The sequence below is a fragment of the Chiloscyllium punctatum genome, chromosome 7 (genome assembly GCF_047496795.1).
Source record: "Chiloscyllium punctatum isolate Juve2018m chromosome 7, sChiPun1.3, whole genome shotgun sequence".
Taxonomy (NCBI): Eukaryota; Metazoa; Chordata; class Chondrichthyes; order Orectolobiformes; family Hemiscylliidae; genus Chiloscyllium; species Chiloscyllium punctatum.
In genome coordinates, this window is record NC_092745.1 from 133,736,497 (window position 1) to 133,878,793 (window position 142,297).

At 48.6% G+C, this 142,297-nt stretch overlaps 3 protein-coding genes across 8 annotated transcripts in view; 1 reads left to right on the top strand and 2 right to left on the bottom strand.

The window, feature by feature from the left end:
* Nucleotides 1-23,382, bottom strand: part of LOC140480163 (pancreatic alpha-amylase-like) — a 34,131-nt gene extending 10,749 nt beyond the window's left edge. The window contains exons 1-6 of the mRNA XM_072574901.1: nucleotides 23,212-23,382; nucleotides 19,287-19,433; nucleotides 15,645-15,842; nucleotides 10,255-10,485; nucleotides 10,002-10,135; nucleotides 2,879-3,001 (exon numbers count right to left, since the gene is read on the bottom strand). Of these exons, the coding sequence (XP_072431002.1) occupies nucleotides 2,879-3,001; nucleotides 10,002-10,135; nucleotides 10,255-10,485; nucleotides 15,645-15,842; nucleotides 19,287-19,433; nucleotides 23,212-23,379 (1,001 nt within the window). The 5' untranslated portion in view covers nucleotides 23,380-23,382. The remainder of the gene's footprint in view (nucleotides 1-2,878; nucleotides 3,002-10,001; nucleotides 10,136-10,254; nucleotides 10,486-15,644; nucleotides 15,843-19,286; nucleotides 19,434-23,211) is intronic.
* Nucleotides 23,383-29,922: 6,540 nt separating this feature from the next.
* Nucleotides 29,923-75,234, bottom strand: rnpc3 (RNA-binding region (RNP1, RRM) containing 3). 6 transcript variants are annotated; one of them, XR_011961199.1, is made up of 17 exons: nucleotides 75,104-75,234; nucleotides 73,546-73,714; nucleotides 69,290-69,337; nucleotides 66,046-66,164; nucleotides 62,737-62,832; nucleotides 60,965-61,076; nucleotides 58,378-58,446; nucleotides 53,520-53,656; nucleotides 52,255-52,380; nucleotides 45,680-45,807; nucleotides 43,744-43,902; nucleotides 43,328-43,422; nucleotides 43,165-43,223; nucleotides 39,986-40,118; nucleotides 35,426-35,509; nucleotides 35,250-35,319; nucleotides 29,923-31,441 (listed from the first exon to the last, which is right to left on the bottom strand). XR_011961199.1 is itself a non-coding variant. In XM_072574894.1 (16 exons), the coding sequence occupies exons 1-15, from the start codon at nucleotides 75,205-75,207 to the stop codon at nucleotides 35,444-35,446; spliced, it is 1,620 nt and encodes a 539-aa protein (XP_072430995.1). In that variant the 5' UTR covers nucleotides 75,208-75,234; the 3' UTR covers nucleotides 32,986-34,420; nucleotides 35,426-35,443. The 6 variants fall into 6 exon arrangements, 5 of the variants coding, with proteins under 5 accessions (XP_072430995.1, XP_072430996.1, XP_072430998.1 ...); XM_072574894.1 differs by lacking the exons at nucleotides 29,923-31,441; nucleotides 35,250-35,319 and adding an exon at nucleotides 32,986-34,420; XM_072574895.1 differs by lacking the exon at nucleotides 29,923-31,441 and having other exon boundaries at nucleotides 32,986-35,319.
* Nucleotides 75,211-113,609, top strand: LOC140480164 (uncharacterized). Its single transcript, XM_072574902.1, has 9 exons — nucleotides 75,211-75,267; nucleotides 82,105-82,383; nucleotides 86,452-86,772; nucleotides 92,179-92,312; nucleotides 95,991-96,093; nucleotides 97,635-97,724; nucleotides 101,525-101,672; nucleotides 108,671-109,436; nucleotides 113,145-113,609. Exons 1-9 carry the CDS (start codon nucleotides 75,247-75,249, stop codon nucleotides 113,389-113,391), a joined length of 2,109 nt encoding a protein of 702 aa, XP_072431003.1. The 5' UTR covers nucleotides 75,211-75,246; the 3' UTR covers nucleotides 113,392-113,609.
* Nucleotides 113,610-142,297: the final 28,688 nt, after the last annotated feature.

The window sequence follows — 142,297 nt, forward strand, 5'->3', positions numbered from 1 at the left end:
AGTGGGCTGTGTGTGAGGGACTGGGCTGTGTGTCAGGGACTGGGCTGTGTGTGAGGGACTGGGCTGTGTGTGAGGGAGTGGGGCTGTGTGTGAGGGACTGGGCTGTGTGTGAGGGAGTGGGCTGTGTGTCAGGGACTGGGCTGTGTGTGAGGGAGTGGGCTGTGTGTCAGGGACTGGGCTGTGTGTGAGGGACTGGGCTGTGTGTGAGGGAGTGGGCTGTGTGTCAGGGACTGGGCTGTGTGAGAGGGACTGGGCTGTGTGTGAGGGACTGGGCTGTGTGTGAGGGAGTGGGCTGTGTGTGAGGGAGTGGGCTGTGTGTCAGGGAGTGGGCTGTGTGTCAGGGACTGGGCTGTGTGTGAGGGAGTGGGCTGTGTGTGAGGGACTGGGCTGTGTGTCAGGGACTGGGCTGTGTGAGAGGGACTGGGCTGTGTGTGAGGGACTGGGCTGTGTGTGAGGGAGTGGGCTGTGTGTCAGGGACTGGGCTGTGTGTGAGGGACTGGGCTGTGTGTGAGGGACTGGGCTGTGTGTCAGGGACTGGGCTGTGTGTCAGGGACTGGGCTGTGTGTGAGGGAGTGGGCTGTGTGTCAGGGACTGGGCTGTGTGTCAGGGACTGGGCTGTGTGTGAGGGACTGGGCTGTGTGTGAGGGACTGGGCTGTGTGTGAGGGACTGGGCTGTGTGTGAGGGACTGGGCTGTGTGTGAGGGACTGGGCTGTGTGTCAGGGACTGGGCTGTGTGTGAGGGAGTGGGCTGTGTGTCAGGGACTGGGCTGTGTGTGACGGACTGGGCTGTGTGTGAGGGACTGGGCTGTGTGTCAGGGATTGGGCTGTGTTAACAACTCTCTGTAGTTTCTTACAGTCCTGGGCAGAGCAGTTACCATACCAAGCCGAGATGCACCCGGACAGAATGTTTTCTATGGGGCATATATATAAATTAGTCAGAGTCTTCATGGATATGTCAAATTTCCTTAAGTTTATAAGCACCGTCTGTTCATTCACCCAAGGCCTGCTCTATCTCATAGATGCTTCAGCTCCTATACTATTTGCTGTCATCTGTGGTCCCCATACACTTTTCCAATATGATTGAAAATTTAACCCTTGACTAACTGAAACTGATGCAACCCCTTCCTATATGAACCCCATATCCCTGGGCCCCCTTCATGTCCAAAATCCTATTGACCACTGTCTTGAATTTGAAAAAAATAAACTTCATTTTCTCCAGTAAGAGGCCAGGTTCACAGACTCTCACATTTTAAACAATATCCAGCTTTATGATGAAAAGGAAAAATTTGTAACCTCCACGTGATGTTGCAAGTGCCATGTTTCCACCTTGAGAGTATGGAAACTGCTTGGTTACTCCATGGACAATCCTGAACTCATTCAAACAAAATTCACCCAAACAACACGAGACCTGATCTTGAGAAATAACTTCATGCATGACGCCTTATCATATCCTTTTTGAAAATTCAAATACACTACATTTACTTGTTCCCTTGTATCTGCCCTGCTAGTTACAAACTTAGGAATCTCTCATTGATTTCTCAAATACAATTTCCCATTCATAAATCCATGTTGCTTCTACTTAATACTATGATGATGTTCCAACCATCTTTTTCACACATTCCAGAGAATAGATTACATTATTTTCTCTCTGACTGATGTTAGGCTAATGCAGTGGGTAACTTACTTCTTGACTCCCCAAATCCAGTGCCCCACTTACAAGGGACAAGTCAGGAGTGGGATGGAATACTCCCCACTTACCTGGATGGGGGCAGCTCCAACAACACTCAAGAAGTTTGACACTATTTTATCGGAAATGAAAGGTTTCAGAAAAGATTTATAAGGATGTTGCCAGGGTTGGAGGATTTGAGCTACAGGGAGAGGCTGAACAGGCTGGGGCTGTTTTCCCTGGAGCGTCGGAGGCTGAGGGGTGACCTTATAGAGGTTTACAAAATTATGAGGGGCATGGATAGAGTAAATAGACAAAATCTTTTCCCTGGGGTCGGGGAGTCCAGAACTAAAGGGCATAGGTTAAGGGTGAGAGGGGAAAGATATAAAAGAGACCTAAGGGGCAACGTTTTTCACACAGAGGATGGTACGTGTATGGAATGAGCTGCCAGAGGATGTGGTGGAGGCTGGTACAATTGCAACATTTAAGAGGCATTTGGATGGGTATATGAATAGGAAGGGTTTGGAGGGATATGGGCCGAGTGCTGGCAGATGGGACTAGGTTGGGTTGGGATATCTGGTCGGCATGGACGGGTTGGACCGAAGGGTCTGTTTCCGTGCTGTACATGGACTGCAGTGGTTCAAGAAGGCAGCTCACCCCCACCTTCTGGGTTAAAATCCTGGTGCTCACTCCGTAAGAGAACTGTTGGTGCAGCTGCACAATATAAACCATCAAGGACTCAGGAAGGTGGAGCAGCAGCAGCCCCTAGTCAGGACAGGTCGGGATGGGTCATAAATGCAACACCAACATCACTATGAACGAATGAATAACAATAAAGTGGCCCATTGTTCCACATTTTCACTCTTGCTCCTTTCTGAAACTGCAATGTCATTGTTAATTCCTGCTAATTCCTGGAAAATGCTCCAGACTCTAAAGAGTGAAAGGAATTAACAGGCTCGGACAGGGGTCACCAGGTTCAGTGGATTTGACAGCAGTGAGCTATTATTTTCTCCACTATGTTTAAATGAAGTTTATTTTTAAAGACAAGGCTGAGAGGAACTCAACGTGAAGTCTTTCGGAAGGGCTTGGTGAGACTGCATATTGTCAGACTGAATGGACTCTTGCTGCACAGCACCATGTGATGACATTTCGATGGTAAAGACAGTGAGTGGTGAGGTTTGCAGGAGCACAGCACAGTAACTGGGTGATTACCTGGAGTCCCAGAAGGTGAGAATGGACGCCCCACCAGCTCCTTGTCCTCGCTGGGTGTCATGGTTATCAACAAAGACCAAGGCCCGGTCATTGGGCATGAAGGCCCAGCCTTCACCCCAGTTCCTGCAAAGAATGTGTTCACCAGAGTTAGCCCCAAATACAACAACTGATGGGAAAGTGAGGTTCATACGTTTGAAGGTGTCCCTCACAGAATAGAAAGTGTTCACAGCCAATCACATACAGTTTCAAGTCCCACGTTCCCGTTGAAGGTTTAGGTCGTGCACTGATCAGGTGAAGGACAAGAAAGCAAAATTCAAGGAATAACAAAAACTTGTACCTCAGGAGGGAAGCTGTTCAGGAGATTGCAAGGCAACAATGACTTGCCGAGGGATTGCATTGGAGAAAGCAAAGGGGAGCGAAAGGATCCTGAACTCTCAGGGAATGAGAAAACCTCACCACGCTGAATCTGGTTTTGGTTGTGAGGAATGGGTCCCAGAATTCCAATAACTGTCATTAACGCCATGTACACAGGAACCACAGAAGGCCCCACCCCCCATCACCAAACCATCATCTCCCAGACCATACAGAACCTCATCACCTCAGGAGATCTCCCACCCACAGCTTCCAACCTCATAGTCCGGGAACCCTGCACTGCCCGGTTCTACCTCCTTCCCAAGATCCACAAGCCTGACCACCCTGGCCGACCCATTGTCTCAGCATGCTCCTGCCCCACTGAACTCATCTCTACCTACCTCGACACTGTCCTATCCCCCCAGTCCAGGAACTCCCCACATACGTTCGAGACACCACCCACGCCCTCCACCTCCTCCAAGACTTCCGTTTCCCCGGCCCCCAACGCCTCATCTTCACCATGGATATCCAATCCCTCTACACCTCCATCCGCCATGACCAGGGCCTCCAAGCCCTCCATTTTTTCCTCTCCAGACGTCCCCAACCGTACCCTTCCACTGACACTCTCATTCGTTTAGCCGAACTGGTCCTCACCCTTAGCAATTTCTCCTTTGAATCCTCCCACTTCCTCCAGACCAAAGGGGTAGCCATGGGCACACGTATGGGCCCCAGCTATGCCTGTCTCTTTGTTGGCTACGTAGAGCAGTCGATCTTCCGTAATTACACCGGCACCACTCCCCACCTCTTCCTCCGCTACATTGATGACTGCATTGGCGCCACCTCGTGCTCCCGCGAGGAGGTTGAGCAATTCATCAACTTCACCAACACATTCCACCCTGACCTTAAATTTACCTGGACCATCTCTGACACCTCCCTCCCCTTCCTGGACCTCTCCATCTCCATTAGTGACGACCGACTTGACACTGACATTTTTTACAAACCCACCAACTCCCACAGCTACCTGGATTACACCTCTTCCCACCCTACCTCTTGCAAAAATGCCATCCCGTATTCCCAATTTCTCCGCCTCCGCCGGATCTGCTCCCAGGAGGACCAGTTCCACCACAGAACACACCAGATGGCCTCCTTCTTTAGAGACCGCAATTTCCCTTCCCACGTGGTTAAAGATGCCCTCCAACGCATCTCATCCACATCCCGCACCTCCGCCCTCAGACCCCACCCCTCCAACCGTAACAAGGACAGAACGCCCCTGGTGCTCACCTTCCACCCTACAAACCTTCGCATAAACTAAATCATCCGCCGACATTTCCGCCACCTCCAAAAAGACCCCACCACCAGGGACATATTTCCCTCCCCACCCCTTTCTGCCTTCCGCAAAGACTGTTCCCTCCGTGACTACCTGGTCAGGTCCACGCCCCCCTACAACCCACCCTCCCATCCTGACACCTTCCCCTGCCACCGCAGGAACTGTAAAACCTGTGCCCACACCTCCTCCCTCACCTCTATCCAAGGCCCTAAAGGAGCCTTCCACATCCATCAAAGTTTTACTTGCACATCCACCAATATCATTTATTGAATCCGTTGCTCCCGATGTGGTCTCCTCTACATTGGGGAGACTGGGCGCCTCCTAGCAGAGCGCTTTAGGGAACATCTCCGAGACACCCGCACCAATCAACCAAACCGCCCTGTGGCCCAACATTTCAACTCCCCCTCCCACTCTGCCAAGGACCTGGAGGTCCTGGGCCTCCTTCACCGCCGCTCCCTCACCACCAGACGCCTGGAGGAAGAACGCCTCATCTTCCGCCTCGGAACACTTCAACCCCAGGGCATCAATGTGGACTTCAACAGTTTCCTCATTTCCCCTTTCCCCACCTCACCCTAGTTCTAAACTTCCAGCTCAGTAACTGTCCCCTTGACTTGTCCGGACTTGTCCTACCTGCCTATCTCCTTTTCCACCTATCCACTCCACCCTCTCCTCCTTGACCTATCACCTTCATCTCCTCCCCCACTCACCCATTGTACTCTATGCTACTCTCTCCCCACCCCCACCCTCCTCTAGTTTATCTCTCCACGCTTCAGGCTCACTGCCTTTATTCCTGATGAAGGGCTTTTGCCCGAAACGTCGATTTTCCTGCTCCTCAGATGCTGCCTGAACTGCTGTGCTCTTCCAGCACCACTAATCCACAATCTGGTTTCCAGCATCTGCAGTCATTGTTTTAACCGAATGATTATTTTAAGTTGGTTCCGAGGGTAGCTCCCAGCACAGACACAATTGTTCAGCAAGAACTGTCCAACACAGGATTACACTTAACAGACAGCAACAATTGAACAATAATGTGCATAAATTCCACGCTCATATGATTCCCAGAACATTTGCTGTAAGATCTGACGACTGCAGATCAAACAGAAAAAGATTTACTTCACAATAGGCAGAGGATGAAATGTTTACAAAAGCCGCACTGTCAGAGGGTCAGTGCTGAGGGAGTGCCGCACTGTCAGAGGGTCGGTGCTGAGGGAGTGCCGCACTGTGGGTGGGTCAGTGCTGAGGGAGTGCCGCACTGTCAGAGGGTCGGTGCTGAGGGAGTGCCGCACTGTCAGAGGGTCGGTGCTGAGGGAGTGCCGCACTGTAAGAGGGTCAGTGCTGAGGGAGTGCTTCACTGTAAGAGGGTCAGTGCTGAGGGAGTGCTTCACTGTCAGAGGGTCGGTGCTGAGGGAGTGCCGCATTGTGGGTGGGTCAGTGCTGAGGGAGTGCCGCACTGTCGGAGGGTTAATGCTGAGGGAGTGTTGCACTGTCGGAGGGTCAATACTGGAGGAGTGCCGCACTGTCAGAGGGTCAGTGCTGAGGGAGTGCCGCACTGTCGGAGCCTCACGCCTGAGGGAGTGCCGCACTGTCAGAGGGTCAGTGCTGAGGGAGTGCCGCACTTTCAGAGGGTCAGTGCTGAGGGAGTGCCGCACTTTCAGAGGGTCAGTGCTGAGGGAGTACTGCACTGTTGGAGGGTTAGTGCTGAGGAAGTGCTGCACTGTCGGAGGGTCAATACTGGAAAGTGCCGCAATGTCGGAGGGTCAATACAGAGGGAGTGCCGCACTGTCAGAGGGTCAGTGCTGACGGAGGGTCGCACTGTCAGAGGGTCAGTGCTGAGGGAGTGCCGCACTGTCAGAGGGTCAATACAGAGGGAGTGCCGCACTGTCAGAGGGTCAGTTCTTAGGGAGTGCCGCACTGTCGGAGGGTCAGTGCTGAGGGAGTGCCGCACTTTCGGAGGGTCAGTGCTAAGGGAGTGCTGCATTGTCGGAGGGTCAGTGCTGAGGGAGTGCCGCACTTTCGGAGGGTCAGTACTGAGGGAGTGCTGCACTGTCAGAGGATCGGTGCTGAGGGAGAGCCGCAATGTCAGAGGGTCAGTGCTGAGGGAGTGGGTACTGTTGGAGGGTCAGTGCTGAGGGAGTGCTGCACTGTCAGAGGGTCAGTGCTGAGGGAGTGCCGCAATGTCAGAGGATCGGTGCTGAGGGAGAGCCGCAATGTCAGAGGGTCAGTGCTGAGGGAGTGGGCACTGTCGGAGGGTCAGTGCTAAGGGAGTGCTGCATTGTCGGAGGGTCAGTGCTGAGGGAGTGCCGCACTGGCAGAGGGTCAGTACTGAGGGAGTGGTGCACTGACGGAGGGTCAGTACTGAGGGAGTGCTGCACTGTCGGAGGGTCAGTGCTGAGGGAGTGCCACACTGTCGGGGGGTCAGTGCTGAGGGAGTGCTGCACTGTTGGAGGGTCAGTGCTGAGGGAGTGCCGCACTGTCAGAGGGTCAGTGCTGAGGGAGTGCCGCAATGTCAGAGGATCGGTGCTGAGGGAGAGCCGCAATGTCAGAGGGTCAGTGCTGAGGGAGTGGGCACTGTCGGAGGGTCAGTGCTAAGGGAGTGCCACATTGTCAGAGGGTCAGTGCTGGGGGAGTGCTGCACTGTCGGAGGGTCAGTGCTGAGGGAGTGCCGCACTGTCAGAGGGTCAGTGCTGAGGGAGTGGGCACTGTGGGTGGGTCAGTGCTGAGGGAGTGCCGCACTGTCAGAGGGTCAGTGATGAGGGAGTGCCGCACTGTCAGAGGGTCAGTACTGAGGGAGTGCCGCACTGTTGGAGGGTCAGTGCTGATGGAGTGCCGCACTGTCGGAGGGTCAGTACTGAGGAAGTGCCACACTGTCGGAGGGTTAGTACTGATGGAGTGCCGCACTGTCAGAGGGTCAGTGCTGAGGGAGTGCCGCACTGTCGGAGCGTCACGCCTGAGGGAGTGCCGCACTGTCGGAGTGTCAGTACTGAGGGAGTGCCGCACTGTCCGAGGGTCAGTGCTGAGGGAGTGCTGCACTGTCAGAGGGTCAGTACTGAGGGAGTGCCGCACTGTTGGAGGGTCAGTGCTGATGGAGTGCCGCACTGTCGGAGGGTCAGTACTGAGGAAGTGCCACACTGTTGGAGGGTTAGTGCTGAGGGAGTGCTGCACTGTCGGAGGGTCAATACTGGAGGAGTGCCGCACTGTCAGAGGGTCAGTGCTGAGGGAGTGCCGCACTGTCAGAGGGTCAGTGCTGAGGGAGTGCTGCACTGTCGGAGGGTCAACACTGGAGGAGTGCCGCAATGTCGGAGGGTCAATACTGAGGGAGTGCCGCACTGTCAGAGGGTCAGTGCTGAGGGAGGGCCGCACTGTCAGAGGGTCAGTGCTGAGGGAGTGCCGCACTGTCAGAGGGTCAGTACTGAGGGAGTGCTGCACTGTTGGAGGGTTAGTGCTGAGGAAGTGCTGCACTGTCGGAGGGTCAATACTGGAGGAGTGCCGCAATGTCGGAGGGTCAATACAGAGGGAGTGCCGCACTGTCAGAGGGTCAGTGCTGAGGGAGTGGGCACTGTCGGAGGGTCAGTGCTAAGGGAGTGCTGCATTGTCGGAGGGTCAGTGCTGAGGGAGTGGGCACTGTGGGTGGGTCAGTGCTGAGGGAGTGCCGCACTGTCGGAGGGTCAGTGGTGAGGGAGTGCTGCACTGTCGGAGTGTCAGTACTGAGGGAGTGCCGCACTGTCAGAGGGTCAGTACTGAGGGAGGGCTGCACTGTCGGAGGGTTAGTGCTGAGGGAGTGCCACACTGTCGGAGGGTTAGTACTGATGGAGTGCCGCACTGTCAGAGGGTCAGTCCTGAGGGAGTGCCGCACTGTCAGAGGGTCAGTGCTGAGGGAGTGCCGCACTGTCGGAGCGTCACGCCTGAGGGAGTGCCGCACTGTCGGAGTGTCAGTACTGATGGAGTGCCGCACTGTCCGAGGGTCAGTGCTGAGGGAGTGCTGCACTGTCAGAGGGTCAGTACTGAGGGAGTGCCGCACTGTTGGAGGGTCAGTGCTGATGGAGTGCCGCACTGTCGGAGGGTCAGTCCTGAGGAAGTGCCACACTGTCGGAGGGTTAGTGCTGAGGGAGTGTTGCACTGTCGGAGGGTCAATACTGGAGGAGTGCCGCACTGTCAGAGGGTCAGTGCTGAGGGAGTGCCGCACTGTCAGAGGGTCAGTGCTGAGGGAGTGCGGCACTGTCGGAGGGTCAACACTGGAGGAGTGCCGCAATGTCGGAGGGTCAATACAGAGGGAGTGCCGCACTGTCAGAGGGTCAGTGCTGGGGGAGTGCTGCACTGTCGGAGGGTCAGTGCTGAGGGAGTGCCGCACTGTCCGAGGGTCAGTGCTGAGGGAGTGGGCACTGTGGGTGGGTCAGTGCTGAGGGAGTGCCGCACTGTCAGAGGGTCAGTACTGAGGGAGTGCCGCACGGTTGGAGGGTCAGTACTGAGGGAGTGCCGCACTGTCGGAGGGTTAGTGCTGAGGGAGTGCCACACTGTCGGAGGGTTAGTACTGATGGAGTGCCGCACTGTCAGAGGGTCAGTACTGAGGGAGGGCTGCACTGTCGGAGGGTTAGTGCTGAGGGAGTGCCACACTGTCGGAGGGTTAGTACTGATGGAGTGCCGCACTGTCAGAGGGTCAGTCCTGAGGGAGTGCCGCACTGTCAGAGGGTCAGTGCTGAGGGAGTGCCGCACTGTCGGAGCGTCACGCCTGAGGGAGTGCCGCACTGTCGGAGTGTCAGTACTGATGGAGTGCCGCACTGTCCGAGGGTCAGTGCTGAGGGAGTGCTGCACTGTCAGAGGGTCAGTACTGAGGGAGTGCCGCACTGTTGGAGGGTCAGTGCTGATGGAGTGCCGCACTGTCGGAGGGTCAGTCCTGAGGAAGTGCCACACTGTCGGAGGGTTAGTGCTGAGGGAGTGTTGCACTGTCGGAGGGTCAATACTGGAGGAGTGCCGCACTGTCAGAGGGTCAGTGCTGAGGGAGTGCCGCACTGTCAGAGGGTCAGTGCTGAGGGAGTGCGGCACTGTCGGAGGGTCAACACTGGAGGAGTGCCGCAATGTCGGAGGGTCAATACAGAGGGAGTGCCGCACTGTCAGAGGGTCAGTGCTGGGGGAGTGCTGCACTGTCGGAGGGTCAGTGCTGAGGGAGTGCCGCACTGTCCGAGGGTCAGTGCTGAGGGAGTGGGCACTGTGGGTGGGTCAGTGCTGAGGGAGTGCCGCACTGTCAGAGGGTCAGTACTGAGGGAGTGCCGCACGGTTGGAGGGTCAGTACTGAGGGAGTGCCGCACTGTCCGAGGGTCAGTGCTGAGGGAGTGGGCACTGTGGGTGGGTCAGTGCTGAGGGAGTGCCGCACTGTCAGAGGGTCAGTACTGAGGGAGTGCCGCACTGTTGGAGGGTCAGTGCTGAGGCAGTGTGAAAGTCTGCCCCTACCTTAAGTACGCCATCTTTTCCCCATTCCAACGGCGGACCACCGTGCCCAGTTTGGCTCCATACTTGAATTCCGTCACTCGGCCCAACCCGAAATACTGCGAGGATTTCACTGGCTCCCCTCCCAGATCGATCACCTGGGAAATGTAGGGGGAGATGGTGAGCGTGGATCTGGGGACTGGGGTAGCGGGGGTGGGTGGTGGGTGTCGGGGTGGGGGGGGGGCTGTTAGGGGCGGGAGCAGGCCGAGGGACCCACCTCCTGGTAGATGAATGGTTTGGAGCCGCTGCTGAACCAGCGAGTGTTGAGGGTGTTGAGCTTCTGGAAGATTGCCCCCATGTCTCCAGGCCACATGTGCTTCGCAGCGTCCACACGGAATCCGGCCACGCCCAGCTCAATCAGGTGGTTCAGGTACTCTGCAATCTTGCCTCTCACATAGTCCTTCTGCAAGGCCAGGTCCAGGAGACTCACCAGCCTGCAGTCCCGTACCTGGGGCAGAACATCCTCACTTCAATTCTCAACGTTATCCCAAAGAAAACAAGCTGCATTTCCCCAAAGGCCATGAGTTCCTTGCAAAGATTTCACAGAAACGTTACCAGACATGGACCTACCAATCAGGATGGGGGACAAAAATATTGAAGAACTGCTGATCCTGGACATCAGAAAAAAAAGCACCAGCAATTGCTGGAGAAACTCAGCAGGTCTGGCAGAGAGCAGAGTTAACATTTCGAGTTCAGGGACCTTCAGAACTGACTGTAGTTGGGAAATGATTGGAAAATATGCTGGATCTGGGGAGTGGGGGTGGGGATGGAGTCCCAAGAGACAGGACAACAGCTACACAGTCAAAGGAATGGGGAAGGGTGAGTGTGGGAGTAGGAGCAGAGGACACTGGGTTGTTTCTGATAATAGCACATGTGAGGACAAGCCTGGTGTGTGGGGATTAGGGTAAGGACATGGCTTTGGATAACAGGCTGGAGGGAGTTACAGAGATAGAGAGGGGGTGTAGGGGCTGGAGGGGATTACAGAGATAGGGAGGGGGTGTAGGGGCTGGAGGGGGTTACAGAGATAGGGAGGGGGTGTAGGGGCTGGAGGGAGTTACAGAGATAGGGAGGGGGTGTAGGGGCTGGAGGGAGTTACAGAGATAGGGAGGGGGTGTAGGGGCTGGAGGGGGTTACAGAGATAGGGAGGGGTGTAGGGGCTGGAGGGGGTTACAGAGATAGGGAGGAGTGTAGGGGCTGGAGGGGATTACAGAGATAGGGAGGGGGTGTAGGGGCTGGAGGGGGTTACAGAGATAGGGAGGGGGTGTAGGGGCTGGAGGGGGTTACAGAGATAGGGAGGGGGTGTAGGGGCTGGAGGGGGTTACAGAGATAGGGAGGAGTGTAGGGGCTGGAGGGGATTACAGAGATAGGGAGGGGGTGTAGGGGCTGGAGGGGGTTACAGAGATAGGGAGGGGGTGTAGGGGCTGGAGGGGGTTACAGAGATAGGGAGGAGTGTAGGGGCTGGAGGGGATTACAGAGATAGGGAGGGGTGTAGGGGTTGGAGGAAGTTATAGAGATAGGGAGGGGTATAGGGACTGGAGGGGGTTATAGAGATAGGGAGGGGGTGTAGGGGCTGGAGGGGATTACAGAGATAGGGAGGGGTGTAGGGGCTGGAGGGGATTACAGAGATAGGGAGGGCGGTAGGGGCTGGAGGGGGTTACAGAGATAGGGAGGGGTATAGGGGTTGGAGGGGGTTACAGAGATAGGGATGAGGTGTAGGGGCTGGAGGGGGTTACAGAGATAGGGAGGGGGAGTAGGGGCTGGAGGGGGTTACGGAGATAGGGAGGGGGTGTAGGGGCGGGAGGGCTTACAGAGATAAGGAGGGGGTGTAGGAGCTGGAGGGGGTTACAGAGATAGGGAGGGGGTGTAGGGGCTGGAGGGGGTTACAGAGATAGGGAGGGGGTGTAGGGGCTGGAGGGGGTTACAGAGATAGGGAGGGGGTGTAGGGGCTGGAGGGGGTTACAGAGATAGGGAGGGGTGTAGGGGCTGGAGGGGATTACAGAGATAGGGAGGGCGGTAGGGGCTGGAGGGGGTTACAGAGATAGGGAGGGATGTAGGGGTTGGAGTGAGTTATAGAGATAGGGAGGGGGTGTAGGGGTTGGAGGGGGTTACAGAGATAGGGAGGGGGTGTAGGGGCTGGAGGACGTTACAGAGATAGGGAGGGGGTGTAGGGGCTGGAGGGGGTTACAGAGATAGGGAGGGGGTGTAGGGGCTGGAGGGGGTTACAGAGATAGGGAGGGGGTGTGGGGGCTGGAGTGGGTTACAGAGATAGGGAGGGGGTGTAGGGGCTGGAGGGGGTTACAGAGATAGGGAGAGGGTGTAGGGGCTGGAGTGGGTTACAGAGATAGGGAGGGGGTGTAGGGGCTGGAGGAGGTGACAGAGAGAGGGAGGGGATATCGGGGCTGGAGGGGATTACAGAGATAGGGAGGGCGGTAGGGGCTGGAGGGGGTCACAGAGATAGGGAGAGGGTGTAGGGGCTGGAGTGGGTTACAGAGATAGGGAGGGGGTGTAGGGGCTGGAGGGAGTTACAGAGATAGGGAGGGGTGTAGGGACTGGAGGGGGTTACAGAGATAGGGAGGGGATATCGGGGCTTGAGGAGGTAACAGAGATATGGAGGGGTATAGGTGCTGGAGGGTGCTACAGAGATAGGGAAGGGGTGTAGGGGCTGGAGGGGGTTACAGAGATAGGGAGGGGGTGTAGGGGCTGGAGGGAGTTACAGAGATAGGGAGGGGTGTAGGGACTGGAGGGGGTTACAGAGATAGGGAGGGGATATCGGGGCTTGAGGAGGTAACAGAGATATGGAGGGGTATAGGTGCTGGAGGGTGCTACAGAGATAGGGAAGGGGTGTAGGGGCTGGAGGGGGTTACAGAGATAGGGAAGGGTATAGGGGATGGAGGGGGTCACAGAGATACGGAGGGGTGTAGGGGCTGGGGGGTGCTACAGAGATAGGGAGGAGTGTAGGGGCTGGAGGAGGTGACAGAGATAGGGAGGGGATGTAGGGACTGGAGGGGGTTACAGAGATAGGGAGGGTGTGTCGGGGTTTACAGAGATAGGGAGGGGTGTAGGGACTGGAGGGGGTTACAGAGATAGGGACGGGGTACAGAGGCTGGAGGAGGTAACAGAGATAGGGAAGGGGTGTAGTGGGTTACAGAGATAGGGAGGGGGTATGGGGGCTGGAGGAGGTAACAGAGGTAGGGAGGAGGTATAGGGGCTGGAGGAGGTAACAGAGATAGGGAGGGGGAGTAGGGGCTGGGGGAGGTTACAGAGATAGAGAGGGGTGTAGAGGCTGCAAGAGGTGACAGAGATAGGGAGGGGATGTAGGGACTGGAGGGGGGTACAGAGATAGGGACGGGGTACAGAGGCTGGAGGAGGTAACAGAGATAGGGAGGGGGTGTAGTGGGTTACAGAGATAGGGAGGGGGTATGGAGGCTGGAGGAGGTAACAGAGATAGGGAGGAGGTGTAGGGGCTGGGGGAGGTTACAGTGATAGAGAGGGGTGTAGAGTGCAAGAGGTGACAGAGATAGGGAGGGGATGTAGGGGCTGGAGGGGGTTACAGAGATAGGGAGGGGGTGTAGGGGCTGGGGGGGGTTACAGAGATAGGGAGGGGGTGTAGGGGCTGGAGGGGGTTACAGAGAGAGGGAGGGGATGTAGGGGCTGGAGGGGGTTACAGAGAGAGGGAGGGGCTGTAGGGACTGGAGGGGGTTACAGAGATAGGGAGGGTGTGTCGGGGTTTACAGAGATAGGGAGGGGTGTAGGGACTGGAGGGGGTTACAGAGATAGGGACGGGGTACAGAGGCTGGAGGAGGTAACAGAGATAGGGAAGGGGTGTAGTGGGTTACAGAGATAGGGAGGGGGTATGGGGGCTGGAGGAGGTAACAGAGGTAGGGAGGAGGTATAGGGGCTGGAGGAGGTAACAGAGATAGGGAGGGGGAGTAGGGGCTGGGGGAGGTTACAGAGATAGAGAGGGGTGTAGAGGCTGCAAGAGGTGACAGAGATAGGGAGGGGATGTAGGGACTGGAGGGGGGTACAGAGATAGGGACGGGGTACAGAGGCTGGAGGAGGTAACAGAGATAGGGAGGGGGTGTAGTGGGTTACAGAGATAGGGAGGGGGTATGGAGGCTGGAGGAGGTAACAGAGATAGGGAGGAGGTGTAGGGGCTGGGGGAGGTTACAGTGATAGAGAGGGGTGTAGAGTGCAAGAGGTGACAGAGATAGGGAGGGGATGTAGGGGCTGGAGGGGGTTACAGAGATAGGGAGGGGGTGTAGGGGCTGGGGGGGGTTACAGAGATAGGGAGGGGGTGTAGGGGCTGGAGGGGGTTACAGAGAGAGGGAGGGGATGTAGGGGCTGGAGGGGGTTACAGAGAGAGGGAGGGGCTGTAGGGGCTGGAGGGGGTTACAGAGATAGGGAGGGGATGTAGGGGCTGGAGGGGGTTACAGAGATAGGGAGGGGGTGTAGGGGCTGGAGGAGGTGACAGAGATAGGGAGGGGGTGTAGGGGCTGGAGGAGGGACAGAGATAGGGAGGGGTGTAGGGGCTGGAGGGGGTTACAGAGATAGGGAGGGGGTGTAGGGGCTGGAGGAGGGACAGAGATAGGGAGGGGGTGTAGGGGCTGGAGGGGGTTACAGAGATAGGGAGGGGTTTAATGCTGGTGGAAATTTCAAGTTCAGGTTGTGTCAGAGCCCGAATGTGACTGATGTTTTCCACTGAATGCCCAGTATTATTCTATCACCTGGTGGTGGGGTCCGTTTGGAGGTGGCGGAAATGGCGACGGATGATACGATGTACATGGAGGTTGGTGGGGTGGTAGGTGAGGACCAGTGGGGTTCTGTCCTGGTGGCGATTGGAGGCGATTGGGCTATCCTTCCATATCCGCCACAAATTCACCTGCACCTCCACACACATCATTTACTGCATCCTCTGCACCCGATGTGGCCTCCTCTATATTGGGGAGACAGGCCGCCTACTTGCGGAACGTTTCAGAGAACACCTTTGGGACACCCGGACCAACCAACCCAACCGCCCCGTGGCTCAACACCTCAACTCCCCCTCCCACTCCACCAAGGACATGCAGGTCCTTGGACTCCTCCATCGTCAGACCATAGCCACATGACAGTTGGAGGAAGAGCGCCTCATCTTCCGCCTGGGAACCCTCCAACCACAAGAGATGAACTCAGATTTCTCCAGTTTCCTCATTTCCCCTCCCCCCACCTTGTCTCAGTCAAATCCCTCGAACTCAGCACCACCTTCCTAACCTGTAATCTTCTTCCTGACCTCTCCGCCCCCACCCCCACTCCGGCCTATCACCCTCACCTTAACCTCCCTCCACCTATCGCATTTCCATCGCCCCTCCCCCAAGTCCCTCCTCCCTACCTTTTATCTTAGCCTGCTGGACACACTTTCCTCATTCCTGAAGAAGGGCTTATGCCCGAAACGTCGATTCTCCTGCTCCTTGGATGCTGCCTGACCTGCTGCGCTTTTCCAGCAACACATTTTCAGCTCTGATCTCCAGCATCTGCAGTCCTCACTTTCTCCCAGGGGAGTCTGCTGGCCTGGGCTGACATCTATTAGTGTATCATGGTGAGGGATGCAGTTATTGTGGAGTCGCCCCTTACCTGGTCAATGTCATTGTAGTTTTCAATGTTGCCACTTGCAGATTTACACTTGCCATCATTAAAATCCAAGGACGAGTAAGGAACTGCGGGAAAACTTTCTGCTCCTGCATCAAAGTATGACTTACAGGAAGAATGTGTGCCAGAGCCACCTCCTGCTCCACACATGTGGTTAATCACAGCATCTGCATAGATTCGAACCTAAAAGGATTTATTGAAGAGAAAGAGGTGATGGAATTCTGCAGGACCGATGGTCAGCTCAGTTTGTGGACACATCCCTCACAGTCAGCTCACTTCTCACTTTGACGTGTACTGAGTGTTGGAATGAAAGAAACGGAGTCAGTTTGTGCTCAGCCATCTCTCAGTGTCAACAGGAAGAGGGTGAGCCATGTCTCTGGATGGACCCCCGAATGGTTGGGAAGGCAACTGGTGAGTCTAGGTCAGAGTGGTGCTGGAAAAGCACAGCAGTTCAGGCAGCATCTGAGGAGCAGGAAAATCGACGTTTCAGGCAAAAGCCCTTCATCAGGAATTCTCAGGTTCCTGCCCGAAACGTCGATTTTCCTGCTCCTCGGATGCTGCCTGACCTGCTGTGCTTTTCCAGCATCACTCTGATCTAGACTCCGATCTCCAGCATCTGCAGTCCTCACTTTTGCCTCAGCAACTGGGTGAAGACTAACACAAGGAGTCTGCAGAGGGAGATAGAGAGAAGACCGAGTATAATGTGGGAAAATGTGGAGCTATTACCTTTGACAGGAAGAATAGAGAAGTTGAATATTATTTAAATGGAGAGAAACTGCAGAAAGCTGCGGAACAGCGGGATTTGGGAATCCTCATCTGTGAATCCAAGCTTCGCTGGTCATAGAGAACGCAAATGGAATATCAGCCTTTGTTTCCAAGGGAACGGAGTGGGCAGGTAGGAGCCCCTTCTCCAACTATCCAAGGCCAGGTGATAGCTCCTTCTCTTGAAGATGTGACCAGTTCCGGTCTCCTGATCTGAGGATCCATGTGCTGACATTGCAGGCTGTCCAGTCAGCTGACACTGAAGCTGGTCTGGGAGGGAGCTGTCTGATGGGGAGGGGTTGAGTCAGTTGGGCCTGCACTCATTGGAGTTCAGAAGAATGAGAGGCAAACTTATTGAAATGAAGACGATTCTTCAGGGGACTTGACAGGGTCAGTGTGGAGAGGGCGTTTCTCCTGTGGGAGACTCTAGGACAAGGGCATTTCACCTCACGATGAGGGGGTCACCCAATTAACACAGAAATGAGGAATAATGTCTTCCCTCAGAGAGGGCAGTGAATCCATGGAGTACTTTACAGCAGAGGGCTGTCAAGGCTGGGACATTAACCATATTCAAGGCAGAGAGAGAGAGAGAGATGTTTAATCAGGAAGAGAATCAGGGTTATGGGGAAAAGGCAGGAAAGTGGAGTTGAGGATTATCAGGTCAGCCATGATCTCACTGAATGGCAGAGCAGGCTCGATGGGCTGAGTGGCCTACTCTGCCCATAGACCTGATGGTCTGATGGTCTTTCTCCCTCTGGTCAGCTCTAGCTGACTCCAGGAGACTCCGTGTTGTTGTTACCCAGTTTCAGCTGGTTCACCCAGGCTCCTCATGGGGCAGCAACCTGATAAATACCCAACATGCACACAAGTCAGAACACACCCTTCCCACACCCTCAAAACCATAATCCCCTTAGTACCGACAGTGCGGCACTCCCTCAGCACTGACCCTCTGACAGTGTGGCACTCCCTCAGCACTGACCCTCTGACAGTGCGGCACTCCCTCAGCACTGACCCTCTGACAGTGTGGCACTCCCTCAGCACTGACCCTCTGACAGTGCAGTACTCCCTCAGCACTGACCCTCTGACAGTGCGGCACTCCCTCAGCACTGACCCTCTGACAGTGCGGCACTCCCTCAGTACTGACCCTCTGACAGTGCGGCACTCCCTCAGCACTGACCCTCTGACAGTGTGACACTCCCTCAGCACTGACCCTCTGACAGTGCGGCACTCCCTCAACACTGACCCTCTGACAATGTCCACTCCCTCAGCACTGACCCTCCGACAGTGTGGCACTCCCTCAGCACTTACCCTCTGACAGTGCGGCACTCCCTCAGCACTGACCCTCTGATAGTGTGGCACTCCCTCAGCACTGACCCTCTGACAGTGCCCACTCCCTCAGCACTGACCCTCCGACAGTGTGGCACTCCCTCAGCACTGACCCTCCGACAGTGTGGCACTCCCTCAGTATTGACTCCAGCTGAGGTGTAACAAATGTCTTTTGCAAATTCACTAGCGGCTCCTTGCACCTGTACCCTTCACCCCCTACCCAAGAAACCGAGAACACTGTGTGATTTGTTTACTGCTCCCCACTACCTTCAATGATCTGTGCACATAATAACCATAATTACTCCGAACATTAAAAATGGTTGGTTACATGTTCTCCAGGACATACAAACATCAACACACTGCAGGGGCGATGTGTCCTGGGAGGGACAGTCAGACTAACTGGAGAAACACCGGTCAATACAGGCCATGATGGAAATTAGACAATGGCCAGGGTTTGATTGCAGAGACATGAATGTGAAAAATGGTGAAATCCTGTTAACTCTAATGAGATCTTGGTTAGATCACACATGGGACACTGTGTACAGTGCATTCTCCATCCGTCACAGGAACACAGGGCCAGGTTGACAGAAACACTCAGCAGGGTGGCTCAACACGGGGGGGGCGGGGAGCTGACAGAAGCCACAAAGAACATGGAAGGATAGATTGGTGCAAATGTATGGGAGAGGTTTCACTTGTGAAGCAGGGGGTGTGGGGGGGGAATGGCAGGCTGTCCAGATCAGACACAGCCCTTCAGATAAAAATCCCTGCAGCAACTCAGGAGAAATGTCTTCACCCAGCGACTGGGGGGAACAGGGCACTCACTCCCACAGGGAGGGGGGGGACGTGGGACTCACTCCCACAGGGAGGGGGGGGGATCGTGGGACTCACTCCCACGGGGGGGGGGGGGGAAACGTGGGACTCACTCCCACAGGGAGGGGGGGGACGTGGGACTCACTCCCACAGGGAGGGGGGGGGGAACGTGGGACTCACTCCCACGGGGGGGGGGGGGGGAAACGTGGGACTCACTCCCACAGGGAGGGGGGGGGGGGGGCGTGGGACTCACTCCCACGGGGGCTGGGGGGCGGGGGGAGGGGAAAATGGGACTCACTGTCACAGGGAGGGGTGGGTAGGGGAATATTGTGGACACATTGAGGGGGAAGATGGACAAACACATGAGGGGGAAAGGAATCAAAGGGTCTGTTGACAGGGTGAGGTGATGAAGGGATAGAAAGAGGCTCATTTGGAGTAGAATCCCCAGGACAGAACAGATGGGCCAAATGGCCTGTTTCACAGCAGAGATTGGGTATAACGCTGGTTGTTGGCTGAGACCCAGGCAATAGGACCCTTCGGTGTGCAGTTGACTGTGTATTGGTTGTAAATAATCCAATACAGACACCAATCACATTGTGAGATTGCTGCTTGTTGCTGTTAAACTGAGACATGGGAAAACCCAATCAATGGCCTTCAGGAAAGGCTTGCATTGCTGGTGCAGGACGAGTTACACTGACTAGAGAAAGAAAGGTTCGTTGAACAACTTACACCGACGTTGTTGCACCTTGTCACCATGTCTATGAATTCCTTCTCGTTGCCTGATCTCGAGCAAATCTTGTAACTGATTGGCTGGTACCGCTCCCACCAAGGTCTCCAGGGATCATCAAGGACAATGTGCTCATTGGGAGGTGAAATCTGTCACAGCAACACAGCAGAGACCAGTCACTGTTGGGGTTTTAGGTATCATCAACTTCCCTCCTCAACCGATTAAACATTGACAAAATTCCACCACATTCATCCAGAAAACTTCCAAGTTCCTCCACGGCCTCAACTTCATCTCTGTCAACTCCATAAATCACAACCTGTCCCTATCCCTGTAACCTCCTACACCCCCTCCCTATCTCTGTAACCTCCTCCAGACCCTCCATCCCTCCCTATCTCTCTAACCTCCTCCAGACCCTCCATCCCTCCCTATCTCTCTAACACCCTCCAGCCCCTACAACCCCTCCCTATCTCTGTCACCTCCTCCAGACCCTCCATCCCTCCCTATCTCTCTAACCCCCTCCAGCCCCTCCATCCCTCCCTATCTCTGTCACCTCCTCCAGCCTCTACACCCCTCCCTATTTCTGTAAAATAGATTTCTATCAACACAGTGACACCCAATGCTCTCGAATCCTTGCTGAGCTTCCTACAGAACCGCTGTCATGCCTTTAGCTGTAGCTCAGTGAAAAGCACATTGCCTGACCATGGAGTGGGCTTGTTTCTCTCTTCCTAGACCAATAGCATGACCACCACAGCAGCAACTCCCCATTCTCACACGAATGGCTTTTCTAATGAGCTTCATTGCAATAAATGACTCAACTCCCATTGAATAACTTTTGTCACATATCCTTGTTTCACACTTTGAATATCTCCTTGAACACTCTCTAATGTTACAGACTGTCCCAGATCCAGGGGTAACCAGCACACCCACACCCCCTGTGACTACGTTGCTACTGACCCATCAGATAGCATCACCTTGAGGCAAAATATACATTATACTATGAAAGGTCTCAGCAATGTTAAGATACGTACCTTTGTAAATTGCATATTTAACTGTGGTGACATTGTAAGAGGAGCTCGTGATAATGTCACTGGGTTACCAATCCAGTCACCCGGTTTAATGCTCTGGGGATATGAATCTGAGTCCCACCAGGGCAGCCAGTGAAATGTTAATTCACTAAGAGCTGGAATTTAAAGGCAGCCTAACAATAACTGTATAATCACAGGCGATTATTGTAAAGCCTGTCTGGGTCACTAATGTCCTTACGGAAGGAAATCTGCCATCCTTACCTGGTCTGGCCTACATGTGACTCCCAGCCCTCAGCCACATGGCTGACTCTTAGGGATAAGCAATAAATAGCAGCAATAGCCATGTCCTGGGAATGATTTGTTTTGTATGAAAAGCTCCGTTCACCTTTAGTCTCTGTGCCAGCTGCTTTGTGAAAGGAACAGTTGGTGCTTTCACCATTAGCTCACCGTGTTCCTGAGACAGGAAGGTCGTCAGACATTGGAAAACTGTCCCTCACTGACTGAGTCAGGAGGAAAATTCCTGTCCCATTTACAAACATACAAATACGGGAATTCGGAGCATTCAGGCCCTCAAACCTGCTCCACCTTTCAAAACAATCCTGGCTGACTTGTTTCAATGTAAATACCACATTCTCATTGGCCTCCCAGGTTCGATCCCAGCCTCGGGCAGCTGTCTGTGTGGAGTTTGCACATTCTCCCTGTGTCTGTGTGGGTTTCCTCCCACAATTCAAAGATGTGTAGGTCAGGTGGATTGGTCAGGCTAAATTGTCTATGTTGTTAAGTGCATTAGTAAGAGGGTGTTAGATCTGGGTGGGCTGCTCTTCAGAGGGTCAGTGTGGACTTGATGGGCCAAAGGGCCTGTTTCCACACTGTAGGGAATCTAATCTAGTTACATGGATGTTGTAGCCCGTTACAGAAAAACACTCAAGAGAAGGGAAGGACTGGCAGCCCCATGTTCTAGGGTTTCGATGTTTCAAGTGAGACAGAGACGGATGGGGAAGGGGAGTGGCATTATTGATTAAAGAGAATATCTCAACTCCACAATGACAGAACATCTTGTAGGGCTCATCGAGTGAGGCCTTATGGGTAGAGCTCAGGAATAAGAAAGGTTCAATCACTACAATGGGGTTATACTATAGGCTCCCAATAGTCAGTGGGAGATGGAGAAATAGATATGTAGGTAGATCATGGAAACATGCAAAAATAATAGGTTGTTGTAGTGGGTGATTTTAACTTTCCCAATATTGACTGGGACTCACTTAATGCCAGGGGCTTTGATGGGCAGAATTTGTTAGGTGCATCCAGGATGGTTTATTGGCATGAAATGTCCTTGGCAAGTAGGATTAAGAAGAATGCCAAGGCATTTTATATATATACTAGGAGCAAGTGGGTAACCAGGCAAAGGGTATGTCCACTCAAAGACAATGCAGAGAATTTATGCGTGGAGCCAGAGGACGTGGGTGATGTCCTTAATGTGTACTTCACACTGTTAGTCACCAAGGAGAAGGATGTGGGTAATGGCAAGATTAGGGTGGGTACATTGAGTTAAAGGAGGGGTGTTGGGGATATTGAAAAACACTAAGGTAGGTAAGTGCCCAGGACCTGATGGGATCAATCCCACGTCCCTAAAAGAGGCAAGAGAGAACATTGCTGGGTCTTCACAAGAGAACCTTACATCCTCTTCAGAGCTGGTTAATTATTCATGTATAATTAATATAACCTGCACCTTCCATTTAGCTTCAGCACTGCTGGTAAACTTTATAATTCTGTTGAAACAATACAATATTCACAATACCATTAAAGCTTATAGTTTCTAATCATTTCAGCTCCTGATTTGCTGTGTAACATTGGAAACCAAATGCTGGAGGTTCTAAAAATATTAAAATAAAAAAGGCATCTCCTTCCTGCCTGTGACCAAACTACCCACTCGGCACACTTTACATGTTGCATAAACCTTATTTAAAACAACTCCTTTCCAGTGAATTCCCACTTTGGGAATTCCCAGTTCCTCAGTATAGTCACTCGAATTCTATCCCCATCAGGTCAAGACTCTCCCACACTGACCGTGTGCTTGAAATCCTTCCCTTCCCTAACACTGTGAGGAGTCACTCAGCAGCTTAGCTTCCTTTTACTGGAATCAACACTCACTGACTCAGGAGGTTTCACGTGAATGATAGATAACTGCCCCAATTTGTTTACCCAGTAAAATTGCTCTAAAGAAATGGGGTAATGTTTGATTTGCTAATGCTTTCTCTCCTTCCCTACCTGAGTTGCATTTCCATTCAACCTGCAATCTTAGCTGACTGACTCTCCTGTAAGTGAGGGCCAGTTCGTAGGACCATGGAATCCCTAGGGTGGAAGTGGGCCATTCAGCCCATCAAGTCCACACCGACCATTCCAGCTAGAGCATTCCAGCTAGACTCACTACATCCCTGTAACCCTGCATTTCCCATGGCTAACCCATATCCCTGGACACTATGGGCAATTTCCCATGACCAATTCACCCTGACCTGCAGGTCTTTGGACTGTGGTAGGAAACCGGAGCACCCGGAAAATATGCAAATTCCACTCACATTCTCCCAAGGGTGGAATTGAACCCAGGTCCCTGGTGCTGTGAGGCAGCAGTGCTAACCACTGAGCCACCGTGCCACCCCTTCAATCCCTGTCTACTCTGTAAAGATTACTTAGATTTCGCACAGCTTGATTAAATCTCCACTTGACCTTCTCTATTCAAAGGAGAACAATCCCAGTTTTTTAATCTCCCTGCATTACTCAAGTCCCTCATCTCTGGGATCACCCGGATAATCCCCAATTTGACCTGCTCTGTTTAAAGAAAAAAGGCCTCCATTTCTGTGGCCATTACAATTTACCCCGAGAAGGGCGAATGGATTCCTCTGGATACCTGAACACCCCCAAAGCCATTGGGGGCCAAGTAACGCTCACACTCATCTGCAATATCCGTCCAGCGCCACTCAAACAAATGGACAATGGACGTCCGCCCAGGCACCATGTGTGGGTCATATTGTGCCAAGCAGCCTCCGAGAAACACCAGCAGAACCAAAAACTCCATCTTCACCACAGAGTTGGCTGAGTGGCCTCAGCAGCTCATTATTTATACCCTTATTTGAACAAACTATTAATTATCAGAAACAGAATTTTCCAAATAACAGAGAAATCAATATTTGATAAAGACAGAGTGCAGCTGGACAGTAACAAAGACTATCCCACTGCAGTTTACATTGAATTGCAGCCCATTTGCTGAGCAGTAATGATTAATCAACAAAGTAGAATTTTAGCTTAATAACTGGCATTTACCTCAATCACACTTTTGTTCATAAAAACAAAAATGACATTGCAGTTCCAGCAGAAAAAAAAACCATTCAGCCCAACTGCTCTGTGCCAGTGTTTCTGTTCCTCAACCCTGCTCTTCATCTGACCCTGTCAGCCTCACCATCGATTTCCTTCTCGTAAGAACATCACAACTAGGAGCAGGAGTAGGTCGTCTGGTCCTTCAAGCCCACTCCAAGATCATGGCCTCAATTCCACATACCCACCCTCTCAGTATAACCCTCAACTCCTTCACTGTTCAAAAAAATGATCTATCTTAGCTTTAAAAATATTCAGTGAGGAAGCCTCAATATTTCACTGGGGAGGGAATTCCACAGATTCCCAACCCTCTGGGTGAAGAAGTTCCTTCTGAATTCAGTCCTAAATCTGCTCCCCCTAATCTTGAGGCTATACCCTCTTGTTCTAGTTTCACGGGACAGTGAAAACAACTTCTTTGCTTCTATCTTCTCAACTCCCTTCATAATGCTTTATCCTTTTGTAAGATCTGCCCTGATTCTTCTAAATTGCAATGAGTATAGTTTCAGTTTTTCAATCTCTCCTCATAAGCCAACCCCCTCACTCCGGAATCAACCTCGTGAACTCCCCTGCACCCCCTCAGTACATCCTTTCTCAAGTAAGGAGACCAAAACTGTACACAGTACTCCAGGTGTGGCCTCACCAGACCCTTTGTTAGATCAGAGTGGTGCTGGAAAAGCACAGCAGGTCACACAGCATCCAGGGAGCAGGACAATCGACGTTTCGGGCAAAAGCCCTTCATCAGGAATAGAGGCAGGAAGCCTCCAGGGTGGAAAGATAAATGGGGCAAGACTTGGATAAAAATGATCTGTGCTCCCTGCCTCTATACCTGATGAAGGGCTTTTGCCCGAAACGTTGATTTTCCTGCTCCTTGGATGCTGCCTGACCTGCTGTGCTTTTCCAGCACCACTCTGATCTAAACTCTGGTTTCCAGCATCTGCAGTCCTCACTTTTGCCTCACCAACACCCTGAACAGCTGTAACTTAACCTCCCTGCTTTTAAACTCAATCCCTTTAGCAATGAAAGGCAAAATTCCATTGGCCTTCCTAATGACCTGTTGTACCTGTAGACCAACCTTGTGTGATTCATGCACAAGGACACCCAGGTCCCTCTGTACAGCAGCATGCTGCAACTTTTTACCATTCAAATAATAATCCTGTTTACTGTTCTTCCAACCAAAATGGATGACTGCACATTTATTAACATTGCATTCCATCTGCCAGACCTTTGCCAACTCACTCAATGTATCTGTGTTCTTCTGCACAGTTTCACAGTCCTCTGCACACTTTGCTCTATCAGTCATCTTAGTGTTACCCACAGATGTTGATATAGTATACATGGTTCCCAACTTGCCCAACACTACCTCTTTCATGATATTGATTATTTCCAGATCCTCATCTACCTTTGTCTCCCTTGTCAATTATTGGCATGTTATTAGTGTCCTCCACTGTGAAGACTGACACAAAACACCTATTCAATGCTTGGGCCATTTCATCATATCCCATTACTAAATGCCCCTTCTCATTCCTCTAAAGGACCAATGTTTACCTTAGCCACTTTTTATTTTATATATTTATAGCAACGTTTGCTATCTGTCTCTATATTCTGAACTAGTTTACTCTCATAATCTATCTTAGTTTACAGTTTTTTTTTGTGGCTTTTGGTTGACCTTTAAAATTTTCTCAATCTTCTGGTTTCCCTCTAGTCTTTGCCACTTTGTATGCCTTCTCTTTTTGATTTCATACCCTCCCTTATTTCCCGAGACACCTATGGCAGATTACCCCTTTTCTTACAGTTCTTCTTTTTCACTGGTATATACTTTTGCTGAGCACTTTGAAAAATTGCTTTGGAAATCCTCCGCTATTCATTAACTGTCTGACCATAAAGTCTTTGCTTCCAGTCTACTTTAGCCAACTCCTTCCTCATTCTGTTGTAGTCTCCTTTGTTTAAGCACAGGACCCTGGTATTGGATTTTATCTTGGCACTTTCCATCTGTCAGCTACATTTTCCTATGTGTTTTTCTCACTTCTTTGTAAATACATCAATAATATTGCTTGACCACATGGGTGTAACAGCCAACTGTACTCAGGTTAGAGATTTCTTTGGAATTGCTGATTGGATTTATCAGTGTCTTGTAATTTCCTTGAGAGTCCAGTCTTACCCACAAGTGGAAAGATATTTTCTATGTCCAACCGATCAAATCCTTTCTTAAATTTAAGGCTCTCCATGAAACATCTTTTGCCTGAAAAAAAATTCATAAATCCTGTCCGTCCTTTCCTAATGGCTATAACTGCTCAGTGGTGTTACCAGCTTCACACATTGTATTGACAGCTTCTCCAGACTCCATCTGTGTGGTCTAACCAAAGTATGATGTAGGTTGAATATGGTTTCTCTATTATTTAATTCTATATTTCTCAAAATATTCAATTAAATAATTTCTTTTTAGAACTTTCTTTCTAAATTTGACAGAAATTAATTTACAGGACATGGGTGTCATTGGCTGAGCCCAGTATTCATTGCCCGTCCCTAACTGCCCCCTTGAGAAGGTGGGGGTGAGCTGCCTTCTTGAACCGCTACAGTCCATGTGCTGTGGGTTTATCCACAATGCCCTCAGGGAGGGAATTCCAGGATTCTGATCCAGTGACATGAAGGGGACGGTGACATGTTTCTAAGTCAGAATGGTCAATGGTTTGGAGGGGAATTTGCAGGGGGTGGTGTTCCCATGTATCTGCTGCCTTTGTTCTTCTAGATGGAAGTGGTTGTGGGTTTGGAAGGTGTTGTCTAAGGACCTTTGGTGAATTTCCACAGTGTATCTTGTAGATAGTACACACTGCTGCTACTGAGCGTTGTTGGTGGAGGGAGTGGATTCTTGTGGATGTGGTGCCAATTAAGTAGGGATTGCTTTGTCCTGGATGATGTCAAGCTTCTTGAGTGTTGTTGGAGCTGCCCCCATCCAGGCAAGTGGGGAGTATTCCATCCCACTCCTGACTTATCCCCTGATTCACACTGGATCTAGTATTGCCAGGGCGCCTTGATGCCACTCTCGGTGAAATGCAGCCTTGATGTTAAGACTGTCCCTCTCCCCTCCCCTCTCGGATTCAGCTCTTTTGTCCATGTTTGACCCAAGGCTGGAATGAGGTCAGGAGCTGAGTGACCCTGGGGGAACCCAAACTGGGTGTCACTGAGCAGGTTATTGCTGAGCAGGTGCTGCTTGATAGCTCTGTTACTGACACTGTCCATCACATTACTGAGGATCGAGGGGAGACTGATGAGGTGGTAATTGGAGGGTTGGATTAGTCCTGCTTTTTGTGTACCTGTATATCTGGGCAATTTTCCACATCGATGCAACTGTCCCAGAACACTGAGATGAGGGAAGCAGCAAGGTCTGGAGTGGCCTACTGCAGCACAGTTACTGGGATACTCTCAGGGTCCATAGTCAGTGTCTCCAACTGACTCTTGACATGATATGAAGTGAATTGAATTGGTGGGATTCTGCCACCTGTAATCCCGGGGACCTGATGACAGTGCAATATGTGGACTCCTCTGCCCAGGAGCCCAGAGCGGGACAACCCCATTCACTTATTTTCCTTTGCTCTTTTCTAATGTTCCTGTTTATTATGGTACCTCACCTTTTAACGATTTCAGCACCTTCACCAGGCCCAGGCCTAGTGTTGGAGATGCTTCCAAAGGCTCAGAATGGCAGGCTTGGATTGTCAGCTGGCAAGGTGGTCTCGGTATGGCTGGCTCTCGGTGTGGTGGTTTCTTGGTCTTTCGGTGTGGTGGTCTCTCAGTGTGGCTGTCTCTTGGTGTGGTGGTCTCCCGATGTGGTGGTCTCTTGGAGAGCAATTCCTGTCTAGAAGGGGCACTCTTGTCTTGTCATGGCGATCTTCTTCAGCAGGTAGTGAGTATTCCAGCAGCTTTGTGTGAAGGTCTAGTTCCGGCACAAAACTCTTGTCCTTGCTTCAGAGGCGACTTAGGGATATTCCAGTGGCCCAGCATGGTGGTCTCAGCCAGGCCCGGCCCAGCCAGGCCCAGCATGGTGGTCTCAGCTAGGGCCCAGGTCGCAGCCAGGCCCAGCCCAGCCCAGCATGGTGGTCTCAGCCAGGCCCAACCCTGCACAGCCCAGCATGGTGGTCTCAGCCAGGCCCAGCCCAGCACAGCCCAACATGGTGGTCTCAGCCAGGCCCAGCCCAGCCCAGCATGGTGGTCTCAGCCAGGCCCAGCCCTGCACAGCCCAGCATGGTGGTCTCAGCCAGGCCCAGCCCAGCCAGGCCCAGCATGGTGGTCTCAGCCAAGCCTGGCACAGCCCAGCATGGTGGTCTCAGCCAGGCCCAGCCCTGCACAGCCCAGCATGGTGGTCTCAGCCAGGCCTGGCACAGCCCAGCATGGTGGTCTCAGCCAGGCTTGGCCTAGCCCAGCATGGTGGTCGCAGCCAGGCCCAGCCCAGTATGATGGTCTCAGCCAGGCCCAGCACAGCATGGTGATTGCAGCCAGGCCCGGTCCCACACAGCCAGGCCCAGACCCAGCCCAGCCCAGCATGGTGGTCTCAGCCAGGCCCAGCCCAGCCCAGCATGGTGGTCTCAGCCAGGCCCAGCCCAGCCCAGCATGATGGTCTCAGCCAGGCCCAACCCTGCACAGCCCCCAGCATGGTGGTCTCAGCCAGGCCCAACCCTGCACAGCCCAGCATGGTGGTCTCAGCCAGGCCCAGCCCAGCCAGGCCCAGCATGGTGGTCTCAGCCAGGCCCAACCCTGCACAGCCCAGCATGGTGGTCTCAGCCAGGCCCAGCCCAGCACAGCCCAACATGGTGGTCTCAGCCAGGCCCAGCCCAGCCCAGCATGGTGGTCTCAGCCAGGCCCAGCCCTGCACAGCCCAGCATGGTGGTCTCAGCCAGGCCCAGCCCTGCACAGCCCAGCATGGTGGTCTCAGCCAGGCCTGGCACAGCCCAGCATGGTGGTCTCAGCCAGGCTTGGCCTAGCCCAGCATGGTGGTCGCAGCCAGGCCCAGCCCAGTATGATGGTCTCAGCCAGGCCCAGCACAGCATGGTGATTGCAGCCAGGCCCGGTCCCACACAGCCAGGCCCAGACCCAGCCCAGCCCAGCATGGTGGTCTCAGCCAGGCCCAGCCCAGCCCAGCATGGTGGTCTCAGCCAGGCCCAGCCCAGCCCAGCCCAGCATGGTGGTCTCAGCCAGGCCCAGCACAGCCCAGCCCAGCATGGTGGTCTCAGCCAGGCCCAGCACAGCCCAGCCCAGCATGGTGGTCTCAGCCAGGCCCAGCCCAGCACAGCCCAGCATGGTGGTCTCAGCCAGGCCTGGCCCAGCCCAGCATGGTGGTCTCAGCCAGGCCCAGCCCAGCCCAGCCCAGCATGGTGGTCTCAGCCAGGCCCAGCCCAGCACAGCCCAGTATGATGGTCTCAGCCCAGCCAGGCCCAACCCAGCATGGTGGTCTCAGCCTGGTTTCCAGTGTACCCCAAACCCAGGGGTCATTAATTAAACCATGATGAACTTTTACTTTTTCTTCTTATTTACGACCTCAGTTATTAATTTAGGGTCCATGGTCTGGTGGCTTATAAACCTTTTCACAGTATTTTTTTGTAAATTGCTATACTATTCTGGAGGAGGCCGAGATGGATCACCCACTGAGCACTGCTGGTTGAAGGTTGCTGTAGGTGCTCCAGCCTTATCGTTTGCCCTGATGATGCTGGGGTCTTCCATCACCGAGGATGAGGAGATTGTGGAGCCTCCTCCTCCCGTCAGTCGCTTGATTGATTATCCAGCACCATTCACTACTGAATGCTGTAGGATTGAAGATTTCAGATCTGATCCATTGATGAAATTGCTTAGCTCTATCCCTTTCTGGTTATGCTGTTTGGAAGTAATCCTGTTTGGTGGCTTCACCAGGTTGGTACCTCATCTTCAGGCCTGCCTGGTGCTGCTCCTGACATACTCTCCTGCACTCTCCATTGAACCAGGGTTGATCCCTTGGCTTGATGGTAATGGGTGAGTGGGGGATATGCCAGGCCATGAGGTTACAGATTGTTCTGGAGTACAGTTCTGCTGCTGTTGATGGTCCACAGTGCCTCATGGATTCCCAGCCCTGAGTTGCTCAATCTGTTTGAGGTCTGTCCCATTGAGCACAGGGATAGTGCCACACAACACGATGGAAGGGATTGTCAATGTGCAAAGTTAAAAATCACAACACCAGGTTATAGTCCAACAGGTTTAATTGGAAGCACACTAGCTTTCAGAGCGTCGCTCCTTTATCAGGTGATTGTGGAGGGCTCAATGCTAACACAGAATTTATAGCAAAACTTTACAGTGAGATGTAACTGAAATTATACATTGAAAAACACCTTGATTGTCTGTTAAGTCTTTCATCTGTTTGAATACCATAATAGCTTCACTTCTTTCACGTGTAAATCACAAAACTTTTTTTTTAAACGTTGCATTCTCGTGTTAGCTGTTAACAATGGGTGATAGCTAGACAATATGTTGAAGGTGCTGGCCCCCTGTGTTCTCTGTCTATGCCATGATGTTTAGATTGATTCTCATCTAAAAAGTGAGATTGCAGAGTTTTACATGAATTCGTGCAGTTTTTGAGCAAAGTACAATGTAACTCTGCAAGTACAAATTCACCCCACAAAATATATGTGTGCATGTGGGTCTTTGTCTGTGTGTGTGTCTGTCTGTCTGGGGTAGGGGTTGTGAGTGTGAGAGTGCGTGTGTAGTGAGCGTAGAGTGTAAGTCTGTGAGGGGATGCATGTGAGAGTGTGGGAGTGTGTGTGTCTGTATGAGTGTACGTGGGTGTCTGTGTGCACATCTGTGTGTGTGTGTGTGTGTGTGTGTGTGTATAGGAGTGCCTGTGTGTGTGCGCGCATGTGTATAGGAGTGTGTGCGTGTGTAGGAGTGTGTGTGTATGTATAGTGCAATGGCGGCCACCTGTAATGTGACATGAACCCAAGGTCCCGGTTGAGGCCCTCCCTATGGGTATGGAACTTAGCTGTCAGCCTCTGCTTGACCACTTTTCTCTGCTGCCTGTCCAGACGTCTGCCTTGGAGGATGGTCACCCGATGGTCCGAGGTTGAATGCCCTGGACCACTGAAGTGTTCCCCAACTGAGAGGGAACCCTCCTGTCTGTTGATTGTCTTTGTCAATGTGAACAGAGTTGTCAGGTATGTTTTTCCCTCCTACTGATTTCATCACCACCTGCCGCAGACCCAGTCTAGCAGTGATGTCCGTTAGGACCCGACTAGCTCGATCAGTAATGCTGCCGCTGAGCCACTCTTGGTGGTGGAACATTGCAATTCCCCCTTCCCCCTCCCCCACCAACCAGCGGACATTTTGCATCCTTGACACCCTCAGTGCTTCCTCTGAGTGTTGTTCAACATGGAGGAACTGAGTCATCAGGTGAATGAGGACAAGGTAATCCACCAGGAGGACAAGGTAATCCACCAGGAGGTTTCCTTGCCCATGTTTGACTTGAAGTTATGAGACCTCAAGGAGTCTGGAGTCAGTGTTGAGGACACCCAGGGCAACTTCCTGCTGACTGTATCCCTCTGTGCTGCTGTCACCTCTGCTGCGTCTGTCCTGCCGGTGGGTCAGGACATATCCAGGGTGGTCTAGGGTAATAGTAAAGACTGAAAGGTGACAAAATGAGGAAACACCAATCAGAGATGGGGAGAGACTTACCAGGTTTGAAGCTGGACGAGTTGTAAACTTGTTGTGAATTACTCCAGGTGTTGGCTGTAATTTGGCTTCAAACATTTTTATTTCTTATTTGAATGCATTATCAAGGAAAGCACACATCAGTGGTGTATGTATCAGTAAGGTGACATAACTCTCATTCCCACCAGCACACAAGGACATCAGAATTAGAACATTCCCTTTCAAACATTAACCAGGATGATTCCAGGGCTGAAAGGCTTAAATTAAAACTAACTTTGCTGATAGTTTTCTCATGTACCTGCTGGGATGTGCAATCACTCAAAGTAGGGACATTACCACCATACCAGAGAACACTCAGGCAAGGCTTGTATTCACTCCAATACAGATTTTTAGCTGTGAGGTTTGATAGCAATTCTTTCCTCAGATGATTGTGGGGGGGGCGGGGGGCACGAGATGCATGCAGGGGTCACAGTCAAGGTGCACCTTGGCCCCTCCCTAACTGCCATTAAACTGAATGACTTGCTCAGCCTTTTCAGGGGGCAGTTAAGAGCCAGCCAAGTTGCTGTGGGTCTGGAGTCACACGTAGGCCAGACCAGTTAAGTATAGAATATTTCCTTTCTTCAAGGACATTAGTGAATCAGATGGGTTTTTAACAACTGTCATCATTACAGAGACCAGCTTTAAGTTTGAACTTCAAGTAGCCACTGTGTGGGGTTTGTCCATGTGGGGGCAGCCTGGGGTTTTAGATTCCTCGCACAGCCCCATCACTATTTCACCACTGCCTTCCCAACTTTCAAAACCAGACAATCAGAGCAGGCTAGTCAAAGGTGACATGAGGAGACACATTTAGGGCAGGTGCAGATGGATTCTTCATAATCCGGAGGGTGGGGGAATGCTGGTGAAAGGTCATCAGGGGCAGATGGAAATGTGCATTAATTAGCTCATGACCTTTTTGAATGGAGGAGCAAGCTTGAGGGGCTGAATGGCCTTTTCCCATTTGTATGTTTCGGGGAATTAGCAAAGGTTGGTACAGTGGAATAGGAGACAGGTGGGAAAATGAGGATTGTGAGGTTAGTGATAAAAGCACCAGATCCTCATGTTATGCAAGGTTAGGAGATGAGCAGTTATGTATGGGCTGAGGTGGTGAAATCAGAGCCACAAGGGCAAATTAAATAGAATGTTGAAAGCTTCAAGGGCAGGCTGCTGGGCTCTGGGAATAAACAGAGAGAGTAGGACAGAAACCTTGCTAAAAGTATCACCCTTGAAATGAGGAAGAAAGTAGTAAGGGAGTGGAAGAGAGGTGAGTGGTGTCTGAATTAGAGTAAGAGAGCATGGGCTGAGGCTAGACAAGGAATCTGGAAGCAATGATCTGGGTGGGAAGTAAATTCTGGAATCCAATTCACTACCAAAAAGAAAAAAACATAAATTGCAGGAAAAACTCAACAGGTCTTTTTCAGTTTTGATGATGATCGCTGGAACCAAAACGTTAACTCAGCGTTCTCTCAACAGATGCTGCCAGACCTGCTGAGTCTCTCCAGTAATTTCTTTTTGTTTCAAATTTCCATCATCTGCAATTCTTTGTCCCCCCCCCACTATCAAAAAGATCGACAGCATGGACCTAAATCAAAAACACTGATTAACAAAAGCACAGTTTCGTTACACCAGCTTTTATTTTTGTTGAACACATTCATTCAAGCAGCAAGAATTCAACAACTGACTGCAGATATTGACACTTTCCCAGAGTACAGAGCATCCACAGCTTCCCAAATATGATGGCCTTTAAAAACAGAATGAGGACTTCCTTGTAGTGCTGGGGCTACCATCTCTCAGCTTCACAATGTGTCCCAGTGACCCACAAACACTTTTTCAGAGCTCAGACTGCGACACTCCACATCCAGAAACAATGCTGTTTACCCTCATCCTGGCTCTTCCTCAACTCATAGGCCTGGACATCTCTGAACCAGATGATTGCAGGATACCAGAAGTAGAGGTTAAATATTCAGAGAAATTCTCAGGATAAGACAGTTCTCCATTTCTCCCTGTACAAGTAGTAACAAGGACAGTGCCTGAACTATGAACAAAGGCTGAACATGCTGGAGGGCTGTTTCCAACATTGAGAAAAATGAGGGGAGATCTGACTGGTAACTTCAGGATTCTGCAAGAGTCCCAGTTGATGCAGAGTCAATAATTCTGTTAATGGGAGACACTAGAAGCCGGGGCCATTACACATTCTAATAAATCCAAGTCAGGAGAAACCTCTTTACTCAGCGGGGAGACAGGAAGTCACTGCCAGGGTAAGTGGGAGATGGAAACAACGTCAACACATTTAACAGAACACTGGACCAATGTGGAGAAACAGCAGAGAAGGATCTGCTGATGATCTGAATGAGATAAAGAGGACATGTCAGGAGTTGCTGTGGTGTGGAAACTTCCAATGAGGCTAGGCACAGTATGGCAGGTAGAGTTTACAGCCCACAGTTACAGCATGATGAGATTTCAATACTGCTATGGGGTGCTGGAGCACGGGGATGTCTATCCTTCACTCTGGATCAACAGGACAGAGGAAGGAGAAAGCCACTAATCGGTCGCTGGTTTTGCTTAAAATAAAGACTGTTAGAGGTTTTCTTCTTACACACATCAGGACAAATTGTAAGAAATAACAGGTGTGTCATACAATTGATCAGTATTTGCCAAATAATCCAAAGTATTCAGGATAGACTGATAACCAAGTCTGGATTGTTGGTTGGGCTCAGTGTGGTGTATTGTGGGCACTGGAAGCTCCATATATTGATACTCAAAGCCATTTGTAGACAGGAAGAACACACACTGCACCTGTTTCACCTCAACAGAATAGGTGACAGCCATTCACTGGCTCATTTCTCAGGGAGATGTTTTGACTAATCAGAGTCAACTTGTCTGGTTTAAAATTAAAAACAAAGCCTAGCAGTTAACTGTCAACCATTAATTGGTACATTCTCGAGGCAATGCCGCTACCATGTAGAGTTCATTTGCTGACCAATCAGCACTCTCCTTTCCCACAGAATAAATGCTGTTTTCCCTTTATGTTGGCATTCTTGTGAAGTGTCCTGATGAGTGAAAGACAAAAAAAAGCTTCAACAAAATATGTCTTTTTTCCAGCAACTTTCAAATCCTGTACAATCTAACAACTAATTCTATTAAATATTTTTCCACCTCAAGATGTGAGATCCCCTGACACAGCCTCCTTGGCTCAAGGATTGGAGAGAAAACACCCCTTACAGCCCCTGTCCCACACACTAATTAGCGGGGATTTAATCTAATTTCATAACCCCTCTGAGGTGGTGATACTATGTGTGTGTGTGTGTGTGTGTGTGTGTGGGGGGGGGGGGGGGGGGGGAGAGAAGGTGCCTGAAATATGAGGCACAGGTATCAGGATTGGAGAGCCCAGGCTCTATTGCTGCACATTCTGATTGGAGCAATGACAACTTCGCTCCCTTAACTGTGAAAGAAACTTCCATATGCAACTGGATTTGCCACTGGGTTACTGATCTGATAGCAACTGAAAACCGTTTCTCATTCCTGCTCACGTTACCACAGGGGAAACGGGTTGTGGTTCAGATCGGTTCAAACCTCAACATCACTGCAGCATTCGGGTTTTCTGACACACACCGTGCTCCAAAGCAGGAAGAATAAATGAGGGCTGAGTCCATGTGTGCTTGTGATATCTTGATGTCGTGGACTATTCACCGGGTATAGCAGAAGAGTTTCTAAAAAGTGATCATGACTGATCTGAAGATTAAAACCAAGTCACTGAACAAGAGAAATAAGAGGCCGAGTTACTGAGAGGCCTCAGTTCCCCATGAATTCTCAATAAGTGAATGACAGGAGCATCAATGCTGTCTTTTGAGTCATTGCGTTTTATATATAAAAGGATACATTATAAAGGATACACTGAATTATCACTGCCCCAAACTGATGACTGGGCTTTTACTGTGAACAGTGTCAACTGTAACCAAGAGAAAAACATAAACCATCAACGAGCATTAAACACTCGCTCCACGGGACACGCCAGCAACATTACTGAGCATTAATGAGCAGAGCCAAAGACTCACCATACAACCCTCTGATCTTCACTTCCCTTGGCCCCTCTTGCCGTCTGCTGGATCTTGTTTCGGCCGTGCAGAGCGGGCAAATTGCTGTGAAGGCATTAAGGTGCAACGTCTGGGAGAGTTGATGTAACATCAACGACAACCAGTTTACGAAACAGAAATCGGAGCAGACTCTCTGGCCTATCTAGCACTGCACCACTGAACATGATCCTGGCTGATGCTGGGCTTCAACTCCACTTTCCTGGCCACTCAAATCCCTGAATTCCCAGAGATCCAGGATCAGCCTATCCCAGCCTGAATGATCAAACAAGCCTCTGGAGGCAGACAATTCAAAAATTCCCACTTCCTACCCGAACAGGAGTATTCCTCATCTCAAAACTGAATGATCAACCCTTTATAACCAAGACTACAATCTCATGTTCCAAATTCCCCAGTGTTTACTTGTTAAACTCCTTCAGAGTCCTGTTTCAACTCACTTTTCTAAACTCCAGACAATAGGGATTCAATCCACTCAGTCTCTCACCACAGGATAACCTCCTCAATCCAGAAACGAATGCAGCAAACTTTTGGTTTATCAACTGTCCTTCTATAAATACGAAGACTAAAAACTGCAGACATTAAACAGGTTGCCTCGCTAAAGATCTGCACAACTGTAGCAAGATTTTATTTCTGTACTTCAATAGCCTGGTAATGTTTGTACAGGATGTTGGTGAGGCCATTTTTGGAATACTGGGTACAATTCTGGTCATCATGAGGGGCATAGATAAGGTGAATAGCAAAGGTCTGTTCTCCAGGGTACGGGAGTCTGAAACCAGAAGGCATAAATTTAAGATGAGAGGAAAAGATTTGAAAGAGACCTGAGAGGATAACTTTTTCACACAGAGAGTGATTCGCGTGTGAAATAAACTGTCAGGGGAAGTGGTAGATGCAGATACAGATATAACATTTAAAAGACATATGGACATGAATAGGTAAGAGTTTCAAGGGATACCGGCCAAATACAGGTTAGTGGGACTGGTTTCATTTGGGAAACTTGGCCGGCGTAGATAGGTTGGGCCGAAGGGTCTGTTTCTGTGCTGTATGACTCTATAATGAAGTCCAAAGTGCCATTTGCTGGTCTAATTGTCTGTTTGATCTGCAGGCCAACTTTATGTTCCTTATATGAGCACTATATGGCTCTCTGCACATTAACTCAATGAGTAGCACACGTTTAAAAGTATTCTGCTCTTCTGTCCTTACTACCTTTAAAGGGTCGGTATTATACAGAAGTCTAAGTCAGGCAGAACCTGACACAAATGTTAAAGCACTAAGATGCAGGAATGAAAAGAGCACAGAGGTCTCAGAGCAGATGGAAAATAGGAAGGCAAGAGGTTCTGAAGTGATCGGAAAACAGTGAGAAGTTTTTATGAAATATGTTGAAAAACTTCATAATAAGAAGCAAATTTAGACAATAAAGATATTTGCACTTCACACTGTCCTGCTCAAAGTTTAGACTGGACAGGAGTCAAGAACTAGTTATTCTTTAGAAAGATTATTTCTGACCACAAGCTAAGTATCCCGAAAGACTTTGTTCCCAGCCTGTCAGGTAGATATTGCAAAATATTAGAGCTGAAAAATGTGTTGCTGGAAAAGTGCAGCAGATCAGGCAGCATCCAAAGAGCAGGAGAATCGACGTTTGGGGAATAAGCCCTGCTCCTTGGATGCTGCCTGACCTGCTGCGCTTTTCCAGCAACACATTTTCAGCTCTGATCTCCAGCATCTGCAGTCCTCACTTTCTCCTAGTTGATTGCAAAATATTACCCAACAAATTAGCTATTAAACTTTCACTGACTGAACAAACCAAAGCTTGAAGGCAAAGATGCAATTCTGCAGATGAAATAGTCGAGTGTGGGGTGCTGGAAAAGCAAAGCAGGTTCAGGCAGCATCCGAGAAACAGGAGGAATGCCCTGATGAAGGGCTTTTGCCTGAAACGTCGATTCTCCTGCTCCTTGGATGTTGCCTGACCTGCTGTGCTTTTCCAGCAACACACTCTTGACTCTGATCTCCAGCATCTGCAGTCCTCACTTTCTCTAGTTATCATTTAACAGGGCTATAAAATTCTGCAGAAATAGGACTAACACTAACATAAGGTTAGTATTGGATCAAACATGGAATCCAAGTTAAACAGAACATGTGTAAAAAGAGACAGTGGATGCAGAACTGCAGAGCTACAGCCAGTCTGTAAACAGGATCCCCAAGGCTCCCGTCACTTGGGATTTTAATACCCTGACTCATTCCTACATTGTTCCAATAACGTTCAACACTAACAAGAGGAAAATGCACTTCACAGTCTTCTATAGCCAACAATTTCAGATCACAGTCTCTGTCCTCACTTCAAAGTTTGTGAGAAGATTTGTAGCTCGGGTGCTCGTTGTTGTGGTTCTGTTCGCCGAGCTGGGAATTTGTGTTGCAGACATTTCGTCCCCTGTCTAGGTGACATCCTCAGTGTTTGGGACCCTCCTGTGAAGCGCTTCTGTGATGTTCCCTCCGGCATTTATAGTGGTTTGAATCTGCTGCTTCTGGTTGTCAGTTCCAGCTGTCCGTTGCAGTGACTGGTATATTGGGTCCAGGTCGATGTGTTTGTTGATAGAATCTGTGGATCTGTCCTCACTTATTCAGCCAGCAGTTGCTGCCACTGACACCTCCTCTAGACCCAGCTTTTAATACCTTACTTCTTTCATTCATTCCCAACCCGTTGTGCCTTATGCCTTATAACATCCTTTGTATAAATTCATCTCTTTTGCCCTCTATCCCACCATTTCCTCTTCATACACACAACCTTTTTCCTGAGTTTGCTAAAACCTATTCTGTCTCTAACTTCTCTCTTTTTGATCAAATGTCCTTGACCTGACTCACTAACTGCTTTTCTCTCTACAATTGCTTCCAAGAACTGCCAGTGTTTGGGTTAATTTCTAACTTCCAGCACCCACAAAGCTCTGATTATGCAAAAGAAAAACACTTGCTCTGCTTGGTAGCATCATATTGAGAGGAGGAAAATATTAACTGGAAGGAATTAAAACTATCTGAGCGAATTAAACAGGCAGACTCCTGACAATGTGTTACCTGGCGAAGCTGGAGAGTTTATCCTGTTCTCGCCCAGGCAGAGAAGGTTATGATGAGTTTTAATAGATGTGTTCATCTTCTATGATATGGGTTGTCCCCAAGACACAACTACAAACTTCCCCAAGTTCCCAAGTCTCCATGTCTTTCTCCATGGTAAACACAGGGAGAAATATTCACTGAGGACCTCGCCCTAGCTCCACTTTGGTCCTTGAGGGGTTCTACTCTCTCTCTGGTTATTCTTTTTCCTTCAATATACTTAAAGAACCTCTTTGGATTCACCTTAATCTTCTCAGCCAAGACTATCTTGTGCCCCCTTAATCTTTCTTTGAGCTATAATGAAGGGTTAAGCAGTAATGTGACCCTAGACTATAGCCAAGCTGAAGCCAAAGGCTGTGTATGAATGGAGTTTATTTAGGAGCCAATACTCTGAAAGCTTGTGATTTTAGCTCAACCTGTTGGCCTATAACCTGGTGCTGTGAGACTTGACTTTCTCCAGTAACAACCACATGAAGCTTGAAGAAAGCTGTTTGGTTTTTCCTTCAGCTGTTACTGTATGCTCTGGCTCTTAACCAGTAAACTCGAGTCTTTACATATGTAAACCAATCCTGCAAACAAGTGAGTGTTGTTGGAAAAGGATCACAGAGCAGCAAGTCCTAACAACACAACAGGACCATTTCAGTAAAAGCTTCAGACTGACAGCATTGAATTGCCTTCCCAGTCTTACACCCTTCCCAAACACTCCCGACTTTTTCCAGGCAGTGTCAGACTGAAGGGGAGTGGGGTTAGAACTTTCACTAATTCCAGTCTATGGTTCATAATTGTAATTAGAATCTATTTATCTGTAATAAATGGTAATTCTGGTTAAATGCACACGCTGTTCATTGCTTTCTGTCAACCTGGATCAGAAAGGCAAGTCAACTTAGGATTTCTTCAATCTTATTAAAATCTTTAATTTTTGTAATGACTCCAAGAAAAGCAGAGCTTGAAATTCAGCACGATACCCTAGTGATTCCTGACAGTGCTGAATCAGAAGGGAATTAGATAACTGGTTGAATGACATTCAAGCCCATTGGGAGAGCGCTGGGGAGTCAGCGAGTTCTTTCAATGAGCCAAATGGCATGGTCCTGCAGAGTGTAATTCCAATACTTGCGATTCTTTCCCTCTCTAATCCCTTTTGAAAATTGTTATTGAATCTATTTCCACTGCTATATTAGGGCAGCATGTTCCAGATCCCAACAAGTCCCTGTGCTACGATAGTCCTCCTTCAGAAATCCCCCTTCTCCCAGCTCTCTTTAATCTGCATTCCACTGGTGACCAACCCCCCTGTTAAAGTTTCGTTCTAAACACTCTCCCCTCACTACGGATATCGATCTGGCCACTCTGTGGGCGGTGTGTTGTTATTTTTACTGTTGTTATTGAGAAGGAGTGCCTTGCAATTCCTGCTGTTCTATGAAAGGATACAACCACCATCGGTTTTTCTTTGAGCTCAAACCCATTGACTTCCTTGAGGGCCTTAGCTGCAGCCTTCTCATTGGGAAGCCCAATGAAGGCTTGGCCCTTCATCCTCCCTTCTTTCATCAGTCGGATGTCAAACCTGCAAAGGTACAACAACTTTGTTTTATTAAACGATAATGCATCTTTCAAAATCAAAACCACCGGAACAGATATCGGTTCATTCATCAGACAGCTAGCAGTCCACAACACCCTGTTCCACAGAGCTGGGCTACATGCTCACTGACCTACACTGGCAGTTGGTCCAGAGAGAGTTAGAATTTTCATTTCTGCATTCAAATCCGTCTGTGGATTTCAGTCCTCACCATTTCGGTAACCTCCACCAAGTTTAAAGTGTCCTGTAGGTTTACTTCTTCCTCCAGTCACAATGCCCTCCTTACCTCTGTAACGCTGTCCTGCTCCACATCTTTCAACGTGGAGACTTTTCCAATTCTGGCCACTGTCCACCCTGGTTTTAGTCACTATCACTGACCTTTCCTCCAGCTGACAGAGGACCAAACCTCTAGAATCCCCTCCCCACGTCTCCTCGTCTTTCCATCTCACTTCTCTCCCTCAAGACACTGTTTACAATCTACCTCTTTATCCAAGCTTTTTGGTCAGCGATCCTAACATTTTCTTACATGGCTCTCTTTGTTTGTGAAGCACATTTGGACGCTTCATTAAAAGGTGAAAATAAAGTTATAACCAGGAGAATAATTTAATTGTTGGATAGAATTTCTACAATATTTAAGTTTTAACAGTCATTTGGCAGGACAAAACTTGAGTATTGTGGAAAAAAAAATGAAGTGTGATGGAATCCTTGCCACTTGCCTGGATGGGGGCAGCCCCAACAACACTATAGACGCTTAACACCATCCAGGGACAAAGCAGCCTGTGGCTGACACCACCACCAACACTTAGGAGCAGTAGTGTCTATCTACAAGCTGCACTGCAGAAATTCACTAAATATCCTGAGACAGCATCTTCTAAACTGATAAGGCACTTCCATCTAGAAGATCAGGGGCAACACATACATGGGAACACCACGCCCTGCAAGTTCCCCTCCAAGCCACTCCCCATTCTGACTTAGAAATATATCACCTTTCCTTCAGTGTCACTGGGTCAAAATCCTGGAATTCCCTCCCTAAGGGCATTGTGGGTTTACCTACAGCACATGGACTGCTGCAGTTCAAGAAGGCAGCTCACCCCCACCTTCTCAAGGGCAGCTACGATTGGCAATAAATGCTGGGCCAGCCAGCAACACCTACATCCCAAAGATGAGTTTTATAAAATGCATTTTGCCTTGCACTCATCAGGACATTTTGCAAGAATTCAATCTCAAGGGGAAAACCGATTTATAGTGCATGAGGTGAGTGATAGTTGGTTGACAAATGGACTCTTAATTGGTGGAAGTGTTGCCATGGAGAACGTACCCATTAATTCTGATTGACAGTCAACAGCCAGGATATGTTTAATGTCAGGCTTACAGAGTGCTGTGCTCATGAGTCCTGGAAGTTACATATCCTCATACACAGGCCCCTGTGGCAGAGGGTTTGAGCAGCGTTGGAGCACACGCTCCTGAGCTGCTTGGGTGAGTTTAAAAAATAAGGAATGATATCACAGAAAAATGTGCAGTTAATGTTAGACATCGTATTTCAACCCCAGGAATTTTGAAAAATGTAAATTTATAACCTAGCAGAGGGATAGTAAGAATTTATAGACACAGGAAAGGGGAGCTGACTTGTCACTAAAGGCAAGGAATTTATTCTTTCAACAAATCTACGTTTAAAGTTAATAGCATAAAACAAATAATTTTCTACTTGGCCTAAAGTTTGGTTAAACGTAATTTAACTGAAGAGAGACCAAGGGGTTTAGGTATACAGCTCCCTGAAAGTGGACACGGTGGTAAAGAAGGCATTGAACACACTTGCCTTCATTATTCAGATCACTGAGTATAAGAATTGGGGCATCATGCTGGGGTAGTACGGGACATTGGTGAGGCCACTTTTGGAGTACTGTGTACAGTTCTGGTCACCCTGTAATAGGAAGGATATTATTAAATTGGAGAGGCTGCAGAAGTTATTTACCAGAATATTACTGGGACTGGAAGGTTTGAGTTAAAAGGAAAGGCTGGATAGACTGGGACTTTGTTCTCGGAAGCATAGGAGGTTGAGGAGTGACCTTTTAGATGTTTATAAAATCATGAGGAGCATAGATAAGGTGAAAAGCAAAGGTTTTCTCACTAGGTTGGAGAATTCAAAACGAGAGAGAGTAATTTCAAGATGAAAGGAGAAAGATTTAAAGGCACCTGAGAGACAATCTTTTCACACATAGGGTTATTCGTATGGGGGATGAACTGTCAGAGGACAGGTACAGTTACAACATTGAAAAGACATTTGGACAGGCATTTAATAGGAAAGATTTAGAGGGATATGGGCCAAATGCAGACAAATTTGGGAAATCACTAGTTTAATTTAGGAAAGCGGGTCGGTATGGAGAAGTTGGACTGATGCTGTGTGACTCTTTGAATAACAGGGTAAGAGTCCTTGGTGTTACATATCCCGCAGTACATGGTAAGTCTCCTTTCCTCTTGTATAAATGATAGTTTTGTTTTTACTTTGGTATTTCTTGCAAAATGTCCGGGTGAACGTATGACAAAAAGCTTCAACAAAATATATCTCTCTACAGGAAAACTCAAGCTTCAGTCCCATTACAAATACTAAAAGACAGATTTGCATTTTCACAGAACCCATTATCCTCACAGGATGTCCAAAGGTTAGTTCGTTAATGAGGATTTTCTCTGACGTGTAGGCAGTGTTTAAATGTAGCAAATGAGGCAGCTAACATGTGCACAGCAAGATCCCACAAACAGCTCTGTGAAAATGACCAGATCACCTATTTTCACATATACCGAAGTAGATCAGGGATGGAGATGTTGTCATATCTTTTGCGTTCCTTCAAGTAGCAAATGCACCTTTCTACTTAACACCCACTCCAAAGTCAATGCCTTCAACACTGCAGTCCCCCTTTAGTAATGTCCTGGATTCTCTAACCTGACCCAGGTTCTCACATCTACTCCGTGAAAATTGCACCCATATCTTCCTGCGGTCTTAACAATATAACAGAGAAACAGAAACCAGATCTCTTACATGTTCCTCTCAGTTTGCGATGAGAAATCAACGTATCTGCCAAAGATGAACTTCAAATCCTAGAATGAAAGGAGAGTGAGAAAACACTGCTTGCACAAACTTCCTCAGCCTGCAGTGAAAAAGAAAAGGAGCGAGCTGCATGGGGACCTGGGAAAGAGGTTACCTTCTCTTCAACTTGTTTGGAAAGGTTCTTTACGTACAGGCGACAGGTCGGTTCACCTGGATTGTAATTCTTAAACAACGAAATGCTCTCCATCTCTGCAAGAAGAAAATCACAAACTGTGTATACCAATGGCATTATAGGAACACGAAGAGGTCATTCATCCCCGAGACTGCACAGCCATTCAAATCGATCACACCAAGCCATTTCTCAACTCCAATAAAAAGCTACCAATCTCAGTTATACCTCCTCAATTGACTTCAACATCCCACTACCCCCAAACAGCCCTGATCTGACTCTGAAGTTACAGACTCTCCCATTGGAAGATGACCAAACTTTAAATTGTACTGGCTTCATTCTCACCAGTGATTGGTGCATTAAGGTTAGTAATTGGCACTGCCCCTGACCCCCACACTCACCATCTCTGGAGAGCCTTCCTTTGGCCAACTGTTTCTTGGGAATGAACTCAGAGGGAATTTCTTCCTCTTCCTCCTCCTCACTTTCATTTTTTGAACATACAGGTGTTGGTTGGATTTTCCCAAATCCTGAATTTTGAGGTTCGGAATTCTCTTGCGGCTCTGTAAAAGTATCATCAGGAAACCGGAGCTTAACAACCAATCACAGCTCAGTGCCAACAACTTCACATTGAATCCACTCATTTCTCACAATACCTTTCATCCAGAATGTCACTGGATTCAACATACTGACCTCAAAGGAATAGATCTCTCCAACACTTCACAGGATCATAATTCAGACACTGAACCCCATGAGATCGTTTCATCAGAGGTTTGGATAATGTGTTGCCTTTTAAGGATCATCTTAGAATCATACAGTATAGAAGAGGCCCTTCAGCCCATTGAGTCTGTACTGCTAAAACTACGTTAAATCTACCCTACTCCCACTTTTCAGCGCTAGTCCCATAGCCTTGAAGTTAATGACATTTCAAGTGCTTGCCCAAGTACTTTTAAAAAGTTGTGAGATTTATCAACTCCTCCCAGACAGTACACTCCAGACACCCACCACTCTTTGGGAGAAAAGGGCTTTCCTCAAATCTCCTCTAAACCACCTGCCTTCCACCTTAAAAGTCTTGTTACTTTTTTGAAACTGACCTTCAACTAAGGGAACAGCTGCTTTCTATCCACCGGGTCCATACCCCTCATAACCTCAGACACCTCCATCAGGATCCCCCCCACCCTGCTCCACAGAGAATGCCCCGAGCTTATCCAGCCTCTCCACATCGTTAAGCTGCACCACCCTAGGCAGCATCCTGGTGAATCCCCTCTGCATCCTGTGCTGTATAAGCCCATCCTTCCTATCGTGTGGGGACCAGAACTGCACACCGTACTCCACCAAACTCCAATGTAATCTCCCTGCTCTTATCATCTATACCTTGACTGAAAATGGCAAGTGCCCTGTGTCCCTTCTGAACCACTCTATTAACCTTTCCAGCCACCTTCTGGGATCTGTGGATAAGCTCCCCAAGATCTCTCTGAACTTCCTAGTGTCTCATCATTTAAAAACTCCCTTGGTTTGTCATTTCTTCCTGCTTCACCTCACATGTATCAGGGTTAAATTCCATCTGATTCTGATCAGCCATTCTAACCAATCCGTAAACTGATCTGTAATCTAACACCTTCCTCCTCACTGTCAAACACCGTGTCATCTACAAACTTGATCACCCCTCCCTTGCCCATTCCCCACATTTTCCTCTATACTTCCCAAACAATAAGGGACCCAGCAGTGATCTCTGCAGTACACCACTGCACACCAGGCTCCAATACACAAACAGCCTTCGACCACCACCCTCTGTCTCCAAGAGTATTTTGGATCCAACTTGTCACGTTACTTGAGACCGCCATGTGCCTTTCTATATTTTTTAATCAGTCTCCCTTGTGGAACCTTATCAAAGATTTGGTTGAAATCCATAGAAACTACATCAACTACATCCATAAAAACCAGCCTCATTCAAACACTCAGTCACCGCCTTAAAGAAACGCAAACAAATTTGTTTGGTATGGCCTCCCGCTACAAAGCCATGCTGACAATCCCTGTTCAAACCTAAATACAAAAGATTAATTCTCTCCTTCAGAATTTTCTTCAATAGTCCCCCAGGCACTGATGTGAGGCTCACTGCTCTATAAGTCGATGGATAATCCCTACCATCGAGGAGATGGGCTCATGTTCTGGAGTTAGGTGCTGGCCTTCGGTGATGGGACTGCTGCAGTTCTCACCTGACAGTAAATCAGTGAGACATCAGAAATCATTAACCTCCTGTGAAGGGCTTTCAGGAAAGGAGAATAAATGTCTTTGTTTTTTCACTGGGACAGAGTGCACACTGGTTTCATGACAGCCTACCTGGTCGATGATCACCTCCTCCCTCCAACAAGCTGCTAGCATCGACAGAGATGTGGAATTCAATTTTCTTTTGACTGTGAGGCTGCGGCTGGTCAAAGACTTCAGACGGTGGAACCACAGGATGTGAGCTGGGAAGGCACAGGAAGATATAAATCAACCTTCACTAGAAGGTGGGACAAAGCAGCAGGAAGAAGACACTTGACCTTTCGAGCCTGCTCCACCATTAATTAAACCATGGCTGAAACAAACAATGCTGGGGGAAACTCAACAGGTCGAGCAGCTACTGTGGAGAGAGAGAGAAACAGAATAAACAATGCGCCCCATATGACTCTTCAGAACCACTCTGATTAGTGGAGGTGAGGCTACTAAATATTTTTTAAGACAAACGTCAATTATAGTCACAGTGTCATAGAGATGTACAGCACGGAAACAGACCCTTCGGTCCAACCCGTCCATGCCGACCAGATATCCCAACCCAATCTAGTCCCACCTGCCAGCACCCAGCCCATATCCCTCCAAACCCTTCCTATTCATATACCCATCCAAATGCCTCTTAAATGTTGCAATTGTACCAGCCTCCACCACATCCTCTGACAGCTCATTCCATACACGTACCTCCCTCTGGGTGAAAAACGTTGCCCCTTAGGTCTCTTTTATATCTTTCCACTCTCACCCTAATCCTATGCCCTCTAGTTCTGGACTCCCCGACCCCAGGGAACAGATTTTGTCTATTTATCCTATCCATGCCCCTCATAATTTTGTAAACCTCTATAAGGTCACCCCTCAGCCTCCGACGCTCCAGGGAAAACAGCCCCAGACTGTTCAGCCTCTCCCTATAGCTCAAATCCTCCAACCCTGGCAACATCCTTGTAAATCTTTTCTGAACCCTTTCAAGTTTCACAACATCTTTCCGATAGGAAGGAAACCAGAACTGCACGCAATATTCCAACAGTGGCCTAACCAATGTCCTGTACAGCTGCAACATGACCTCCCAACTCCTGTACTCAATACTCTGACCAATAAAGGAAGGCATACCAAACGCCTTCTTCACTATCCTATCTACCTGCGACTCCACTTTCAAGGAGCTATGAACCTGCACTCCAAGGTCTCTTTGTTCAGCACACTCCCTAGGACCTTACCATTAAGTGTATAAATCCCATTCTGACTTGCTTTTCCAAAATACAGCACCTCACATTTATCTAAATCGAACTCTATCTGCCACTTCTCAGCCCAGTGGCCCATCTGATCAAGATCCCATTGTTCTCTGAAGTAACCTTCTTCGCTGTCCACCACACCTTCAATTTTGGTGTCATCTGCAAACTTACTAACTGTACCTCTTATGCTCACATCCAAATCATTTTATATAAATGACGAAAAGTAGAGGGCCCAGCACCGATCCTTGTGGCACTCCACTGGTCACAGCCCTCCAGTCTGAAAAGTAACCCTCCAATACCACCCTCTGTATTCTACCTTTGAGCCAGTTCTGTATCCAAATGGCTAGTTCTCCCTGTATTCCATGAGCTCTAACTTTGTTAACATGTCTCCCATGAGGAACCTTGTCGAATGCCTTACTGAAGTCCATATAGATCACATCTACCGCTCTCCCCTCATCAATCCTCTTTGTTTCAACAAAACTCAATCAAGTTCATGAGACATGAACACACAAAGCCATGTTGACTATCCCTAATCAGTCCTTGCCTTTCCAAATACTATTCATCCTGTCCCTCAGGATTCCCACCAACAACTTGCTCACCACCGAGGTCAGGCTCACCGGTCTATAGTTCCCTGGTTTGTCTTTACCGCCCTTCTTAAACAGTGGCACCACATTAGCCAACCTCCAATCTTCCGGCACCTCACCTGTGACTATCGATGATACAAATATCTCAGCAAGAGCCCCAGCAATCACTTCTCTAGCTTCCCACAGAGTTCTCGGGTACACCTGATCAGGTCCTGGGGATTTATCCACCTTTAACCATTTCAAGATATCCAGCACTTCCTCCTCTGTAATCTGGACATTTTTCAAGATGTCACCTATTTCCCCACATTCTATATCTCCCATATCCTTTTCCACAGTAAATACTGATGCAAAATACACGTCTAGTATCTCCCCCATTTCTTGCGGCTCCACACAAAGGCTGCCTTACTGATTTTTGAGGGGCCCTATTCTCTCCCTAGTTACCCTTTTGTCCTTAAATATATTTTTAAAAACACTTTGGATTCTCCTTAATTCTATTTGCCAAAGCTATCTCATGTCCCCTTTTTGCCGTCCTGATTTCCCTCTTAAGTATACTCCTATTGCCTTTATACTCTTCTAAGGATTCACTTGATCTCTCCTGTCTATACTTTACATATGCTTCCTTCTTTTTCTTAACCAAACCCTCAATTTCTTTAATCATCCAGCATTCCCTATACCTCCCAGCCTTCTCTTTCACCCTGACAGGAATGTACTGTCTCCAGACTCTTGTTATCTCATTTCTGAAGGCCTACCATTTTCCAGCTGTCCCTTTACCTGCGAACATCTGCCTCCAATCAGCTTTTGAAAGTTCTTGCCTAATACCGTCATAACTGACATTCCTCCAATTTAGAACTTTTAGATCTGGTCTACCCTGTTCCATCAGTATTTTAAAACAAATAGAATTATGGTCACTGGCCCCAAAGTGCTCCCCCACTGACACCTCAGTCACCTGCCCTGCCTTATTTCCCAAGAGTAGGTCGAGTTTTGCACCTTCTCTAGTAGGTACACCCACATACTGAATCAGAAAATTGTCTTGTACACACTTAACAAATTCCTCTCCATCTAAACCTTTAACACTATGGCAGTCCCAGTCTATGTTTGGAAAGTTAAAATCCCCGAACAGAGTGGGAAGGGTGTGGAATGCCCTGCCTGCCAATGTAGTCAACTCAGCCACATTAGAGAGATTTAAACAATCCTTAGATAAGCACATGGATGATGATGGTGAGATAGTGTAGGGGGAACGAGCTGAGAATAGTTCACAGGTCAGTGCAACATTGAGGGCCGAAGGGCCTATTCTGCGCTGTATAGTTCTAAGTTCTATAACCACCCTATTATTCTTACAGATAACTGAGATCTCCTTACAAATGTGTTTCTCAATTTCCCTCTGACTATTAGGGGGTCTATAATACAATCCTAATAAGGTGATCATCCCTTTCTTATTTCTCAGTTCCACCCAAATAACTTCCCTGAATGTATTACCGGGAATATCCTTCCTCAGCACAGCTGTAATGCTATCCCTTTTCAAAAATGCCACACTCCCTCCTCTCTCGCCTCCCTTTCTATCCTTCCTGTAGCATTTGTATCCTGGAACATTAAGCTGCCAGTCCTGCCCATCTCTTCGCCGTGTTTCCGTAATTGCTATGACATCCCAGTCCCATGTTCCTAACCATGCCCTGAGTTCATCTGCCTTGCAGTTTATCAGTCCTGCTTTGACCCTGCCTGCCCTGACCGTTTGACTCGCTCCTTTTCCCCCTGTACCAGTCTCAGATTGATCTCTTTTCTCACTATTTCCTTTATAAAACAGTAATTGCTGTTCCTGGAATTCGAGGCAATCACCTCCAACGCCTAAACTCACTCAAAAAAAGGAGCGGCTCTTACAGCCACAAGGTGTTCCTTTCCTCCATCTTGAATTCTTGACCAAAGGAGTTAAAGCATATTGGGGCAGGTGGGAAAATGGAGCTAAGACCACAACCAGATCAGTCACAACCATATGGAATGGCAAACTCACTGGACTAGACAATCTACTCCAATCCATATTTCTGTTCCCCCATCATCCCCAATGGTTACAGACATGGACACTGCAGTAAAGAAACTGAAGATTTCTGATTCGGCTGCACAATATTAGGATGCAGAAACTGGTTAACTAATCTTCTATTATGTATTGCCTTCTAACAACCTAATGATCCTAACAGAGTGTTCATCAAGAATGACTACTTCTGCCCAACCATCACAAACACAGAGATTGAGTACAAAAGTAGAGAAATGATATAGGTATTTATAAAACCCGCATTAGGCCCCAAATACAGTGTAGCATCTAGAACTGATCAGCACATTCGGAAGGACGCAAGGATGTCCAAGGGGGTTTTTAGTTCTAATATTTGTTCAGGGATGTACCAGTGATCAACATTCATTGTCTAACCCCAAGTATCCTGGTGGTGATGAGCTGCTGCAGTCCATTTGGTGTAGGTGCTCCCACAATACTGCTAGGGTTTGACAACCAGAACTTTGATGCAGCGACACTGAGGGAACAGTGATATATTTCCAATCAGGACACTGAGTGGCTTAGAGGGGAACTTGCAGGGGATGGTGTTCGCATGTATCTATTGCCCTTGTCCTTCTAGATGGAAGTGGCTGTGGGTTTGGATGGTGCAGTCTCAGGAGCCACGGTGAATTTCTGCAGTGCATCTTGTCGACTGCACACACTGCTGCTGCTAAGCGTCGGAGGTGGAAGAGGTGAATATTGAAGGTGGTAGCTTGGGTGCCAAACAGGCTGCTTTGACCTGCTTGGTGTTGATCTCCTTGTTGATGGATTTGCATCTATCCAGGCAAGTGGGGAATATTCCCTCACACTCCAGATTTGTGCTTTATGGACAGGGAACAGACTTTGAAGACTCAGATGATGGAGATTTTGACTACAGAATCCCAACCTCTGACCTGCTCTGGTAGCCACAATATTTATACAGTGAGTTCAGTTCAGTTTCTGGTCAATGGTAACCCCCACCAGGATGCGGATAGTGGGGGATTCATGCCACTGAAAGCTAACTGGTGATCGTTAGAGTCTTTCTTGCTGTGGATGATGATTGTCTGGGCACTTATGAAGCGTGAATGTTATTTGCATCTTCACAGCAGACACCTGGATGTTGTTCAGGTCTTGCAGCATTTGGACATGGATTGCAGGAGTAAAACATGATGCTGACCATTGATTGCTCATTTCGGAAGTTTTTGTAACATTTACAAGAATGATTTCTGAGATGAGGAACATCAGTTATGAAGATAGATTGGTTAAGTCAGGGCACTTTTCTTTGGAGAGAGAGATCTGATAACAAAATTCAAAACCTGGAGGAATGTGGACAGAGTAGATAGGGAGAAACATTTCCAACTCCTGAAAGGATTGTGATTGAGGTACAAGATTTAAAGCAATGGGCAAAAGTAGCAAAACTGATAGGAAGGAAATCTTTTTCATGCAGAGAGGGGCTAGGGTTTGGAACGCACTGCCAGAGTGTGTGGTAGCAAATCTAATCAAAGCACTCAAAACGGTTCGCTACCTGAAAAAGGAGAACGGACATGGTCACAGAAAGAAATTCGAAGAAGGCACCAAGCAAGTTGTTGAGAGTCAGTACTAATATGACAGGCAGAGTGGCATCCTACAGCATCCAAACAATTCTGTGAACTCCTGGGATCAAACAGCCAATGGCTGAGATGCTGAAGCTGGCTTTCAATGTGGAACAGGGCTGGAATGAGATTATACAGGCAGCCCTGATTACAATCAATAGGCTACTCCAGAATCAAGAGAAAGTGAGGATTGCAGATCAGAATCAAAAAAGGTGGCGCGCTGGAAAAGCACAGAAGGGCAGGCAGCATCCGAGGAGCAGGAGAATCGATGTTGCAGGTATAAGCCCTCTTATCCCCGAAATGTTGATTCTCCTGCTCCTTGGATGCTGTCTGACCTGCTCTGCCCCTTTTCCAGTGCCACACTTTTCGACTCTACTCCAGAATTAAACCTTCTTGTATAACCTCATCATTACAGTCTGCAGTTGAGAGTGGGGAGATCTAAGAGGACGTTCTGCAACCAAAGGAGTGTTAAACGTTAATGATGGCCAGACCAGATAAGAGGTGCCTTGGGAAGCACTGTCTGCACTGTGTGTGCATACTTGGAGATTACTGGGCTTTATTGGTGAATGTTGTTCCAATATGTGCAGTGAGCACTGTCAACAGACTGCCTGGTATAAGTCAGCAAGTGCAGAATGGAACCCAGTGACAAATTCTGCTGGAAATTGAAGCTCATTACAGGCATTCCTCAAGTTACAAATGGGTTCCGTTCTTGAATACTTTTATAAATCAATTTGTCTGCAAGTTGGAACGCAACACAATACAAAATAACCGTTCATTGCTCTGAGAAAATGTTCATGTCAGATCTTTAAAATTAATATTACTTGGGGATCTCTTTTGTAACTACAAGCACTTATAAATTGTACAATTGTAAATTGGGGACAGCAGCCTGTAGATAAAATATTCCTGAACCCATCATAGATATGATTTAGATCCACGTGTGCTAAAAACAGAGCGCGCAGGAGTTAAACATTTATTATGTGATAGAGGGGCAAGGGGAATTTCTCACTTTACTGTAAGTGGTTGCGATCTGGAAAGCACTGCCTGCAAGGTTGCTGGAAACAGATTTAATAATTTTGAGAAGGGAATTGGAGAAATTTAGAAAAGGAGAAAGATTGCAGGGCTCTGGAGAAAGAGCGGGGGAGTGGGACATAATGGAATACAATGGGCTGAATGGTCCCCTTTTGTGCTCCAAGTCCCACATCCCAGACTTATCTTCTTAGGTTCTTACCTCTGGGTAGGTGCTTTTGGCACGTTAATCAGGTCCTTCAGTCTAGGTCGTTTTCGGACTGAGACCCGCTTTCTCTTCTGTCTCTGTTTTGGTGGAAGTGAGGCCAATTCCATCAATCGCACCATCCTGGAAAGAAAAAGGAAATGTTTTAGCATTGAACAGATTTCCAGGGAAGGAGGATTATTTACTTGGCCAAACTGGAGAAGCTGAGATATACTTGCTCCTTTTTCAATAAAAATGTCAATATTGTTTAAAATCCAGGGCTTCCTTGGACTTGCTGCCCTTACCCTTCACTCAGAGAAACACGCTGGCCCTGAATTCTGAAGTAAACACCGTAACTATCCCATGGAAATAAAACACTGGAGATAATAATGGGGCAAAAGGCTGATAAGTCCTTTGGGTGTTGCCGGATGCATCCTAGGATTTCAAAAGAATTAGTCAAAGTTAAAAATCACACAACAATGAGTTATAGTCCAACAGGTTTAATTGGAGGTACTAGCTTTCAAAGTGCTGCTTCTTCATCAGGTGGTTGTGGAGCAGGATTTATAAATTCTGTGTCCTATGATCCTGCTCCACAGCCCCCTGATGAAGAAGCAGCGCTCTGAAAGCTAGTGCTTCCAAATCAACCTGTTGGATTATAACCTGGTGTTGTGTGATTTTTAACTTTGCACATCTCAGTCCAACACCGACATCTCTAAATCAAAAGAAGTAGTGACAGAGATTGTGCACGCACTGGTTGCCATTTTCCAAGAATTCTTAGAATCAGATAAAGTCCCAATGCCTTCAGCTGCTTAGCACCAAACTTCCTAAACCCCTCTGTCTTTCTCTCCTGCTTAAAAGTTCCCTCTTTAACCAAGTTTCTGTCCTAATATCTCCTTTAATGAACCCATGTCAAATTCTGTTCACGATTGTTCCTGTGAAACATCATGGGTTGGAGAGAAACCATTTCCCTGGTGAGAGAGTCTGGAACAAGGAGCATCACTTTAAAATCCAAGTCACGGTTCAAGCCAGGAGACATCTCTTCACACAACGGAGGGAAATCTGGACATCGATCCCCAAAACATTGTCTTTGTTAAGCAGGGGGGTGACATTTAATAAATTCAGTGCTGGACTTTTGCAGTAGTTTGCAAAGTTGGATACAATTGAGACAACAATCAACCACAATCTGACTGAAAGGTAGTACTCGAGTGGCTGAATCGCCTCCTTCCTGCTCTCAGACATAACTACATTAAAGATGCTGGAGTCAAAGTTATTGTTGTACTTGCCTTTCTTTATCCTCTTCACTTCCACTTTCATATTCGGATTCTTCCTCACTCGAAACATCCATCTCTTCCTCGGGCAGAGGGGGTTCCTCTGGGGGCAGTGGAGGCATTGGTGGGGGGGCAGGAGCATACTCCTCATACTAACAGAAACAGGAAAACAAATTCCTCAATTACCCAGGGAAACGGATCATCATTCAGCCCATCTAGCCTGCCCTGCCACTCGACAAGACGATGCCCAAGTCCATTTACTCAGCGTGGTTCATTCAGTAACAAAACCCACCCATTCAGATTGATCATGAATATCTGAGATGGAAACGACTGCATTTTGTGCAAGTATTTCAAGAGGCAAGAAATATTACATTTCTCTTGCACCTACCACTGCTACAGAAACAAACAAAACACATTAAACTCATGGCAAAGTGTACTTACTGTTGTAATATACAATACAGCAGCTAATTTACACACAACAAGCTCCCACTAACAGCATTGGGGCAGGGATCAGGTAATCTGGTTCAGTAACGATGAGTGAAGGACAAACATTGGCCAGGTCACTGAAGTCACTCAACTCCAGCATCTGCAATCCTCACTTTCTCCGAGATCACTGAAGTTAACCAACCTGTCCCATTCATCAAATTACTCATCCTTCCACTTCAGAGGGAAAAGGAGACCACGGTTTAATATCTCAGCTGAATACTGACTCATATAAGGGGCAGAGCCCTTGTGGCGCAACCCACCGACATTGCCCGCATGCTCGGCACCAACCCACCCGACAGTGCAGCATTCCCACAGTGCTTACCCACCCGACAGTGCAGCACTGCCTCAGTGCTGACCCTCCAATAGTGCCTTCTCCCTCAGTGCCACCTTGGTTCCTATCCCCTGACAGTGCGGCACTCTGTTGATAATTCGTCTGAACTTTGGCTGAGGACTCTAGAGTGGAATGGACACAGTGCACCTTCCGATTGGGATGTATGGGAGGTTACCCCCCCAAACATATCTGTTTAAAGTTAAAATCACACAACACCAGGTTATAGTCCAATAGGTTTAATTGGAAGCACTAGCTTTCGGAGTGTCGCTCCTTCAGATGGTAGTGGAGGGCTCAATCCTAAGACACAGAATTTATAGTAAAAGTTTACAGTGTGATGTAACTGAAATTATACATTGAAACACTGATTGTCTGTGGAGTCTTTCATCTGTTAGAATACAGTGATAGTTTCACATGTGATTTACACATGAAAGAAGTGAAACTATCACTGTATTCTAACAGATGAAAGGCTTAACAGACAATCAATTTTTCAATGTATAATTTCAGTTACATCACACTGTAAATTTTTACTATAAATTCTGTGTCTTAGGATTGAGCCCTCCATCACCACCTGAAGGAGCGACGCTCCGAAAGCTAGTGCTTCCAATTAAACCTATTGGACTATAACCTGGTGTTGTGAGATTTTTAACTTTGTACACACCAGTCCAACACCGGCATCTCCAAATCAAAACCGTATTGGAACAGCCTATGAAGCTGGTGTTTCGGCAAGGTAAGGGGCTAATCATATTTGTGGTCCCATAGCAGCTGTAGTAACTCACTGATGTAACTGGAGTCCCAGTGGCGTAAGGCTGGGATTAGAGTGAAGTGATTTCACCCAAATAACACACCACCCACTGATTGGGTTCGTGAAGCAAAATGTAAAACCTAACGATTATTCCATATCTTCTTGGTGTTATCCACGAAGCAGTTTGTCCCATTAGCCCCAGCAATTGACACAATCCGCAGACCAGTTCGAACCCCTGTAACCTTTTCATGAACGAGTTATCTAGCTGGAAGATTATCCTGTCCTCTGCCCCATAGGCATCTCTCCCTGCTGAACACCGCCCATCCTGGTTAACGTTTACAGCCATTTGTTTTCATTTCCAAAAGAAAATAAAAATTACCCTCACTGTAGAAATGGTGCTGAGCTCGATCAGGCTGCAGCGATATTACAGGAAGCAGCAGCTCAATGAGCCTCAGCTAACCCCATGCAAGTTCAAACCAATTAGTCCGACTCCCTGGTTGTTTCCCCTGAAGTCTTAGTTTTTCTTCCCTTTGAGTATTATGCTCATCTCCTTTGAGTCATATTACTAAATATATCCATCAGGCAGCACACAGATCCCAAAAACTGTATAAAACAAAATCCCCCTCTGGGGCTTTTCCCAATTCCCTTCAATCTGTCTCCCTCTGCTCCCTCACCCTCCTGCCCCTGGAAACACACTCTCCTGATTGACTCCATCAAACTCTCTCCATGATTTTGAACACCTCGGTTAAACCTCCCAGAACCTTCTCTACTCTAAGGAGAACAATCCCAGCTTCTCCAGTCTCTCCCCATTCACTGAAGTCCCTTATCGCTGGTCCACACAAATACAGGGACAGGAGCAGCAATAAGGGCACCCTTCTTCTTGAGTCTGCTCCGTGACTCAATGAGACCATGGCTGACATGATTGCTCCACATTCCCTCCAACCCTTGGTAACCTCACACCTTTTCGTTTATCAAGAATCTATCTCCCTTTGTCCAAACAATATCCAGATTTCGACTCCACCACTTTGACAGGAAGAGAATTCCAAAGACATGGGAGCCTGAGAAATAAATTCTCCTTCTCCATCGTAAATGAACGGCCCCTTTTTTAAAATACTGACCCCTAGCTCTCGGTTCTGCCACAAGGGGAAACATCCTGTCCACATCTACCCCGTCAAGACCCCTCCAGATCTTATGTTTCAATCAAGCCATCTCTCACACTTCTAACATCTAATGGAAGTGAGGCTTATTTGTCCAACCGTTATTTAGAAGGCAACCCACCCATTCCAGATATTAATCTGAGAAACCTTCTCGGACTTGCTTCCCACTCATTTACAGCTTTCCTGAAATAAGATGACCAGTACTGTACCCAGTCCTCCAGGTATGGTCTCACCAGTGCCCTGTCTGACTGAAGCATAATCCCCAGGACTTTTGTGTTCAGTTCTATTTGGAATAACATGGAACAATACAGCGCAGAACAGACCCTATGGCCCTCGGTATTGTGCTGACCTATGAACTCATCTAAGCCCATCCCCCTCCACTATCCCATCATCATCCATGTGTTTATCCAAGGATTGTTTAAATCTCCCTAATGTGGCTGAGTTAACTACATTCCACTCTCTGAGTAAAGAACCTGCCTCTGACATCTGTCTTATATCTATCATCCCTCAATTTGTAGTTATGCCCATCGTACAAGCTGACGTCATCATCCTAGGAAAAAGACTCTCACTGTCTACCCTATCTAATCCTCTGATCATCTTGCATGTCTCTATCAAATCCCCTCTTAGCCTTCTTCTTTCCACTGATTACAGAACCAAGTCTCTCAGCCTTTCCTCATAAGACCTTCCCTCCAGACCAGGCAACATCCTGGTAAATCTCCTCTGCACCTTTTCCAATGCTTCCACATCCTTCCCAAAATATGGGGACCAGAACTGTACACAATATTCCAAGTGTGGCCGCACCTGCGTTTTGTACAGTCGCAGCATGATATTGCGGCTCCGGAACTCAATCCCTCTACCAATGAAACCTAACACACTGTATGCCTTAACAGCACTATCCACCTGGGTGGCAACTTTCAGGGATCTATGTACATGGACTCCAAGATCCCTCTGCACATCCACACTACCAAGAATCTTTCCATTGATCCAGTACTCTGCCTTCCCATTATTCTTCCCAAAGTGCATCACCTCACATTTAGTTGCATTGAACTCCATTTGCCACCTCTCAGCCCAATTCTGCAGTTTATCCAAGTCCCCCCGCAACCTGTAACATTCTTCCACACTGTCCACTACTCCACTGACTTTAGTGTCGTCTGCAAACTTACTAATCCATCCTTTGCCTGTGTTTAAGTCATTTATAAAAATGACAAACAGGAGTGGTCCCAAAACAGACCCTTGAGGCACACCATTAGTAACCGGACTCCAGGCTGAATATTTTCCATCAACCACCACTCGCTGCTTTCTTACAGAAAGCCAGTTTCTAATCCAAACTGCTAAATCACCCTCAATCCCATGCCTCCACATTTTCTCCAGTAGCCTACCATGTGGAACCTTATCAAAGGCTTTACTGAAGTCCATATATACCACGTCAACTGCCCTACCCTCATCTACATGCTTGGTCACCTTCTCAAAAGAGTCAATAAGGTTTTTGAGACATGACCTGCCCTTGACGAAACCATGTTAACTATCTGCAATCAAATTGTTGCTTGCTAGATTACTATAAATCCTATCTCTTATTATCCTTTCCAAATCTTTTCCTACAACAGACATAAGGCTCACTGGTCTATAATTACCTGGGTCATCTCTGCTGCCCTTCTTGAACAAGTGCACAAAAAATTTGCAATCCTCCAGTCCTCTGGTACTAAACCTGTAGACAATGACGACTCAAATATCAAGGCCAAAGGCTCTGCTATCTCCTCCCTAGCTTCCCAGCAAATCCTCGGTTAAGAACATAAAAAAAACAGTAACATTCCAAGCTTTTCTGATTACTTGCTGTACCTGCACACTAACCTTTTGAAATTCCTGCATTCAGACACCCAGATTCCTTTACGTCTGAGTGCTGCAATCTCTCAACATTTAGATAATATGCTTCTTTTTATCCTTCTAGCCAATGGACAGTATCACATTTTTCAACATTATGGTCTATTTGCCACATTTAACCTGTCTACACCCCTTTGTAGATTCCTTATCACATCTTATTTCCCAACCTCTCTCTGCCCCATACTCTCCAAGGCCTTGACATTCTGCATCAATATCTCAGCTATTGGCTAACTGTGGGTGCTCCATGCACCACTGCTACAGCTTTCACACACAGATTACCATTGGAGGGCGGGTCGTGATGGGTCCGAAGGGAGCAGGCAGATTCATCTTGTTCATCAGGTGCAGAACCTGCAAGCAAGGTATTCAGTTATCAGCATGACATTCAAACTGTGAACAAAACACACTAACCCTACACTTTTTCATCTCAGATGTCCCAAAGTAGTTAAACTTAAGTGAGTCTTTCCGAAATGTGGTAACTCTTTTAATGTAAGAAATGCTGTACTCCACCAAGTACAGTAGGTTACCAGAAACAGGAATGTGATCAGCACCTGCGTTATCTGGCCATCTGTTCAAAGATGGAACAACGTGTTGGGATGTCATGTTACAACTGGACAAGACATTGGTAAGGCCACATTTGGAAAACTGTGTAGAATTCCGATCACTGCTATAGAAAGGACATTATTAACCTGAAAAAGGTATAAAAATTTACAAGGATATCACCAAAATGGGTTTGAGTTATAAGGAGAGGCTAGATAAGCTGGGACTTTTATTCCCAGGAACACAGGAGGCAGACGGGTGACTTTTTAGAGGTTTATAAAATCATGAGGGACGCAGATAAGGTGTACAGTCAAGGTCTTTTCCCCAGGATAGAGAAGTCCAAAACCAGAGGGCATAGCCTTAAAGTGAGAGGAGAAAGATTTAAAAAGGGACCGGAGGGTCAACTTTTCTATGTAGAGGGTGGTGCATTCTGGAAAACTCTGTCAGAGGAAGTGGTGGAGGCTGATACAATTACAACATTTAAAAGACATTTGGATAGGAATGCAGATAGGAAGGATTTAAAAGGAGATGGGTTTAGATCAGTGTGGTGCTGGAAAAGCACAGCAGGTCAGGCAGCATCTGAGGAGCAGGAAAATCAACGTTTCTGGCAAAAGCCGTTCATCAGGAATGCTGTTTCAGTACATGGTTGAAGAAGGATGGGCCAAATTAGACTAGCTCAGTTCAGGAAACCTAAGCATGAACTGGTTGGGCCAAAAAGTCTGGTTCTGTGTAACTCGGTCTTATATTTATACAGCACCACTTACAAAATGGAATGCCCCAAGACACTTTGCAGGAACGCTGTAAAATGCAGTTCGACATTGAGTCACATATGATATTAGAACACAAGAACACGAAACAATAGAAACAGGTTCAGGCCATTCGGCCCTGCTATTCATCATGGCTGATCTACATCAGGCCTCAACTCCGACTTCAAGCCACCTCAGCATGGCTGATGGTTCTTCAATATTTCAAACATATATTTAACTCCTCTTTAAATACTTTCAATGATCTAGCCTCCACAGTTCTCTATGGTAAAGACATTCAATGTCCTTGGGACATGCCAGTGTATCCTATCGTTAATATAAGGCAGAAAGATGTTCACAGCAGTCCGGGTGCAGCCTCACTCATTCATTTTACAGTTGGAACAAGATTTCCCTATTTTTAAACTCCAAACCCTTAGCTGCACAGGTCAGAATTCCATGTGCCACATTTTTGCACACTCACTTAACCTCTATCCTTTAATCACTTGCAAGACCTTGAAACCTTTTGTGTTTCATGTACAAGAACACCCAGATGCCTCCCTATCTTGTACACCAATTAAATGTGGCATCTTATCAAATACCTTCTGGAATCCAAATACACTAAGTAGTCTTTTTCCCAGGGTAAAGGAGTTCAAACTTAGAGGGCATAGGTTTAAGGTGAGGGGGGAAAAGATTTGTAAGGGATCCAAGGGGCAACTTTTTCACACAGAGGGTGGTGCGTGTATGGAATGAGCTGCCAGAGGAAGGGGTGGAGGCTGGTACAATTACAACATTTAAAAGGCATCTGGATTTGATTTATGAACAGGAAGGGTTTGGAGGGATACAGGCGAAGTGTTGGCAAATGGAACGATACCTGATTGAGATGCCTGGTCAGCATGGACAGGTTGGACATGATGTATAACTCTACGACTCTATGTACTGATTCCCCTTTCTCATGTCTGCTTGTCATAGCCTCAAAGAACTCCGTAACAAATCCTTCAAACATGATCTCCTTTCCACAAAAACCACGTCGACTCTGTTCAATTGCACTAAGCTTTTCTCAATGTCCTTCTACTGAACAGAATTTCTTCCATTGACTGGATGACCAATAACATTCGGCAAACTCCTCTGTTCTGCAAAATCATCTCAAGAAAAAGTAAGAGTGAAAGACTGTGTGATTGAAATCTTTAAAATTACGTAAGGGCTTGACACAGTGGGTGGAGGGAATATGTTTGCACTGAAGATCAGAACTTGGTGCGATGAAGACAAGACAGTCCCTAATAAATCCAATCAACAATCCAGGAGAAACATCCTCACCCAGAGAGCGGAGGGAACATGGGACCTGCACCCATGAGGGAATATTATTGCTACATTAAAGGGGAAGCTGAATGAACATCCTTTGATTCCTTTTTGCCTCACATATGTTGATAAAGTGAGATGAAATGAGGGTGGCATGAATAAATATTGCCGTTGCCAAATATGGGCCCAATGGCGTATAAATTTACATGATTCAACAAAAATTCAGTAAAAGCAAAGGCTGAGATTTTCTTGCAGCCAAAGGTTAAAAATATCTCAACGAATTATTTTACCTGCACGTAGAACTTGGGTACACTCGCCATGGCATTTGCAATGTTGGCCAGAGTGACGCTGGATGGCGGTGGGTACAGATACTTCAAACATGGGTTCATGGGATAGGTAAACCTGTAACACAAGGAGGACAAGGTCCACAGTCCAACACACAGCTTGAGGATCTCTCAGCCTGCTGACGAAAAACTTGCTGACACCTAAAATCCAACCTGACAATGTAACTGACTCAGCAGCGTTGTGGTGAAAACGCTGACAGGGAGAAAGTGAAGACTGCAGATGCTGGAGATCAGAGTCGAGAGGGTGGTGCTGGAAAAGCACAGCAGGTCAGGCAGCATCTGAGGAGCAGGAGAATCATGTTTCACGCAAAAGCCATTCATCTCATCTGCCACCATTTGTAACGATTCCCATAAAGCGTTTTCCACTGAGGTAGGTGGAGGGATAAATGTTCACCAGGCACCTGAAAGACTCCTCTGCTCTTCTTCAGAATAGTGTCAATGACAGGCACAGGGCCAGAAAATACTGGCAGATGTAAACCCGAGAAATGGGGCAGGACCAGACCCTCCGACAGTGCGGCATTCCCTCAGCACTGACCCTCCGACAGCGCGGCACTCCCCCAGCACTGACCCTCCGACAGCGCTGCACTCCCTCAGCACCGACCCTCCGACAGCGCTGCACTCCCTCAGCACCGACCCTCCGACAGCGCTGCACTCCCTCAGCACCGATCCTCCGACAGTGTGGCACTCCCTCAGCACTGACCCTCCGACAGTGTGGCACTCCCTCAGCACTGACCCTCCGACAGCGCTGCACTCCCTCAGCACTGACCCTCTGACAGCGCTGCACTCCCTCAGCACTGACCCTCTGACAGCACTGCACTCCCTCAGCACTGACCCTCCGACAGCACTGCACTCCCTCAGCACTGACCATCCGACAGCGCTGTACTCCCCCAGCACTGACCCTCCGACAGTGTGGCACTCCCTCAGCACCGACCCTCCGACAGCGCTGCACTCCCTCAGCACCGACCCTCCGACAGCGCTGCACTCCCTCAGCACCGACCCTCCGACAGCGCTGTACTCCCTCAGCACCGACCCTCCGACAGCGCTGTACTCCCTCAGCACTGACCCTCCGACAGCGCTGTACTCCCTCAGCACTGACCCTCCGACAGTGGGGCACTCCCTCAGCACTGACCCTCCGACAGTGGGGCACTCCCTCAGCACTGACCCTCCGACAGTGGGGCACTCCCTCAGCACCGACCCTCCGACAGCGCTGTACTCCCTCAGCACCGACCCTCCGACAGCGCTGTACTCCCTCAGCACTGACCCTCCGACAGCGCTGTACTCCCTCAGCACCGACCCTCCGACAGTGGGGCACTCCCTCAGCACTGACCCTCCGACAGTGGGGCACTCCCTCAGCACTGACCCTCCGACAGTGGGGCACTCCCTCAGCACTGACCCTCCGACAGTGGGGCACTCCCTCAGCACTGACCCTCCGACAGTGGGGCACTCCCTCAGCACTGACCCTCCGACAGTGGGGCACTCCCTCAGCACTGACCCTCCGACAGTGGGGCACTCCCTCAGCACTGACCCTCCGACAGTGGGGCACTCCCTCAGCACTGACCCTCCGACAGTGGGGCACTCCACCTTTGGATCTGGCAGTTTGTGTAGTCACTGGTTTGAAATCGTAGTGTGTGTTTAATGAATCGAGGTACCAGCTGCCCGGTGTGGTTGGTGTTAGAATCCTGATGAGCTGGTTCCACCGTTAAAGCCATGTTACTAACCCGAGGCTCTTGGCAATCGCATCCTCAATAGCGGGAACTCTTGGTTTCAGAGCCTGCTTCACAACCTCATCGTCTGAAGTTTTTTGTGTCACGTGACTAAAAAGCAGAAATAAAGAAAATGAAAAATCCATACATTCTATCAAGCATCATGCGAATTCTTTGTTTTATTACACTAGAAACTTCATGAATTTCCCAAACAACATCAGAGAATTTTCACACGAATATTTAACACTGAGGCAAATGAAAGGGATGACATTCCGAAAGGAGAGTCCGGCCAGGTGTGAACAAATGGCCAACAATATTGCAATAATGGAAACCAGGGTGGATGAGGGGCTCAATCTGAGGAGATCTCAGGAGGTTCACATGTTGGGAGAGAACACATACAAACAAACGGTGAAAGGAATTTGAACTGAAGAATGAGAACTTTGAAATCAAGGCTTTGCCAGACTTGAAACTAAGTGGCAAATATGAGACCTCCATTCAAGAAAGGAAGGAAGAGAAAACAAGAATAAAATAAAATGATCAGTACTGACAAAGATTTACAGGACTCGAAACTCTTTCTTCCCACAGACACTGCTGGAACTGTATTTCTCTCGGCACTCTGATTCTTAAACTGCAGACCAGTTAGCTTGATGTTGGCCAAGGGAGAGCTGTTCAAATCGATCATGTCTCAGACACTTGGGAAACTCAAAGTAATTGGGAAGATTCAACATAATTTTGCAAAAAGCAAATATATTTAAACAACAGATTATCTGAATGGGTACCATGTGATGTGGACAAGGGGGATCATATTGATGTGCTGTACTTGGTTTCCAAAAGGCATTTCACAATGTTCTGCACAAAAGGTTATTTCACCAAGTAGGGACTGTATTTGTCTGTGCGCGTGAATGTGTGCATGCTGTGGGATGGTGGTGAAAGAGAATTATTAGAATGGATAAAAGATTGGTTGGTTAGTCGGTAGAAAACAGAGCGTATACAAAAGTGTGTGTGTTCCAGATTTGCAGGACATGATGACATTAAAAATTATGACTTAGACAAGGGGACGGAAGGTACAGCAGCTGTGACCAGATTGGGTGCTCTGAAGATGACATAATGAGAATGCAGCCTGCTACAGACAGGTCGACGGAGTGGTCAGAAATCTGGTCGAGCGAAGTATAACGTGAAAAAACATGAAACGGTTAATTTTGGCAGGAAGAAGGAAAGTAGACTAGGCCAGAAACACTGAATGGCTGTGGAACGCTGAGATACAGAGGTATCAGGATGTTCTGGTACACAACTCATACAACATTATAGCAAGTGATTACAAAGGCTCACAAAATGCTTTTTTTTGTTATGAGAGGAATGGAACATAAAATGAAGACTAATAAATAAAAAACAGGTAGTAGAGAAATTCCGGAGGTCTGGTGACATCTGCAGACAGAGAAAAAGCATTAACCTTTCAGTTCAATTGGATACTCAAACTGCTAATGCCAGGAGCTGCTGAGTTTCTTCGGCACTTTGTTTTTATTTCGGATCTCCAGTATTCGCAGTGTTTGTTTTTATTGCTGAAATGAAGGAAGTTATGCTTTGGTTACACTTGGTACCGGTGAGAGCACATCTCAAATACTGCGTGCTGCTTTTGTCCCTTTATTTAAGGACGGTCATAAATGCATTGGGGGACAGCTCAGAGGAGGTTTACTGGTTTGACAGCTGTGATGGGCAGGGTGCCTTATCAGGAAAGGTGAGAGAAGCTGGACTTTGCTTCCACTCAGGTTTAGAATAGTGAGGGGTGACTCAGAATGAAATATACAAGATTGTGAATGGCCTTGGTATGGTGGACATACGATCAAGTCCAGAAATGGGGGCATTTTCAAATTAGGGCTCACCGTTTTAAAACAGAGATGAAGAGATTGAATAATTTTAAAAGTGGAGATGGACAGATCTCATCAGGCAAGGGAATGAAAGGCTTTTGAGTGTAGACGGAAATGTGCAATTTGCAACCTACTAAGATCATGGGTAATCTGTGCGTAGATCAGGTTTGAAAGGCCAAATAACCTGCCTTTGTTCTTACTTTGTATGTGATTCAATGTCAGTAAGTGGGATTTGCATTCCACAAAGACCCAGAAAGTTATCCACGTGTCCATGGTCAGCATGAAATCCCACAACAAAACAGACACAGAAACAGATCAAAGAAAAGATGAGGAGATTCCACAACAAGGCTCCAGCATTCCAGCTCCCCTCAGAGCAACACAAATCCCAACATCTGCTGCCCTCCTGTGGATATGAACTAATACGGCCACTTCACTTAACAACAGGCTTAATGTTAACTCCGATTTCTCTCCACGTGTTGCTTTTCCAGCAATTTCTCCTTCTGTTTCTGATTTACAGTGTCCACAGTTCTTTCGGTTTTTATTTCACACTGGAATCAATCCCATTATGAATGAGATTAAGGATCCAATATGGGAATGGGTGACTTAACCCAGCCAATATACTGTGTATCACTGCTCTCCTGCTGTCAGGAGGGAACAGAGAAATACAGGGAGTGGGTAGTTCAGACTTCTGTGCCTCTTCTGCTTTTCAATATGATCATGCCTCACCATCCAGCATTCTTCCCTTATCCTTTGATTCCTTTAGCCCCAAAAACTATATCTAACTCCTCCTTGAAAACATTCAAACAAATGACACTTAAGGGAGATCATAAAGTGGGTTTCTTGGTTGTTAAAGGTACTCGGGGCTTTCTGCAGTGGATTTTAAAATAGAAGGTATTCGCAAAAATACAATCTAGTCACTTTTATACAGCAAAAATCGCAAAGTGTAATACAGTACCTTGTGTAATCCTTTCAGCTTTGACCTGGAAACTTGAAGTTATCATTTTAAACTTATTGGTCTCTACAGAGATCAGAACATAATGCACTGGGACTGTCAAGTCGGAGCTCAATTCTCATGTTGAGACCTGACCCAAGGGATGCAACTGCTGCAGGGGGTTCACGGTATTTGTTGGAGCAAACTTTGTTGCTTTGCAGATTTTATAAGGGAACCATTTTTAATTCTTGATCAGCTGCTTTGTATTTAACATCATTAGTTCAGTCTGTTAACAAAAACTCATTCATTCATTCTTATGGGAACTAAATCCCTGTTTTTTGGTCTTTTCCAGGTGTTAGCAGATAAGATGCTGCCTCAGGGTCAGTTTGGAAGGGGGTCCTGCCAATCAGAGATACAAATTAATGTTAGATTCAAGCCAAGCTTTTAACAGCCCGGGTGTAACCTGCTCAGATTAGGCAAAGCCAACAGTTGGAGCTACAATAAAATGACGGAATGTGAAGTACGTACGGTTTGCTTTCATCGCAGACTGTCCCTGGTTTCAGTTGCTTGACGTGCTCCTGTTCCTTCGCATATTCCACCACCAAAGTATGGCCCAGGACTCTTAACTGATGCAGTCTGGTCAAAGCCTGAAAACAGCATATGGCAGACTGGCTTCATTGCTACATGTCAAATACCACAGGCAATGAACCTTTCTCAATGTACCACAATGATTGAGAGGACTGCAAGGTTTGAGTCAATGACTGAACCCTGTAACTGGCAGAGGTGGTCCACAGGACTAACTGTCAGACAAGTCAGATTCAAAGCCAAGTGGGGAGATATTAGAACCGATGATCAAAAATTCAATCCAAGACATTTCTTTTTAAATACGCTTTAAAAGCTGAGAGGGAGAGAGACAAAGATTCAGGGGGCTTTAGGCTGGGAGTTCCAGGCAACTGGAGTTCCAGTTAGAGCGACTGTCAGGGATACACAAAGTCAAATATCTATGGACACATCTCTCCAATATAGTGATTCATCGACTAAAAGGAATTAGCCTCAATATAAACTCCAACCCTGAATGACAGGGCAACCCAAATGGCACATACACCCAAGTGAGCAGCTCACTACCACCTTCTCCAGGGCAACTCGGGATGCACAATAAATACAGGCTCAGTCAGTGATGCCAGCTTCTTGACCATGAATTTTTAAAAATACCCAATTGTTAGCTTACAGCCTATTTAGCCTACTAGGTCAGATGCTGTTGCAATACCTTGAAGAGTCACTGAATTTAATTTCATTTTAATTTGCCACATTTTTATTGAATATCTGGAATCTCAGAGTTTCACACAACAGAGGGAGGTCATTCCACTCAATGCACTGTATTGGCTTTAGAAAATAAAAATCCAGCTCACTCTGCAAATAAAAGTTCCATGGCTGCTAGAGATCATAGAACAGAATCAGAAAATCCCTTCAGTATGGAAGCAGGCCATTCAGCCCATTGAGTCCACTCTGACCCTCTGAAGAGCATTCCACCCAGAACCAGCCCATGCCCATAACCCTGCAATTCCCACAGCTAATCCACCTGACCTGCACATCTTTGGACTGCGGGAGGAAACCCACACAGACACAGGGAGAATGTGCAGACTCCACACAGACAGTGGCCCGAGGGTGAAATCAAAGCCAGGTCCCTGGCTCTGTGAGGGAGCAGTGCTCACCACTGAGGCACGATACAAAATCAGAAAGTGCTGGAGAAACTCAAGAGGGTTTGGGAGGATCGCCAGAGAGAGAAACCAATTCTAGAGTTGTATTGGACTTGAAACATGAATGAGGTTTCGCTCTCCAAAGATGCTGTCAGAGCAGTTGAGTTTCTCCAGCATCTCTGTTTTCAATCCAGTGAGCCCCACTCCCCTGCAGTTTGATTCCATAGAACATTCCAGCGCAGTACAGGCCATTTGGCCCGCAATGTTGCACCGCCCTGTGAAACCAAACTGAAGCCGATCAAACCCACACTATCCCATTCCCGCCCATATACTTACAGCCCTGAAATTGATACCCAAACCCTTTCGAAAGTTATTATTGAACTTGTTTCCGCTGCCCTTTTGGGCAGGTGAACGTGACAGTGACAACGATGACAATTGCTGTGTTAAAAAGATAATCCATTCATTTCCCTTTCTGGGCCTTGTACTGATTCGCTTCACTCTGGGTCCCCATGGTCATAGACCACTCTGACACCGGAAATGGTTCCCTCTTGATTTACTCTATTCAATCTAGACACGATGATGAAACTGGTCACTAGACCGCTCCCTAAGCACCTCTGTCGGCTCTCTGGACAGCAATCACAGCCTCTCTGGACAGCAATCACAGCCTCTCTGGACAGCAATCACAGCCTCTCTGGACAGCAATCACAGCCTCTCTGATGTGGAGGTGCCGGTGTTGGACCGGGGTGGACAAGGTTAGAAGTCACATGACAGCAGATTACAGTCCAACAGGTTTATTTGGAATCACAAGCTTTTGGAGTGCCACCCTTTTGTCAAGTGAAGATCAACCATGACCTCATTTAATTGTGGAACAGGCTTAATGGGCGGACACCTGCTCCCACACCTTACGGTATTCAGGGTCCACTCACTGCCCACATTTGCAAGTTTACTTTTTGGTATTCTTCCAAGGGATATGTGCATCACTGGCAAAGCCAGTATATGTTGCACAGCCCAAATGGTCCTTGTAAGATGAAGGCAAGCTGACACAATTCACTGAAAGAGGAGACAGGACCACAGATTAGTGTTTCATCGAAAGGACAGTTTCCTCGGCATTAACCCATCATCAGTGCGGCACTCCCTGAGGGGTTGACCCGCCGACAGCGTGGCACTCCCTCAGCACTGACCTGCCGACACCGTGGCACTCCCTCAGCACTGACCCGCCGACAGGGCAGCACTCCCTCAGCACTGACCCGCCGACAGGGCGGCACTCCCTCAGCACTGACCCTCTGACAATGCGGCACTCCCTCAGCACTGACCCGCTGACAGGGCGGCACTCCCTCAGCACTGACCCGCTGACAGGGCGGCACTCCCTCAGCACTGACCCGCTGACAGGGCGGCACTCCCTCAGCACTGACCCGCTGACAGGGCGGCACTCCCTCAGCACTGACCCGCTGACAGGGCGGCACTCCCTCAGCACTGACCCTCCGACAGGGCGGCACTCCCTCAGCACTGACCCTCCGACAGGGCGGCACTCCCTCAGCACTGACCCTCCGACAGGGCGGCACTCCCTCAGCACTGACCCTCCGACAGGGCGGCACTCCCTCAGCACTGACCCTCCGACAGGGCGGCACTCCCTCAGTACTGATCCTCTGACAGTGCGGCACTCCCTCAGCACTGACCCACCGACAGCGCGGCACTCCCTCAGCACTGACCCACCGACAGCGCGGCACTCCCTCAGCACTGACCCGCCGACAAGGCGGCAATCACAGTGGTTAGCACTGCAGCCTCACAGCATCAGGGACCCAGGTTCGATCCCAGCCTCAGGAGACTGTGTGGGTTTCCTCCGGGTGCTCCAGTTTTTTCCCACAATCCAAAGATGTGTAGGTTAGGGTGGATTGGCCATGCTAAATTGCCCATAGTGTTAGGTGTATTAGTCAGGGGTAAATATAGGGTTTGGGTGGGTTATTCTTCAGAGGGTTGGTGTGGACTTGCTGGGCCGAAGGGCTTGTTTCCATACTGCAGAGAATCTAATCTAACCCAATCAGTTCAATCTTTGTTTTGCTTAATATATAACGTACCTTCGCTGCTGCATGAGTTGATGAGAAAGTAGCAAAAGCTGTATGTTTCTGCAAAAAACAAAGTAAATATAGAGTCTGAGAATGACAAACAATAAGTATAAAATTCAATAACTCATCCACACAGTTTGCTTCAACATCCTACCGCACGTAGGAAGCATCACTCCTGTATTCAGCACTGCTGGTACATCGGCTCATTCAGAATCCAACATAACACATGTGACTGTGCGAAAGTAGATGCAGCCACATTCTCCGATCACTGCTTACAGAGGGGCTTGCTGGACACAGTTACAGATCATGCTTATATGGGCTGCAACGCCGCACAATAAAGAGACAAAATATAGAATGATTGACAAGCTTCTCATTTGGCATAATGCAATAACTGAAATAACTTGAAAGGATTGTGAAGGTTTGTAGCTCAGGTTGAGCTTTAGGGTGTAGGTTTGCTCACTGAGCTATAGGTTTGATATCCAGACATTTCATTACCTGGCTAGGTAACATCATCAGTGGTGACCTCCAAGTGAAGCGAAGCTGTTGTCTCCTGCTTTCTATTTATAGGTTTCTCCTGGATGGGGTTCCTGGGGTTTGTGGTGATGTCATTTCCTGTTCGTTTTCTGAGGGGTTGATAGATGGTATCTAGATCCATGTGTTTGTTTATGGCGTTGTGGTGGAGTGCCAGGCCTCTAGGAATTCTCTGGCATGTCTTTGTAGGACACAACAGCTTCGCTTCACTTGGAGGTCACCACTGATGACGTTACCTAGCCAGGTAATGAAACGTCTGGATATCAAACCTACAGCTCAACGAGCAAACCTACATCCTATAACTTTAAAGTGTAGTCATAGAGACGTACAGCACGGAAACAGACCCTTCGGTCCATCCTGTCCACTCCGACCAGATATCCCAACCCAATCTAGTCCCACCTGCCAGCAGCCGGCCCATATCCCTCCAAACCCTTCCTATTCATATACCCATCCAAATGCCTCTTAAAATGTAGCAATTGTACCAACCTCCACCACACCCTCTGGCAGCTCATTCCATACACGCACCACCCTCTGTGTGAAAACGTTGCCCCTTAGGTCTCTTTTATATCTTTCCCCTCTCACCCTAAACATATGCCCTCTAGTTCTGGACTCCCCGACCCCAGGGAAAAGACTTTGTCTATTTATCCTATCCACGCCCCTCATAATTTTGTAAACCTCTATAAGGTCACCCCTCAGCCTCCGACGCTCCAGGGAAAACAGCCCCAGCCTGTTCAGCCTCTCCCTATAGCTCAAATCCTCCAACCTTGGCATCATCCTTGTAAATCTTTTCTGAACCCTTTCAAGTTTCACAACATCTTTCCGATAGGAAGGAGACCAGAACTGCACGCAATATTCCAACAGTGGCCTAACCAATGTCCTGTACAGCCGCAACATGACCTCCCAACTCCTGTATTCAATACTCTGACCAATAAAGGAAAGCATACCAAATGCTGCCTTCACTATCCTATCTACCTATGACTCCACTTTCAAGGAGATATGAGCCTGCACTCCAAGGTCTCTTTGTTCAGCAACACTCCCTAGGACCTTACCATTAAGTGTATAAGTCCTGCTAAGATTTGCTTTCCCAAAATGCAGCACCTCACATTTATCTGAATTAAACTCCATCTGCCACTTCTCAGACTATTGGCCCATCTGGTCCAGATCCTGTTGTAATCTAAGGTAACCCTCTTCGCTGTCCACTACACCTCCAATTTTGGTGTCATCTGCAAACTTACTGACTGTACCTCTTACGCTCGCATCCAAATAATTCATGTAAATGACAAAAAGTAGAGGGCCTTGTGGCACTCCACTGGTCGCAGGCCTCCAGTCTGAAAAACAACCCTCCACCACCACTCCCTGTCTTCCACCTTTGAGCCAGTTCTGTATCCAAATAGCTAGTTCTCCCTGTATTCCATGAGATCTAACCTTGCTAATCAGTCTCCCATGGGGAACCTTGTCGAACACCTTACTGAAGTCCATATAGATCACATCTACTGCTCTGCCCTCATCAATCCTCTTTGTTACTTCTTCAAAAAGCTCAATCAAGTTTGTGAGACATGATTTCCCACTCACAAAGCCATGTTGACTATCCCTAATCAATCCTTGCCTTTCCAAATACATGTACATCCTGTCCCTCAGGATTCCCTCCAACAACTTGCCCACCACTGAGGTCAGGCTCACTGGTCTATAGTTCCCTGGCTTGTCTTTACCGCCCTTCTTAAACAGTGGCACCACATTTGCCAACCTCCAGTCTTCCGGCACCTCACCTGTGACTATCGATGATACAAATATCTCAGCAAGAGCCCCAGCAATCACTTCTCTAGCTTCCCACAGAGTTCTCGGGTACACCTGATCCTGGGGATTTATCCACTTTAACCGTTTCAAGACATCTAGCACTTTCTCCTCTGTCATCTGGACATTTTGTAAGATGTCACCATCTATTTCCCTACAGTCTATATCTTCCATATCCTTTTCCACAGGAAATACTGATGCAAAATATTCATTTAGTATCTCCCCCACTTTCTGTGACTCCACACAAAGGCCGCCTTGCTGATCTTTGAGGGGTCCTATTCTCTCCCTAGTTACCCTTTTATCCTCAATATATTTGTAAAAACCCTTTGGATTCTCCTTAATTCTATTTTCCAACACCATCTCATGTCCCCTTTTTGCCCTCCTGCTTTCCCTCTTAAGTATACTCCTACTGCCTTTATACTCTTCTCAGGATTCACTCAATCCATTCTGTCTATACCTGACAAATGCTTCTTTCTTTTTCTTAACTAAACCCTCAATTTCTTTAGTCATCCCGCATTCCCTATACCTACCAGCCTTCCCTTTCACCCTGACAGGAATATACTGTCTCTGGATTCTTGTTATCTCATTTCTGAAGGCTTCCCATTTTCCAGCCGTCCCTTTACCTGCGAACATCTGCCTCCAATCAGCTTTTGAAAGCTCTTGCCTAATATCGTCAAAATTGGCCTTTCTCCAATTTAGAACTTCAACTTTTCGATCTGGTCTATCCTTTTCCAACACTACTTTAAAACGAATAGAATTATGGTCACTGGCCCCAAAGTGCTCCCCCACTGACACCTCAGTCACCTGCCCTGCCTTACTTCCCAAGAGTAGGTCAAGTTTTGCACCTTCTCTAATAGGTACATCCACATATTGAATCAGAAAATTGTCTTGTACACACTTAACAAATTCCTCTCCATCTAAGCCCTTAACATTATGGCAGTACCAGTCGATATTTGGAAAATTAAAATCCCCGACCATAACTACCCTATTATTCTTACAGATAGCTGAGATCTCCTGACAAGTTTGTTTCTCAATTTCCCTCTCACTATTAGGAGGTCTATAATACAGTCCCAATAAGGTGATCATCCTTTTCTTATTTCTCCGTTCCACCCAAATAACTTCCCTGGATGTATTTCCAGGAATATCCTCCCTTAGCACAGCTGTAATGCTATCTCTTATCAAAAATGCCACTCCCCCTCCTCTCTTGCCTCCCTTTCTATCCTTCCTGTAGCATTTGTATCCTGGAACATTAAGCTGCCAGTCCTGCCCATCCCTGAGCCATGTTTCTGTAATTGCTATGACATCCCAGTCCCATGTTCCTAACCATGCCCTGAGTTCATCTGCCTTCCCTGTTAGGCCCCTTGCATTGAAATAAATGCAGTTTAATTTATTTGTCCTACCTTGTCCCTGCCTACCGTGATTGTTTGATTCACTTCTGTTCTCAACTGTACCAGTCTCAGATTGATTTCTTTCCTCACTATTTCCCTGGGTCCCATCCCCCCCACCTTACTAGTTTAAATCCTCCCGAGCAGCTCTAGCAAATTTCCCTGCCAGTATATTAGTCCCTTTCCAATTTAGGTGCAATCCACTGTTTACTGTAAGAAATACCGTAGCTAATATGCATACAGCAAGCCTCAAAAGAAATGAGGAGCAGCGAATCCACTTGAGTGATATTGACCGAAGGGTTAATATCAGAGTAGATTTGAGGATTCTCTATCTTCACAATAGTTCCATAAGATCCTGTGTGTCTATTAAATACATCAAACAGCTTGGCGCTCCCTCAGCGCTGACCCTCCGATAGCATGTCACACCCTCAACACCAACCCTCTGACAGTGTGGCGTTCCCTCAGTACTATTTATATAACAACAGATCGAAAGTTAAACAATTGAAGGAAAGGAAAACAATGCCTGTTACAGAAGTATGGCTAATACTACTGTAGTCATACCAGTCTTCCTTTGTCTGATAAAACCCGCACAGACACTGCTCCGAAATACTTCAGCAGATCCACCTTCTCACTTTGTGTTAAATCTGATGGAAGATGGCGCACCAGAATGGTCTTGCTGCTATTGTTTGGAAGGGTGACATTTTCTGTGGCGACTGGAGAAGCCATCTCTCTGGAAAGACAAAGAAACACAGGACGTTAGTCAACAGGGCATTGTAACTGGAGAACTCCACAATCCAGGATATAACTGGGCACTGGGGTTAAACGAGGACTGAGTGCCGGGTGTGTGTGCAGGGCAGGGTGTGCGCGGGGAGGTGGAGTGTGGGGAGATGACGAAGGTGCATAGTGAGAGTATGGGTGGTATGTGAGAGGTATGGTTTCAGGACTGTGTGAATGTGTCATTCGGTTTGACAGCACAGAAAAAGGTCCTTTGGCCTATTATGAGCCTCTTAGTCATAAACAACCACCTAACTATTCTATTCCAGCACTGGGCCTGTAGTCTAATACCAAAAGAACTGCAGATGCTATAAATCAGAAACAAAAACAGAACTTGGAAAACCCTCCGAGGAAAGGTCACCAGACCCGAAACGTTAACTCTGATTCTTTCACAGATACTGCCAGACCTGCTGAGCTTTTCAAACAACTTTTGTTTTTGTTTCTGTAGTCTAATATACCTTAGCATTGTAAATGCACATTTAAAAACTTCTTAAATGTTGAAGATTTCTGCCTCCACCACCCTGACAGGCAGAAGCCCGAGTTCCAGATTCCCGAGTTCCAGATTCCCAACAGCCTCTAGTTGAAAATGCTTTTCTTCACATCTTTTAAACCTCCTGCCCCTTACCTTAAATCAATACCCTCGGGGCATTGATTCCTCCACCAAACAAATCTCAATTATATCCTGCTACAATCTCCTCTGCTCTTATAGAGCTTAAAAATGTGTTGCTGGCAAAGTGCAGCAGGCCAGGCAGCATCAAAGGAACAGGAGAATTGACATTTCGGGCATAAGCCCTTCTTCCTTTATGCCCGAAACGTCGATTCTCCTGCTCCTTGGATGCCGCCTGACCTGCTGCGCTTTTCCAGCAACACATTTTTAAGCTCTGATCATCAGCATCTGCAGTCCTCACTTTCTCCTCTGCTCCTATAGAGACAACCCCAGTCTGCATGATCTCTCTTTGTAACTAAACTCTCCAGCCCGGGCAACATCCTGGTGAATCTTCTCCGTCCCCTCTCCAATATTATCACATCCCTCCTGTATAGTATTCACCTGAACTGCACACAATACTTTAATTATGGCCGAGCCAACATGTTACACAGTTCCAACCTGAACTCCCCACCCTTAAGCTTTGCCTCAGCCAATAAGGGTAAGTATTCCATAGGCCTCCTTAACCATTTGTCCTGTAGATGAAGGTCCCTGGTGTGCCCCAGAATCCCACCATGTATAGTCCCTTTGCAGATACTGCCTGCCCAGGGACACTACCTCACAGTTACTGAGCTGTCCACATCTCTAACCTTTACTGACCAACCTCCTCCATTCCCCCCCCAGATGGTCCTTCACACTCACCGGAAGAGGATCCGCGAAGCGCTGCAGCCCCGCGCATGCGCACCGCCGTCACGGGCGGGGCCCGGTCCGCACATGCGCAGCGACCGCACCCCCGCGGTTTCCATAGCAACCTGAAACTCGGCCGCCCCGAGAGACGGAGAGAGATGGCGGCGACCTGCCGGAGGGTGAGTCAGAGACAGACAGGGACAGGGAGATCGGGGCTATGTCTGTATGAGGGAGTGAGGGAGGGTCAGTGCCATGGGAGGAGGGGCTCCCAGTGTGGGGGCGGGGCTCCCAGTGTGGGGGAGGGGCTCCCAGTGTGGGGGAGGGGCTCGGTGTGGAGGAGGGGCTCCCAGTGTGGGGGAGGGGCTCCCAGTGTGGGGGAGGGGCTCCCAGTGTGGGGGAGGGGCTCCCAGTGTGGGGGAGGGGCTCGGTGTGGAGGAGGGGATCTCAGTGTGGGGGAGGGGCTCGGTGTGGAGGAGGGGCTCCCAGTGTGGGGGAGGGGCTCGGTGTGGGGGGAGGGGCTCAGTGTGGGGGAGGGGCTCAGTGTGGGGGAGGGGCTCCCAGTGTGAGGGAGGGGCTCAGTGTGAGGGAGGGGCTCAGTGTAGGGGAGGGGCTCAGTGTGGAGGGAGGGGCTCAGTGTGGGGGAGGGGCTCCCAGTGTGGCGGAGGGGCTCAGTGTGGAGGAGGGGCTCAGTGTGGAGGAGGGGCTCAGTGTGGGGGAGGGGCTCCCAGTGTGGGGGAGGGGCTCAGTGTGAGGGAGGGGCTCAGTGTGAGGGAGGGGCTCAGTGTGAGGGAGGGGCTCAGTGTAGGGGAGGGGCTCAGTGTGGGGGGAGGGGCTCAGTGTGAGGGAGGGGCTCAGTGTGAGGGAGGTGCTCAGTGTGGGGGAGGGGCTCAGTGTGAGGGAGGTGCTCAGTGTGGGGGAGGTGCTCAGTGTGGGTGGAGGGGCTCAGTGTGAGGGAGGGGCTCAGTGTGAGGGAGGTGCTCAGTGTGGGGGAGGGGCTCAGTGTGAGGGAGGTGCTCAGTGTGGGGGAAGGGCTCGGTGTGGGGGGAGGGGCTCAGTTTTGTGGAGGGGCTCAGTGTGAGGGAGGGGCTCAGTGTGGAGGAGGGGCTCAGTGTGGAGGAGGGGCTCAGTGTGGGGGAGGGGCTCCCAGTGTGGGGGAGGGGCTCCCAGTGTGGGGGAGGGGCTCCCAGTGTGAGGGAGGGGCTCAGTGTGAGGGAGGGGCTCAGTGTGGGGGAGGGGCTCCCAGTGTGGGGGAGGGGCTCCCAGTGTGGGGGAGGGGCTCAGTGTGAGGGAGGGGCTCAGTGTGGAGGAGGGGCTCGGTGTGGGGGAGGGGCTCGGTGTGGAGGAGGGGCTCCCAGTGTGGGGGAGGGGCTCCCAGTGTGGGGGAGGGGCTCGGTGTGGGGGAGGGGCTCAGTGTTGGGGAGGGGCTCAGTGTGGGGGAGGCGCTCAGTGTAGAGGAGGGGCTCGGTGTGGGGGAGGGGCTCGGTGTGGGGGAGGGGCTCGGTGTGGGGGAGGGGCTCGGTGTGGGGGAGGGGCTCAGTGTGGAGGAGGGGCTCAGTGTGGGGGAGGGGCTCCCAGTGTGGGGGAGGGGCTCCCAGTGTGGGGGAGGAGCTCCCAGTGTGGGGGAGGGGCTCAGTGTGAGGGAGGGGCTCAGTGTGGAGGAGGGGCTCGGTGTGGGGGAGGGGCTCGGTGTGGAGGAGGGGCTCCCAGTGTGGGGGAGGGGCTCCCAGTGTGGGGGAGGGGCTCCCAGTGTGGGGGAGGGGCTCAGTGTGAGGGAGGGGCTCAGTGTGGAGGAGGGGCTCGGTGTGGGGGAGGGGCTCCCAGTGTGGGGGAGGGGCTCAGTGTGGGGGAGGGGCTCAGTGTGGGGGAGGGGCTCAGTGTGGAGGAGGGGCTCAGTGTGGAGGAGGGGCTCAGTGTGGGGGAGGGGCTCCCAGTGTGGGGGAGGGGCTCCCAGTGTGAGGGAGGGGCTCAGTGTGAGGGAGGGGCTCAGTGTGGGGGAGGGGCTCCCAGTGTGGGGGAGGGGCTCCCAGTGTGGGGGAGGGGCTGCCAGTGTGGGGGAGGGGCTCGGTGTGGAGGAGGGGCTCGGTGTGGGGGAGGGGCTCGGTGTGGAGGAGGGGCTCCCAGTGTGGGGGAGGGGCTCCCAGTGTGGGGGAGGGGCTCGGTGTGGGGGAGGGGCTCAGTGTGTGGGAGGGGCTCAGTGTGGGGGAGGCGCTCAGTGTAGAGGAGGGGCTCGGTGTGGGGGAGGGGCTCGGTGTGGGGGAGGGGCTCAGTGTGGTGTGAGGGGCTCAGTGTGGGGGAGGGGCTCGGTGTGGGGGGAGGGGCTCAGTGTGGGGGAGGGCTCAGTGTGGGGGAGGGGCTCAGTGTGGGGGTGCGGCTCAGTGTGAGGGTGGGGCTCAGTGTGTGGGAGGGGCTCAGTGTGGGGGTGGGGCTCAGTGTGAGGGAGGGGCTCAGTGTGGGGGTGGGGCTCAGTGTGAGGGAGGGGCTCAGTGTGGAGGGAGGAGCTCAGTGTGAGGGAGGGGCTCAGTGTGGGGGTGGGGCTCAGTGTGGAGGAGCGGCTCAGAGTGGGGGTGGGGCTCAGAGTGGAGGTGGGGCTCAGTGTGGAGGAGGTGCTCGGTGTGGGAAGGGGATCAGAGTGGGGAGGGGCTCAGTGTGGGGGCGGGGCTCAGTGTGGGGGAGGGGCTCAGTGTGGGGGGGGCTCAGTGTAAGGGAGGTGCTCAATGTGGAGGGGGGGCTCAGTGTGTGGGTGGGGCTCAGTGTGAGGGAGGCGTTCAGTGAGGGGGAGGGTCTCAGTGTGTGGGAGGGGTTCAGTGTGGGGGAGGGGCTTAGTGTGGGGGATGGGCACAGTTTGAGGGAGGGGCTCAGTGTGAGGGAGGTTTTCAGAGTGGGGGTGGGTCTCAGTGGGGGGGAGGGGCTCAGTGTGGGAAGGGGATCAGAGTGGAGGAAGGGCTCAGTGTGGAGGGAGGGGCTCATAGTGGGGGTGGGGCTCAGTGTGGGGGATGATCTCAATGTGTTTTGATATTGGTAAGTTGCTTTCATGTCCGTAGGAAGTCTCAAATTATTTTACAGCCAATATAATAGTCTTTGAACAATGGTCACTGTTATACAGTAGTTAGTTCAGTTGTCAATTTGTACACAGCAAGCACTGAGTGAGTGCTCAGGTACTTCAAAAATAACTCCTCTTTTCTCCAAAATAGTGTCATGGGCTCTTTCGTAGCCAACTGTCCTGGTTACCAGCTCGTCTGAGATTGAAAATCATGGAATAGAGTTATAGATTAGTTATAGCACAGAAAAAGGCCTTAACATCTCTCCCTATAGCTCAAATCCTCCAGTCCTGGCAACATCCTCATCGTTGTTGTGGTTCTGTTCGCCGAGCTGGGAATTTGTGTTGCAGACGTTTCGTCCCCTGTCTAGGTGACACCCTCAGTGCTTGGGAGCCTCCTGTGAAGCGCTTCTGTGCTGTTTCCTCCGGCATTTATAGTGGTTTGTATCTGCTGCTTCCGGTTGTCAGTTCCAGCTGTCCGTTGCAGTGGCCGGTATATTGGGTCCAGGTTGATGTGCTTGTTGATTGAATCTGTGGATGAGTGCCATGCCTCGAGGAATTCCCTGGCTGTTCTCTGTTTGGCTTGTCCTATAATAGTAGTGTTGTCCCAGTCGAACTCATGTTGCTTGTCATCTGCGTGTGTGGCTACTAAGGATAGCTGGTCATGTTGTTTCGTGACTAGTTGGTGTTCATGGATGCGGATCGTTAGCTGTCTTCCTGTTTGTCCTGTGTAGTGTTTTGTGCAGTCCTTGCATGGGATTTTGTACACTACATTGGTTTTGCTCATGCTGGGTATCGGGTCCTTCGTTCTGGTGAGTTGTTGTCTGAGAGTGGCTGTTGGTTTGTGTGCTGTTATGAGTCCGAGTGGTCGCAGTAGTCTGGCTGTCAGTTCGGAAATGCTCCTGATATATGGTAGTGTGGCTAGTCCTTTGGGTTGCGGCATGTCCTCGTTCCGCTGTCTTTCCCTTAGGCATCTGTTGATGAAATTGCGCGGGTATCCGTTTTTAGCGAATACATTGTATAGGTGTTCTTCCTGGTGTACTGTAGTTTGTTGTGGCTCTTTTGAACAGTGTCTTAATGCAACTTCTTTTGTGTGTGTTGGGGTGGTTGTTTTCGTAGTTCAGGACTTGGTCTGTGGTGTGGCTTTCCTGTATACCTTTGTGGTGAATTCTCCGTTCGGTGTTCTCTGTACCATCACATCTAGGAATGGGAGTTGGTTGTCCTTTTCTTCCTCTCTCGTGAATTGGATTCCTGTGAGTGTGGTGTTGATGATCTGGTGTGTGTTCTCTATTTCTGTGTTTTTAATTATTACAAAGGTGTCATCCACGTATCTGATCCAGAGTTTGGGTTGAATTTGCAGTAAGACTGTTTGTTCTAACCTTTGCATGACCGCTTCTGCTATGAGTCCAGAGGTGGATGAGCCCATGGGTGTTCCGTTGATTTGTTCATATATTTGGTTGTTGAATGTGAAGTGTGTCGTGAGGCACAGGTCCAGTAGTTTGAGTATGCCGTCTTTGTTGATATGTTCACCGTCTTGTTGTCTGTTCTGTACGTCCAGTAGGTTGGCTATTGTTTCTCTGGCTAGGGTTTTGTCGATAGAGGTGAACAGTGCCGTTACACCGAATGAGACCATAGTTTCTTCCTTGTCTATGTGCATATTTCTGATGATGTCCAAGAATTCCTGTGTCGATTGTATAGATTGTCTGGATCCGCTGATCAGATGTTTCAGTTTCTGCTGTAGTTCTTTAGCCAGTTTGTGTGATAGTGTCCCTGGTAGTGATACTATGGGTCTGAGTGGGATGTCTGGTTTGTGCACTTTAGGTAGTCCATAGAACCTGGGGGTGTTGTTGCTTTCAGGTTTCATTCTTTATAGGTCAAACCTGGTTATCTGTCTGTTTTTTTATAGGTTCCTCAGTGTGTTGTTTATCCTATTGGTGAGCTGTGGGGTGGGTCAAACTCCCTCTTTTGGTAGGTGTTGGTATCTGCAAGTGGTTGTTGCGCTTTTTGGATGTACTCTGTTTTGTCCTTATCAATCTTTTCTGAACCCATTCCAGTTTCACAACATCCTTCCTATAGGGGGGAGACCAGAATTGCCTAACCAATGTCCTGAACAGCACAACATGACCTCCCAATTCCTATACCCAATGCACTGACCAATTAAGGCAAGCGTACCAAACGCCTTCACTATCTTATATATCTGCAATTCAACTTTCAAGGAACTATGAACCTGCACTACGAGGTCTCTTTGTTCAGCAACACTCCCTAGGACCTTACCTTTAAATGTATAAGTCCTGCTCTGACTTGCTTTTCCAAAATGCAGCACCTTACATTTATCTAAATTAAACTCCATCTGTCAGTCCTCAGCCCATTGGCCCATCTGATCCAGATCCATTGTACTCTGAGGTAACCTTCTTCGCTGTCCACCACACCTCCAATTTTGGTGTCATCTGCAAATTTACTAACCATACCTTTTATGTTCACATCCAAATCATTTATGTAATTGACAAAAAGCAGTGGACCCAGCACCGATCCTTGTTGCACACTGCTAGTCACAGGCCACTAGCCTGAAAAGCAACTCTCCATCACCACCTCTATCTTCTACCTTCAAGCCAGTTCTGCATCAAATAGTTAGTTCTCCCTGTATTCTGTGTGAGCTAACCTTGCTAACCAGTTTACCATGAGAAACCTTGTTGAATGCCTTATCGAAGTCCAAACAGATCACATCCATTGCTCTGCCCTCATCAATCCTTTTTGTTTCTTCGTCAAAAAATTCAATTAAGTTGGTGAGACACGATTACCCACACATAAAGCCATGTTGATTATTCCTAATCAGTCCTTACCTTTCTAAATACATGTAAATCCTGTCCCTCAGGATTCCCTCCAACAACTTGCCCACCACAAATGTCAGGTTCACTTTTGTCTACGTGGACTTCAGCAAATCCTTTGACAAGGTCCCTCACAGCAGACTGGTACAAATGGTGAAGTCACATGGCATCAGGGTGAGCTGGCAAAATGGATACAGGACAGGCTTAGTCATAGGAGACACAGAACATAGAACGTTACAGCGCAGTCCAGGCCCTTCAGCCCTCTGTGTTGCTCTGACCTGTGAATCCAATCTGAAGCCCATCTATCCTGTCCTATTCCATTATCATCCATACGTCTATCCAATAACTATTTAAGTGCCTGTAACTTTGGTGAGTCTACTACTGTTGCAGGCAGGGGATTCCACGCCCCTATTACTCTCTGAGCAAGGAAACTATCTCTGACCACTATCCTGTATCTATCACTCCTCAATTTAAATTTATGTCCCCTTGTGCTAGCCATCACTATCTGAGGAAAAAGGCTCTCCCTGCCCACCCTATCTAACCCTCTGATCATCTTATATGTCTCAACTAAGTCACCTCTCAACCTTCTTTCTAACGAAAACAACAAGTCCCTCAGCCTTTCCTCATAAGACCTCCCCTCCAGACCAGGCAACATCCTGGTAAATCTCCTCTGCACCCTTTCCAATGCTTCCACATCCTTTCTATAATGCGGTGACCACAACTGTACACAATACTCCAAGTGCGGCTGCACCAGAGTTTTGTACAGCTGCAATATGATCTCATGGCTCTAAAACTCAATCCCTCTACCAATAAAAGCTAGCACATTTGTATACCTTCTTCACAACTCTATCAACCTGAGTGGCAATGAGAGAACAGACTAATGGGTCTGGTAAGATCATGGCAACTTTACCTGACTTTTACCTTTTACATCCAGTCTGAGAAGGTATACAAGGTTTTTGTTTAATTTCTCCCAGCAATGCAGTGTTCCTTCATTGCTGCACTAATGTCCACTCTGATTATGAGCTTTTTTGTACAATAGAAAAAGGAGGCATATTTGTAAATAAGATCCACATTATAGTCAATCTCTATGTCCTGGCCATAAAACATTTCTTCCACTTTCATTCTGCTTGTTTGATGATTTGCATACTCCACAGAGCCGTGCAGCTATGAAACATTCAATCAAAAGAAGTCACCTTGTGTCTCCTTCAAAATCACTGATCCTGTTGTGTGGAGAGATGGAAAATGTATACAAAGAGAAGAAACTGGATGAGATTGTGGTAGTAAACTTGTCTGGACGTTACCTGAAGAATCTGGGCAGCTTGCCTCAATCCTCTGCTTTGAAGGTTTGCAACCTGTCTAGGAATTACATCACTAAAATCGATGCTCTCGCAGGATGTCCCCATTTAATCAAGCTGGATCTCCATGGAAACCATGTAAGTAATAAAGAATGTGTGTGCTCAATAAAAACAATATCAGCCAATTTCCATTGCTATCACATTACCATCACTGAATGACATGCTGTCATCATTCTGGGATGATTTGGAGATGCCGGTGTTGGACTGGGGTGTACAAAGTTAAAAATCACACAACACCAGGTTATAGCCCAACAGGTTTAATTGGAAGCACTAGCTTTCGGAGCGACACTCCTTCATCAGATGGTAATGGAGGGCTCAATCCTAAGACACAGAATTTATAGCAAAACTTTACAGTATGATGTAACTGAAATTATACATTGAAAAATACCTTGATTGTCAGTTGAGTTTTTAATCTGTTTGAATACCATAGTTTCACTTCTTTCATGTGTAAATCACAAAACCTTTTTTAAAAGTTGCATTCTCGGGTTAGCTGTAACAATGGGTGATAGCTAGACAATATTTTGAACGTGTTAGCCCCCTGTGTTCTCTGTCTATGCCATGATGTTTAGATTGATTCTAATCTAAAAAGTGAGATTGCAGAGTTTTACATGAATGCATGCAGTTTTTGAGCAAAGTACAAGGTAACTCTGCAAGTACAAATTCACCCCACAAAATATATGTGTGCATGTGGGTCTTTGTGTGTGTGTGTGTGTGTGTGTTTGTCTGTCTGTCTGTCTGCGTTGGGGGTGTGAGTGTGAGAGAGTGTATGTGTGTGTGTGTAGTGAGTGTAGAGTGTTTTAGACTTGATTCCTCCGCTATCACCTGATGAAGGAGAGACGCTCTGAAAGCTAGTGTGCTTCCAATTAAACCTGTTGGACTATAACCTGGTGTTGTGTGATTTTTAACTATTCTGGGAGTTACTGTTCACCACAGACTGGACTCCGCCAGATAAATACTATGGTCACAAGAGCAGGTCATCAGAGTGACCACTGTATGGTCCATGTGGAGACAAAGTCCCGCCTTCACATTGAGAATACCCTCCACTCTCACTGTGCTAAATGGGACAGATTTTGAACTAGCAACTCAAGACTGGGCATCCATTGGCCATTGTAAGCCATTCCCATTCCTTCAGTGTCTTGGGTCAAAATCCTGGAATTCTCTCCCTTAGGGCATTGTGGATAAACCTACAGCACATGGACTGCAGCGGTTCAAGAAAACAACTCACCATCACCTTCTCAAGGAGCAACTAGGGCCGGGCAGTAAAAAGTGCTGACCAGCCAGCACACCCATGTCATACAAATGAATAAAAGAAAAGTCAGCGTCTTAGGAATTCTGTAGTGAGAAACTCACCTCCTATCGCCTCAAGGTTTGACAGCCCCCAACACGGCAGAGTGTTGGCAGTGTAATGAGTGGTCCCCCCCCGACCAGGATCCTGACCCAGTAACACTGAAGACAAGTCAGAATGGTGAGTGGTTTGGAGGGAAACTTGCAGGCCTTGTTCTTCTAGATGGTAATGGTCATGGGTTTGGAAAATGCTGTCGATGAAATGGTCTCTGAGACAGTACTTCAGTTGTTGGCATTAGCCCCAGGTTTTGGTAACGAGGAATTTGCAGGATGGCAGGGCTGACTTTGTTGTTGTCACTTAGGTAAATGCCAGGAAGTTCATCTGGTGAATTAACTGCAATGGCTTCTTTTCCCACTCCCTGGAATCTTTAAGGAGCTATCCATCTATTTATTATGTACATGCTAGACTCACAGTGGCATATTCCAAAAACACAGGTTTCACATGATTTCACCTTACCATTGTGTCTTAATTAGCCGGACTGTTTCTCCATTATTTAAAACGTGTTGGGCAGAAATTTCCTTGAGCTAATTGTTGGTAGGACCAAACCTACCGTGATAAATCTCCTCCACAAAGTCCTCTCTCTTACCTCACAATGGAAACTGTCTGAGGCTGAATCAGACAATTTGTAATCTTAGAGTCGTAGAGATGTACATCACGGAAACAGATCCTTCGGTTCACTCATCTGTGCTGACCAGATTTCCTAAATTAATCTAGTCCCATTTGCCAGCACTAGGCCCGTATCCCTCTAAACCCTTCCTATTCATATACCCTTTTAAATGTTGTAATTGTACCAGCCTGTACCACTTCCTCTGAGAGCTCATTCCAGACACTGTGTGAAAAAGTTCCCTCTTAAGTCCCCTTTAAACCTTTCCTCTCTTACCTTAAATTGGTAAATTAATTTTGAAAAGTAGTGTTGTTTTGCAAATAAATTACTTACGGATGTTGACCAGGAAACTGGGAGGGCTTTTTTCTCTTCCCTAAAATTCCTGCCTCAGGCAACTCTCTGTGTGGAGTTTGCACATTCTTCCGGTGTCTGCGTGGGTTTCCTCCAGGTGCTCCGGTTTCCTCCCACAGTCCAAAAGTGTGCAGGTTAGGTGAATTAGACATGCTAAATTGCCCGTAGTGTTAGGTGAAGGGGTAAATGTAGGGGAGTGGGTCTGGGTGGGTGCGCTTTGGCGGGTCGGTGTGGATTTGTTGGACCGAAGGGCCTGTTTCGACACTGTAAATCATCTAATCTAATCTAATCTAAACATTCACTTGAGCAGTTGACAAGTATTTCACTGTTGGGACCAGCTTGGACTTCACATTCATCCTCTCATGTGAGACCTGAACCCAGAACTTGACTCAGAGAGTTAGACATGTAGGGAATCTGACAAGTATGCCAGTTTTAAAAATGCATCTCTTTTTAAAATCTAGTGAAGTCTGCATTTGGCATTCAACATAACAATAAAAGTAACCAATAGTTTCTTTAAGTCTTAGTTAGCAAAGATAACGTTTTCCACTAAGAGGTAACTGCAGAGTTCATAGGACCACACAGTACAGAAGAGACTGTTTGTCCCATCAAGCCTGCTCTGATAAAAAATATTCTACTTCTAGACTCTCCAGCACCTGGCCTGTAGCCTTGAATGTTATGACATTTCAAATGCTCATCCAGATACTTTATAAAGATTGTCAGGTTTCCTGCCTCCCTAGGCAGTGCATTCCAGACCCCCACCACCATCTGGGTTTAAAAACATTTCCTCAAATCCCTCCTGAAACCACTGCTTTTCCCTTCAATCGATGCCCCTTTCTTGTTGTTGACCCTTCAACTAAAGGGAACAGCTGTTTTCTATCCACCTTATCCATGCCCCTCATAGTCTTATATACCTCTACCAGAACCCTCTCAGCTTTCTCTGCTTTAAAGAAAACAATCCAAACTTATCCAGCTTCTCTTTGAAGGTAAACTGCTGTATCCCAGGCAACATCTGTGAATCTTTGCTGCACCCCTTTCAATGTAATCACATCCTTCCTATATGCAGAGTTCACAACAGCACACAGAACTGCCGATTATGGCAAATTGTATTGGTTATACAATTTTGGCCAAACTAAAGTTACTATTATCTATGACACTACTGATGAAGGCAAGTATCCTGTGTTCCTTCTTAACTGTCCTATTAACCTGTCTTGCTGCCATCAGGGATCTGTGGAGAAGTTCCCCAAGATAACAGCAAAACTAACTTATAGTTTCTTTTGTCTTAGTCAGTGAAACCAAGCTGCCTATTGAGATGCAGCTGCAAAGTTACTGAACCTATCAAGTTAGTTTATAACTATTTAGAACTGGTTCCCTAGCGAGCTGTACCTGACTCAGATCACTGGAATCACAACTTGTGAACGTACAGGAAGGTTGCACATGAAGCACAAAGGTACAGTTTAGTCTGAATGCAGTGATGCTGAGAGCTGAACTCGGGGAATTGAAGAAAAGGGAATTTCTGTCTAATGAGGAAAGAGATGCTATCTCTTCTATTACTAAAAATTGAGCAGTCCTAGAGAGGATGTTGAGGACAATAAGTCCTGAGAGCTGAAACCTCGAATCAGGAATTAGTTGAGTGGATGAGAGTTGAGATATTTCTGTTTCGGAACTGGGACAATAGTTTAACCTGGCTCTGGGGAGGTGTAAATAATTTAATGCATTGACGTCAAGCTCCGTAATGTAACTACAGAATTGTTGAATAATATATCTGCTTCCCCTTTCTTCTTCACTGTTCTGTATTTGGTTATAATGTACTAACATAATTATTTTATTTATTTCCCCCCATTATCAGATCTCGGATCTCCCAGATGAAGACTTTTGGTCTGAAATGAAGTCTCTGCAGATCCTTTATCTTCATGGTAACATCATTGGGCCCCTGCGTAGTGTTGAGCCCCTGTTTTCTTGCCCAAACCTCATCGTTCTGACTCTGTTTGACACCCCAGTCAGTCTGGTTCCAAATTATCGGCATCACGTTGTCAACAGCATTCTGTCCCTCAAAGCCTTGGATCACTTTGTCATCTCAGATGAGGAGATCATTGAAGATTGGCCGAAATCTGAAGAATTCAAAGCCTTAAGTCCACATTTCTTTATTGACCTCCCATTGTGTTCACAGGTTGGTGTCTTTATCTGTTATTGAGGGACTGAAACATTTCATGCATCCACCAAGATCAGACTGAAAATCAGGAATAAGAAACACAGGATATGTGCAGCAAATTTGTCAAAGTTGAAAAAGAGGAAAGAAAGGTTAAGTATTCCAGGTTAGAATTTAAAAAAAAATCATTCATGGAATGGCTCGGACAGCACTATTGTCCATCCCTTGAGAAGATGGTGGTGAGCTGCTTTGTTGAACTGCTGCAGTCCATTGTGGTATGGAGACAGACACAATGCTGTTAGGGGGAGAACTTTAAAGCAAGGTTTAAGATGCAGAAGTGAGGGGCAGGTTCCAATGTGGGCACAGTGTGGAAAATAGATGTAGGTGCATAACATCCATCATCATCCACTTTAACTTGATTGGAGGTGTCCCAGTGCATTTGTTATATACATATGTTCAGAGAAAAGTATTTGTAAATTTAACCCAGCATTCTGCCTTCGACATTCTGCTCACTGCTTTCCCAAACTATGGGAAATTTTCAGGGATCCCTGTGGAGATTTGCTTTGCTACATTGACAGGCTGAAAAGGATTTAAAGACTGAAACAGTCTTGTGTGTCCAGGATTTGCTTTGATTGTGCTTTCACAGCCATAAACGCAATTTCCAAACATTCTGCAATTTTGGCCTTTACTCATCTTTATCTTCATTCCCAGCTGTCAGATTTTCTGACCTTATTATAAGGTTCTACATTGATGTCTGAAGAGAACCAGGAGGGACGGGCTCCGCCACACCAATGGCAGCGGTAGAGGAATGGCATTCTATTCAACCATGTGGATGTCCACAAAACTGAGGAGATGGACATCCAGCTGCAGCTCAAAGGAGGATCATATGAGCACGCTCACATATGAATTAGGAACTGAACTAGGCTAATTGCCCCTTCACGTCTGCACTACAATTCAATAACATAATAGCAGAACTGTGTTTCAATTTCCACATTTCCTTCTACCCCCCATAATCTTTGATCCTATTGCCCCACAAGAATTCATCTATCTCCATCTTAAACATATTCAATGACCCAGTGTCATACCTCACTGGAGTAACCCCATGCTGGAAATTAGGTTCCACTACTTCTGGGGACATTACAAAAGTTAATGCTTTTAACAAAGTATGCAAAACTCTCCACATTTCCTGACGTATTAGACCCAGGTTGACAGAAAACATGGGCCAGGTTTTTGTACTTTAGAAGGATAACCATTTATTATGAAGAAACAGACTCTAGTTAGAGATAAATGACTATAAACTGTTGACATATAACTTTCGTAATTAAAATTCTAACCCCCTTACAAAACTCCCCCTATACAAACATAGACAAGGAGGGGCAATATCTTCTATTTATTATTGCGAAACTATTAGTTCAGAAACTCAGCTAATGTTCTAGGGACCCAGGTTTGAATCCTATCAGGGCAGGCTGTGGCATTAGAATTCAATAAAAAAAAGCAGAATTAAGAATCTACTGATGATCATGAAACCATTATCGATTGTCGGAAAAACCCGTCTGGTTCATTAATTATCTTCAGGGAGGAAATCTGCTGTCCTCACTTGGTCTGACTGACATGTGATTCTAGACCCACAGCAATGTGGTTGATTCTTAACTGCCCTCTGAAATGGCCTAATAAGCCATTCAGTTCAAGGGCAGTTAAGGGCATGCAATAAATGCTGGCCAGCTAGTGATGCCTACTTCCCATGAGTGAATTTAAGAAATAATATTTCAGTGTGAAAATAGATAAATCCCCTGGGCCAGATGGGCTTTATCCTGGGATTCTTTGGGAAGCCAGAGTGGAGATTGCTGAGCCTTTGGCTTTGATCTTTATGTCATCATTGTCTACAGGAATAGTACCAGAAGACTGGACGATAGCAAATGTTGTCCCCTTGTTCAAGAAGGGGAGTAGGGACAACCCTGGTAATTACAGACCAGTGAGCCTTACTTCGGTTGTGGGTAAAGTGTTGGAAAGGGTTATAAGAGATAGGAATTATACTCATCTCAATAAGAATAAGTTAATTAGGGATAGTCAACACGGTTTTGTGAAGGGTAGGTTGTGCCTCACAAACCTTGTTGAGTTCTTTGAGAAGGTGACCAAACAGGTGGATGAGGGTAAAGCTGTTGTTATGGTGTATATGGATTTCAGTAAAACATTTGATAAGGTTCCCCACTATAGGCTACTGCACAAAATATGGAGACATGGGATTGAGGTTGATTTAGTAGTTTGGATCAGAAATTAGCTAGCTGAAAGAAGACAGAGGATAGTGGTTGATGGGAAATGTTCATCCTGGAGTTCAGTTACCAGTGGTGTTCTGCAAGGATTTGTTTTGGGTCCACTGTCGTTTGTCATTTTTTTATCAACGAGCTGGATGAGGGCAAAAAAAGGTTGAGTTAGTAAATTTGCAGACGACAGTACAGTTGTGGGTAGTGACGAAGGATGTTGTAAGTTTGTGGGGAGTGACAGATGGAGTTTAATTTGGATAAATGTGAGGTGCTGCATTTTGGAAAGGCAAATCAGAGCAGGATGTATAACTTCATGGTAAGTTCCTGAGGAGGGTTGCTGAACAGAGAGACCTTGGAGTGCAGGTTCATAGTTCCTTGAAAGTGGAGTTGCTGGTGGATGGGATAGTGAAGGTGTTTGGAATGCTTCCCTTTATTGGTCTGTGCATTGAGTATAGGAGTTGGAAAGTCATGTTGTGACTGTTCAGGACATTAATTAGCTCATTATTGGAATACTACATGCAGTTCTGGTCTCCCTGCTATAGGAAGGGATGTTGTGAAACTTGAAAGGGTTCATAACAGATTTACAAGAATGTTGCCAGGGCTGGAGGGTTTGAGCCACAGGGAGAAGCTGAATAGGGTCAAAATCCTGGAATTCCCTCTGTAATGGCATTGTGGGTCAACTCACAACAGGTAGGCAGCTCACCTTCACCTTCGCGAGTTGGAGGTCAAATTTGAATGTAGATTACAGGTTTAAAGGCAGGGTTCTTGGCAGTGTGGAGGAACAGCGGGATCTTGGGGTCCATATCCATAGATCCCTCAAATTTGCCAACCAAGTTGGTAGGGTTGTTAAGAAGGCATATAATATGGTTCCTTTCCTTAGCAGGGGGATAGTGTTTAAGAGCCACAAGGCTAAGCTGCAGTTCTATAAAACCATGGTTAGACCACACTTGGAATATTGTGTTCAGTTCTGATCATGTCATGATTGGATGGATGTGGAAGCTTTAGTGAGGGGCAATGGAGATTTCTAGGAGAAAGTGAGGACTGCAGATGCTGGAGATCAGAGCTGAAAATGTGTTGCTGGAAAAGTGCAGCAGGTCAGGCAGCATCCAAGGAGCAGGAGAATCGACGTTTCGGGCATGAGCCCTTCTTCAGGATTCCTGAAGAAGGGCTCATGCCTGAAACGTCGATTCTCCTGCTCCTTGGATGCTGCCTGACCTGCTGTGCTTTTCCAGCAATGAAGATTTCCCAGGATTCTGCCTGGACTGGAGGGCATGTCTTATGAAGAAAGGTTGAGGGAGCTAGGGCTTTTCAGATTGGAGCGAAGAAAGATGAGCGGTGACTTGATAGAGGTGTACAAGATGATGGGAGGCATCGACAGAGTTGAGAGCCAGAGCCTCTTTCCCAGGGTAGAAATGGTTTTCACAAGGGGGCATAATTTTAAAGTGATTGGATGAAGGTTGAGGTGTGATGTCAGAAGTAGGTTCTGTACACAGAGAGAGGTGAGTGTGTGGAATGCACTGTCAGTGGGGGTAATGGAGTCAGAGACATTAGGGACATTTAAACAATTGTTGGATAGACACATGGAAGATAGTAAATTGAAAGATGTGTAGGTTAGTTTGATCTTCGAGTCGGATAAAAGGTTAGCACAACATTAGGGCCAAAGGGCCTGTACTTTGCTGTACTGTTCTATGTTCTATGTTCTCAAGGGCAACTTGGGATGGGCAATAAATGCTGGCCATCCAGTGAAGCCCACGTCCCACAAATGCATTAAAAAAGTCTGTGACAATGTCCCCTGGAGAGTCGGAGGCTGAGAGATGGCCTTCTAGAGGTTTAAAAAATCATGCGAGGCATGGATAGGGTAAATAAGCAAGGTCTTTTTGCTGGGCTGAGGGACTCCAAAACTTGAGGGCATAGTTTTAAGGTGAGAGGGGAAAGATATAAAAGAGACCTAAGGGACAACTTTTTCACACAGAGGGAGGTGCGTGTATGGAATGAGTTGTCAGGGAAGTGGTGCAATTACAACATTTAAAAGGCTTGTGGATGGGTAAATGAATAGGAAGGGTTTAGAGGGATATGGGCCAAATGGGACTAGGTTTATTTAGGATATATGGTCGGCATGAACGAGTTTCTATGCTGTGCACCTCTATGGGCTATGGTATGTCACAATTTCAAGATAGTAGATTCTCTACATTTACCCCTGACTAATGCACCTAACACCATGGGCAATTTAGTGTGGCTAATTGACCTGACATGCACATCTTTGGTCTGTGGGAGGAAACCCACGCAGACACAGGGAGAATGTGCAAACTCCACACAGACAGTCACCCCAGGCAGGAATAGAGCCAGGATCCCTGGTGCTGTGAGGCAGCAATGCTAACCACTGAGCCACTGTGTCACCCTGAGTCGTAAGTCAGCAAGTGAGCTAGAAGTGAGATGAGTAGAAATATCTTTACTCAGAGAGTTGTTAGGATCTCTGCCTGGGAGAGTGGTGGAGGTGGATTCCAGAGGAGGTTTCAAAAGAGAGCTGGAGATGTTTGGAAGTGATGAAATTATAGGGTTGTGGAGATAGGGCTGGACAATGCGACTCACTGGGTAGTGTTTTGAGAGCCGTTGCAGACAGGAAGGGCTGAATGGCCTCTTGCTGTGCTGTAAAATTCTATGACTCTGTGTAGATATTGATCCCATGATGACAATGACATTAACCAGAGCCAGATGAGCACAAGAGTTATCACTGAGCCTATCGCTGTAAAATTGATGACAATGTCTTCAGCATTGACATATGAAATTCCCTCCCTGCACATCTCTATTTCCCTTATTCCTCCATAATGATGCTCTTTAATGTGACCTCTTAGACCAAGTTACCTGTCATTATATTGCCCTAAGTTGTTTTCTGTCAAATTTTGTTTGATAAATTGCTAATGTGAAGCACCTTGAGCTGCTTTACTGCTTTCATAGCACTGTACATTTTACAGGTGTGGTTTTAAATTCTACCAGATGAAGTTGATTTAATTAGCCATTTTGGAGATAACTAAATACTTCTTTCTCAAACTCCCATGGATCACTGATGGGAAATGGTGCTAACTGATCACTTCTTGCTGTTACTGCTTTATAAGAAGCACTTTGATTTCTTGTTGAACCAGTGTTGGTGCTCTCATCCCTCACACAGATCTCGACCTGGTGTACGGAGTTGAGACGTATCAGGAGTCTGCTCTCTACTATCAACAACATCCTTGCCCATCGCTCTCCAGTGCTGATCATTCAACGATGGTTTCGTGGGTTTTTGGTCCGAAAGAAGCTGGGGTATTGATTAATTTACATGATTTCTTATTTCCTAGCCCTTATTCTGTAAATTGACCTGATAAGATGTTCCCTTTCTGCTTTGCTGTCACTAATTTGTTAGAGTTCTTTGATGAAGTGACCAGGAAGGTTGATGAGGGCTGGGCAGTAGACATAGTTTAGATGGATTTCAGTAAGGCCTTTGATAAGGTTCCATGTGGTAGGCTGCTCTGGAAGGTTAGATCACATAGAATCCAGAGGGAGTTGGCAAATTGGATACACAATTGGCTTGATGGTAGGAAGCAAAAGGTAACAGTGGAAGGATGCTTGTTGGACTGGAGTCCGGTGACGAGTGGAATGTCTCAGGGATCGGTGCTGGGCCTATTGCTGTTTGTTATCTATATCAATGATTTGGATGAGAATGTACAAGGCATGATTAGTAAGTTTGCAGATGACACTAAAATAGGTGGTAACGAAGATGGCGAGGATGGTTATCAGAAATTGCAGCAGGACCTTGATCAGCTGGGGAAGTAGACTGAGAAATGGCAAATGGAGTTCAGTATAGATAGGTGTGAGGTGTTGCATTTTGGAAAGTCAAATCAAGGTAGGAGTTTCATGGTGAATGGTAGGGCCTTAAGGAGTGTAGTGGAACAGAGGGACCTTGGAGTTCAGGTTCACAGATCTCTGAAAGTAGAGTCCCAGGTAGACAGGGCAGTGAGGAAGGCTTTTGACACACTGACCTTCATCAGTCAGGGCACTGAGTATAGAAGTTGGGAAATTATGTTGCAGTTGTTCAGGACATTGGTGTGGCTGCACTTGGAGTATTGTGTTCAGTTTTGGTCACCTTGCTATAGGAAGGATGTTATTAAACAAGAAAGAGTGCAGAAGAAATTTACAAGGATGTTGCCCAGACTCAATGGTCTGAGTTATAGGGAGAGGTTGGACAAGAAAAGACCTTTTTCTTTAGAGTGTAAGAGACTGGGGAGGAATCTTATAGAGGTGTATAAGATCATAGGTTGGCATGGTGGCACAATGGTTAGCACTGCTGCCTCACAGCCTCAGGAACCAGGATTCAATACCCACCTCAGGTCTGTGTGGAGTTTGCACATTTTCCCCATGTCTGCGTGCGTTTCCTCCGGGTGCTCCAGTTTCCTCCCACAGTCCAAAAATGTGCAGGTTAGGTGAATTGGCCATGCTAAGTTGCCCATAGTGTTAGGTGAAGGGGTTAATGTAAGGCAATGGGTCTGGGTGGGTTGCTGTTAGGAGGGTCGGTGTGGATTCGTTGGGCCGAAGGGCCTGTTTCCACACTGTACGTAATGTAATGTAATCTAATCATGAGAGACATGGATAAGGTGAATTCACTCAGTCTTTTTCCCAGGGTTGGGAAATTGAGGACTAGAGGGCATCAGTTTAAGGTTAGAGGGGAAAGAATGAAAGGGAACCTGAGGGGCAACCTTTTTACACAGGGGGTGGTACACATATGGAATGAGCTGCTAGCGCAAGTGGTTGAGGCAGGTACATTAACAACACTTAAAAGCCATTTGGACAAATACATGGACAGGAAAGGATTAGAAGGATATGGGCCAAGTGTATATGGGCTTAGTATGGATGGACATTTTAGTCAGCATAGACCAGTTTGTACCAAAGGGCCTGTCTCCGTGCTGTAGGACTCTATGACTCTAATTGTCAAACTGGTTCACTTTTGTTAAATCCACTACTGCTGCACAAAAATATAAAAGCTAGTTATAACTTATTACTTTAAATGCACTTTCTATTTTGGTGCTACTTTTGTTGCTCACTTTGATTTTACATGTTGCAGTTTCCCTTTCCTCCTTTCACTCTTATTTTAGTATTGCTGATATTTTTATGTCTTTTTTCTAAAGTTTTGTTTGGGTTTTTATCTTCCTTCTCTCCTGAGACATTGACCCTGTACTGGGATGTGTAATCACAGGGACAATTCTCACCTCATATAGATGTTGACTCTGTGCTGGTGGTTTGTTGTATAGAAACATTGAAACATAGAAATTAAGAGCAGGAGGAGGCCATTCAGCACTTTGAGCCTGTTCCACCGTTTAATACGATCACAACTGGCCATCTGACTCAGTACTCTGTTCCCATTTTCTCCCCCGTACTGTTTGATCTCTGCAGCCCCAGTTGCTACAACTAACTCTTTCTTGAATTCGTGCAAAGTTTTGGCTTCAACTGTTTTCTGTGGTAATGAATAGTGAAGCAGGAGAAGTGATGGCCTTGTGGTATTATTGCAAAGAAAATCTTACCACAGTAGGTGGTGGAATTTGAATTCAATAAAATTCTGGAATTAAGAGTTTAATGATGACTATGAAATCCATTGTTGATTGTCAGAAAAATCCATTTGGTTCACTATTACTCTTTAGGGAAGGAAAAAAGCCATCCCTACCTGGTCTGGTCTATATGTGACTCCAGACCCAAAATCATCATGGTACTGTACATCTCTATCAAGTCTTCCAGTAGATGTTTATGTGCCTCTGAATCTTGGGGTCAGTGTTGCATTTCTGTATGTAGTAGAAAAACAAATAACCACAACTTAATTATGACTGACAATCAAGTGACAATGCTGCTAATGTGATTCCATCTTCATTGTCATCAGTAACATTCCCTCTGATTTCCTTTCTTTAGTGGTCCCATCACTCTCTTTAAAACCAAACGTTACGTTTGGGCCTAAGACCAGACTGAGAGTGTGGTGCTGGAAAAGTACAGCAGGTCAGGCAGCATCCAAGGTGAAAGAGAATCGACGTTCATCAGGAAGGGCTAATGAAGGGCTTGTACCTGAAACGTTGGTTGTTTTGTTTATGATATAGCTTCTGTTCTTCCCAAAACCCTGCTCCATCTCGGACTACCCAACCTGCTGCTCATCTCAGTTACTCAACCTTCCTCTGTGATTCTGTCACACTGGATTCCCAAGGCTACTCTTGAGCATCTAATCACTGGCACAATGCCAGCCCTGTAGTGCTCTGAGCAGAACACTGTAGCTCTTGAGCCTCCTTGAATTTGATGTGGTCCTCCATTGACATGAGCTCTACTCTGCCTGTGTTCCCTGGTTGTAATCCTCAATTAATAGGCACACTTCCATACTTCCCTCAAATCTGATCCAAAATTCAGTCTTTTTGGTCTTCTTTCCCACCTGAGCTGACCAACTACTGAACCTGTGCCCCTTTTGATGGCCAGTTATACTTCAATGTCGAAACACATGTTCTCAGCTTTTAGGCCATGCTACAGCTGACATCTGCATTCGGCCTTCCCTGAATTACAATCTCCCCGACAAAGCTTTTCACTGTGCCTCGGTACACATGACAATTAATAAACTAAATTCAGTACACTGAGCAAATACTGTTCTCGAGTATCCCTGAACCCCCACTCTAAACGCCATTTAGTCACCAATGATGCCCTGGGCTCTGCTCAGGTCCAGCTTGAACTGATCGCTGTGATCTATTATAATCTCCCAACAAGCCCTGTCCCTGTTCCCAGGCAGAATATTCTATAGCCAAGCTGGCCGGATGCATTCCAATCATTAAAGTTACTGTTTCCAGTCAACCAGAACTCACCCCAACAGGTTCTAACTTTCAAACACACACAGATAAACAAAAATCCAAGAATTATTCATTTCATTAGAATTGTCATAAGCTATTATTAAAATACTAATGTTATTTTGTTTTGCTAAACTAGAATTGTACCGATTCCATGTAAAGAACATGGTTTCCCATTTCTGGACCTCCATGGAGAGTTATGCAGTGAGGGTATTCATGTGCTGCAGGATGGCAGTTTATGTGTGAGTCTGAACCATGATGCGGGGTTTAGGGTTTGAAATTTACATGTTCATCCCAGACAAAATAACAGCAGGTTTCAGTATCAGCAGGGGAGATACAGCATCTCAGATCATTTGTACAGGTTGTGTATCTGAGCACTGGGTGGGAATGCATATCCAATAACTGGGTGGGAATGTGTATCTGAGCTCTGGGTGGGATTGTGTATCAGAACACTGGGTGGGAATGTGTATCTGAGCTCTGGGTGGGAATGTGTATCTGAGCTCTGAGTGGGATTGTGTATCAGAACACTGGGTGGGAATGTGTATCTGAGCTCTGGGTGGGATTGTGTATCTGAGCTCTGGGTGGGAATGTGTATCTGAGCTCTGGGTGGGAATGTGTATCTGAGCTCTGGGTGGGAATGTGTATCTGAGCTCTGGGTGGGATTGTGTATCAGAACACTGGGTGGGAATGTGTATCTGAGCTCTGGGTGGGAATGTGTATCTGAGCTCTGGGTGGGAATGTGTATCTGAGCTCTGGGTGGGAATGTGTATCTGAGCACAGGGTGGGAATGTGTATCTGAGCACAGGGTGGGATTGTGTATCTGAGCACAGGGTGGGATTGTGTATCTGAGCACAGGGTGGGATTGTGTATCTGAGCACAGGGTGGGATTGTGTATCTGAGCACAGGGTGGGATTGTGTATCTGAGCACAGGGTGGGATTGTGTATCTGAGCACAGGGTGGGATTGTGTATCTGAGCACAGGGTGGGATTGTGTATCTGAGCTCTGGGTGGGATTGTGTATCAGAACACTGGGTGGGAATGTGTATCTGAGCACAGGGTGGGATTGTGTATCAGAACACTGGGTGGGAATGTGTATCTGAGCACAGGGTGGGATTGTGTATCTGAGCTCTGGGTGGGATTGTGTATCAGAACACAGGGTGGGAATGTGTATCTGAGCTCTGGGTGGGATTGTGTATCAGAACACAGGGTGGGAATGTGTATCTGAGCTCTGGGTGGGAATGTGTATCAGAACACAGGGTGGGAATGTGTATCTGAGCTCTGGGTGGGAATGTGTATCTGAGCTCTGGGTGGGATTGTGTATCAGAACACAGGGTGGGAATGTGTATCTGAGCTCTGGGTGGGAATGTGTATCTGAGCTCTGGGTGGGATTGTGTATCAGAACACAGGGTGGGAATGTGTATCTGAGCACTGAGATGCATCTGTTTTAGTTCCAGATCCAATTCCATGGTTGTCTCAGTGGGATTGAATCAGTTTGTTCTCTCTGCCATTATATTTTCACCACGGTCAGCACAGCTGGTGAACAATTTAGGGAATTCAGCAGGTTTTACTCAGAGAACTGTTGGTGTTATAAAATTTGAATGATGTTTTTATTGATCTTGCTTAATTAACTGTAATTACAAAATGGATTGAAAAATTACAAAATTGTGTCCAGTTCTAATCTTCAGTGACATTTCAAACTGCCTGGGTTGATTTGTTATGTGGATTGATCTAATTATTGATGTGTTCAGTACATCAGGAATTAAACTGTCTTCTTGGTTATCTAGGTAGCAGGCAGCAGAGGTAAGGAAGATAGCCAACACAACATTGTCCAGTTACAGATAGATACAAACAAGCTGGATATTGCACTACTGGAGGTATGTCTGATAATATGAGCAATTTCTCTGTCTGTGCTGGTTAGTACAAGGGTCAGGATTTTGAGACTTGGTTCAGGACCTGACTGTCATGTCAAACAGTGGTCGCAACTCCAAAATGGGCCTTACTGATCCCCACTGAGTGTGTTTGAGACATTGTGAGGGGGCAGTCATGTATCATAGGAGCTAGTCCACTGGGCTCCTGCAATTCCCTCAGCTGAGCTCAAATTACGGTGAGTGAGCAAGGCATCCTCCACCCTGTCCTTTCTTAGGCTTATCAAGGCCTTTAGCTGGCTGATGGAGGGTTACAGGAGGAGCTTATTCTGCCTCCAGCATTGTACTGGGCTGGGCAGTGGCTATTGGATGCTTTTCCTGAACCCTGGGGAAAAGGTGTGCAGGAAAGGCTTTTTCTCCTTTGAAGATGCCCCTCAAAACATGACTTAATATCCGCCAATCTCCAAAAAACTCCACCCCTACACCCACCCGACAGGATCCTATTACTTTCCAGCCCAAAAAGATGCATACAGAATTGAATGAATTTATCAAAAATTCATTGGATGTGGATGTTGCAGACTAGGCCAACATGTATGCCTATCCCTAAGGGTAGTCACAATCCAGCCTCATTGCTGTGGGTCTGGAGTCACATATGTGGGCCAGACCAGGTAAAAATGGCAGTTTCATCCCCTAAAGGACATGAATGAACCAGATGGAGTTTTTCCCAAAATCAACAACAGTTTCATGGTCATTATAAGACAATTCATTCCAGATTTTTATTGAATTTTAATTTTCCCATCTGCCTGAGTGGGATTCGAACCAGATCCCTGTGACAGCGTGGGCCAGGGGGCTGCTGGGAAGGTACAATTCCCTCTTAAATACTTACCACGTGAATAAGCGGAGCAAAGCCTCAACAGGAGCAGATGTGGACATGGGGATTGCTGGGCAATTGAACTAATATATTCGGACAATGGCTAAACCCGAATCATTACACGTGTAATGTCTCGCACCCGTCCACCTCCTCTAACCAATAAAAAAGACTGTATGGGGAGGGATGATAAGATAAGGCTTTTCTTTTTCATTTATTCAATCTCTCTTTGGCAGTTTAGAGTGGAGGGGACGGAGGCTAGGGCAGTTGCATGCTCCTCTTGCAGGAGGTGCGAAGTCAGAGTCACCACTAGTGTCCCTGCTGACTTCCCCTGCGAGAAGTGTGCCCAACCCCAGCTCCTCACAGACCACGTGAGGGAACTGGAGATGGAGCTGGATGAACTTCGGATCATTCGGGAGGCTGAGGCAGTGATAGAGAGGAGTTATAGGGAGGTAGTCACACCTAAGTTACAGGATAAAGGTAACTGGGTGACCCTCAGGAGAGGGAAAGGGAACAGGCAGACAGTGCAGGGATCCCCTGTGGCTGTTCCCCTCAATAACAAGTACACCATTTTGGATACTGTTGGGGGGAGGACCTACCAGGGGAAAGCAACAGCAGCCAGGTCTTTCACACTGAGCCTGGCTCTGCGGCTCAGAAGGGAAGGGGGGAGAATAGGAAAGGGATAATGATAGGAGGGTCAATGGTGAGAGGAACGGACAGGAGATTCCTCAATGTCCCACCCACCCCTGCCAGTGATCCATCACTTGCCCCAAGTGTATCAGAGCCTGTGGGAGCTTCATTGGTCTGTGCTACTCACTCACTCTGAGAATGACAGAGAGTCATCCTCATCTGCGAGGGGCCGCCAAAAATGGTGACAAGTCAAAGACTCTTGTTTCATCATCTTTACAGAATGAGAGTTCCAAAGATGCTCAGAGAAAGTGTTTTGCCTCTCCTTAACTTTAAATGGGGAAGCCCTGATATTTGAGACAAAAAGCCTGCCGATGCTGGAAACTAAAGGAGACAGGCAGGAGGCTGGGGGAACACAGCAAGGCAGGCAGCATCAGGAGGGACAGGCAGGAGGCTGGGGGAACACAGCAAGGCAGGCAGCATCAGGAGGGACAGGCAGGAGGCTGGGGGAACACAGCAAGGCAGGCAGCATCAGGAGGGACAGGCAGGAGGCTGGGGGAACACAGCAAGGCAGGCAGCATCAGGAGGGACAGGCAGGAGACTGGGGGAACACAGCAAGGCAGGCAGCATCAGGAGGGACAGGCAGGAGGCTGGGAGAACACAGCAAGGCAGGCAGCATCAGGAGATGAAGTCCAACTTTTCGGTATAACCTTTCTTCAGGAAAGCCCTTATAGTTGAGCAGGAACTCCTCATTCTAGATTCTCCCACAAGAGGAAACATCTCTGCATCTACTCTGTCAAGACAATGCTGGATCTTATATTTTTCAAATCAAGTCATTTCTTATTCTTCTCAACTCCAGTGGATACAAAACTTTCTTCAGAAAACAACATATCCATTCTAGGTACAGGGTGACCACTGTATCCATGGTTTCAGTTACAAACAGTTTACCATGGCCCAAACATATTACTGGGAACATTCCAGAACCAGGGTCCAGGGGGCTGCTGGGAAGGTACATTCCCCATTTGAATGAATGGATTCACGGTTTCAGGCTTCCTCTATAGGTCTTGGAGTGTATCCCCCACGGATACAGGAGGACTACTGTATTCATATAAAACATAGAACTGCAGATGCAAAAGATCTGAAAGGGAAACAGAGTTTGCTGGAGAAACCCAGCAGGTCCCACCCTCTTCAGTGTACAGTATATACCTACCTTTTCAAAGCTACTGTCAGCTCTGAAGAATGGTCACTTGACTTGAAAATGAACTCTATTTCTCTCCTCACAGATGCAGCCAGATCTGCTGAGTTTCTCCAACAATTTCTATTTTTTTAACATCCTTTATGTTTTAAGGAGAAATTAAATGTGGGTCATGCAGTTAATTTCTCTGTGCAGAGAAGATTTGATATTTTCATTTTACTGAATTCAAACAATTAATTGAAGTGAGAATTTTCCTTAGGTCAAGCTTGCAGCACCATTGCATGTCCAGTCAGTGATAAAATCCATTGCAGAGGTACCTGGAAATGGTATTTGAGGTTGTTCCACTGGTCCAGCAGAGGAACACTGCTTGTAGTGTAATATTGACTGGTGTCTGCCGCGGAGAGCTGTTAGGGCAATGTCAGGGCTAGTCTGCTGGAAAGCTGGGCAAAATTCCTATCCCAGCAACTCAAGGGCTATAGTGTAATGGTAATATCACTGGATTAGTATTCCAAAGGCCAGGATAATATGCTGGGAATGTGGATTCAAATCCCATAATGGTTACTTGTAAAATTTAACTTCAATTAATTCATGAACATCTGGAGTTCAGAGCTAGTCTGAGTGGTGGTGATCATGAGAATGTCATTGCCTGGTGTAATAAAAACATCACTGGTGAAATTCAGCAGGTCTCGCAGCATCTGTGGAGAGAAAGCAAAGTTAATGTTTAGGGTCCAGTGACCCTTCCTCAGAACTGTACTTGGAATGTTAATTCTGCTTTCTGTCCACAGATGTTGCCTGCCTTGCTGAGTTTGCCCAGTGATTTCTGTTGAAAATACCCCCCTGGTTCACGGAGTTTCTTTAGGGAAGGAAGTCTGCTGGCCTGGCCTGGCCTGGCCTGTCCTTGCCTGGCCTGGCCTGGCCTGCCTGTCACTCCAGACCCACAGCAAAGAATTAACTCTGAGCTGCTATCCACAATGGCCCTGCAAGCTATTCAAGGGGGATGAGGGGTGAACAATAAATGTTGGCTTGCTCAGTGATACCCATATCCCATGGAAGAATAAGAAATAGCAGGCAATTTTATATTGAAGAACCTTTTATTCTGGTTGTGTTTTATCTATGTAGGATCGGTGTGAAGCCAAAGAAATAACCTCTGGCATTTACCCATGTATTGCACGGTGGAACAGATGGAATTCTCCAAACTTTCAGCCAAATAAAAGCAGCACTTTCAGACATCGAATCTTGAGAAAGCCAGATCATACCCCTCAACCAGGTAAGGTTGATCAATTTTGTGAATGCAAACTACCCAAAATATTTAAAGATCCAGTGGGCAATACGACTGTTCCCAGTGGGCTTTGTGTGAATGTCATGGACCTTGAGCTCAGGGTGGACATATACAACTTACCCTGTGCATTTAGCCAGGAAATGTCAGACAGTTTGCAGCTTGGTCGAACAGCTAGGTAACATCAGATCTGAAATACCTGGCCACATCTCCAACTGCCTCATGCCAATCATAGCAACCAATTACCCAGAAAACCATAAGATGTAGGAGTAGGCCATTCAGCCCATCGAGACTACTCCACTATTCAATGGGAACATGGCTGATCTGATAACCCTCACCTCCACTTTCTTGCCTTTTCCCCATAACCTTTGATTCCCTTTCTGATTAAAAATCGGTCTGCCTCAGCCTTGAGTGAACAGAATGATCCAGCCCTGACAGTTCCCTGTGGTGAAGAAGTCCACAGTTTCACTACTTCCCGAGAGAAGAAATTCCAAATTGTCTCTAATAAAAACCAGAAGAACTGTGGATGTGGACTTTTTGTCTTATCCTCCCCACTTGTCTTCCTGTGTATTTTTGTGTCATTTGCTAACTTGGCTATTGTATTGTCTTTCCCTGCATCCAAGTCATTACTAGGTACTGTAAATAATTGTGATCCCAGCACTGATTTGACCATTTATCCCAACTCTGTCTCCTAGTGGATAGCTAGTCTACACCAATATACGACCTCAACACCTTGGATTCTTTATTATGAGGTAGCTTTAGGTGCAGTGCCTTATTGGATGTCTTTTTGAAATCCAAATGTATCATAGCTTCTTGATCTCCTGTATCTATTCTCACAGAATTGTAATACATTTATCAGGCGTGATTTCCCCTTTATGAAGCATGTTGACTCTGCTTGATTGTATTATGTACATCTGAAGTGCACTGTTATTCCATCCTTTATCATGGATAGACGCTAACATTTCACCAAGAATAGAAGTAAAGCAAACTAGCCTGTCTTTACATCACTCGTGTTTTGAATAAAATGTTAAATGGCAGTTTTTCATCATCCAATTATTTTCCAGAATCTAAGAATTCTTGGAAGTTTGTTACCAATGCATCCACAATCTCTGTGGCTACGTCCTTTAATACCCTAGGATGCATCCCAGCAGATGCAGGAGACTTACCAGCCTTTAACCCCATTGATTGTTCAAGTAGCTTTCCTAGAGCATAGAACATTACAGCGCAGTACAGACCCTTCGGCTCTCGATGTTGCACCGACAGGTTATAACAATCTGAAGCCCATCTAACCTACACTATTTCATTCTCATCCATAGGCCTATCCAAGGACCATTTAATTACCCTTAAAGTTGGCGAGTCTACTACTGTTGCAGGCAGAGCATTCCACACCCCTACTGCTCTCTTGAGTAAAGAAACTACCTCTGACATCTGTCCTAAATCTATCACCCCTCAATTTAAATTAATGGCCCCTCGTGCGAGCCATCACCATCCAAGGAAATAGGCTCTCCCTGTCCACCCTATCTAACCCTCTGATTATCTTATATGTCTCAATTAATCACCTCTCAACCTTCTTCTCTCTAATGAAAACAGCCCCAAGTCCCTCAGCCTTTCCTCGTAAGACCTTCCCTCCATACCATTCCGTGACTATCTGGTCAGGTCCATGCCCCCCCTACAATCCACCCTCCCGTCCTGGCACCTTCCCCTGCCACTGCAGGAATTGCAAAACCTGCGCCCACACCTCCTCCCTCACCTCCATCAAAGGCCCTAAAGGAGCCTTCCACATCCATCAAAGTTTTACTTGCACATCCACTAATATCATTTATTGTATCCGTTGCTCCCGATGTGGTCTCCTCTACATTGGGGAGACTGGGTGCCTCCTAGCAGAGCACTTTAGGGAACATCTCCGGGACACCTGCACCAATCAACCACACCGCCCCGTGGCCCAACATTTCAACTCCCCCTCCCACTCTGCCGAGGATATGGAGATCCTGGGCCTCCTTCACCGCCGCTCCCTCACCACCAGACGCCTGGAGGAAGAACGCCTCATCTTCCGCCTCGGAACACATCAACCCCAGGGCATCAATGTGGACTTCAACAGTTTCCTCATTTCCCCTTCCCCCACCTCACCCTAGTTCCAAACTTCCAGCTCAGCACTGTCCCCATGACTTGACCTACCTGCCTATCTCCTTTTCCACCTATCCACTCCACCCTCCTCCCTGACCTACCACCTTCATCCCCTCCCCCACTCACCTATTGTACTCTATGCTACTTTCTCCCCACCCCCACCCTCCTCTCACTTATCTCTCCACCCTTCAGGCTCACTGCCTTTATTCCTGATGAAGGGCTTTTGCCCAAAACATCGATTTTCCTGCTCCTCGGATGCTGCCTGAACTGCTGGCTCTTCCAGCACCACTCTAATTCAGAATCTGGTTTCCAGCATCTGCAGTCATTGTTTTTACCTTCCCTCCATACCAGACTACATCCTAGTAAATGTCCTCTGAACCTTTCCAAAGCTTCCACATCTTTCCTATAATGCGGTGACCAGAACTGTACACAATATCCCAAGTGCGGCCGCACCAGAGTTTTGTACAGCTGCAGCATGACCTCATGGCTCCAAAACTCAATCCCTCTACCAATAAAAGCTAACACACTGTATACCTTCTTAACAACCCTATCAACCTGGGTGACAACTTTCAGGGATCTATGCTGCAACCATACAAAAAGCTAGTGCGGCCGCACTTGGAATATTGTGTACAGTTCTGGTCACCCCATTACAGGAAGGATGTGGAAGCTTTGGAAAGGGTGCAGAAGAGATTTACCCGGATGTTGCCTGGTCTGGAGGGAAGGTCTTTTGAGGAACTCTAAGGAGCTTGTGTTCCCTTTGGCCTCGGTTATGAAGAAGCTGTAATGTCCTGCTAGTTTACTATCAAATTAACCTTGCCCATTGTTTTGGTTATCTTTTGTTAGCTTTTAAACTTTTCCAATTCTCTAGTTTACTGATCTTGACCACACTGTACTTTTTTTTTCTTTCAATTTAATGCTATCATAAACTTCCTTAGATAACAAAGGGATTATACATAGGTTAAGTGTCTAGCAGATGGAGTACAATGTTGGTAAATGTCAGAGTTAAAAATCACACAACACCAGGTTATAGTCCAACAGGTTTAATTGGAAGCACTAGCTTTCGGAGCATCGCTCCTTCATCAGGTGGGTGTGGAGGACACAATTGCAAGACACAGAATTTATAGCAAAAGTTTACAGTGTGATGTAACTGAAATTATACATTGAAAAATACCTTGATTGATTGTTGAGTCTCTCATCTGTTTGAATACCATGATAGTTTCACTTCTTTCATGTGTAAATCATAAAGCTTTTTTAAAAAGTTACATTCTCAGGTTAACTGTAACAATTGGTGTCAGCCGGATAATATGTTGAAGGTGTTAGCGCCCTGTGTTCTCTGTCTGTGCCATAATGTTTAGATTGATTCTAATCTAAAAAGTGACATAACATTAGATTAGATTACTTACAGTGTGGAAACAGGCCCTTCGGCCCAACAAGTCCACACCGCCCCGCCGAAGCGCAACCCACCCATACCCCTACATCTACCCCTTACCTAACACTACGGGCAATTTAGCATGGCCAATTCACCTGATCTGCACATCTTTGGACTGTGGGAGGAAACCCACGCAGACATGGGGAGAATGTGCAAACTCCACACAGTCAGTCGCCTGAGGCAGGAATTGAACCCGGGTCTCAGGCGCTGTGAGGCAGCAGTGCTAACCACTGTGCCACCGTGCAATTCATGCAATTTTTGAACAAAGTACAATGTAACTCTGCAAGTACAAATTCACCCCACAAACGTATATGTAAATGTATGGTTGTGTGTGTGTGTGGTGTAGGGTTGTGAGAGAGTGTATATGTGAGTGTAAATTGTCTAAGTGAGAGGGTGCATGTGTGAGTGTGGTGGTGTGTGTGTATGTCTGGGGTGGAGGTTGTGAGAGAGTGTGTATGTGTTGTGTGTGTGTGTATAGTGACATGAACCCAAGGTCTCGGTTGAGGCCCTCCCTATGGGTACCGAACTTAGCTATCAGTCTCTGCTCGGCCACTTTTCTCTGCTGCCTGTCCCGAAGTCCACCTTGGAGGATGGTCACCCGAAGGTTCGAGGTCGAATGTCCTGGACCACTGAAGTGTTCCCCAACTGGGAGGGAACCCTCCTGTCTGTTGATTGTTGTGCGGTGCCCATTCATCCGTTGTCGTAGCCTTTGCTCGGTTTCCCCAATGTACCATGTCTCCGGGCATCCTTGGCTGCAACGTATAAGATAGACAACGTTGGCTGAGTCACATGAGTACCTGCCATGTACAAGGTGGGAGGTGTTCCCACGGGTAATGGTGGTATCTATGTCCACACTTTGACTTGTCTTGCAACACCTACCGTGACAGGGTTGTGTGGAGTTGTCCTGAGACCCGGGCAGCTTGCTACAAACAATGATCTGTTTGAGGTTTGGTGGTTGTTTAAAGGCAAGTAGTGAAGGTGTGGGGAAGGTCTGGGTGAGGTGCTCATCTTCATTGATAATGTGTTGCAGGTCACAAAGAACATGGCGTAGTTTTTCAGCTCCTGGGAAGTACTGAACAATGAAGGGTCCCCTGTCAGTTGCAGCATGTGTCTGTCTCCTGAGGGAGGTCATTACGGTTCCTTGCTGTGGCACGTCAGAACTGGCGGTCGATGAGTTGAGCATCATACCCCGTTCTTGTGAGGGCATCCCTGAGTACTTCCAGGTGTCCGTCACGTTCCTCCTCATCTGAGCAGATCCGGTGTATGTGTAGGGCTTGTCCATAGGGAATGGCTGTTTTAATATGTTTTGGGTGGAAGCTGGAGAAGTGTAGCATTGTGAGGTTGTCTGTGCACCTCCAAATCATGGTAAATGTCCAGTCATGCATTTTGGCAGGAATAACAAAATTATTTAAATGGTGAAAAATTGCAGCATGCTGCTATGCAGAGGATCATGGTTGTCCTTCGTTGCAAGGGGGGGCAGGGTGGGGGTGAAGTTTAAAAATAAGAAGGTTCTGCTGCAACTGTACAGGGTGCTGGTGAGGCCACCCCTGGAGTACTGTATACAGTTTTGGTCCTGTTACCTGAGAAACAATGTACCAGTACTGGAGGGGATGCAGAGGAGGTTCACTGGGTTGATTCCGGAGTTGAGCGGGTTGCCTTATGAGGGGAGCTGGGCAGCGTGGTGGATCAGTATTTAACACTGCTGCCTCACAGCACCAGGGACCCGGATTCGATCCAATCCTTGGGCAACTCTCTGTGTGAAATTTGCACATTTTCTCCATGTCTGTGTGGGTATCCTCTGGGTCCTTTGGATTCCCCCCACAGTCCAAAGATGCGCAGGCTAAATTGGATTGGCCAGGCTGAACTGCCTCATAGTTTCCAGGGATGTGCAGGCTGGGTGGGTTAGCCTTGGGAAATGCAGGGTTGGGTGGGTGGGAGGGTATGTGCCATAGCCTTTGCTCGGTGGAATGCTCTTCGGAGGGTCAGTGTGGACTCAATGGGTGGAATTGCCTGCTTCCACACTGTAGGGATTATATTCGATGAGATTGAGTAGATTGGGACAATAATCATTGGAAATTAGAAGAAAACAATGGGGAGGTCTTTTAGAAACAGATAAAATTATGAAGGGAATAGATAAGCTAGAAGTAGGGAAGTTGTCTCCACTGGGGGAGTGGGGTGGGGAGGGGGGGGGGCGGTGAAACTAGGACTAGGGGGCATAGTCTCAAAATAAGATTTCGGATTGAGTTAAGGTGGAACTTCTTCACCCAGAGGGTTGTGAATCTGTGGGATTCCCTGCCCAGGGAAGCACCCGAGGCTATCTCATTGAATGTTTTTAAGGCAAAGATACATACATTTTTGAACAGTAAAGGAATTAAGTGGTTATGGTGAGCAGGCGGGTGAGTGGAGCTGAAGCCATGATCTTATTGAATGGTGGAGCAGGCTGGACAGGACCAGATGACCTATTCCTGCTCCTAGTTCTTATGTTCTTAGAACAATGGCCCGTTTATCCTCTTCCGAGAATCCTTCTTTCTCGCTTGGATATATTTTGGCTGTGAGCCATGAGCTATTTTCTTAAACATCTGCCATTTGTTATCAGCTGCCTTTTCCATTAAACCCCTTCCCAGTCCACTCCAGTCAATACTGGTCACATTCCTTTGTAATTACCTTTATTTAGGTTCACACACGTGTTTCAGATCTCCCTTTCAAACTGAATGCCAAATCCTACCTTATTTTGAATCAGAGACCCCTAGTTTTAGATTTTGTGTGTGTGTGTGTGCGCGTTCATGATGTTTTAGTTATTTCCACTATTTTTATGATTTACCGACATCCATCAGTCTCCTGTTCCTAACTTTTGTTTTAATTATTCATTTATGTGGGTGTCCAGCAATAATTGCCCATCCCTAATTGCCTAGATGTGAGGTAAGATTCAGCCACATTGCAGAGAGTTAGGAGTCACGTGTAGGTCAGACCAGGTAAAGACTGCAGTTTCCTTCGCTAAAGGACATTAGTGACACTGATGGATTTTTCCCAACAATCAACAAACGCTTCAGGGTCATCATTCGACTTACTTCCAGATTTTTATTCAAATTCCACCATCTGACATGGCAGTGAAATAATTCCACAGAGGCTGGTATCCGTCGCCAAGTCACCTTTTATTTTCACATCAACAACTTTAGCACTGCTTCATTCAGAGTCAGGAACCAGACTGAGTATCTCTAACTCTCACCCATTTAATATGTTAGCCAGCACTCCCTGATTGGACCAGATTAACAGCCTCAATCAGGGAACTCATATTCTATGAGGTCTACCAGACTGACCTTATTATAATCACTGCTGTTAGGATTTAAACCCAAGCATTACCTATATCTCTGGATTAATGTCTAGCAATTATGTCACAAGATCATAACCTCCTATGTGCTCTCTCTTTTGCAAATAGGGCTATTTGGACTGGAATCTTTGACAAATAAGGAGAAAAAATGGGAGATTGGGAAAGATGGCAAAGAAAAGGCATATGCAGATGCCAGTGGGAGTGTGAAGCCTTTTCGAGTGATCCACCAGCCAGACGCTGTGCGTGAAATGCTGCTCTCTCGTTTGGCATCTGGTGCAGATGTCCGTCAGGGCATTCAGCAGATCCATGAGATGCTACGGAACAAACCACAGCGCAAATTTACCTACCGGCCACCCATAGGCCTGGACATGAGGCTATATGCCAAAACCCATGGCAGTATCTCACTGGCTCCATTTGTAGCCATTCAGAAAGCTTATAGCAAGAGAGAGAAAGAGGTGAAGCAGCAACTGCTCATCGATGAGATCCGCAAGCTGAAAGCAGCTGAAGACCAACCAAGGAGCAGCATTCTCCAGAAGACCCTTAAGGAAAGTTACAAGCCCCTCCAACAATCTGAGCAGGACCAGCTGCGAGGGGAACAGATCTTGCTGCGGCGTAAACTAGATGAAGCAGAGTGGCTGGCGTTCATTCACCACAACAACTACCTATTCCTCACAGAGAAGCACCGCCGAGAATCAGAGCACCAGTTAGTCACAGCATTTAACTGCAGCTACACCATGTTGTCAGAGGCTGCTCTGAAACGTCAGATCAAGGAGAAGAAAGACTATGCCCAACAACAGAAAGTTGACTTGACACAAGGCATCAAGAAGAAAGCAAATCAACTGAAGAAAGACATCAGAGACTTCATGATGTACCAGTGAGGTCACAGCGATCATCTCCTAATGCCCATGAATCTATCTCAAAGAGGTTGTTGAGACAAAGAACAAAGAACATTCCAGCACAGGAACAGGCCCTTCGGCCCTCCAAGCCTGCGCCGATCCAGATCCTCGATCTAAACCCGTCACCTATTTTCTAAGGATCTGTATCCTTCTGCTCCCTGCCCATTCATGGATCTGTCTAGATACATCTTAAATTATGTTATCATGCCCACCTCTAACACCTCTGCTAGCAATGTATTCCAGACACCCACCACCCTCTGTGTGAAGAACTTACCACGTATCTTTCTCTTAAACATTTCCCCTCTCACCCTTGAACTCATGACCCCTAGTAACTGAGTCCCCCACTCTGGGAAAAAGCTTCTTGCTATCCACCCTGTCTATACCTCTCATGATTTTGTAGGCCTCAATCAGGTCCCCCCTCAACCTCCGTCTTTCTAATGAAAATAATCCTAATCTACTCAACCTCTCCACATAGCAAGTGCCCTCCATACCAGGCAACATCCTGGTGGACCTCCTCTGCACCCTCTCCAAAGCATCCACATCCTTTTGGTAATGTGGCGACCAGAACTGTACGCAGTATTCCAAATGTAGCCGAACCAAAGTCCTATACAAATTGTTAAGTGCTTCCAGTTTACTTTGGAAGACAAAAACAACATGTGTGCTTCATATCCAAATAATCAAGTGGTTAGAAAACCACCAAAGGGACATAGTCTGTGTCTTAATCTACATTACAGAGACAGGTCCTGTCTCCATATAGATCATTTAGCACAAGTCCTGTCTCTGTGTATAGCACAGAGGATAGATCATTTCTTCGTGTAAATCAGTCAGTACAGGTTCTGCTCCCCCCCCATATATCATAGATCACAGATTCTGACAATAGAGTAACAACAACAGGGAATAATTCAGGAGACACGGCAGAAATTCATCCCAAGGAAGAAGAAACATTTTAAGGGGAGGACAAGGCAACCATGGCTGATAAGAAAAGTCATATAAGCAAAAGAAAAAGCATATGATGTGGCAAAGATCAGTAGGAAGCCTTTCAAAATCAGTTGAGGATAACTAAAAATGCATTAAGGGGGAGGAGATGAAATGTGAGAGGAAGCTAGCTAGTAATATAGAAGAAGTTCTTTTGATTTATAAATGGTAAGAGAGAGACAAGAGTGGACATTGGAAAATGAGGATCGGGAAGTAATATTGGGGAACAATGGCGGAGGAACTGAATTGTGCTTTGCATTGTCTTTATGCTGGAAGATACCAGCAGCATACCAGAACTTCAACAGAGTCAGGGGGCAGAGGTGAATGTAGTAGCCATCACCAAGAAGTAGGTGCTGGGGAAGCTGAAGGGTCTGAAGGTGGATACTTCCCCCAGATCAGATGGACTACACCCCAGGGCTCTGAAGGAGAGAGCTGAGGAGATTGGGTAGGCATTGGAGGTCATCTTTAGGATCACTGGAGTCAAGGAGGATCCCAGAGAACTGGAAAATGGCTAATGTAACACCCCATGCTTAAGAAAGGAGGGAGGCAGAGATGGGAAATCATAGGCCTGTTAGCCTCACTTCAGTTATTGGTAAGATTTTCGAGCCCATTAGTAAGGGTGAGATTGCGGAGTACTAGTAAGGGGAGGCCATGCCTGTCAAATCTGTTAGAATTCTTTAAGGATGTAGCTAGCAGGTTAGACAAAGGGGAGCCAGTGGATGTGATTCATTTGGACTTCAAGAAGGCCTTTGACAAGGTGCTGCACAGGAAGATGCTAAATAAGATAAGAGCCCATGGTGTTAGGGGCAAGGTACTGACATGGAGAGGGGATTGGCTGACTGGCAGAAGGCAGAGAGTGGGGATAAAGGGGACTTTTCAGGATGGCAACCAGTGACTGGTGGAGTTCTGCAGGGATCTTTTGGCACTATGACTATTCACATTATCCATTAATGACAAAGGAACTGAGGGCATTGTTGCTAAGTCTATAGATGACACAAAGATAGGTGGAGGGAGGGGTTTTGCTGAGGACGCAGGAAAGCTGCACAAGGACGTGGTCAGGCGAGTAGAGTGAGCAAAGATGTGGTAAAGTGGGAGGTGGAATAGAATCATAAAATCCGCACAGTATGGAAACAGGCCATTTGGCCCATCGAGTCCACACAGCCCACCCGAAGAGCATCGCACCCTGACTCACCAATACAATGGGAGAAAGTGTGAGTTTACATAGTTTGGTAATTGAAACATAGCCTATTTTCAAAATGGAGTAGGATGACAGAAATCTAAAGCACAAAGGTGCTTTGTAATCCTAGTTCAGAATTGTCTTTGGATTAATATGCAGGTTCAGTAGCAGGTGCTAAGGCAAGTAAGGAACAGAATGAGGCCATTCAGCCCATTGCATCTGCTCCACCATTCAATCATGGGCGTAATGTTCCTCAACTCCAATCTCTTGTCTTCTTCTCATAGCCCTCGATCCCCTTACTAATCAAGAACCTGTCTACCTCTGCCTTAAATACACTCAATGGCTTGGCCTCCATAGCCCTCTGTGGCAATGAGTCCCACACATCCCCACCCTCTGGCTGAAGAAATTCTGCCTCATCTCAGTTCTAAAAGGTTGTTCCTACACTCTGAGGCTGTGCCCACGGGTCCTCATCTCTCCTACTCGTGGAAACATCTTCTCCACATTCACTCTGTCCAGGTGTCTCAGTATTCTAGAAGCTTCAATTGGATTTCCCCACCATCCTCGTAAACTCCATCGATGCACAGTCTTCATCTGCTCCTCATATGACAAGGCTTTAATTCCCAGGATCATTCGTGTAAACCTCCTCCCCAACACCAGCACATCCTTCCTCAGATACAGGGCCCAAAACTGCTCACAATATTCCAAATGTGGTCTGACCAGAGCCTTATACAGCCTCAGCAGTATATCCCCTGCTCTTGTATTCTAGCCCTGTTGAAATGAATGCTAGTGTTACATTGGAGGAGGTTTACAAAAGTGATCCCTGGGATGAGGAGGAATTTCTTCAGCCAGAGGGTGGTGACTCTGTGGAACTCATTGCTGCAGAGGGCTGTGGAAGACAAGGCAGAGGGAGATAGGTTCTTGACTGGTAAGGGGATTGAGGGTTACAGGGAGAAGGCAGGACAATTGGGTTAAGAAACAAGTTAAGAAACTTATAGATCAGTGAATACAGGTTCTTTCTCCATATAGACTGGACGTGCATGGTTCCTGTGTCCAGGGAAATCACCAAGCCATATTCCTGTCTGCCTGTCACACTTGGAATGTGGTGTCTGATTGTGATGAGTAAATAATATCGAGGCTCAGCAAAATATGTGGCAAGGATTGACAGAAATAATACTGCGAGGTTTTATTGATCAGGAAATACTGAATCGTTTTGGGCTCTGCTTCATCCAGGGAAAGGCTGAAGGGTAATCTCGGTAGAGGTCTTTAAAAATATGAGAGGATTGAATTGGATTAGCATGGAATAAATGTTTCCATTTATGGAAGGACTAGAACTAAAGATCATAAATATTATAGTCACTAATAAATCCAAAAGGATGACCATTATACATAGTAGGCCAATTATAACTGAGCAATAATCGTTATTGTAATTAGTTGGTGTTAATGTGCAGAGGGAATTCGATTAGAGTGCTGACCTCTATTAATGTGAGTACTGTATTTGACTCTAAGGGTGATCTCATTTTTCTCCCTCCTCAAGGCAATTGACAATGCAGGCAGAGAACAGTGCTGCCAGGAAAGCTGCTCAGACCATCGTGTCACAGGCAGCCAAAGATCGATTACTGCACGCTCGAGCCAGGGTAGCAGCACAGAAAGCACAGCAGCACAGCTGGCAAACCACTGGCCCCATCACAAGAAAACAGAGTGTTGCTCGTCCAAAGAAACTGCCAGGCATTTCAATTCAGTTCCCACTGACCCAACCTGCAGCTTCAACTCCAGAAATCTGACAGCCAGGAGATTTGGAAAACATAGATCCAATCCCCATCCCATTAAGGCATCATCCAAAACCTTCCAAGCTGCATGGTTCGTAGTGACTGGTTACTCTGCAGAAATAATCAACCATCAAGGTCAATATATTGTACATGTTAGTATTTATTTAAATCATCAGTAAATACAAATATTTTGAAGCTGGAGAATTCAGAACATTTGAATGAGTATAAACAAAGTGGTGGGTTTGAAGTTATTCACAAGTCTTACCCGGTTCTATGATCTGGAACCTTTTGACCTCTGCATGCCTTAATGTCAAATCCTGTACACAAAAGGCTAAAGGGAACAGTTCACTGCTATCTGGACTCCCCTGTTTTACCGTCATAGTGCCAGTTGCTGCACTTCGACTTCACACTATGGGGAAAAGAGAATGACTCATTCCAGCCAGGTACTGCCTAGTCCATGTGTCCCTCATTGTCAGCTCCCAAACACAAAAAATACTCACAGGACATTGTTAATAATAACATCTCACCTCGATTACAGTGGCTCAGTGGTTAGCGCTGCTGTCTCACAGCATCAGGGACCTGGCTTCGATTCCAGCCTCGGGCAACTGTGTGGAGTTTGCACATTCTCCCCGTCTCTGCGTGGGTTTTCTCCGGGTGCTGCAGTTTCCTTCCACAGTCCAAACATGAGCAGCTTAGGTAGGTTGGCCACGCTAAAGTACCCATGGTGTTTAGGGATGTGCAAGCTAGCTAGATTAACCAAGAGATGTGCAGAGTTACAGAGATAGGGTAGGGGGAGGGTCTGGGTGGGAGGATCTTCAGAGGGTCAGTGGAGACTCGATGGGACAAACGGCCTTCCTACAAACTGTGAGGGTTCTATGAGAAAGCAGCAAGACCCAGGTTGACCTTAACCATGCTTTCAGGTGATGGTGTTTCAGTCCTGTCACTGTCTCCACACCATAACTGCACTGCATTGTATTAATTCCCAGCCTCATTCCTAATTGAAGGGCGTATGCCCGAAATGTCACTTCTCCTGCTCAGATGCTGCCTGACCGGCTGTGGTTTTCCAGTGCAACACTTTTCTACACTGCATTAATGTTTGGAACTCTCTATCATTGAGAAAATTCAAGACACAGATCATTAAATATACATGGCACAATGATACGGGTTAGCATGGGAACATGGTGTTAAGGAAAATTATAAATACTCCAGAATGGGGGAGCAGAATGAGCCTTACTCCACCAACGGTGCTACGATGCCCAACTCTGTTGTACCTGATGCTGGCCTCGCAGTAAAGGACTGAAAATCTTAGACAAGGGGGTGTGATGCTGCAGTATTGAGGGTGTGAGATGCTGCAGTATTGAGGGTGTGTGGCGCTGCAGTATTGAGGGTGGGTGATGCTGCAGTATTGAGGGTGGGTGATGCTGCAGTATTGAGGATGTGTGACGCTGCAGTATTGGGGGTGTGTGACGCTGCAGTATTGGGGGTGTGTGACGCTGCAGTATTGGGGGGGTGTAACGCTGCAGTATTGAGGGTGTGTGACGCTGCAGTATTGAGGGTGTGTGACGCTGTAGTATTGGGGGTGTGTGGTGCTGCAGTACTGAGGGTATATGACACTGCAGTGTTGAGGGTGTGTGGTGCTGCAATATTGAGGATGTGTGACGCTGTAGTATTGGGGGCGTGTGGTGCTGTTGTATTGAGGGTGTGTGGTGCTGCAGTATTGAGCGTGTGTGACGCTGCAGTATTGAGGGTGTGTGATGCAGTATTGGGGGTGTGTGGTGCTGTTGTATTGAGGGTGTGTGGTGCTGTTGTATTGAGGGTGTGTGACGCTGTAGTACTGGGGGTGTGTGGTGCTGCAGTATTGAGGGTATATGACGCTGCAGTATTGAGGGTGTGTGGTGCTGCAGTTTTGATGGTGTGTGACGCTGCAGTATTGAGGGTGTGTGACGCTGCAGTATTGAGGGTGTGTGACGCTGCAGTATTGAGGGTATATGACGCTGTAGTACTGAGGGTGTGTGACGCTGTAGTATTGGGGGTGTGTGGTGCTGCAGTACTGAGGGTATATGACGCTGCAGTATTGAGGGTGTGTGGTGCTGCAGTTTTGATGGTGTGTGACGCTGCAGTATTGAGGGTGTGTGACGCTGCAGTATTGAAGATGTGTGATGCTGCAGTATTGAGGGTGTGTGGTGCTGCAGTATTGAGGGTGTGTGACGCTGCAGTATTGAGGGTGTGTGGTGCTGCAGTATTGAGGGTGTGTGACGCTGCAGTATTGAAGGTGTGTGATGCTGCATTATTGAGGGGGTGTGTGCTGCAGTATTGGGGGTGTGAGCGCTTCAGTATTGAGGGTGTGTGGTGCTGCAGTATTGAATGTGTGTGACGCTGCAGTATTGAGGGTGTGTGCTGCAGTCTTGGGGGTGTGTGGTGCTGTAGTATTGAGGGTGTGTGACGCTGCAGTATTGAGGGTATATGACGGTGCAGTATTGAGGGTTTGTGCTGCTTCAGTATTGAGGGTGTGTGGTGCTTCAGTATTCAGCGTGTGTGGTGCTGCAGTATTGAGGGTGTGTGACGCTGTAGTATTGGGGTGTATGGTGCTGCAGTATTGAGGGTGTTGATGCTGCAGTGTTGAGTGTGTTGACGCTGCAGTGTTGAGGCTGTTGACGCTGCAGTGTTGAGGGTGTGTGGTGCTGCAGTACTGAGGATGTGTGGTGCTGCAGAATTGAGGGTGTGTAATGCTGCATTATTGAGGGTGTGTGGTGCTGTAGTATTGAGGGTGTGTGGTGCTGCATTATTGAGGGTGTGTGCTGCACTATTGGGGGTGTTTGGTGCTGCAGTGTTGAGGGAGTGTGACGCTGCAGTATTCAGGGTGTGTGACGCTGCAGTATTCAGGGTGTGTGACGCTGCAGTATTCAGGGTGTGTGACGCTGCAGTATTCAGGGTGTGTGACGCTGCAGTATTCAGGGTGTGTGACGCTGCAGTATTCAGGGTGTGTGACGCTGCAGTATTGAGGGTGTGTGTTGCTGCAGTATTGAGGGTGTGTGGTGCTGCAGTATTGAGGGTGTGTGGTGCTGCAGTATTGAGGGTGTGTGGTGCTGCAGTATTGAGGGTGTGTGCTGCAGTATTGGGGGTGTGTGGTGCTGCAGTATTGAGGGTGTGTGACGTTGCAGTATTGAGGATGTGTGACGCTGCAGTACTGAGGGTGTGTGGTGCTGCAGTATTGAGGGTGTGTGATGCTGCAGTATTGAGGGTGTGTGATGCTGCAGTATTGAGGGTGTGTGATGCTGCAGTATTGAGGGTGTGGGACGCTGCAGTATTGACGGTGTGTGGTGCTGCAGTATTGAGGGTGTGTGGTGCTGCAGTATTGAGGGTGTGTGGTGCTGCAGTATTGAGGGTGTGTGACGCTGCAGTATTGACGGTGTGTGACGCTGCAGTATTGACGGTGTGTGACGCTGCAGTATTGACGGTGTGTGACGCTGCAGTATTGACGGTGTGTGGTGCTGCAGTATTGAGGGTGTGTGGTGCTGCAGTATTGACGGTGTGTGATGCTGCAGTATTGAGGGTGTGTGGTGCTGCAGTATTGAGGGTGTGTGACGCTGCAGTATTGGGGGTGTGTGACGCTGCAGTATTGAGGGTGTGTGGTGCTGCAGTCTTGGGGGTGTTGACGCTGCAGTATTGAGGGTGTGTGACGCTGCAGTATTGAAAGTGTGTGTTGTGTAGTATTGGGGGTGTGTGGTACTGTTGTATTGAGGGTGTGTGGTGCTGCAGTATTGAGGGTGTGTGACGCTGCAGTATTGAGGGTGTGTGGTGCTGCAGTATTGGGGGTGTGTGACGCTGCAGTATTGGAGGTGTGTGACGCTGCAGTATTGAGGGTGTGTGACGCTGCAGTATTGAGTGTGTGTGGTGCTGCAGTATTGAGGGTGTGTGGTGCTGCAGTATTGAGGGTGTGTGACGCTGTAGTACTGAGGGTGTGTGGTGCTGTAGTACTGAGGGTGTGTGGTGCTGCAGTATTGAGGGTGTGTGGCGCTGCAGTATTGAGGGTGTGTGACGCTGTAGTATTGACGGTGTGTGACGCTGCAGTATTGAGGGTGTGTGGTGCTGCAGTATTGAGGGTGTGTGGTGCTGCAGTATTGAGGGTGTGTGACGTTGCAGTATTGAGGATGTGTGACGTTGCAGTATTAGGGATGTGTGACGCTGCAGTATTGGAGGTGTGTGACGCTGCAGTATTGAGGGTGTGTGGTGCTGCAGTATTGAGGGTGTGTGGTGCTGCAGTATTGACGGTGTGTGATGCTGCAGTATTGAGGGTGTGTGGTGCTGCAGTATTGAGGGTGTGTGACGCTGCAGTATTGAGGGTGTGTGGTGCTGCAGTCTTGGGGGTGTTGACGCTGCAGTGTTGAGGGTGTGTGACGCTGCAGTATTGAAAGTGTGTGTTGTGTAGTATTGGGGGTGTGTGGTACTGTTGTATTGAGGGTGTGTGGTGCTGCAGTATTGGGGGTGTGTGACGCTGCAGTATTGAGGGTGTGTGACGCTGCAGTATTGAGGGTGTGTGGTGCTGCAGTATTGGGGGTGTGTGACGCTGCAGTATTGGAGGTGTGTGACGCTGCAGTATTGAGGGTGTGTGACGCTGCAGTATTGAGGGTGTGTGACGCTGCAGTATTGAGGGTGTGTGACGCTGCAGTATTGAGGGTGTGTGACGCTGCAGTATTGAGGGTGTGTGACGCTGCAGTATTGAGGGTGTGTGACGCTGCAGTATTGAGGGTGTGTGGTGCTGCAGTATTGAGGGTGTGTGGTGCTGCAGTATTGACGGTGTGTGACGTTGCAGTATTGAGGATGTGTGACGTTGCAGTATTAGGGATGTGTGACGCTGCAGTACTGAGGGTGTGTGACGCTGCAGTACTGAGGGTGTGTGACGCTGTAGTACTGAGGGTGTGTGGTGCTGTAGTACTGAGGGTGTGTGGTGCTGCAGTATTGGGGGTGTGTGACGCTGCAGTATTGAGGGTGTGTGGTGCTGCAGTCTTGGGGGTGTTGACGCTGCAGTATTGAGGGTGTGTGACGCTGCAGTATTGAAAGTGTGTGTTGTGTAGTATTGGGGGTGTGTGGTACTGTTGTATTGAGGGTGTGTGGTGCTGCAGTATTGAGGGTGTGTGACGCTGCAGTATTGAGGGTGTGTGGTGCTGCAGTATTGGGGGTGTGTGACGCTGCAGTATTGGAGGTGTGTGACGCTGCAGTATTGAGGGTGTGTGACGCTGCAGTATTGAGTGTGTGTGGTGCTGCAGTATTGAGGGTGTGTGGTGCTGCAGTATTGAGGGTGTGTGACGCTGTAGTACTGAGGGTGTGTGGTGCTGTAGTACTGAGGGTGTGTGGTGCTGCAGTATTGAGGGTGTGTGGCGCTGCAGTATTGAGGGTGTGTGACGCTGTAGTATTGACGGTGTGTGACGCTGCAGTATTGAGGGTGTGTGGTGCTGCAGTATTGAGGGTGTGTGGTGCTGCAGTATTGAGGGTGTGTGACGCTGCAGTATTGAGGGTGTGTGACGCTGCAGTATTGAGGGTGTGTGACGCTGCAGTATTGAGGGTGTGTGACGCTGCAGTATTGAGGATGTGTGACGTTGCAGTATTGAGGGTGTGTCACGCTGCAGTATTGAGGGTGTGTCACGCTGCGGTATTGAGGGTGTGTGATGATGCAGTATTGAGGGTGTGTGACGCTGCAGTATTGAGGGTGTGTGACGCTGCAGTATTGAGGGTGTGTGACGCTGCAGTATTGAGGGTGTGTGACGCTGCAGTATTGAGGGTGTGTGACGCTGCAGTATTGAGGGTGTGTGACGCTGCAGTATTGAGGGTGTGTGACGCTGCAGTATTGAGGGTGTGTGACGCTGCAGTATTGAGGGTGTGTGACGCTGCAGTATTGAGGGTGTGTGACGCTGCAGTATTGAGGGTGTGTGGTGCTGCAGTCTTGGGGGTGTTGACGCTGCAGTATTGAGGGTGTGTGGTAGTTCAGTATTGAGGGTGCGTGGTGCAGCAGTATTGAGGGTGCGTGATGCTGCAGCATTGAGGGTGTGTGACGCTGCAGCATTGAGGGTGTGTGACGTTGCAGCATTGAAGGTGTGTGATGCTGCATTATGTAGGGCGTGTGCTGTAGTATTGGGGGTGTGAGCGCTTCAGTATTGAGGGTGTGTGGTGCTGCAGTATTGAGGGTGTGTGCTGCAGTATTGGGGGTGTGTGGTGCTGCAGTATTGAGGATGTGTGGTGCTGCAGTATTGAGGGTGTGTGGTGCTGCGGTGTTGAGGGTGTGTGCTGCTGCAGTATTGGGGGTGTGTAATGCTGCAGTATTTGGGGGTGTGTAATGCTGCAGCATTGAGGGTGTGTGGTGCTGCATTATTGAGGGTGTGTGATGCTGCAGTATTGAGGGTGTGTGATGATGCAGTATTGACGGTGTGTGATGATGCAGTATTGAGGGTGTGTGGTGCTGCAGTCTTGGGGGTGTTGACGCTGCAGTATTGAGGGTGTGTGATGCTGCAGTATTAAGGTTGTGCGGTGCTGCAGTGTTGAGGGTGTGTGACGCTGCAGTATTGAGGGTGTGTGGTGCTGCAGTCTTGGGGGTGTTGACGCTGCAGTATTGAGGGTGTGTGACGCTGCAGTATTGAGGGTGTGTGACGTTGCAGTATTGAGGATGTGTGACGTTGCAGTACTGAGGGTGTGTGACGCTGCAGTATTGAGGGTGTGTGACGCTGCAGTATTGAGGGTGTGTGATGCTGCAGTATTGACGGTGTGTGACGCTGCAGTATTGAGGGTGTGTGGTGCTGCAGTATTGAGGGTGTGTGGTGCTGCAGTATTGAGGGTGTGTGATGCTGCAGTATTGAGGGTGTGTGATGCTGCAGTATTGGGGGTGTGTGGTGCTGCAGTATTGAGGGTGTGTGACGCTGCAGTATTGAGGGTGTGTGGTGCTGCAGTCTTGGGGGTGTTGACGCTGCAGTATTGAGGGTGTGTGGTGCTGCGGTGTTGAGGGTGTGTGCTGCTGCAGTATTGGGGGTGTGTAATGCTGCAGTATTTGGGGGTGTGTAATGCTGCAGCATTGAGGGTGTGTGGTGCTGCATTATTGAGGGTGTGTGATGCTGCAGTATTGAGGGTGTGTGATGATGCAGTATTGACGGTGTGTGATGATGCAGTATTGAGGGTGTGTGGTGCTGCAGTCTTGGGGGTGTTGACGCTGCAGTATTGAGGGTGTGTGATGCTGCAGTATTAAGGTTGTGCGGTGCTGCAGTGTTGAGGGTGTGTGACGCTGCAGTATTGAGGGTGTGTGGTGCTGCAGTCTTGGGGGTGTTGACGCTGCAGTATTGAGGGTGTGTGACGCTGCAGTATTGAGGGTGTGTGACGTTGCAGTATTGAGGATGTGTGACGTTGCAGTACTGAGGGTGTGTGACGCTGCAGTATTGAGGGTGTGTGACGCTGCAGTATTGAGGGTGTGTGATGCTGCAGTATTGACGGTGTGTGACGCTGCAGTATTGAGGGTGTGTGGTGCTGCAGTATTGAGGGTGTGTGGTGCTGCAGTATTGAGGGTGTGTGATGCTGCAGTATTGAGGGTGTGTGATGCTGCAGTATTGGGGGTGTGTGGTGCTGCAGTATTGAGGGTGTGTGACGCTGCAGTATTGAGGGTGTGTGGTGCTGCAGTCTTGGGGGTGTTGACGCTGCAGTATTGAGGGTGTGTGACGCTGCAGTATTAAGGTTGTGCGGTGCTGCAGTGTTGAGGGTGTGTGACGCTGCAGTATTGAGGGTGTGTGACGCTGCAGTATTGAAAGTGTGTGTTGTGTAGTATTGGGGGTGTGTGGTACTATTGTATTGAGGGTGTGTGGTGCTGCAGAATTGGGGGTGTGTGACGTTGCAGTACTGAGGGTGTGTGGTGCTGCAGGACTGAGGGTGTGTGACGCTGCAGTATTGAGGGTGTGTGACGTTGCAGTATTGAGGGTGTGTGGTGCTGCAGTATTGAGGGTGTGTGACGTTGCAGTATTGAGGGTGTGTGACGCTGCAGTATTGAGGGTGTGTGACGCTGCAGGACTGAGGGTGTGTGGTGCTGCAGTATTGAGGGTGTGTGGTGCTGCAGTATTGAGGGTGTGTGGTGCTGCAGTATTGAGGGTGTGTGTTGCTGCAGTATTGAGGGTGTGTGACGTTGCAGTATTGAGGGTGTGTGACGCTGCAGTATTGAGGGTGTGTGGCGCTGCAGTATTGAGGGTGTGTGACGTTGCAGTATTGAGGGTGTGTGACGCTGCAGTATTGAGGGTGTGTGGCGCTGCAGTATTGAGGGTGTGTGGCGCTGCAGTATTGAGGGTGTGTGACGCTGCAGTATTGAGGGTGTGTGACGCTGCAGTATTGAGGGTGTGTGACGCTGCAGTGTTGAGGGTGTGTGGCGCTGCAGTATTGAGGGTGTGTGACGTTGCAGTATTGAGGGTGTGTGACGCTGCAGTATTGAGGGTGTGTGACGCTGCAGTATTGAGGGTGTGTGGCGCTGCAGTATTGAGGGTGTGTGACGCTGTAGTATTGGGGGTGTGTGGTGCTGCAGTACTGAGGGTGTGTGGTGCTGCAGTATTGGGGGTGTGTGACGCTGTAGTATTGGGGGTGTGTGGTGCTGCAGTACTGAGGGTGTGTGACGCTGCAGTATTAGGGATGTGTGACGCTGCAGTATTGAGGGTGTGTGGTGCTGCAGTATTGAGGGTGTGTGACGCTGCAGTATTGAGGGTGTGTGGCGCTGCAGTATTGAGGGTGTGTGATGATGCAGTATTGAGGGTGTGTGGTGCTGCAGTATTGAGGGTGTGTGGCGCTGCAGTATTGAGGGTGTGTGATGATGCAGTATTGAGGGTGTGTGGTGCTGCAGTATTGAGGATGTGTGGTGCTGCAGTATTGAGGGTGTGTGGCGCTGCAGTATTGAGGGTGTGTGGCGCTGCAGTATTGAGGGTGTGTGGCGCTGCAGTATTGAGGGTGTGTGACGCTGCAGTATTGAGGGTGTGTGACGCTGCAGTATTGAGGGTGTGTGATGATGCAGTATTGAGGGTGTGTGGTGCTGCAGTATTGAGGGTGTGTGACGCTGCAGTATTGAGGGTGTGTGGCGCTGCAGTATTGAGGGTGTGTGATGATGCGGTATTGAGGGTGTGTGATGATGCAGTATTGAGGGTGTGTGGTGCTGCAGTATTGAGGGTGTGTGGCGCTGCAGTATTGAGGGTGTGTGACGCTGCAGTATTGAGGGTGTGTGGCGCTGCAGTATTGAGGGTGTGTGACGCTGTAGTATTGAGGGTGTGTGGTGCTGCAGTACTGAGGGTGTGTGGTGCTGCAGTATTGAGGGTGTGTGGCGCTGCAGTATTGAGGGTGTGTGGTGCTGCAGTACTGAGGGTGTGTGGTGCTGCAGTATTGAGGGTGTGTGGTGCTGCAGTATTGAGGGTGTGTGGCGCTGCAGTAGTGAGGGTGTGAGATGCTGCAGTATTGAGGGTGTGTGACGCTGCAGTATTGAGGGTGTGTGGTGCTGCAGTACTGAGGGTGTGTGGTGCTGCAGTATTGAGGGTGTGTGGCGCTGCAGTAGTGAGGGTGTGTGACGCTGTAGTATTGGGGGTGTGTGGTGCTGCAGTATTGAGGGTGTGTGGTGCTGCAGTATTGAGGGTGTGTGACGCTGCAGTATTGAGGATGTGTGACGTTGCAGTATTGAGGGTGTGTGACGCTGCAGTATTGAGGGTGTGTGACGTTGCAGCATTGAAGGTGTGTGATGCTGCATTATGTAGGGCGTGTGCTGTAGTATTGGGGGTGTGAGCGCTTCAGTATTGAGGGTGTGTGGTGCTGCAGTATTGAGGGTGTGTGCTGCAGTATTGAGGGTGTGTGATGATGCAGTATTGAGGATGTGTGGTGCTGCAGTATTGAGGGTGTGTGGTGCTGCGGTGTTGAGGGTGTGTGCTGCTGCACTATTGGGGCTGTGTAATGCTGCAGTATTTGGGGGTGTGTAATGCTGCAGCATTGAGGGTGTGTGGTGCTGCATTATTGAGGGTGTGTGGTGCTGCAGTATTGAGGGTGTGTGATGATGCAGTATTGACGGTGTGTGATGATGCAGTGTTGAGGGTGTTTGACGCTGCAGTATTGAGGGTGTGTGGTGCTGCAATATTGAGGGTGTGTGGTCCTGTACTACTGAGGGTGTGTGGTGCTGCAGTATTGAGGGGGTGTGACGCTGCAGTATTGGGGGTGTGTAGTGTTGCAGTATTGAGTGTGTGTGACACTGCAGTATTGAGAGTGTGTGGTGCTGCAGTATTGACGGTGTGTGATGATGCAGTATTGACGGTGTGTGATGATGCAGTGTTGAGGGTGTGTGGTGCTGCAGTATTGAGGATGTGTGGTGCTGCAGTATTGAGGGTGTGTGACGTTGCAGTATTGAGGGTGCGTGACGTTGCAGTATTGAGGATGCGTGACATTGCAGTATTGAGGATGCGTGACATTGCAGTATTGAGGATGTGTGACGCTGCAGTACTGAGGGTGTGTGGTGCTGCAGTACTGAGGGTGTGTGGTGCTGCAGTATTGAGGGTGTGTGGTGCTGCAGTATTGAGGGTGTGTGGTGCTGCAGTATTGAGGGTGTGTGGTGCTGCAGTATTGAGGGTGTGTGGTGCTGCAGTATTGAGGGTGTGTGGTAGTTCAGTATTGAGGGTGCGTGGTGCAGCAGTATTGAGGATGTATGGTACTGCAGTATTGAGGATGTGTGGTGCTGCAGTATTGGGTGTGTGTAATGCTGCAGTATTTGGGGGTGTGTAATGCTGCAGCATTGGGGGTGTGTGGTGCTGCAGCATTGAGGATGTGTGGTGCTGCAGCATTGAGGGTGTGTGGTGCTGCAGTATTGAGGGTGTGTGGTGCTGCAGTATTGAGGGTGTGTGATGCTGCAGTATTGAGGATGTGTGGTGCTGCAGTATTGAGGATGTGTGGTGCTGCAGTATTGAGGATGTGTGGTGCTGCAATATTGAGGATGTGTGACGCTGTAGTATTGGGGGCGTGTGGTGCTGCAGTATTGAGGGTGTGTGACGTTGCAGTATTGAGGGTGTGTGACGTTGCAGTATTGAGGATGCGTGACGTTGCAGTATTGAGGATGTGTGACGCTGCAGTACTGAGGGTGTGTGGTGCTGCAGTACTGAGGGTGTGTGGTGCTGCAGTATTGAGGATGTGTGGTGCTGCAATATTGAGGATGTGTGACGCTGTAGTATTGGGGGCGTGTGGTGCTGCAGTATTGAGGGTGTGTGACGTTGCAGTATTGAGGGTGTGTGACGTTGCAGTATTGAGGGTGTGTGACGTTGCAGTATTGAGGATGCGTGACGTTGCAGTATTGAGGATGTGTGACGCTGCAGTACTGAGGGTGTGTGGTGCTGCAGTACTGAGGGTGTGTGGTGCTGCAGTACTGAGGGTGTGTGACGCTGCAGTATTGAGGGTGTGTGACGTTGCAGTATTGAGGATGTGTAACGCTGCAGTACTGAGGGTGTGTGGTGCTGCAGTACTGAGGGTGTGTGGTGCTGCAGTACTGAGGGTGTGTGACGCTGCAGTAATGAGGGTGTGTGCTGCAGTATTGGGGGTGTGTGACGCTGCAGTATTGAGGATGTGTGACGCTGCAGTACTGAGGGTGTGTGCTGCAGTATTGGGGGTGTGTGGTGCTGTTGTATTGAGGGTGTGTGGTGCTGCAGAATTGGGGGTGTGTAATGCTGCAGTATTGGGGGGTGTGTGTAACTTCAGTATTAAAGTTGTGTGGTGCTGCAGTATTGAGGGTGTGTGACGTTGCAGTATTGAGGATGTGTGACGCTGCAGTACTGAGGGTGTGTGACGCTGCAGTACTGTGGGTGTGTGACGCTGCAGTACTGTGGGTGTGTGACGCTGCAGTACTGCGGGTGTGTGACGCTGCAGTACTGCGGGTGTGTGACGCTGCAGTACTGAGGGTGTGTGACGCTGCAGTACTGAGGGTGTGTGACGCTGCAGTATTGAGAGTGTGTGGTGCTGCAGTACTGAGGGTGTGTGGTGCTGCAGTATTGAGAGTGTGTGACGCTGCAGTACTGAGGGTGTGTGACGCTGCAGTACTGAGGGTGTGTGACGCTGCAGTACTGAGGGTGTGTGGTGCTGCAGTACTGAGGGTGTGTGACGCTGCAATATGGAGGGTGTGTGGTGCTGCAGTATTGAGGATGTGTGGCGCTGCAGTATTGAGGGTGTGTGGTGCTGCAGTATTGAGGGTGTGTGACGCTGCAGTATTGAGGGTGTGTGCTGCAGTATTGAGGGTGTGTGGTGCTGCAGTATTGAGCGTGTGTGACGCTGCAGTATTGAGGGTGTGTGGCGCTGCAGTATTGAGAGTGTGTGGTGCTGCAGTATTGAGGGTGTGTGACGTTGCAGTATTGAGGGTGTGTGACGCTGCATTATTGAGGGTGTGTGCTGCACTATTGGGGGTGTTTGGTGCTGCAGTGTTGAGGGTGTGTGACGCTGCAGTATTGAGGGGGTGTGGTGCTGCAGTATTGGGGGTCTGTGGTGCTGCAGTATTGGGGGTCTGTGGTGCTGCAGTATTGAGGGTCTGTGGTGCTGCAGTATTGAGGGTGTGTGGTGCTGCAGTATTGAGGGTGTGTGGTGCTGCAGTATTGAGGGTGTGTGGTGCTGCAGTATTGAGGGTGTGTGGTGCTGCAGTATTGAGGGTGTGTGACGTTGCAGTATTGAGGGTGTGTGGTGCTGCAGTATTCAGGGTGTGTGTTGCTGCAGTATTGAGGGTGTGTGGTGCTGCAGTATTGAGGGTGTGTGGTGCTGCAGTATTCAGGGTGTGTGACGCTGCAGTATTCAGGGTGTGTGGTGCTGCAGTATTGAGGGTGTGTGACGTTGCAGTATTGAGGGTGTGTGGTGCTGCAGTATTCAGGGTGTGTGACGCTGCAGTATTCAGGGTGTGTGGTGCTGCAGTATTGAGGGTGTGTGACGTTGCAGTATTGAGGGTGTGTGGTGCTGCAGTATTGAGGGTGTGTGACGTTGCAGTATTGAGGGTGTGTGACGTTGCAGTATTGAGGGTGTGTGGTGCTGCAGTATTGAGGGTGTGTGACGTTGCAGTATTGAGGGAGTGTGACGCTGCATTATTGAGGGTGTGTGCTGCACTATTGGGGGTGTTTGGTGCTGCAGTGTTGAGGGTGTGTGACGCTGCAGTATTGAGGGGGTGTGGTGCTGCAGTATTGGGGGTGTGTGGTGCTGCAGTATTGGGGGTGTGTGGTGCTGCAGTATTGAGGGTGTGTGGTGCTACAGTATTGAGGGTGTTTGGTACTGAACTACTCAGGGTGTGTGACGCTGCAGTATTGAGGGTGTGTGGTGCTGCAGTAATGAGGGTGTGTGACGTTGCAGTATTGAGGGTATGTGACGTTGCAGTATTGAGGGTATGTGACGTTGCAGTATTGAGGGTGTGTGACGCTGCATTATTGAGGGTGTGTGCTGCACTATTGGGGGTGTTTGGTGCTGCAGTGTTGAGGGTGTGTGACGCTGCAGTATTCAGGGTGTGTGTTGCTGCAGTATTGAGGGTGTGTGGTGCTGCACTATTGACGGTGTGTGGTGCTGCAGTATTGAGGGTGTGTGGTGCTGCAGTATTGAGGGGGTGTAACGCTGCAGTGTTGGGGATGTGTGGTGCTGCAGTATTGAGGGTGTTGACGCTGCAGTGTTGAGGATGTGTGATGGTGCAGTATTGAGGGTGTGTGGTGCTGCAGTATTGAGGATTTGTGGTGCTGTAGTATTGAGGGTGTGTGGTGCTGCAGTATTAAGGGTGTTTGACGCTGCAGTATTGAGGGGGTGTAACGCTGCAGTGTTGGGGATGTGTGGTGCTGCAGTATTGCGGGTGTGTGGTGCTGCAGTATTGCGGGTGTGTGGTGCTGCAGTATTAAGGGTGTTTGACGCTGCAGTATTGAGGGTGTGTGGTGCTGCAGTATTGAGGATTTGTGGTGCTGTAGTATTGAGGGTGTGTGGTGCTGCAGTATTGAGGGTGTTGACGCTGCAGTGTTGAGGATGTGTGATGCTGCAGTACTGAGGGTATATGACGCTGGGGTATTGAGGGTGTATGGTGCTGCAGTATTGAGGATTTGTGGTGCTGTGGTACTGAGGGTGTGTGGTGCTGCAGTATTGAGGGTGTGTGGTGCTGCAGTATTGTAGGGTGTGTGGTGCTGCAGTATTGAGGGTGTGTGGTGCTGCAGTATTGAGGGTGTGTGGTGCTGCAGTATTGAGGGTGTGTGGTGCTGCAGTATTGAGGGTGTGTGGTGCTGCAGTATTGAGGGTGTGTGGTGCTGCAGTGTTGAAGGTGTGTGGTGCTGCAGTATTGGGGATGTGTGGTGCTGCAGTACTGAGGGTGTGTGGTGCTGCAGTACTGAGGGTGTGTGGTGCTGCAGTACTGAGGGTGTGTGGTGCTGCAGTATTGAGGGTGTGTGACGCTGCAGTACTGAGGGTGTGTGGTGCTGCAGTATTGAGGGTGTTTGACGCTGCAGTATTGAGGGTGTGTGGCGCTGCAGTGTTGAAGGTGTGTGGTGCTGCAGTATTGGGGATGTGTGGTGCTGCAGTACTGAGGGTGTGTGGTGCTGCAGTATTGAGGGTGTGTGACGCTGCAGTATTGAGGGTGTGTGGTGCTGCAGTACTGAGGGTGTGTGACGCTGCAGTATTGAGGGTGTGTGACGCTGCAGTATTGAGGGTGTGTGACGCTGCAGTATTGAGGGTGTGTGACGCTGCAGTATTGAGGGTGTGTGACGCTGCAGCATTGAGGGTGTGTGACGCTGCAGTATTGAGGGTGTGTGACGCTGCAGTATTGAGGGTGTGTGACGCTGCAATATTGAGGGTGTGTGACGCTGCAATATTGAGGGTGTGTGGTGCTGCAGTACTGAGGGTGTGTGACGCTGCAGTATTGAGGGTGTGTGGTGCTGCAGTATTGAGGGTGTGTGGCGCTGCAGTACTGAGGGTGTGTGACGCTGCAATATTGAGGGTGTGTGGTGCTGCAGTATTGAGGGTGTGTGACGCTGCAGTATTGAGGGTGTGTGGTGCTGCATTATTGAGGGTGTGTGACGCTGCAGTATTGAGGGTGTGTGGTGCTGCAGTATTGAGGGTGTGTGGCGCTGCAGTACTGAGGGTGTGTGACGCTGCAATATTGAGGGTGTGTGGTGCTGCAGTATTGAGGGTGTGTGACGCTGCAGTATTGAGGGTGTGTGACGCTGCAGTATTGAGGGTGTGTGGTGCTGCAGTATTGAGGGTGTGTGACGCTGCAGTATTGAGGGTGTGTGGTGCTGCAGTATTGAGGGTGTGTGGTGCTGCAATATTGTGGGTGTGTGGTCCTGTACTACTGAGGGTGTGTGGTGCTGCAGTATTGAGGGTGTGTGCTGCAGTATTGGGGGTGTGTGGTGCTGTTGTATTGAGGGTGTGTGGTGCTGCGGTGTTGAGGGTGTGTGCTGCTGCAGTACTGAGGGTATATGACGCTGCAGTATTGAGGGTGTATGGTGCTGCAGTATTGAGGGTGTTTGGCGCTGCAGTATTGAGGGTGTATGGTGCTGCAGTATTGAGGGTGTGTGGTGCTGCAGTATTGAGGGTGTGTGATGATGCAGTGTTGAGGGTGTTTGACGCTGAAGTATTGAGGGTGTTTGACGCTGCAGTATTGAGGGTGTGTGGTGCTGCAATATTGAGGGTGTGTGATGATGCAGTATTGACGGTGTGTGATGATGCAGTGTTGAGGGTGTTTGACGCTGAAGTATTGAGGGTGTTTGACGCTGCAGTATTGAGGGTGTGTGGTGCTGCAATATTGAGGGTGTGTGGTCCTGTACTACTGAGGGTGTGTGGTGCTGCAGTATTTAGGGGGTGTGACGCTGCAGTATTGGGGGTGTGTAGTGCTGCAGTATTGAGGGTGTGTGATGATGCAGTATTGACGGTGTGTGATGATGCAGTGTTGAGGGTGTGTGATGCTGCAGTATTGAGGGTGTGTGGTGCTGCAGTATTGAGGATGTGTGGTGCTGCAATATTGAGGATGTGTGACGCTGTAGTATTGGGGGCGTGTGGTGCTGCAGTATTGAGGGTGTGTGACGTTGCAGTATTGAGGATGCGTGACATTGCAGTATTGAGGATGTGTGACGCTGCAGTACTGAGGGTGTGTGGTGCTGCAGTATTGAGGGTGTGTGACGTTGCAGTATTGAGGATGCGTGACATTGCAGTATTGAGGATGCGTGACGCTGCAGTATTGAGGGTGTGTGACGCTGCAGTATTGAGGGTGTGTGACGCTGCAGTATTGAGGGTGTGTGGTGCTGCAGTATTGAGGGTGTGTGGTGCTGCAGTATTGAGGGTGTGTGGTGCTGCAGTGTTGAGGGTGTGTGGTGCTGCACTATTGGGGGTGTTGACGCTGCAGTATTGAGGGTGTGTGGTACTTCAGTATTAAGGTTGTGTGGTGCTGCAGTATTGAGGGTGTGTGACGTTGCAGTATTGAGGATGTGTGACGTTGCAGTTTTGAGGGTGTGTGACGCTGCAGTATTGAGGGTGTGTGACGCTGCAGTATTGAGGGTGTGTGACGCTGCAGTACTGAGGGTGTGTGACGCTGCAGTATTGAGGGTGTGTGCTGCAGTATTGGGGGTGTGTGGTGCTGTTGTATTGAGGGTGTGTGGTGCTGCAGAATTGGGGGTGTGTAATGCTGCAGTATTGGGGGTGTGTGTAACTTCAGTATTAAAGTTGTGTGGTGCTGCAGTATTGAGGATGTGTGACGCTGCAGTACTGAGGGTGTGTGACGCTGCAGTACTGAGGGTGTGTGACGCTGCAGTACTGAGGGTGTGTGACGCTGCAGTACTGAGGGTGTGTGACGCTGCAGTATTGAGTGTGTGTGACGCTGCAGTATTGAGGGTGTGTGGCGCTGCAGTATTGAGGGTGTGTGGCGCTGCAGTATTGAGGGTGTGTGCTGCAGTATTGGGGGTGTGTGCTGCAGTATTGGGGGTGTGTGCTGCAGTATTGGGGGTGTGTGGTGCTGTTGTATTGAGGGTGTGTGATGATGCAGTATTGAGGATGTGTGGTGCTGCAGTATTGAGGGTGTGTGTTGCTGCGGTGTTGAGGGTGTGTGACGCTGCAGTACTGAGGGTGTGTGACACTGCAGTACTGAGGGTGTGTGACGCTGCAGTATTGAGGGTGTGTGACGCTGCAGTATTGAGGGTGTGTGACGCTGCAGTATTGAGGGTGTGTGACGCTGCAGTATTGAGGGTGTGTGGTCCTGTACTACTGAGGGTGTGTAGTGCTGCAGTATTGAGGGTGTGTGCTGCAGTATTGAGGCTGTGTGCTGCAGTATTGGGGGTGTGTGGTGCTGTTGTATTGAGGGTGTGTGATGATGCAGTATTGAGGATGTGTGGTGCTGCAGTATTGAGGGTGTGTGTTGCTGCGGTGTTGAGGGTGTGTGACGCTGCAGTACTGAGGGTGTGTGACGCTGCAGTACTGAGGGTGTGTGACGCTGCAGTATTGAGGGTGTGTGACGCTGCAGTATTGAGGGTGTGTGACGCTGCAGTATTGAGGGTGTGTGACGCTGCAGTATTGAGGCTGTGTGACGCTGCAGTATTGAGGCTGTGTGACGCTGCAGTATTGAGGGTGTGTGACGCTGCAGTATTGAGGCTGTGTGACGCTGCAGTATTGAGGGTGTGTGACGCTGCAGTAATGAGGGTGTGTGCTGCAGTATTGAGTGTGTGTGGTGCTGCAGAATTGGGGGTGTGTAATGCTGCAGTATTGGGGGTGTGTGTAACTTCAGTATTAAAGTTGTGTGGTGCTGCAGTATTGAGGGTGTGTGACGCTGCAGTATTGAGGGTGTGTGCTGCAGTATTGAGGGTGTGTGGTGCTGCAGTATTGAGCGTGTGTGACGCTGCAGTATTGAGGGTGTGTGGCGCTGCAGTATTGAGAGTGTGTGGTGCTGCAGTATTGAGGGTGTGTGACGTTGCAGTATTGAGGGTGTGTGACGCTGCATTATTGAGGGTGTGTGCTGCACTATTGGGGGTGTTTGGTGCTGCAGTGTTGAGGGTGTGTGACGCTGCAGTATTGAGGGGGTGTGGTGCTGCAGTATTGGGGGTCTGTGGTGCTGCAGTATTGGGGGTCTGTGGTGCTGCAGTATTGAGGGTCTGTGGTGCTGCAGTATTGAGGGTGTGTGGTGCTGCAGTATTGAGGGTGTGTGGTGCTGCAGTATTGAGGGTGTGTGGTGCTGCAGTATTGAGGGTGTGTGGTGCTGCAGTATTGAGGGTGTGTGACGTTGCAGTATTGAGGGTGTGTGGTGCTGCAGTATTCAGGGTGTGTGTTGCTGCAGTATTGAGGGTGTGTGGTGCTGCAGTATTGAGGGTGTGTGGTGCTGCAGTATTCAGGGTGTGTGACGCTGCAGTATTCAGGGTGTGTGGTGCTGCAGTATTGAGGGTGTGTGACGTTGCAGTATTGAGGGTGTGTGGTGCTGCAGTATTCAGGGTGTGTGACGCTGCAGTATTCAGGGTGTGTGGTGCTGCAGTATTGAGGGTGTGTGACGTTGCAGTATTGAGGGTGTGTGGTGCTGCAGTATTGAGGGTGTGTGACGTTGCAGTATTGAGGGTGTGTGACGTTGCAGTATTGAGGGTGTGTGGTGCTGCAGTATTGAGGGTGTGTGACGTTGCAGTATTGAGGGAGTGTGACGCTGCATTATTGAGGGTGTGTGCTGCACTATTGGGGGTGTTTGGTGCTGCAGTGTTGAGGGTGTGTGACGCTGCAGTATTGAGGGGGTGTGGTGCTGCAGTATTGGGGGTGTGTGGTGCTGCAGTATTGGGGGTGTGTGGTGCTGCAGTATTGAGGGTGTGTGGTGCTACAGTATTGAGGGTGTTTGGTACTGAACTACTCAGGGTGTGTGACGCTGCAGTATTGAGGGTGTGTGGTGCTGCAGTAATGAGGGTGTGTGACGTTGCAGTATTGAGGGTATGTGACGTTGCAGTATTGAGGGTATGTGACGTTGCAGTATTGAGGGTGTGTGACGCTGCATTATTGAGGGTGTGTGCTGCACTATTGGGGGTGTTTGGTGCTGCAGTGTTGAGGGTGTGTGACGCTGCAGTATTCAGGGTGTGTGTTGCTGCAGTATTGAGGGTGTGTGGTGCTGCACTATTGACGGTGTGTGGTGCTGCAGTATTGAGGGTGTGTGGTGCTGCAGTATTGAGGGGGTGTAACGCTGCAGTGTTGGGGATGTGTGGTGCTGCAGTATTGAGGGTGTTGACGCTGCAGTGTTGAGGATGTGTGATGGTGCAGTATTGAGGGTGTGTGGTGCTGCAGTATTGAGGATTTGTGGTGCTGTAGTATTGAGGGTGTGTGGTGCTGCAGTATTAAGGGTGTTTGACGCTGCAGTATTGAGGGGGTGTAACGCTGCAGTGTTGGGGATGTGTGGTGCTGCAGTATTGCGGGTGTGTGGTGCTGCAGTATTGCGGGTGTGTGGTGCTGCAGTATTAAGGGTGTTTGACGCTGCAGTATTGAGGGTGTGTGGTGCTGCAGTATTGAGGATTTGTGGTGCTGTAGTATTGAGGGTGTGTGGTGCTGCAGTATTGAGGGTGTTGACGCTGCAGTGTTGAGGATGTGTGATGCTGCAGTACTGAGGGTATATGACGCTGGGGTATTGAGGGTGTATGGTGCTGCAGTATTGAGGATTTGTGGTGCTGTGGTACTGAGGGTGTGTGGTGCTGCAGTATTGAGGGTGTGTGGTGCTGCAGTATTGTAGGGTGTGTGGTGCTGCAGTATTGAGGGTGTGTGGTGCTGCAGTATTGAGGGTGTGTGGTGCTGCAGTATTGAGGGTGTGTGGTGCTGCAGTATTGAGGGTGTGTGGTGCTGCAGTATTGAGGGTGTGTGGTGCTGCAGTGTTGAAGGTGTGTGGTGCTGCAGTATTGGGGATGTGTGGTGCTGCAGTACTGAGGGTGTGTGGTGCTGCAGTACTGAGGGTGTGTGGTGCTGCAGTACTGAGGGTGTGTGGTGCTGCAGTATTGAGGGTGTGTGACGCTGCAGTACTGAGGGTGTGTGGTGCTGCAGTATTGAGGGTGTTTGACGCTGCAGTATTGAGGGTGTGTGGCGCTGCAGTGTTGAAGGTGTGTGGTGCTGCAGTATTGGGGATGTGTGGTGCTGCAGTACTGAGGGTGTGTGGTGCTGCAGTATTGAGGGTGTGTGACGCTGCAGTATTGAGGGTGTGTGGTGCTGCAGTACTGAGGGTGTGTGACGCTGCAGTATTGAGGGTGTGTGACGCTGCAGTATTGAGGGTGTGTGACGCTGCAGTATTGAGGGTGTGTGACGCTGCAGTATTGAGGGTGTGTGACGCTGCAGTATTGAGGGTGTGTGACGCTGCAGTATTGAGGGTGTGTGACGCTGCAGTATTGAGGGTGTGTGACGCTGCAATATTGAGGGTGTGTGACGCTGCAATATTGAGGGTGTGTGGTGCTGCAGTACTGAGGGTGTGTGACGCTGCAGTATTGAGGGTGTGTGGTGCTGCAGTATTGAGGGTGTGTGGCGCTGCAGTACTGAGGGTGTGTGACGCTGCAATATTGAGGGTGTGTGGTGCTGCAGTATTGAGGGTGTGTGACGCTGCAGTATTGAGGGTGTGTGGTGCTGCATTATTGAGGGTGTGTGACGCTGCAGTATTGAGGGTGTGTGGTGCTGCAGTATTGAGGGTGTGTGGCGCTGCAGTACTGAGGGTGTGTGACGCTGCAATATTGAGGGTGTGTGGTGCTGCAGTATTGAGGGTGTGTGACGCTGCAGTATTGAGGGTGTGTGACGCTGCAGTATTGAGGGTGTGTGGTGCTGCAGTATTGAGGGTGTGTGACGCTGCAGTATTGAGGGTGTGTGGTGCTGCAGTATTGAGGGTGTGTGGTGCTGCAATATTGTGGGTGTGTGGTCCTGTACTACTGAGGGTGTGTGGTGCTGCAGTATTGAGGGTGTGTGCTGCAGTATTGGGGGTGTGTGGTGCTGTTGTATTGAGGGTGTGTGGTGCTGCGGTGTTGAGGGTGTGTGCTGCTGCAGTACTGAGGGTATATGACGCTGCAGTATTGAGGGTGTATGGTGCTGCAGTATTGAGGGTGTTTGGCGCTGCAGTATTGAGGGTGTATGGTGCTGCAGTATTGAGGGTGTGTGGTGCTGCAGTATTGAGGGTGTGTGATGATGCAGTGTTGAGGGTGTTTGACGCTGAAGTATTGAGGGTGTTTGACGCTGCAGTATTGAGGGTGTGTGGTGCTGCAATATTGAGGGTGTGTGATGATGCAGTATTGACGGTGTGTGATGATGCAGTGTTGAGGGTGTTTGACGCTGAAGTATTGAGGGTGTTTGACGCTGCAGTATTGAGGGTGTGTGGTGCTGCAATATTGAGGGTGTGTGGTCCTGTACTACTGAGGGTGTGTGGTGCTGCAGTATTTAGGGGGTGTGACGCTGCAGTATTGGGGGTGTGTAGTGCTGCAGTATTGAGGGTGTGTGATGATGCAGTATTGACGGTGTGTGATGATGCAGTGTTGAGGGTGTGTGATGCTGCAGTATTGAGGGTGTGTGGTGCTGCAGTATTGAGGATGTGTGGTGCTGCAATATTGAGGATGTGTGACGCTGTAGTATTGGGGGCGTGTGGTGCTGCAGTATTGAGGGTGTGTGACGTTGCAGTATTGAGGATGCGTGACATTGCAGTATTGAGGATGTGTGACGCTGCAGTACTGAGGGTGTGTGGTGCTGCAGTATTGAGGGTGTGTGACGTTGCAGTATTGAGGATGCGTGACATTGCAGTATTGAGGATGCGTGACGCTGCAGTATTGAGGGTGTGTGACGCTGCAGTATTGAGGGTGTGTGACGCTGCAGTATTGAGGGTGTGTGGTGCTGCAGTATTGAGGGTGTGTGGTGCTGCAGTATTGAGGGTGTGTGGTGCTGCAGTATTGAGGGTGTGTGGTGCTGCAGTGTTGAGGGTGTGTGGTGCTGCACTATTGGGGGTGTTGACGCTGCAGTATTGAGGGTGTGTGGTACTTCAGTATTAAGGTTGTGTGGTGCTGCAGTATTGAGGGTGTGTGACGTTGCAGTATTGAGGATGTGTGACGTTGCAGTTTTGAGGGTGTGTGACGCTGCAGTATTGAGGGTGTGTGACGCTGCAGTATTGAGGGTGTGTGACGCTGCAGTACTGAGGGTGTGTGACGCTGCAGTATTGAGGGTGTGTGCTGCAGTATTGGGGGTGTGTGGTGCTGTTGTATTGAGGGTGTGTGGTGCTGCAGAATTGGGGGTGTGTAATGCTGCAGTATTGGGGGTGTGTGTAACTTCAGTATTAAAGTTGTGTGGTGCTGCAGTATTGAGGATGTGTGACGCTGCAGTACTGAGGGTGTGTGACGCTGCAGTACTGAGGGTGTGTGACGCTGCAGTACTGAGGGTGTGTGACGCTGCAGTACTGAGGGTGTGTGACGCTGCAGTATTGAGTGTGTGTGACGCTGCAGTATTGAGGGTGTGTGGCGCTGCAGTATTGAGGGTGTGTGGCGCTGCAGTATTGAGGGTGTGTGCTGCAGTATTGGGGGTGTGTGCTGCAGTATTGGGGGTGTGTGCTGCAGTATTGGGGGTGTGTGGTGCTGTTGTATTGAGGGTGTGTGATGATGCAGTATTGAGGATGTGTGGTGCTGCAGTATTGAGGGTGTGTGTTGCTGCGGTGTTGAGGGTGTGTGACGCTGCAGTACTGAGGGTGTGTGACACTGCAGTACTGAGGGTGTGTGACGCTGCAGTATTGAGGGTGTGTGACGCTGCAGTATTGAGGGTGTGTGACGCTGCAGTATTGAGGGTGTGTGACGCTGCAGTATTGAGGGTGTGTGGTCCTGTACTACTGAGGGTGTGTAGTGCTGCAGTATTGAGGGTGTGTGCTGCAGTATTGAGGCTGTGTGCTGCAGTATTGGGGGTGTGTGGTGCTGTTGTATTGAGGGTGTGTGATGATGCAGTATTGAGGATGTGTGGTGCTGCAGTATTGAGGGTGTGTGTTGCTGCGGTGTTGAGGGTGTGTGACGCTGCAGTACTGAGGGTGTGTGACGCTGCAGTACTGAGGGTGTGTGACGCTGCAGTATTGAGGGTGTGTGACGCTGCAGTATTGAGGGTGTGTGACGCTGCAGTATTGAGGGTGTGTGACGCTGCAGTATTGAGGCTGTGTGACGCTGCAGTATTGAGGCTGTGTGACGCTGCAGTATTGAGGGTGTGTGACGCTGCAGTATTGAGGCTGTGTGACGCTGCAGTATTGAGGGTGTGTGACGCTGCAGTAATGAGGGTGTGTGCTGCAGTATTGAGTGTGTGTGGTGCTGCAGAATTGGGGGTGTGTAATGCTGCAGTATTGGGGGTGTGTGTAACTTCAGTATTAAAGTTGTGTGGTGCTGCAGTATTGAGGGTGTGTGACGCTGCAGTACTGAGGGTGTGTGACGCTGCAGTACTGAGGGTGTGTGACGCTGCAGTATTGAGGGTGTGTGACGCTGCAGTATTGAGGGTATATGGTGCTGCAGTATTGAGGGTGTGTGACGCTGTCGTATTGAGGGTGTGTGGTGCTGCAGTATTGAGGGTGTGTGGTGCTTCAGTATTGAGGGTGTGTGACGCTGTAGTATTGGGGGTGTGTGGTGCTGTTGTATTGAGCGTGTGTGACGCTGTAGTATTGGGGGTGTGTGGTGCTGCAGTATTGAGCGTGTGTGATGCTGTAGTATTGAGGGTGTGTGACGTTGCATTATTGAGGGTGTGTGACGTTGCATTATTGAGGGTGTGTGCTGCACTCTTGGGGGGGGTGTGGTGCTGATGTATTGACGGTGTGTGACGCTGCAGTATTGAGGGTTTGTGCTGGTGCAGTATTGAGGGTGTATGCTGCAGTATTGAGGGTGTGTCTTGCTGCAGTATTGAGGGTGTGTGGTGCTGCAGTATTGAGGGTGTGTGGTGCTGCAGTATTGAGGGTGTGTGGTGCTGCAGTATTCAGGGTTTGTGGTACTTCAGTATTAAGGTTGTGTGGTGCTGCAGTATTGAGGGTGTGTGACGTTGCTGTATTGAGGATGTGTGACATTGCAGTATTGAGCGTGTGTGACGCTGCAGTAATGAGGGTGTGTGCTGTAGTATTGGGGGTGTGTGGTGCTGCAGAATTGGGGGTGTGTAATGCTGCAGTATTGGGGGTGTGTGACGCTGCAGTACTGAGGGTGTGTGACGCTGCAGTACTGAGGGTGTGTGACGCTGCAGTACTGAGGGTGTGTGACGCTGCAGTATTGAGGGTTTGTAGTGCTGCAGTATTTGGGGGTGTGTAATGCTGCAGCATTGGGGGTGTGTGTTGCTGCAGTATTGAGGGTGTGTGGTGCTGCATTATTGAGGGTGTTGACGCTGTAGTATTGGGGGTGTGTGGTGCAGTATTGAGGGTGTGTGCTGCAGTATTGAGCGTGTGTGATGCTGCCGTATTGCGGGTGTGTGATGCTGCCGTATTGCGGGTGTGTGGTGCTGCAGTATTGAGGGTGTGTGGTGCTGCAGTATTGAGGGTGTGTGGTGCTGCAGTATTGAGGGTGTGTGGTGCTGTAGTATTGAGGGTGTGTGGTGCTGCACTATTGGGGGTGTTGACGCTGCAGTATTGAGGGTGTGTGGTACTTCAGTATTAAGGTTGTGTGGTGCTGCAGTATTGAGGGTGTGTGACGCTGCAGTATTGGGGGTGTGTGGTGCTGTTGTATTGAGGGTGTGTGGTGCTGCAGTACTGAGGGTGTGTGGTGCTGCAGAATTGGGGGTGTGTGACGCTGCAGTACTGAGGGTGTGTGACGCTGCAGTGTTGGGGGTGTGTGGTGCTGCAGTGTTGGGGGTGTGTGGTGCTGCAGTACTGAGGGTGTGTGACGCTGCAGTACTGAGGGTGTGTGACGCTGCAGTACTGAGGGTGTGTGACGCTGCAGTACTGAGGGTGTGTGACGCTGCAGTACTGAGGGTGTGTGACGCTGCAGTACTGAGGGTGTGTGACGCTGCAGTACTGAGGGTGTGTGACGCTGCAGTACTGAGGGTGTGTGACGCTGCAGTACTGAGGGTGTGTGACGCTGCAGTACTGAGGGTGTGTGACGCTGCAATACTGAGGGTGTGTGACGCTGCAGTACTGAGGGTGTGTGACGCTGCAGTACTGAGGGTGTGTGGCGCTGCAGTATTGAGGGTTTGTGGTGCTGCAGTATTGACGGTGTGTGGTGCTGCAGTATTGAGGGTGTTGACGCTGCAGTATTGGGGGTGTGTGGTGCTGCAGTATTAAGGGTGTTTGACGCTGCAGTATTGAGGGGGTGTAACGCTGCAGTGTTGGGGGTGTGTGGTGCTGCAGTGTTGGGGGTGTGTGGTGCTGCAGTATTGAGGGTGTGTGGTGCTGCAGTATTGAGGGTGTGTGGTGCTGCAGTATTGAGGGTGTGTGGTGCTGCAGTACTGAGGGTGTGTGGTGCTGCAGTACTGAGGGTGTGTGGTGCTGCTGTACTGAGGGTGTGTGGTGCTGCAGTACTGAGGGTGTGTGGTGCTGCAGTACTGAGGGTGTGTGGTGCTGCAGTATTGAGGGTGTTTGACGCTGCAGTATTGAGGGTGTTTGACGCTGCAGTATTGAGGGTGTGTGGTGCTGCAGTATTGAGGGTGTTTGACGCTGCAGTATTGAGGGGGTGTGACGCTGCAATGTTCGGGGTGTGTGGTGCTGCAGTGTTGAAGGTGTGTGGTGCTGCAGTGTTGAAGGTGTGTGGTGCTGCAGTACTGAGGGTGTGTGACGCTGCAGTACTGAGGGTGTGTGACGCTGCAGTATTGAGGGTTTGTAGTGCTGCAGTATTTGGGGGTGTGTAATGCTGCAGCATTGGGGGTGTGTGTTGCTGCAGTATTGAGGGTGTGTGGTGCTGCATTATTGAGGGTGTTGACGCTGTAGTATTGGGGGTGTGTGGTGCAGTATTGAGGGTGTGTGCTGCAGTATTGAGCGTGTGTGATGCTGCCGTATTGCGGGTGTGTGATGCTGCCGTATTGCGGGTGTGTGGTGCTGCAGTATTGAGGGTGTGTGGTGCTGCAGTATTGAGGGTGTGTGGTGCTGCAGTATTGAGGGTGTGTGGTGCTGTAGTATTGAGGGTGTGTGGTGCTGCACTATTGGGGGTGTTGACGCTGCAGTATTGAGGGTGTGTGGTACTTCAGTATTAAGGTTGTGTGGTGCTGCAGTATTGAGGGTGTGTGACGCTGCAGTATTGGGGGTGTGTGGTGCTGTTGTATTGAGGGTGTGTGGTGCTGCAGTACTGAGGGTGTGTGGTGCTGCAGAATTGGGGGTGTGTGACGCTGCAGTACTGAGGGTGTGTGACGCTGCAGTGTTGGGGGTGTGTGGTGCTGCAGTGTTGGGGGTGTGTGGTGCTGCAGTACTGAGGGTGTGTGACGCTGCAGTACTGAGGGTGTGTGACGCTGCAGTACTGAGGGTGTGTGACGCTGCAGTACTGAGGGTGTGTGACGCTGCAGTACTGAGGGTGTGTGACGCTGCAGTACTGAGGGTGTGTGACGCTGCAGTACTGAGGGTGTGTGACGCTGCAGTACTGAGGGTGTGTGACGCTGCAGTACTGAGGGTGTGTGACGCTGCAGTACTGAGGGTGTGTGACGCTGCAATACTGAGGGTGTGTGACGCTGCAGTACTGAGGGTGTGTGACGCTGCAGTACTGAGGGTGTGTGGCGCTGCAGTATTGAGGGTTTGTGGTGCTGCAGTATTGACGGTGTGTGGTGCTGCAGTATTGAGGGTGTTGACGCTGCAGTATTGGGGGTGTGTGGTGCTGCAGTATTAAGGGTGTTTGACGCTGCAGTATTGAGGGGGTGTAACGCTGCAGTGTTGGGGGTGTGTGGTGCTGCAGTGTTGGGGGTGTGTGGTGCTGCAGTATTGAGGGTGTGTGGTGCTGCAGTATTGAGGGTGTGTGGTGCTGCAGTATTGAGGGTGTGTGGTGCTGCAGTACTGAGGGTGTGTGGTGCTGCAGTACTGAGGGTGTGTGGTGCTGCTGTACTGAGGGTGTGTGGTGCTGCAGTACTGAGGGTGTGTGGTGCTGCAGTACTGAGGGTGTGTGGTGCTGCAGTATTGAGGGTGTTTGACGCTGCAGTATTGAGGGTGTTTGACGCTGCAGTATTGAGGGTGTGTGGTGCTGCAGTATTGAGGGTGTTTGACGCTGCAGTATTGAGGGGGTGTGACGCTGCAATGTTCGGGGTGTGTGGTGCTGCAGTGTTGAAGGTGTGTGGTGCTGCAGTGTTGAAGGTGTGTGGTGCTGCAGTATTGAGGGTGTGTGGTGCTGCAGTAATGAGGGTGTGTGACGCTGTAGTATTGGGGGTGTTGACGCTGTAGTATTGGGGGTGTGTGGTGCTGCAGTATTGAAGGTGTGTGGTGCTGCAGTATTGAAGGTGTGTGGTGCTGCAGTATTGAGGGTGTGTGGTGCTGCAGTATTGAGGGTGTGTGGTGCTGCAGTACTGAGGGTGTGTGACGCTGTAGTATTGGGGGTGTTGACGCTGTAGTATTGGGGGTGTGTGGTGCTACAGTATTGAGGGTGTTGACGCTGTAGTATTGGGGGTGTGTGGTGCTACAGTATTGAGGGTGTGTGACGCTGTAGTATTGGGGGTGTTGACGCTGTAGTATTGGGGGTGTGTGGTGCTACAGTATTGAGGGTGTTGACGCTGTAGTATTGGGGGTGTGTGGTGCTACAGTATTGAGGGTGTGTGGTGCTGCAGTATTGGGGATGTGTGGTGCTGCAGTATTGAGGGTGTGTGGTGCTGCAGTATTGAGGGTGTGTGGTGCTGCAGTATTGCGGGTGTGTGGTGCTGCAGTATTGAGGGTGTGTGACGCTGCAGTATTGAGGGTGTGTGGTGCTGCAGTATTGAGGGTGTGTGGTGTTGCAGTATTGAGGGTGTGTGACGCTGTAGTATTGGGGGTGTGTGGTGTTGCAGTAATGAGGGTGTGTGGTGCTGCAGTATTGAGGATGTGTGGTGCTGCAGTATTGCGGGTGTGTGGTGCTGCAGTATTGAGGGTGTGTGGTGCTGCAGTATTGAGGGTGTGTGGTGCTGCAGTATTGAGGGTGTGTGGTGCTGCAGTATTGAGGGTGTGTGACGCTGCAGTATTGAGGGTGTGTGACGCTGCAGTATTGAGGGTGTGTGGTGCTGCAGTATTGAGGGTGTGTGACGCTGCAGTATTGAGGGTGTGTGACGCTGCAGTATTGAGGGTGTGTGACGCTGCAGTATTGAGGGTGTGTGACGCTGCAGTATTGAGGGTGTGTGACGCTGCAGTATTGAGGGTGTGTGGTGCTGCAGTATTGAGGGTGTGTGGTGCTGCAGTATTGAGGGTGTGTGACGCTGCAGGATTGAGGGTGTGTGGTGCTGCAGTATTGAGGGTGTGTGACGCTGCAGTATTGAGGGTGTGTGACGCTGTAGTATTGAGGGTGTGTGACGCTGTAGTATTGAGGGTGTGTGACGCTGTAGTATTGAGGGTGTGTGACGCTGCAGTATTGAGGGTGTGTGGTGCTGCAATATTGAGGGTGTGTGGTCCTGTACTACTGAGGGTGTGTGGTGCTGCAGTATTGAGGGTGTGTGCTGCAGTATTGGGGGTGTGTGGTGCTGTTGTATTGAGGGTGTGTGATGATGCAGTATTGAGGATGTGTGGTGCTGCAGTATTGAGGGTGTGTGATGATGCAGTATTGAGGATGTGTGGTGCTGCAGTATTGAGGGTGTGTGGTGCTGCGGTGTTGAGGGTGTGTGCTGCTGCAGTACTGAGGGTATATGACGCTGCAGTGTTGAGGGTGTGTGGTGCTGCAATATTGAGGAAGTGTGACGCTGTAGTATTGGGGGTGTGTGGTGCTGTTGTATTGAGGGTGTGTGGTGCTGTAGTATTGAGCGTGTTTGACGCTGCAGTATTGAGGGTGTGTGCTGCAGTATTGGGGGTATGTGGTGCTGTTGTATTGAGGGTGTGTGGCGCTATTGTATTGAGGGTGTGTGGTGCTGCAGTATT

Excerpts from the sequence above, each read along its gene's own strand:
- rnpc3 (XM_072574894.1), bottom strand. The coding sequence starts at position 75,207 with ATGGAAACCGCGGGGGTGCGGTCGCTGCGCATGTGCGGACCGGGCCCC. Across the intron at positions 62,833-66,045 it reads GTCTGCGATGAAAGCAAACC|TCACGTGACACAAAAAACTT; the intron begins GTACGTACTTCA and ends TCTGCTTTTTAG. Across the intron at positions 43,423-43,743 it reads AGGAAGGCTCTCCAGAGATG|AGATGGAGAGCATTTCGTTG; the intron begins GTGAGTGTGGGG and ends TTCTTCTTGCAG.
- LOC140480164 (XM_072574902.1), top strand. The coding sequence starts at position 75,247 with ATGGCGGCGACCTGCCGGAGG. Across the intron at positions 96,094-97,634 it reads TGCAGGATGGCAGTTTATGT|GTAGCAGGCAGCAGAGGTAA; the intron begins GTGAGTCTGAAC and ends TTGGTTATCTAG. Across the intron at positions 101,673-108,670 it reads AGATCATACCCCTCAACCAG|GGCTATTTGGACTGGAATCT; the intron begins GTAAGGTTGATC and ends TTTTGCAAATAG.